At 38.5% G+C, this 137,444-nt stretch overlaps 1 protein-coding gene and 1 long non-coding RNA gene across 4 annotated transcripts; one reads left to right on the top strand and one right to left on the bottom strand.

Moving 5' to 3' along the window:
- Window positions 1–39,094: 39,094 nt before the first annotated feature.
- Window positions 39,095–112,870, bottom strand: MINDY4 (MINDY lysine 48 deubiquitinase 4). Of its 3 annotated transcripts, none has more exons than XM_065666900.1 (18): window positions 112,651–112,870; window positions 110,334–110,453; window positions 108,724–108,932; window positions 104,141–104,399; window positions 102,682–103,100; window positions 91,477–91,535; window positions 91,154–91,263; window positions 89,883–89,999; window positions 88,004–88,092; window positions 84,863–84,964; window positions 83,822–83,885; window positions 82,418–82,483; window positions 82,097–82,164; window positions 64,556–64,619; window positions 62,826–62,987; window positions 51,926–52,106; window positions 47,035–47,107; window positions 39,095–42,406 (listed from the first exon to the last, which is right to left on the bottom strand). In XM_065666900.1, the coding sequence occupies exons 1-18, from the start codon at window positions 112,711–112,713 to the stop codon at window positions 42,358–42,360; spliced, it is 2,274 nt and encodes a 757-aa protein (XP_065522972.1). In that variant the 5' UTR covers window positions 112,714–112,870; the 3' UTR covers window positions 39,095–42,357. The 3 variants fall into 3 exon arrangements, with proteins under 3 accessions (XP_065522972.1, XP_065522974.1, XP_065522975.1); XM_065666902.1 differs by having other exon boundaries at window positions 104,141–104,357; XM_065666903.1 differs by lacking the exon at window positions 62,826–62,987.
- On the top strand, window positions 70,995–85,425 carry LOC136008106 (uncharacterized). The gene is made up of 3 exons (XR_010609976.1): window positions 70,995–71,048; window positions 78,634–78,729; window positions 84,865–85,425. It is a non-coding gene; the product is annotated as an uncharacterized LOC136008106 (long non-coding RNA).
- Window positions 112,871–137,444: the final 24,574 nt, after the last annotated feature.

The raw sequence follows: 137,444 nt of genomic DNA, 5'->3' as shown, positions 1-137,444 counted from the left end.
TTTTCCCTCCCAAATGTAGAACCTGTATTTTTGTCTCCCAGATACTTCAACCTTAGATAGACTTAGACAGATTAAAAAAAAAAAAAAAAATTGATTGGACAGTGAATATTTAATCATTCCTGCCCTATTGATTATTTACTAATCTACAGAAAACTACACTCACAAAGATATTATATTCTCATGGCATGGTTCCTAAGCATTAGATAGCATCAGACTAAGATTACCTTTAGCTTTTTCTCTCTTAGGTTCTTTCCTGAAGCCCTGAGAACTTGAAAGATCTTTGGGAAACCAGGTGGTATAAAGTCATTGGTTGACGTGACAAATCACTTCCAAAAAGGGTCTCTTCTGCTGACCACATGATCTTGTTTATTCTTGATGGAGGGTCCTTCATTTTCTTATCAGAGGAACAGATAACTACTGCTGTTGGTTCATTGAAGAACATTCTGACTTGTCTTCCCATTTTTAATGGATAACCTTTATTATTTTAGTACAAGGATAATCTGCCTTTCCTACCCAGTTCTGGATGCCTTTTTAGTTCTGTCTGATGTCAGCTGAGTTTAAGCTAAACAATTCCTCAGTTCTCTCCTTTTTATCCTTTTTATTTTATGTCTGTAACTTTTCCTGTGGCAGTTTCTTGCAAACTGTTCCCTTCAAATGTTTTATTTGTTGGTTCAGTTTTTGAAGATAAGCTTTGGTTTTCGCAACTCTCAGGTTCCTAATGTTTGTTTGTTCTTTAGTCTTCCTTTATCTCTTGACTCTTATGCACTCATGTGCAACCTGTAGCAGCATTGGGAAAATCCAAAAACCTCCACATCATCCCTTCATACACTTTACAAGATGGCCAGGAGTTCCTGGACACCTGGACTCTTTGTTTCCCTCAGGATTATCAACATGAAGAGAAACTTACTTGCACAGAAGCTTCCAAAATTTTCTTAACAAGTCTTTATGCCAAAGGCTATAGCTACACATCAGAGTTGCAGAACATGCAACTGGATAAATTACTCTCTGGCTCACTGCACTGTGCCTACATGGTCTGGAGAGTGGGTGAGGAATGGCTGGGATTCAAGGCTCACACTCCTGTTCTTCCACGTGTTCAGCAATACTTCAAAACTCTCCAGCAACTCCAGTGTCATGGGTTTCATTCATGGTAAGGACAGGAATCAGGGCACTTGAGAGGTATCACAATGTAGTTGAAGTCCAGATGAAACTTTTAATCTTCTAAATGTTCATTTGAATTGACTTTTCCAGAAAAAAATGCTCAGAGTGGCTCAATGTCACAATAAAATCTGTGAAAGAAGGGGAGAATAACACATAATGCACTTGCCTTAAATGGTAAAGATCTTTTATACTTATAAGAACTTTTGCTTGCACAGTGATAGGTACTGAATTGCCCAGACAGCACATACACTGCCAATTACCTAAAGTCTTGATATCTTTGGCAGAATCTCATAAATAATGTTTTTCCTAAAATAACATGTTCGTGAACTGTTTCTCAAGTGTATTTTCTGCACATATGTTTCCTATTAGTAGCAGACAGGAAAGTCTTACCAAAGAGCCCTTATATATCCAGTTTACAGAGGCAAAAAGTAGAAAACCAAATGTTTTCTAACACTGTCTTTAATTCTGGTTTTAAACCTTTCTGATCTGCCTTGTGCATCTTTACAGTTGTGTATGTGTTAAAGGACATGAAACCTGCGCAAGACTTTTGATGCTTGTGGACCACTGCCCACACTGATGATCTCTGAGAATTAGATAATTCTGTAGGTTAAGAGTAAAGCAAAATATTAAACGCAATTATCATTGTAATATTATTATAAAATAAAACAAAGAAGCCCTCTACATCAGTCATTGTGAGGTAATCCCATTTTAAGTGGACACAGGGATAGAAAAATAATGGTGGATTAGCGGGTTTAAATCAGGAGCTCACTGCACTGAAACTTTATACTGTCCAACGAACCTAGACAGAATAATCAGTAGGCTCTGGGGAGTCAGTCACCTAACCAATATATGGTGTAATTACTTCTGCCTAAACATAAATATTTGGCACCACTTTATGCATCGCAGTCTCTTGTCTGGCCTCTGGCAGCTATTCTGTCAGCTATCCTTGTGTTGTCTCTCTGTCATATTTGCCAGCCTTATGCGGATATCTCAGGTAGCCAATGGTACAGAGTTTCTTATCTGTAATTAATGGTATGTGGGAATTTAAAATCAGTGCTCAGGTGTACAGAAGTTGTGTGGGCCCCCTTATTGACAATAGATAAAGATCAACATGGTCAGATGGTAAGGCACTGTCCTAGTACAGTGCCCAAAAGAGGTGACGCAAACCATTCCCTGGAAGTACCAGCTTCTCCCTAGAAAGAAACCTGCTCCTTCATTTTCAGATGGCTAAAGGTGACATGGATCCCGAGCTTTACATCACACTCAGTGAACATTTGTCCAATAATGTTTCTCTTACCAGGAGAAGATTAAATGTAACTCACTCATAAAGAATCACGTCAGTCTCTCCTAATTCCCGTTGGAAGCCTCTCTGACACACACTCAGGCTTGTGCTAGCACTTTTCCACATTGACAAATATACAGGACTGACACAGTCTCATTCCAGGGTTGGAAACATAATTAATGGTGTGTCAAAATGACTCACATCACCACTTACCTCATCTTTCCCCTTCTACATCTTAACTCTGCATAGTCTTATTTTCCAGCTGCCACCCCTGTGAAGGTGGCATACAGACCTGTCCAGTCTGAATTGTCATCCTGATCAGTATATCTTCTTCTCTTCACCTCTCTTTGAAGAACTAGAGATAAGATGCAAAATTTCAGAGTTTTTGAAGTTTTCATGTTATTGAGAAAGACTGTCATGTCACTAGCCATCCTATTTTACTCCAACTAATGTATTATTGGAAATTACTTTTTCTGTCAATCCACAGAAGGGCAGGTCTCATTTTGGCTCTTATCACCCTGTATCTTTGCCTCAGATCTTAACCTTACCTTGCTAAATTTTTCTCCACCTTTCCTTAACTGTGAATTATTGATAAGTCATCTTTCCCTTCTGATCCCTTGTCTCACTCTTTTTCTATCATGTGAAACAAACTGCTTGCTTTAAATCTCAAAGCCTTTCACAGAGGATATTTATCATCTTTTCATTCAGTTTCAGCAATCTAATACAAGCCTCTAAGAAGGCAGTGAAGACAAACCTCTTTATCTATTTGTTTCATTTTCAGGTGATCTCAGACCTTTTGTAGGTTATGTTTTACACACAAAAAAATTATTTCTATGTGTGCTCAGAACACTTTTGTTGTTCTTTACTCAGTTTTTCACATAATCTTAAAATGGTTGAGGTTTTTACGGACCTCTGAAGGTCATCTGGTCCAACCCCCTGCTCAAATGGGGCCACCAAGAGCTGGTAGCTCAGGACTATCTCCAGATGTCTTGAGTATCTCCAGAGACTATACAACATCTCTTCTCTCTCCTGATGGCATTCAGCTCAAAAAAAGTCAGAAAACTCAGTGTTCATGTCTACACGTAAACTAGATGCCTCATATCCTCTTATATTTAGTTGAGATTTGGGATTTAATTCAGCTACCTTAATATAAGCATCAAAGTGTCATATTTTTGTGTCAAGGACCTTTGAGGTTCCTTCTTCCATCTGATAACCTGTAGCTAGTCCATAAATTTGCAGGTCCTCTGTAATGGCTACCATTTCTGTGTAAATTTATCCCAAATTCCTATCTTTAGGCAACTTAATTAATTGGTAAAACCAATGGACTCCAGGGACTTTCGAAGTCTACATTGTAGAAAATACATACATTTGATTATGCAACTAGCTGAATTATTCTCTACACTACAGTGATTCTACTTATTGGATATCCACCAATTGCAATGGGAGATGAGACAGATCCATGTAGATGTCTAAACATAAACATCGAAATATAAGTGTCTTAATCACAGGGGTGAAACACAGCACACATTCCTAGACAACCTGCTTTCACAGTTTGCTGTCTGCATCCCACTGTATTTCTTGAGAAGGCACAGTTTTAAGTAATAGCTAGAAAAATGTATGTAGAAGGAAAATACCAAATATTGGTCATGTATTCACTTCTTTTTTCTAGAGGGCTTTTTTTTTTTTTTTTTTTTTTTTAAGCAGAAGGTTTGGAGACCTTCCAAGGAAATTGTAAGCAGTATTTATTAGGTTTTATTCAACAGCCAAATGTTATCAACAATTCCAATTATATATGAAACTGAAAGAGTCATATTTAAAGAGTCAGATTATTTCTTATTCCAAGAAAATTCCCAGAAATAGTGAGTGCAAATATTGAGAAGCATTCACTTCAGACCATTATGAGTCTCTTTTAATTGTAATGTTTATTTACCAATCAATTGTATGCTTGCTAACTACAGCATTTTTAAACTTCTCTATCCAACCTGAATTTAGATCTCTTAATTGTGAAGAGTTATTTACTACACTTGGGAAACCACTCCAGGACTTGATAAATCCCACATTATAAAGTGGTTTATTGCATTACATTTAAATTACTTTTTTTTTTCCATTTTCATCCATGTCCTGGTTATATTCCACTTCATTAAAAGCTCTGAGTCAATTTTTCTCTGTTGCTTTTATCTTTCTTATTACTTTAAGATTGCTTTTAGACCCCTCAACCATGTTGGATTAGGTTATTCATAAAATTTTATTGTTTTTGTAAATCTTAGCCCTTTCATGTTTTTCTAAATTTATTCCACTCTGTCTCCATATAGATGTTTTGCATTCAGAATAATGTACTTCCCAACAGTTTTTCCAGCCACAGTAAGTCATATGCAAGTATTAAGTATAAAAATAAAATAAATACAAAATAAATCTTTCTGTGGATTGTCATCTGTATTTTAGGATTATGATGTTGCTATTTCCTGCACACTTAGCATCTTTCATTATTGGACAACTATGGTAAGTCTAAGTGCCTAAGTTTTGTGTTGCATCGGTTTTAAATCAAGTGCTCTCTTCCTTAAGGAGCTGTATCTATTCTGAAGAGAAATGAGAGGTTCTGCATAACGTTTTCCATCATGGATTTACAGTGCCGTTGGCAAAGTAATATGCCAGTTATTCATAAGAACAAAAACAAAGTGAACTCAAAATATCCAGTCTATTTTTTTTTTTTTTGTTTACCACAGGTTAAAATTAGAATAAAATAATCGGCTAGATATAAACTTGGTGAACTTGCAGTTTCCAGCTGCATTTTTCCTTTACCATCTTAAAATGTGAAGCTAACTGCCCTGACTCCAATTTTGAACCTGTTTACCCAAATGTAAATAAGCAATAACTCTGTTGAAACTGAGAACACACAGAATGTAAGAATAGTTATTTAGGACCCCTATGTGATGTTATTTGCCAAAACAGATTTTCCCAGCACAATAAATGGAAATGATCCAAGAGAAGAAAACAATTAAGCTATCTATGGTGGTGTACTGTGAAAGAATAACAGAGAAAAAGCATTATTGTTGTAGAAAGCAGCTGGAGTTGTAAGGCTACCCTTCTTGCAATGTATTTGTGATGCCATAACCAATTCTCTAAAAACAAGAACATTAATGAATGGGCTATTATACAACAACTTACTCCAAGGCCTGGTTCTTTTCCAAGTGATTGTCAGCTTCACCCTGCCTGCAATTTGAATATGTTGGCTTTAAGCCTTTGGCTCAAGCCTAACAGTATTCTTCAAAGATGCTCCTTCCCAATGCAATTCTCCCATACAGTGCAAACTGCAGATTCATGGTTAGTTATTCTGCCACTGACTGCAGCAGGCCATGCTCTACAACATAGCCTATATTCAGAGAGACTAAACAACCTATAACTTTCTTCAGGGCACCACCACATCATGCAGATGTAATACTAAAAACTTCCTTGCTATGTGGCAAGCCCACCCTCTGCTTTATGTCCTAGCATAGCAGAACTCCTGTTGTCTAGAGTCACAAGAAAATGGGCTTAGGAAGACCACCTTTGATTTTCAGGCCACATAATTTTTTAAGATCATTACTATAACAACTGTTATAGGTTGAAAAACAATCTTTGATTTTTACTGTAGTTTTTACAAAGTACCCATAAAAGGTTAAGTTACAGCAAAATAATCTCAGCAGCAATTTCTATAATGACAATGCATGGAAACAGTACGAAATAGCAATGAAAAAGCTCTAGAAAATGAGAAACAGAAATTAATCAGTGATACATGGCCCTGTTGAGTACATAGAGTGAAAGCAGATTTCTTGCTTTTTTTTTTTTTAGGTTTCAAAGAAAGAAAAAACAGAGTATTTCAGGCTGGGGTTTAACTGGAATTTGGAAGACTTCCAGTGGTCACTGACTGATTGAGCCTTGTGCTTTAAAATAAAATACAAATGGCTTGACAAACCACTGGGAATTTGTGTGGCCAAGGAAAAGAAGGGCAGTGGGCAGAGGCACATTCCTCACACTCATCTGGAAGGGATGTTAGAGTGTACCAGTACTTGTTTTGTGCCAAGGATTCCTTGTAAAAGCAAGTCTGGGTATGTAAAGGATATAGGAACCACAGAGGTCTTAGAGCATGTCCTGGGTGATCCAATAGCCATGGCCTCAATGTTTGCTGCTCTGCATACCCACTTTCTCTGTAAAAAACATTCAGAAATTCTGCCTACATTTTGAGCATGTTAAGTAACAAATATAAGATACAGATCTGCTTAAATGAGTAAGAATTCAAACGCTGTTTTCTAAGATTCATAAAGATATTTATTTTGCATAGAAAATTAACTCCTGAAAATTGCGCCTAAAAAGAAAACTGCTTAAAGTAACTTTTTAAAAAACCTGATGCAGATATTGATCTTGATTATCAGTGCCAAGGGACAGATGGTATGCAGTGGCACATGCTAACACTCATACAGATCAGCTTTTAATATACTAATTGTGAGCACATAAAGACAAACAGATAGTTATTGTTATTTTATATTATTTTCATTCATTGCTGCTGGTAAACATATTAGTGGGGCTGTGCTACATGACAGCAGCCATGAGTGTTCAACTGAGCATTGACCCTATGTGATGACAGCAAGTACATTTTTAGATTTCTTCTCCATACTTTTCTTTATTCTCTTACATATTCGAAAGTGACTTTGAGGCTATAGGGCCACACTGAAATCGAGTATCTATATAAGCATCCACAGCACTTGAAGACTGTGTGGCATTCAGCTTCTCTTTACTTTCAGTGTGGAAAATAAGACCCAGATATCAATAGAAATATAGGTAGATGCCTTCCACAAACACAGGTGGGAAACCAGTGAATTACAACATCCCATTCTCACAGCTATGGAGGGTCTGCAATGGTTTCAGCATTTCAGCCAAGAAGTTTGGTGGGTTGAAATCCTTCTCTGGTGTTTCTCAACAGTTGTTAGCCTACCTCTCCCAGCAGAAACTCTGGAGAGCCAGATACAGCATGTTAGAGATTATGATAGTAACTTAATGGTATAAATGGTTGTCTGCTGGAGATATACCCCAGACCCTGCACCCATTTGGTTTGCTAGTATAAACACAGGAAACTTCGGTCACTTGGATCCACAAGGTATTGATATAGGCCATGAGGTACTGTGATTTGTAGCTTCAACTTCTCTGTGGATTTTCAACAGGAACACTTTCAGTTCACCTGGTCAGGCATTGGGATGGCAGGTAATATTCTCCATTGTGCCACAGCAGGAAGACCAAGATGCAGCAAAAGAAATTATGGATAAACATCTTCAGGACAGACATTTGATTTGGAGGATTCTTGCTACTTCTGCAGTTGAGGGTAGATTTTATGGTTCCTGCCCCAAAGGCTTGCTCCTAACTACTCCAGGGAAGAAGCTATGCTATACTGCACTGTAATAATCTCTCATCTTTCCAAGTAGGCTGCTGTGTTTTTCCATTTCCATTAGTTGGCTTGGCCACAGGTATTCTGCATATTTTCATTTACTTTTATGTAACAACAATATCAGGTAGTAAGACCAAGTGGCTTGATGTCTGGCTGATTCATCCCTTAGGTTTATTAACTAAGATAGTAGGGAGCATTACAGGGAGATGGGTAAAGAGGAAGTGGGATGGGCATAAGATATGATTTCCAGATTCTTTATTTTCCTGTTGTGTTCAGTGTTCAAAAGCAACGAGCATCAAAGTCTCTCCACACTGTAAAATGCAAACAAAATTTCTCTACTTTTGACTTTTTTTAATATAGCAGTAGTAGTATACTAGCAGTATACTAGTAGTAGCCTACTAGCAAAAGATAGAAATATAACCAGCAAGAACTTGAAAAAATCCCATGATGACTGAGAAGAGTTTGTACAGCACAGCAGATAGAGATAAATAAACTTCAGGTCTTTTCTGGTTTTGAAAGCCAATGAAGTTTAATGCAGCTCAAAATCCCTCAAGCACACCAAAGAAAGGACCTAAGAAGAACAGCTTATTAAATTAGATGCAAAAGCCCCATCTTTGGCACTGGCCAGTAGACTACGTGTAATGTGATTTTCCAATGGGATAAATTATAACTTGCTTCCAGTTTTGATTCCTCTATTTCAAATTCAGGAGCTGATTGAAAATAAGAACTCTGATATTGCTGAATGCAATAAATTGGGCCATGAAGGAACAGACTTAGGAATGCATCCCCATAAATTAGACTGTATAGCTACAGAATTTTATTGAACATAGACCAGCCTCTTCATTTACCGAGAACTGAAATCTCTTGCCTCTGCTGAAATCCTCCATATCCTGTCCCTAATCTCCTAAACCATCTCAACCCTGGAGCATAAATATTAAAGAAAAACAGGGAGATAGATTTTCATTCCATGTGATTCCTCTGCTTGGATGAGAATAGCGTTCACAATATCTTAGCTGACCTTTGTGCAAAGAGGACAGGTGGTTTTGTCAGCATCTCTTTCTTGGGAGTGAAGTGAGCTGCGTGACTTGCTCCATCATCAAATTCAATTCAGTTCAAATTAAAAAGAATCCATAGCATATTCTTGCCTCATTAGATACATAAAGCTCCGTCCTATAAGCAGTTAGCTCTTTCTCTCCTTCCACTGTTTCGCCTGTTACAACACTGTTCCCAAACTTCAGTAGAAGCATAGCTAGGAAAGTTTACTTTCGAAATATGTGCATATTACATTTCAGATAATCTCCTCAGTTCCTGTTCCATGCTTTACCCTAAACAATTCTTCTCTTTCTCTCCTTCATCTTCCCTCAAAATAATTACAGAGAACAGCCAAACCCTTTCTCAGTCATTGCTTTTAGCCAACTTCTTATACTCTCTGCTCTGAAGCCAAAATGACCAATTTAAAATGACATAGAAACACTCCAGAGAGGAGTCTTCTAAATTTGCAAGATTTTGAAAGTTTGCAATGGTGAGTTTTGACTCAGATTAAATTGTATTTCTATTAAAGTTCATCCTGTCTGCTCATATATCCATTCAAACTGTCTATAAATTCTAGGGTCCTATGGCTACCAAGTATTTCAGTATAGAACTTAAGCAGCCAGCCTGGTTTCTCAGCTTATCTGGACTGCTTCTACATGGAGCATCCTTTGGTATTGTGAGAGAAGCCTGACAATATGCTTATGCAGTTTGGATTACACTTTATATGAAATAAAATTATAGTCCAGGGAAAACCAATATCTTTCCTTGGCTAATATGCTTATCAGAAAATACTTTCTCCCTTTTTACCATAATTCTGGTTACATTAGGAGGCAACTGTTTCAGGGAATCCCCTTTTTGCTGGTTGATTAATGATGTATTCCTCTCTCTTGTTTTTTAGGCAACTGAACTAAATTATTAAAAATGTGCTTTCTGGCCTCATACTAAGAAAACTAGATAGTCTGTACCAGGTCTACCTGTGTGCTGCTTATTGAGATGAATAATTCCATTTGTCTAATATGCATGAGACAGGGGGATGCAGGACCAGATTTCCATTGGCTGGTTTGAGCCAGCTGTGAGATTTGTTGCCTGCACCGTCTAAGCATACAGGCCAGGATAAAGTGGAAGGTGACTACCTTTTTAAAAAAAAAAAAGGAGGGGTGCTGGTCGATGAGAAAATGGACATGAGCTGGCAGTGTACGCTCGCAGCCCAGAAAGCCAACTGTATCCTGGGCTGCATCAAAAGGAGCATGACCAGCAGGTCGAAAGAGGTGATCCTGCTCCTCTACTCTGCTCTTGTGAGACCTCACCTGGAGTATTGTGTGCAGTTCTGGCGTCCTCAACATAAAAAGGACATGGAACTGCTGGAACAAGTCCAGAGGAGGGCCACGAGGATGATCAGGGGACTGGAGCACCTCCCGTATGAAGACAGGCTGAGGAAGTTGGGGCTGTTCAGCCTGGAGAAGAGAAGGCTGCGTGGGGACCTCATAGCAGCCTTCCAGTATCTGAAGGGGCCCTATAGGGATGCTGGGGAGGGACTCTTCATCAGGGACTGTAGTGAGACAGGACAAGGGGTAACGGGTTAAAACTTAAACAGGGGAAGTTTAGATTGGATATAAGGAGGAAGTTCTTTCCTGTTAGGGTGGTGAGGCACTGGAATGGGTTGCCCAGGGAGGTTGTGAGTGCTCCATCCCTGGCAGTGTTCAAGGCCAGGTTGGATGAAGCTTTGGGGGGGATGGTTTAATGTGAGGCGTCCCTGCCCATGGCAGGGGGGGTGGAACTAGATGATCTTAAGGTCCTTTCCAACCGTAACTATTCTATGATTCTATGATTCTACCCACTAATGCTCCCATGGCTAAACTATCCCATTTCAATGTGGTTTAGATAGCTGGAAAGTGGAAAACTCCTGCAGCTATGACTTTCAGACCTTTTTTCTTCTTGGCTTTCAGATGTAGAATGCAAATTTTAGATAGACTCTGGGCATTGTGCTTGGATGCTAACCAGGACTGTCAAGCAATTTGCTACTCTCAGAGGCTTTTAACTGGAGGAAGTATTTTCCACTGAGCAGAGAAGCAGAACATTGAAGTCAAGATTAAGTTCCCCCCATCTAAAATCACTGAATCAAATAAAACCTTCTTCCACCCACACACAGCTATCTCAGCTTAACAACAAAAACAACCTGCCAATCTCTCCCCACAAAGAAACCTTCAGACTTTTCATCAAAGGTAATGGAAAGGTACTGCAAAATTTCTCAAGCACAGCAGGCAGAAATTGCCATAATTCCTTCCAAATTATTTGCTGTTATTTTCTTTGAAACCACTGTATGAATCAGATCAGGAGCAAACAAGTGGGGTATTTCCTGCACCAAAAACATGCTACGAATAAAGAAAGTTTTGCTCCCCTCTAGAGGAACACTTGTTGGCCAGAAATGTCAATGCTTGCTGAGCAAAAACTTCCGTCCAGAAAGCCAAAAAGGCAAAAGCAGATGGGAATCTAAATGCAATTGTAGGTATGGGAGAGATTATTTGTAAAAAAAGTAAATTCAAGAAGGACCTACTCCAAACAGGGATAAGAAAAGAGACGGGGAAATAACACAGATTCAATCTTGAAAATTTGAGACAGCTCACGAAAACAAAAACATCCACAACATTTGCACAGACAAGGAATGAAAAGAACTAAAGATGAATAGTCAGATTCTGATTGAACGACTATGGCAGGGCAAGGCACTGAATTTAGGTCGTTCCAGACCTGGTTATTACTCCAGCCATGGAGCTGTGGTGACTTACTTGAAGCAAGATGGAGAAGTTAATGAATATTAATGAGGGACTCATAAGACTCAATTGTTTATCCAAGCTGGGTTTTGAGTATCATATTGCTTAATGATGTGTTAAAAAACACAATCAAGAACTTATTCGACTCAGATAGATACATAAACAGAGAGACAGAGAGACAGAGAGACTGATAGATAGATGATAGATGATAGATAGATAGATAGATAGATAGATAGATAGATAGATAGATAGATAGATAGATAAACCTTGGGAAGATAAAAACTAGGAAAAATTATCAAGGTGGAGGGAAAACATTCCCAGCAACTGACGAGCACATAATTTCTTGAAATACTGAACATGAACCTTTTCAAAACCAAGTGTGCACTGGAGATAAAACATCTACTGGGAAGGAACTGGATCATTTAATAGTCCTTTCCTATCTCTACAGCTTGTGATTCTGTGAAGTTCTCTAGGGTCTAGATGAGCCACAGAGATATCAACAATGCTTTCTAGTAGTTTGTTATCAGTCACAAGTGAGAAAACAGCCAGGGAGCTACTAGAACAATTAATTAAATTTCCCAAACCGGGTCAGACTAAGCAACCTGGCACCTTGGTACATGACAGATTTAATATAGACAGATATTATTATGAAACATCTGACTATGCTATCCATACTGATCTGCTGTAAAGACCTATGCCTTATCATTAACCATGACAGTGTTCATTAATTTCTTATTAATTTCATGAGGAAAATTCAGAAAAACAAGGATGAGTACAATCAAAACTGACGAGGCAGGTACTTTTTTCCAAGCTTTCTTTCCAGTGAACCCCTGTTGACCCACTTATTTCCAGGCCCTGGTCTGCAACCAGATAGCCAAGGGCAGTGGCTTTGCTCCACACATAAGCTTGTGCACCCACTGCATGTGGGTTTTGCCTATGAATCACATTCTGATGTTGTTCCAGTTCTTTTCTGTATTTATTAAAAACCATTCCAAGAGTGGGACAGACATCAGACAAAAGATGGCTCAGTAGAAGGAACTGCAATTTCATACGGAATTGCTTCAGGATTTATCAGTATGAGGAAACTGCACAGATGTTGCATTTCTAAGCATTAACTTATCACTGAATAGGCAGTGTTTCAACATAAATTATATTTCAGTCTTGGGATTTCCCTGACAACCTCTTCCAAATCATTTCTAGCTGTTAATGTCCTGTCAAATTTAATGATTCTTTCTTCTCTGACAGTTTTATCTTTAATGTGAAATAAATGCTTTCCTGATGCTTAACTCCAAGTTGCTAACGGTGTGGTAGCTTAGCATTCCTATTCATGTTTGTCTTCTAGTCTTCAGAGGCTAATCAAAGCTAGCTGCTGAAGGCCAAGAAATGGCTTCTGCTGGCTTCACTTAGCCAAGACTCCTGGCCAGGTGGGACTGCAATGGTCACTGAGGCAGATGTGGAGAGGGATAAATCTCAAAGGAAGCCACTCCTACTGGATAACTGAAGACAAGCAAGTTACTTGAGAGACAAAATATTTTTGCCACAGAAAGGAAAAAGAAGGGAAAATATTGAGGCTCTTAGGACATCATCACGCGCACAGGATCAGCTGCATTAAGCATAGGCCAGAGGAAGGAAAGCTTTTGCACACTAAAATTTCTTTGATTCTGTACAACCAAATATCCAGGTTTCACAGTGCACACAGTATAGTCACAACAGCACAATCTGAATAATCAGTCCTCATTTATCAACCAGAAGGATTTACTCCTTGTGCAGACAGGCCTGGCATTTCTTTACTCAGCCCTTACAGGAGATAACATCCTTGACAGAGGTCAGAAATCCTCCATAAGATTTTACCTATTCCCTCTGCTCCTGTAAAGTAGGAGAAAACAAGGAGATGTTTGTTCAAAAGCAACTTTGAACTACAGTACCCTGATTTAATAAATGCTTGATCCAGTGAGACTGGATCCAGTCTAATGTCAGCAGGACAAATGGTCCTTCCTGGGAAGTTATTTTCTTTGCAAAGACTAAATCTGTTCCTCATGATTTGCCTTTGCTCGGCTGCAAAACTCTATACCGTAAGCCGTAGGTACTCATTATTACTAGAAGAAGATAATAGTTTTGTGACTTGTCTCCTAGAAGGTTGTAAAGAGAGGCTCCTTCCGAGGCTGTCAACAAACATTCATCCCTCTTCTCTGAACAGGAAGTAGTACATGGAGCCTAAACTGCAGACTTTTGTGACAAACCTTGATGCTTAAAATTAGGTGATGCGAATATCTCCCTCCTCGTAGTGTCTCTGCTACAATCAATTTGCATAAGAATCCAGGAAATCTGATGTCCTTGGCCACAGAAGTGGAAGAGTGTGTTTCCATCAAGAAAACGCTGATCCAGACGACACAGCTGTATGGTATACTTGAAACAGTGGCAACACATTCTAATACTGGTAAAAGATAGAAATTTCCAACCCAGACTTCAAGGAATACAAATTCTCTTATCCTGTATCGTACAGAATACTGAGAGGTGCACATTGTTCTACAAACATGATGACAGAAAAGCACGACACTCAAAGGAACATTTTCCCCATGGCAAGACATGATTCTGCCTTATTTGGGTGATTTTTCCATCTGCTTAATGTGACTGAGATGTCTTCAGAACAAGACAGTGCAAGAAAACAAACTGGCCCAGAAGCACAAAACGGGAGATGGAGAAGGGACTCTTGTCTCTAACAGTAAATATTTCACAGAACCTCATTTTTCAAACTTTCTGTTTCCTTCTCTAATTTTTTTTAATCTCTTCTTCTTTTTTCCACAGTACAAGCCAGATCAAAAGAAAAAAAGAAAAAAAAAAACCCTCCCAAAAACCAAACCTTCTCAAAAGTTCAGAATGAAGAATAATATTACATATTGCAGGTTGTGGAGCCATCATTGCATTCCTTTTCAACAACACCAGAACCACATGAGGAAGTTTGCAAATACCATTTAAGACAGCAGGGAATGAGTTGTCTTACATGGGAACTCACTGTCCTATTTAGGTAACACTGGGCCTAGCTAAAATTGTAATTACTGGTACCAGCTATCACTATTAGTAAAAATTACTCTATACGCAAGTTATCCCTTAATCTGCCAACATTTAATTAATCTGCCTAAAAGCCTGTTGCTGTCTCAGTAGGGTAAAGGAATGTTTTGCCATTTATGTAGAGCTAAAACCGAGCCCAATTGCCATTTTTAGGCACTTGAACACTGATTTTCCAAATGGTTGAAACATCATTTGTTTCAACAGCACAGCTGCTAGATGGTTTCTAAACAGATTTAGAAGCTTAATTTCTGAGCTATGTTTTTTTTCTAATATCTGTAATGTTTAAATACCTGGTACTCCGATGATCTTTGGACACCATTATTTTCCTTCATCCTGTAAATGAATATTCATTAAATTCAGCACAACAGAGGGATAAACTATTTGTGTTTCACATGCAGTTTGTGCATGTGAGAAACTCCAGGTTTATGGTTTACAAGTTTCCCTTCCACTTCTTTTCCAATTCAAAAAACCTACTGGAAGGGACATTTGTTCCAGAAATCGTTATGGTATGAAACCTATTCAACCCTTAAGCTGTGAACGGAAAATGCTGTTATCTATATGAAGTGCTCATATGGTGTGTCCTTATGTGCTGGCCCATTTAATCTCCAAATGCAAAAGACACCACTGAATGTGTAGTGACTGTTTTGTTATAGAAACAATCTTGTTTGTTTGTTTGTGGTATCAGCAGCACTTTCAGCAACCACTTTTACGGAGTAAATTATGTCCACATACACATGCTTTCTCCAATTAATTTCTGAATATTAACAATTTTTTTCAACAGCAACAAAAGTTATTATATTCTTGGGATTCTCCAACAATCACTAATGCAATAACACAGGAAATAATAACAAAATTGCTTTTAAAAAATCACATAAACTTACGAACTCCCCCCGTTGACCAATGACCACACGCAGCACAACCTGGAGTTCATCCCTCTATTCATTTGTTTAAACAACTCAAGAACAGTGAAATATTTCTGGACATTCCTGCAATTGCTTTCTATCCATCAGCTCTGTCAGCCGCTTGGCAACTTTTAGTTGGCCTCCAAAGTAAACCCACCCTCTGAAGAAAACACTATGAACCTCTACAACCAGCCTGTTTGCCTGCAAAGTGATTAATTTGGAGCATCTTGAAACCAAAGCTAGTGAGCTAACATGAAGCAAGCAGAGGGAGCAGTGTACTGAACAGCTCGGAACAAACTGTTCCTGCTTTGCAAGCCAGGCTGATATTCTCACTACGCACTAGGTTTTTCAAGGGATGGAGTGCCTCCAGCAAGTTTGAAAAGCTTGAGTGGAGATCTTCCTCACTATCCATCCCCTCATCTCTGTGATTGTGGAGAAACCCTTTGATAAACATACCTTAAAGATCTTCATGTTGCTCAAGTCTGAGATCAATCTCCTGGCTGAAATTCAGGGCTTCCTTCTTTGCGACATCCCTGAAAATTCCTTCCACTGTTCTATTGATAAAAAAGAAATATTTCATATAATAACATATACTGATAAGACAAGAAGGCTAAGATGAAAAGGGCTATTATGAAAACCAGTGAAGAAACACTTTGGTTATCTCAACCAGATGTTACTGAACTCAGGAATTACTGGCTTAAGAAATGCTGGCCTGTGTTGAGAATCAATCAAACCACATGATTAAAACAGTCTCTTCTAGCTTTAAAATCCACATATCCTTGAAGCTATTGAACTTGCTAACTCCTCTGGCATTCATGGGACAACATCGGTTTATACCCTCTTTTCAGAAGATTGTTTGCAAAGAAAAGCTTAAAAGCACCAAGAGAATAAAAGATTCCCTTTTCCTTTAAAGTCAGTATTATGAACTGGAGGGATCTACCTCAGGATTTATGAGTTACAGGAAAATGTAGCCTACTTGCCTACCGTCTACACTTTCATCTCATACTCATCCCATAGTTTCTGGACATGCCCAGTTGTAGCCAAGGAAAACTTAACTAATCTTGACCTAAGTCAAGATAAACAATTTAAAGCATTTTAAAATCTCTGGGGCTCAAAACAAACAAAAAAAAAAAACAAAAAAAAAAAGGGAAAGATGACTCCCTAATGGAATACATTATTTCATTCCACAAACTATTGCTGAGGTTTTTCAGCACTAGCCCTTCTCTTGGTTGAGCATCTATAATGATTTTCCAAAAAGAACACAATAACTATTGTTTGTAGCTAGAGGCCTTGATTTCATCTGATTTTTCATGACAGTCCTTGAGATGCTCCTAGGAATGCCTTGGCCCTTTTTCTTTTTTTTTCTCCCCCACCCTTTCATTCATGTATAGCAAAGCATCCTGAGAAATTGTGACAGACTGGGAATGGAGGTATTGCCTGATTGTTCACTTTAACAAAGAGTGCACTCACAGCATATTATACGTGACATCAGAAGCACACATGAGGACGGCATATTTAGGGTCCCTCTAAAGTGCTGAGTTCCTCTCACCTAAGAATTTTTGGAAGGAAACCAAGATGATGTATTGTTGCAACCACCTTCCAGCATGCACCTGTGTTTTCTTAACTTTAAAATTAAGTCTGTGCTGGACATTTCTGGATAAGGTGTTTACCCTCTAAAAGCTGGTTAAACTCTTTATTGTCCTTAGAAAAACACTGAAACTAAGTTGTTAAAGCCAAGTCCTGAATACGTTTCAGAGTATACTGAAGGTAATCTAAGTGGGTGGCTTGCAGTTCATTGAACAGCAAGCATTCACTGCTCCCATAGCCTGGAATGATTTCCAAGAGATACAAACCAGGGAGGCAGGACCAGGTAAGAAGATCTCAGAAAGCTCAAGAGGACTGCTCACATTGCTGCCAAGACCCAGGCATGACCAAAGACAAGACAGTGACCCAAGAAAGGCGTTCATATTAAGATTAATGAGCTAGGGCCAGAGACCAGCTATGAAAAGCAACTTTAAAAGCCTCCAAGGACTTTTGGCAACGTTTAGTGATGCAATCGGGAATTCAGTCATGGCTCAGAACTCTATCTTTCCTATGTAGATAACAACAGCAATGTGTCTTTGTTTTGTCTTGAACCTCAGAAGCACAAGATTTACCACATTAAATTACCAATATAAGGCCATGACTCTTAGATAAGAGACCAGAATACAGCTTCTAAGGGACTTTTAGGAAAAAGTATTGCCTGTTGGTCTCTCTTGGGCCTTGGCATCCTGAAAGGAAAAGGTAATGGAAACTGTACCCTCAGCAAAATTTGAAATAAAATTTGGTTTTCATATGTTTATTTGCTTGTTTGTTTGTTTCCAAATATGAAATTAAAGGAATTCCCTGTTACACAGAGCTGTACAGTTCTGGGCAGCAAAAGTTAGTGATGCTACATTTCAGTGCTCGGGAAACCATATCTTTAGAAAGCTGAGAAAAATTCCCTTTGAAATTCCTAAATAGTCTTAATATTTAGCATGCACAAGATCATCACAGTAATAGATGCAAACTGCTCTGCCATGTAAAATCTTTTGAGGGGAAAAAACCCACTGAAATATGACTTGTTCTTTTCCCACCAGATACGGGAAATAGGAGAAGAAATATTTCAGGGTACAGTTAAATTTTCTTTCAGATAAAAGTCGGTGTTCTCTTAGTCATCGTAATGGAAATATGGTGTAAATCAGCCATAGTCGAATTGTACATTTCTTTACTTTGCCTGAATCTGCCTTGTTATTCACACAAATATAGAAGTTTATAGCTGTCACTCAAAACCAAGCACAAGTGATATATTAGTATATCCACATCACTGGAGGGTCTCTGCCTATGAAGCTTTTTGGTTTTCTTCTGTATGTTCATTCACCTGTTTGGTTACTTTATAGTGATGATCCTTTATTTCTTCATTATTCTTTCATTTCAGGCATGGTTTCCTATTAATTTCTCTTCTTCATATTTGATTGATGTTCAGAAATGTTAAACTTGTAATTTTTGGGGTTTTTTTTTAGAAGTGAAGCAATTAAATCGGAAAATACTGTCCTGGTGGTGAACACATGCTCCACATCTGAACACTGTCATTCATTCATTTTGATAATTTTTTCTTATTTTAAAAGATTGCTTATCATTGCAATTCTGACAGGTGACATCTACCCTTTTTTTTCATCTGGGGATTTTTTTTTTTTTAATTAACTTATTGATGCTTTAAAAATGTAAGTATAAAATATGTCTATGAAAACATAAGATGAAAATGCAATATGAAATGTCCTGGTTCTGTGCCATTGTCTTATTCTGGGCAAAGTATCAGACCTACCATTGATTTTGGGTTTCTTTTGCTTCATGGTAACTGGTCCAGGCCATAAAAACAAACAGTTTTAAAACACCAAGAAAATGTCCATCCTTAGCTTAAGAAAATTTTCTGTTTGGTGGGGTGGGAAGCAGAGCAGAATGAGACACCAGATGTGTCTCTTTACAGTGCCCAGCAAGACTGAAGAGTTAAATATCCATTTACTCATCGCAAACAGGTGTTTACTAATGTAAGGCTTGCTGTAATGTAAGCTGTTTGGAAGAAGATTTAAGCAACCAACATTTCACAGCAAGTACTGAAAATCTGCTTGACTGCATCATTAGAAAGGTGAGGTTTGGGGTTCCTAAAATCTGAAGTTTGATCTACATCTAAGTGGAAAGTAGGAAAAGAAAGAATGGGAGAAGTTTATCTTCCGAGCTGGCCTCATGTCACCCCTGATATAAATACATTTGTCTGTCCTATTCAGGGGTGCAGTGTTTTTTTTCCTCTGCCCTCAAAGAGATGTCAGAAGCTCCTACAAACCTTCCACTTAGCAGAGCCCTTGAAACAGGCTGCTATCATTTGTCATCCTCCTCCTCCTGCAAAACAAACCCTCCATCCATGTGTTCCACTGTACATCAACAAAACAGATAATAAAGATGACAAGAAATTTTGTTTTCTGGTTGGTTTTTTTTTCTTCCTGTTTCACACAACTTCTGTGAAAAAGCATGGCAGGTGCTTTGAATAAAACATCCTGCATGCTTTCTTATTTTCATCAAAAAGCTGACAAAGAATGGTATGTCTGCCACATCCCTTTTGCAATGTCTTTACTGGGACAGGCTGAGACAGAGGCATTTTTGGAAGCAACATTGCTCCCAGGCATTTCTGGGTGGCTGGGGTGAACAGTATGTGTGTGCAAACAGATATATCAGACTGTTCTGATGCAAGCCGATACCTTCTCTACAAGCCAGCCAGGGCTACCAAGGGTGTATTACTGTTGAGCCCTGGCCAGTTGGTGTCACTAAAAATTAGCTGTGAGGGAAATTAAAAAAAAAAAAAAAAAAAAAAGGGCATTAGGGCAAGAGAACCTGAATATTTAAAAATTATTTCAGAACTTATTTTTGGCCCTAAGCCTTGTTTTGAATCCTTCCTTTTGTCAAACAATGGCAATGAGATCAGAGCCAAGCATCTAGTGCCCACTAATTACTATCTCTATCTGGACTGACGCTTGCAGTGAATGGCTGGTAGGTGGCCCGGTTAGGATGGGAAATGCTAAAGTATCCCGTATGGATTCCCTGGTGGTGGTGGCATGTTTCTGTACGGACTTCCTATGCTGCTCTCCCTCATGCAGTACAGAAACCTCAGCCAGGTGACTCACTGAGATTCTGCCCAGTGTTTACTGCAACAGACTTCTCCAGAGGGACTTACTCACTGTGCGGAGCCCGATTTTCCCAAGAACACCTCAAAGGGCTAATTTTAAATTAACAAAAGCTTTGGTAGGCAGGGAGAAGGGGGGGGGAGGGGGATTTCTTGCAGGAGGAAAGAGATGGCAGAAATAGACTTCTTCCTTTTTCCTTTCTCTTGTCCAAGATAAGGAAACATCACACATTAACAGCAATTTAAAAACAACTTAAAAGGCAGATAAATTTAGTCACAAGTGTTCCACTGCGTGGACAACTGAGATATAGAACAAGTCTTCAGCCAGAATGTTTTTATTAAAAACTACAAGTGGTCAAGGCAAAGTGGCAAAAATGAAGGAAATACTGATGTATCAAAACTACCATAAGACCAGGTCAGAAACCCCTTTATAGGAAAGGTGGTCCTGTAGTTACCACAATGAGCTTTAACGTGTGCATTCCACCCAGCTCTCCTGGTCCAGTCTAGGCTTCCTCTGTAACTTCGACAAAGTCACTACAGCTTTTCTGTGTCTCTTTTCTCTACTCATAATAACATGACGATGGCTAGAACCAACGTGTGAACAGCTACGAGCTCTGCTGAAATAATCATTATATTAAGGAAAAGTTGCACCCAGCTCTAAAAACGCCTATTGTACCCTGTGAAAAACAAGGTTGGAGGATTTCATTGCAGAGCTCAGATACTCCTGTTAAGTTCCAGTTCATGGTCCAAGTTTCTAACTAATTGATAAAGACTAAAACATGTGAGCCCTGCAAACTGGTCCTGTAGATTATGTGATTTGCTCCCTGAGCATATGAAGCCGATGGCATACTTTCATTGTATATGTCCTGGAAAGCTGGAAGCCAATTTATCCACATATAGAAAGGGAAGCTGAATTGGGATGCCTCAATATACTCCGGTTGGATGTGTCCCTCTATAGAAGGGACAGACTGGCATATGACAAATATAAGCGTGTAATCTCCAGAAATCCTAAGAGGAGGTGTCTTTTATGGTATTAGAATTCATGTTTCAGTTCTACGAAGGCTCAGACTCTTTCAGATCTTTGTAAGGGTGAAGAAACTCACAGTTCGGCGAGCTAAAAACTGAAGGCTATGAATGGATCTTGCTGGCACTGCAACAGCCTGATGATCCTTTTGTCAAAAATTGAAGGGACTTCTAGCAGGGAGGTGCCCTCAGAAAATGCTGTTGGCAACTACTCAGTAGAAGTCAAGGTTTTGCATGGAACCAGACTTAGTATTTAGCCATTTAACCAGACCCAGATTTAATAAAAGGATTATAGTAAGGCCCCCTCCTTTTGTGTCTCCTGTCAACTGCTTTTTTGCAACTCTTACTGACTTTTCTCAGTGATTTTTGGATTATATGGAATTTGAACCAACTTCTAAAGTTTGACTGACCAACAAAGATATACCATCCGTTATTGTGGTGAACATGGATCAACCAGAGGTCAGCACTAGCTTGAGGATGTCTGTATAATGCTCTGTTGCACTAAGTAAACATGCCTTTAATCTCTCTGTACCATCTGGAAAAATAATATTTCTTTGATTTTTCCCTTTTGATTTTATTTTCTGTTGAGATTAAAAGTATTAAAAGGCAAACCCTTTCTCTTATTACAAAAAGATACATCAACACAAGTATGACAAACAGGCCAGGACCTTTTCCTTGGCCCTGAAGGCAAGTGGTATGATTCATCTTATGGCCATATGGCTAAACTTTCTTTCATGTGAAAAAAAGTGTGGCCTCACCCATACTGCCTACTGGGAACAGTCTCAACCTGTGATATTACTTGAACCATCTCTGAACATTGTCTGTGAACGTGAAAAATGACATGGAGCAAAACTGTTTCAGGGAGAGTGCTAACAGTTGATCGCTATGGAAGACTGCAACTCCAGCCATGGTCATCTTTAATTTAATATACCCAGTTTAAGTGTACAGTGCCCAAGACAAAGGGTTTCAAGGTTGACTGGGACCTGTAGGTATTGCCATAAACCGAACAAACTCCCCCCTCCCCCATATTTTTCCAATTCACTTTTTGATTTGGCTTCTGTTAATTCAAATTGCTAGTCATGAGCACATCCTTGAAGCAAAACACTGACTCAAAGGCAGCATGCAGACCCTACACAACCACTTCTCCAGCAGATGCTCTTGTGCACTTCCAGCCATTCTTTCCTGGTTTTCCAGCTCTGGAAAATGAGCACAATATGTTACACCAGTGCAGAGAGGAAAATGCCGTTAAAGAACATGACTGTCTTGACAGAGCAATGGAAGTGTATATTGCTTGCCTTGGCTATGGTGCACTTCACTGATATCTTCTTTGAAACATGGAACAGTGAAAGCAACATTACTCAGATAATCCTTCCCAAGTGTAGTGAGAAGGAACTGCTGATGCCACAGAGCAAAAAAGATTTCCAAAGCTTGATTCTAATTTCCTGATTATTAAAAATAAATTGTTCATCTGCAGCTAATCATGTTTGTGCATTTAATTGTCTCCAAGAGAAATATTTTCCAAGGTGCTTTTGATGAACTGAACAGCTTCTTAAAAGTTCATGAGAGACAGAGTGTCAGAAACAAATTACTTTATTTCATTATGCTTCACAAGATCTTGGTGCATTCTTAATGGAAAAGCACAAAACAAAGACTGAGCCTCCTCCCACTTAAATCAATTGGACTTTTTCTCTAAGGTAGGACCATATCCAGAACATATTAATTAGAAATGTGTTTTGATGAAATGTTGATATGCACCGTGAGGTGTGTCACAGGAAAAGCAGTTTAAGTTACAGGAGACACATATCTGGAGGTGACTTCCAAAGGCAAAAAGGCCAGGGTAGGTCAAGGTGGTAGGTTTGGAAATGGAGGCCTCACCAAGGTACAAGAAAGGACATCCACACAACCTCAGCTTTACATCTTGTGGGGGCTTGTACCCTTCTTGTAGGACATAGTGCTGTAACCCCACCTACATTCTCAATAGCTTTGCCAATAGATAAAGGCATTTATTTATAATGAACTATTCCATGTGCCTTGGCAGAAAAGCACATAGTTGCTGAACAGTTGGGAAAGTGTTTTGTCAGAGGCAGTCTGGCTGAAGGTTTGCTTATAACACTGTTTGCTAGAGCTCTGTTGGGCTACATTTCTCATTTACAATCTGCTCTGGTTTTGCTATTTTATTTCTTTAATTATTATCTCTGATCTATCTAAAAGAGCTCTTGTCCCCAGTCTCATATGAAATTTTCAAAAATTCTTAATTTAGTCATTCAACAGCAAATTCTTGCAATTACCCACAAGTAAGGAGCAGGAAATTTCATTAACTCCTTTGACAGAAATCACAAGATGAAACCTTCTGCACTATAGATGCAGTCTATGGTTTGTCTGTCAACATATCTCCCAGTTTCACTCTTTCTTTCTAGAAGCCAAATATTACATAGAATTTGAGTATAGAATATGAATCACTTTAACACAAACTGAAACACTGTCAAAGGCTTTTTCACAAAGTATAGATTCAATCCCAGAGAAAAAAAAGACTTTCCTTTCTGCTCTGTTGTTTTGATGATAAAATGCTTCTGAACAAATGAAAACCCATGTAAGTCTTCATCTGTACCTTTCCTGACAAGTGAAAAATTGGTGTCCTCAATGAAATAATGTTTTTTCTTACATGTTTTCTTTCTTTGGTACAACTGAGATTTGGCTAGGACAGAACATCAATCTGCCAGAATTATGCGGAAGGCGTAGGATTCATGGTATTTCAGACCCAGTCAACACAATTAAGCAAGCTTTGTTCTATTTTAAATTCACAGAACATGTCAATCACCTTAGAAGTAACTTCCAGAAAGTTCTGTTTTGTTTGTTTTTGTTCTTAAACCATTCAAGTTCCAGGCTGATTTCCAGAACACTGAAGTTTCAAACCCTAGTAAGAACTTGTGAGAAATCATCTGAGGTGAACCTCCAGGTCTTTGACAAGACTTACCAGTTGAGTATAGACAGATGTTCTCTACACATAGAGTTTTGTTTAGCTTCAGGTGTCCCTGTACGTTTTTCTGTCACTGCAAAACAAATGTTTTCAGCAGTATCTAGCCTTTCCATGAATAAAAACCAGAGCTAAAAGCTTCAAATGTGACGAAGCTTGCTAGGCAAATGAAAAAATAAAATAATCTATAAAGCCCTTCGATGTTCCAACAGTGCTGATCTAAGCTGATGCAAAAATATCTCAGATGCCTACATTAAAAAATGTGAGCCATTACTCTGTCTTTGGTTTTGTGTTTGATTTTAAACTCATTCAAACAATATCAGGTTAAATCTAACTTAGCCTTTTCAGAGCTATAATAACCCCAAAGCAAATTACATCTTCAGTTTGCTGACAGGAGTCTTAAGGGTCAGAACTCTGAATTCCATCCTTTTGGTGTAGTGCCAGGGATTTTGGAAAGAAAAAAAAAGCCAAAACAATAAAAAACAAGTGAATTTCATGTGCATCTTAAGAGATTAAAATAATTTCAATCAAACTAAACTGTTGCCTGGGCCTATGTGCACCCTAGAGTCTCATCCACATTTTATTCTGACATGTAAAATGAAACCTTAGTTGCCATAGAGTCATGAGAATAGAAAGGATACTATTATTTTTACTTCATTTCCAAACTGTTGTGGAGCCAGTAAGGGATAAGAGTGATTTGTGCCAGATACTGTGATATACAGTTTAGACTGTAGTTTCTGAGTATAGGTTATTATGTACTATCAGCAGAAATACATGGAAAAGGACTAATTGCAAGATATCTTCTGGGCCTGTTGCACCCTGAGTTTCCAGAAATTTTTCTGTATCCATTATGAATTTAACCATTATTTGTCTACTAAACCTTACTGCTTCAAAATTACAAAGCAGGGTTCCATATTTTCATTGTCATATATCTCAGGTGAGATGCTTATATATATATATATGGGTAAATGTGCAAGAGGAAAAACACTTCTGAAAATCAGAAATATTTGAGCTTGCAATAAAGGTTCAAACTCAAAAAGTCCAATTTTGGTGGTGTTTGTTCCTTGCTGGTGATTTAACACTGCCACAAACTTTTCTATCATATTTGTCATGCAGCAGAAACATGTTTTCCCTTACAGCCTGCAACTGAATGTTTACAATTTATCTTGCAAGATTTCCTCAGATAGTAATGTTCTTTAAGAAAGTTGTTTAGGCAGCACTGGCACGATTTGCTGAAACAACTGAATCTGAATCATATTGCTCACCTATGTTGTTAGAGGAAAACCTGGAACATCAGGTTTCAACTAGCTGGCAACAAGCTGTTATTGCATACATGACCCAGTCATTAGAGGAGAATGTGAAATCTGAGTAATTTCTTGGAAATAATATCTCTCTGGATATTATTGAAAGCATAAGGCAATTATACAATAACTTGGATATCTTAATCAGATGTTTAAATGGGAATGAAATCAACCTGGTCAATTGCTTTTAAGCACAAAGGTAGAAAACAATGGAGTCCTATCAGTATAAAAAGAGTCCCTATAGCTCTCGCTGTCTTGACATCTCAAAATTTGTGAAATCCATTTTAAAATGTTACTAATTTTCAAGAATATCTTTCAAATGGGAGGAGCTGAGTTGTCTTGAAGATTCTAGTATTAAAGTGAAGTGTGTGTGATAGATTTCTGTTCTCTTCTTAGTTCTCATTCTTACAGAATAAGCCCAAGGAGAGGTTGATTAAATACAGCACAGACAGAGTAATGATTCTTTTTGCTCCTTGGCAGGAGAAGGCTCCAGGATTATCCACTCCACACAGCTTCCCTAAAAGGAGAGGAAGAGAGCATGCAGTGTTCTCTATAAATTGCTTCTTAGGGAATGTTAAGTGAGTGCTTAGGCAGTAATGATTCTCTTGTGCCTCCTTGGGCAGGGAAAGGTCCTATTTGTTCTGGCCCAGACTCATTTTTCAGCACGTTTGCCGTGGTAGCAGCACTGCTTTTCTCACATCGCTATTTTCTGTTGAATCAGTGATTTGGTTGTTTCAGTTCCAAGTTTTCTTAATGTTTTCTTTTTTCCTACAAACAATGGTAAACAGTCCTTCATCTGTCAGGTCCTGATTATTTTCACCTGCCTGATAACTCTGCATTTTTCCTTCTTTAGTAAAAACTCCATGGATATATCAATTTATTCCCTATTGCAAATGTTTTCACTCTAACCAACTGATAAAAATAATATCTTAGTCTAGCTTATTCTTTAATCAAATGGACAAGTTTTTCTTACAGCAAATGAACAGAATTTTTCTGTTTACATTCAGGCTATATTTTGTCTAAGAATACGTAACTATTCATTCAATTAATCCTTCTGAAAGTGGCCGTAGGATCATTTTTTGTGGGGAGCCATACATCATGGACCATGATTCTCTACATAGCACTGCCAGTACACCATGGCTATAAAACTGAATGGATCTGAACTAGGTTAGCCCAATGGACTAACATACAGATCTTTCTTTGACTTCTGTTGGTTTATACACTATTTATTTTACACTTTGGGAGCTACACCATTAAGAACCTGTTGTCAGCTATAGAGTTTTATTTGATTCCATATTCCTCAAAGCAGGTTTTTTGGTGTGTGAAATCCTATTCATTTTGAAATCAAGTCATATTGATTTCAACAGAAACAGAATTTCACCTTTAAAGCCTTTTAATTGAATACTGAACTTTTAAATGGAGTTAGTTTCCTTCGTTCTTTGTCACAACTGTTTTTTGTTTTTTTTCTCAAAGAAGCATATGGGTAGAGATGCAGTCAGCCTTATTAGTTGGTCATCAGAAATGTATAGGACTGTAAGTCTCTGCTATGAATTTCTCTACATATCTTATGCCCATATTAACAGGAGATATTTATGACACCGTGATATTGATGAATAGTGAGAAGTATTTAAAGGCAAGTCAGAAGTTCTGTGATTAATTCTCATAGAAATGTTCTTATTTCTAATTTTACAATATCCACTCAAATCCACATGGGAAATGTTTTTTGTTAGAGTACAAAGGTGTCAGTTTTAAACTCCATGTTGTTGAGAAATAGGAAAGGAAAAATAAAAGTCAACAAAGATTTTCCCAAATATCCTTATGTATATCAGGACAGAAATACACATAAGACAATTGTATGGTGGTACTCTATATGTCCTTGATATGAAGTTATGTTCTTTCTTCTCTTAATTTCCCTCTACCTTTCTGCGACCAAGTTGTCATTATATTTTTTCTTTCATTTTCAAATTACAGAAGTGCAAACAAGAAGTTTTGATTATTCACTTCAAATTAAGTGTGGTTGGAGCTGCTCTGCTTTGTAACTTGCTGTGCTCAGGGATGATTGATTAAGAGAGTTTGTCCTTCCTGAGCTTCTGAGGTACAGAAGGCCAGATGAGTAAAATTATTATTTTTGTGTGCTGTGACTCTATCCTAGAACAAGTGCTTGCTGCTTTTTACTTATGTCTTAATATTGGGACTCTATTAATTTCAGATATGTTTTATTTCTCACTCTCCCAAGCTTAAAAGAGTGGGCCTATTCAACAAGTATCAACAATTACTAATAAATTGTATGTCCTTTACAACATGGGTGAATTCACAAAAACATGCGCAATCTGAAGTGGGATGCTGGATGTTGCTAATTTTAGATAAAACAGTGTTTTTCTACTTTAGCTTTGGCGAATGCTAGGGGCATTTACAGCTCTCACTCCTAATTTACACAAAGGGCAACTGCAGTATGGCTTACTTTATTTGCTATAGTAGCAATCATTTTGGCACACACTGGCACTGGCACTGAGAGCAGAATAATGTCACCAAAGGCTGTTTCCTACACACTGCACTGGAGTTGCTCAAAAATCTCATCTGGAAAACAGCCTGCCGAGGCTTGAGATCATAAAGGGCTTCTCGTGCGTAAATGACACTGATCCTGATGCTAGAACAAGTAGTTAAACCCTTTGCAAGCTCAGAAAGAGCATGGAGAAAAAGCCCACAAAAATTAGAATTTATTTTGTAATTTATTTATTTTTCCACCGGCCTATGGTCTCCACACAGATGCCACTGGCTATGATTCATGTACAGATAGTGAACGATTGAAAAAAACCCTCTGTACTCTTACAGCTGCCAGCAAAGGGTCCCTTGAAGCATTCTCTGAAGCCGTGATTCGCTTTTTGTGCTGTGCTCTGTTTTCAGAAGCGCATCTGTGTTTTCCTGAAGTAGCTGTAGAAGGTAGGCTAGGAGAAGGTATCTGTTCATTTGACCCTAGAAGATGGGTTAGTGATGAGCTCAGACAAAACATTTCAAGAATAAAATTTAAATTGACAGCTTCCATTTCAAGAAGAAAATAGCATTTAACAAAACTATGTTACTGAGATATCAGTTTATGTTGGAGGTGCTTCAGACTTGACTACCACTTCACACACACACTCACAGCCCAGGATAACCCCCATGTCTTTCAAAAGGAGATGAAAAAGCGAAGCTCTGTCCCTCATTTTGCTCCATTTTTAGTATAAAATGAACACAGACTGGAGCTTAAGTAAACAAAATGCAATTTTACTTTAATCTGAAGAGACACTTGTTTTTAAACATAGCAGTGATTACAAAGAAACCTGATAGCCATGTTTTTGACACAGAAACTGATAAAACCTGCTGGATAGCTATCACTTTCCCTATTTGTATGGTTTGTTTCTCCAGCTGTTCTCTGTTTTCACACTTAAAATTTTGTGTGATTTGCAGACATACATAGCACAACAACTGGCCATAAGAGCCTTCCTAGGAAACCATGATCGAGATGTGATTATTAGCTTATTCATTCAAATAAAAAAGTCTTTTATTTTCAAAATCATTAGCAACAAACAGAAAATCACAGACCACAGGTGAAACTAAAGGTCATGTAATGGCAAACAGGAGGTAAGCACATCTAAGCCTTAAATATTTCTGAACAGGAAGAAGAGCGAGTAGATGTGCATTTTCTGCAAGACCATGGGTGGTGGCTTCACTTTGGATTTTGATCACAGACTACATTTATCAATTATATAAATTCTTTGCTTGAATTTGTGTAGACTTGGAATGTTTTATGATGGGGAGAATCTTTTTATATTATATGCTTTTTAAAGCACAGCAAAGGGAACTGGGTATTAGAGTTTCACTAGGGTGCCATGGAGTTAAGAATCAATAATAAAACTCTGGTTCAGGCACCTGACATTTAATTTTGGATTTGTGATTAATATCAGATGTGAGGCACAACATACTGGTGTGGCATTTCATAACCGTTCACCTTTATTACGGAAAAGATGCTAGGAAATATTAAATCATAAACCCACTGGTCTATTGCACACAAGTCAGATCTGTAGAGAGATGGAGAAAAAAAATCATCTGAATCATTTAGCAAGCAAGAAGCCAGAGAGATGACCTTATGAAGGGGGAAATTTGAAACTTCCTCAGACCAAAAGTGGTGGTGATGTGACTTTCATGTATGGCTACAGTGGAATGAAGGACAGAACAGGATGTCCCCCAGTTGCTTAACACACTATGTCCTATAACCCCTTTCAGGAGCTGTTGTTGATGGAGGAACAAGTTCCTATCCCACAGATTCAGAGAACAGAAAGGCCCCAGGGGGTTTCAGTTGTCCAGTACTGCTGGACAAGTGCAAACCCTCAGAAGTATTAACATTAAAATGATTACTTTTTTTAATAACTTAAAATACTTTTCCAAAAGCTTACTCTTTCAGTGGCTTACATTGCATTGTGTGATTAAAAGCTAGTCACTGTATACAAGGTTCAGTGAGGATCAGATGAACGATGACTGGGGAGACTCAGGACAGTGGATGTTAGGGACAGCTGGATACAAGAGCCCAGTGGATGTGAGGCTGCCACAATTTCACATCCCTAGATTCTGCCAGTATTTCCAGCAGGTGTGCACAAGCACAATCTCCCCAGTAGATGATACAGACCTACAGGCCCTCTAACTTGCTGACACCGTCTCTCTGCTATTTGGGCCCAGGGGCATGATCTCTCTCCTACCCAGCTCCCAGACCTTTTGACCTTCTTGCCAGCTAGTCTGGTTTGAAGTTCACTAGCAAATCATGTAATACACACGTGCACACACACAGAGGACTGCAGTTCCTTAGGAAAACACTCACATACCCTGGTCTCTCTGGTTCCTGTCAGTGCAGATACATGATCTCTGTAAGCCATGGCCCCTTCTCCAGCTGCTGGCACTCAGACCCCGTACACACATGCGCATGCAGCATAGGGAGCCCCTTTATCAGGACAATATTTGGAAATGGATTTTAATATAGGTACAGGACAGGCTGAGATGAGCAACCACAGCTCGTGGCCAGCCCTTGTTTGTACATGTTCGACTGGTTTTACCCCGTTATCTCTCAGTTTTCCCACACTAGCTCCTCCCCAAGCCATACTGATTCATCCTTCCCCCAAATATCCTAAAATAAGTTTCACACACTCTCACAATTTCAGTAAAACCATCCCACAATCAGTTTTACACAATCCTCCAATGTTTCTCTCTTGCATCCGACTATGAGTCCTCTTTCTGAGGTTTCAAGGCCGCCTGGGAATGGTTTCTTCAGCCAAGCCAATCCAAGCCGGGCCAAGCCAAGCCATCTCAGTGGGTCTCAGTCCTGACCATGGTCTGATCACCCCTCCTGGGTAGCCCCAGGAGTGACTGAGTCAGAGTACTCAATTAGCACTATTTATGTTATGGGGGTGCCCTCTTGGCCAACATTTGTTTATTGTGATTAGCTCTTCATCACATATTGCAATGGATTAGGGAAGCTTCCTGCCTTCTGCCTGGTTTATTACTCTTCTGGCAAGCCCTTATATGACACTTAGCATGATTTGCAGATATGAAAATATCATGCTCCTCTGCTTCCTTTTGCCCAGGCTGCATTAAGCTCCCAGGATCTGGAGAACTGTCTGGCCAACATCTCGTTGTACTTTCTTGCTTTCACCCACGCTATGTCAACCACCAGCTTCTCTTCACCCACATCTGTGAAGGTTTTGAGATCCTATAAAACTCTTCCTGATAATACAGCTTCTGTCTCACTTGTTATTATGTGTCCTTCCCTTTGGCTTATTCCCTCCAATTAAGACACCAGCTTTCCCTCGGTGTTTCCTTCTCATTCTCATACCTGCAACCCTTCCCTGTTCATGTCCCTGCTCAAAACTCCTTTTCCCTGTAAGACTCACCAAATCAGATGGTGAAACATCTTCCCCACCCCACTGTGAGATGCAAGGGCAAGAATGAAGTTATCAGTGAAAACCAGCAGTAATTCTGCTTTATCAAGCAAATATTCTAGAATTTTCAGACTAGTATTAGAGCAAAGAAATCAACTTTGCAACAATTTCCCTTCCTCAAACCCAATAACAAACATGAGGGTTCATAATCTTTTCCTTCAAGACTCATTCCAGCAGCCACAGAAGCTGCACAACCCCTTCTGCTGCCCCCAAAACTGACTACCATTGAGGAAAGCCAAAGAAAAAGCTCTGCCTCCCAGAGCTTTGCATCGTGAAATTTAGCAGCACCCCAACATACATTCTCAAAAGCTAATACTTTGAAGACACCAATAAGAACAGATTATTCAGTTTCTAGCCATTTTAGGGCATACTTTTTCTACACTCTTTGATGCTTTACTAACACCGGGACTATGCTCTGAAGGTGTGGTCATGGTACAACTCAACTGAAGTCAGAGGATTTACGCAGTCTGAAGACCTGGCCCTATGTTTCACCTTGGCCTTTCCAGCATGCTGATTTAATTTAACCCAAGGCCAGGAATTAATATAAAAAACAACAATTCATGCCTGCTTACATTTGTGCTTGTGACCTACGCCTGTCCGAACAGGAGTTGGACAGGACAAAGCACAATGCACTTCCTTGCTTTTATTGCTTTCATTCACTTCATGTCATGCCAAAGAAGGTTGATTTAGGAAGTTCTAGTAATTAACTGCTGATGTTTTTGACTGCTGTTCCCAAGAGACTTACAATGACTTGTAATTGTTGTTCTGTAGGAAACTCTTTCTGGAGTGATTGCAGATAACATATATTCTCTATATGGCTTTACTTTTCCTTGATTATTTTTTTAAGCAAGGAACATAATTGTTCCTTTAAGTAAATGTCACCTGCTCCTGGCATCCTGGAAACCTCATAAATCACCCTTCTCTCAGACCACACTGACATTTTGCTGTCAGAGTCCACCAAAGAAAGAGGCTTCTTGGTTCAGTTATGTTAGATATAGGATATGTAAAGTGGACAAAACAAGCAAGGAGAGAATAAATTTTAATGCTGTCTTTATACTGTAAGTTACAAAGTGCCTTTCATTGCAGCTGAGAAAACTCAAAAGGAGAAAGCACACCAGCAGTGTGCATTTGGGGAGCACAAGCTGTTAGAATTTAAATCCAGGCTGGTGCACTTAGAGGAGACTCTATCAATCAGCTCCTAACATGGTCTCACAACTACTTACTCTTCAGGATGCTTCCTTGTATTTGTAAGTCACTGTTCTGTTAAAAATTAGCAGATTCCTTATTGCTGCTGCATAAAACCTAACAAATTCCACCCCAAATTAAAAGAAATATAATAATTATAATTCAAATTCCTCTTTCTGTGTCCGCTGCTACTCATGCAAGTTTGCATTTCTCAAAGCTTGTGGCATGCAGCCATTAGGCATTTATTTTCTCTCTTAGATGACTAAGCAGTTGGGCATCTATAACTATACTTCATAATGTAAAAAAAAAAAAAAAAAAGCCCAATTTTCAGATTTTCATCTACAATGTTTATCTACTACTGACATTGAAAACTCCTAAAAAAATACTACCAATAAAAGCAGAGCAGATTCTAATGCGGGTGTTGTAGTTGTCAGGTTTGCAAACTGGAATCATAACTTTAATAAAACTGGATTGTTTCTTACAGAACAAACTTGACCAAGAGGGAGTCAGGAAGGATATTGTGCGTGATAGGAATTCAGGCCTGAGAAGGATGTCAGTCATAATAAAACTGTTCTGTATTGAAGTGCTCATAAAAGACCAGCTTTCTTCACACGCCACTGCAAAGCATTATTCATTTGTCACATTATCTAGGACTGACATTTACAGTCTGCAATTTGCTATTGTGATATTTTTTCCCTTTTACTTCTATTATCCAAACACAAAGAACATATGACAGCAGAATGTGAAATCATATCAACAATGCATTATAGCCGCTTAAAAACGGGATTATGGAGGTGTATCATAAAGACACAAACCATGAACCTTTTCCTCAACCAAAATGCAATAGCATACCAGACAGCTATCTTCCACTAGAGATAAATTAAAATATGGAAAAATACTGAAAATAGTATTTTTCAATGAAACAATGATAAAACAGATTTGCACTTGGCATGAGTTCGGCCTTTAGTATGTTTTTCTCCTGAATTTAATGGTCAATCATATAAATGAAGTATGGGCCTAAAACTGTACCACAAAGAAGAAAAAAATCTAAGTAACCTCTAGGGTATAATAATTTATAGCCTTTTCCATGTTCAGTGTTCCAGGTGGACCTTTTCTTTTTACTTGGATTATTAAAATTTACTGTTGCACCTTCTGCCCCTGCTTATGATGACACCATTTTTATGCTTTAAGATTTATTCCTTACCAAGACTTCAGTAACGTGACCCCTGTCATACGCACCAGCTCACTGAGTGGCTCCTCAGTAATTCTGATCTTCAGCTGAGGTTTTTACTTCTCTTTGGAAATAACCTTGCAGAAGCCCCAACGTCCTCAGGGGAATTGTGCTACTCAGATCTGCACAGGTGGAGATCAGTGGACCACTCCCTTCCCTTAGTCACAAAGCTATATTTTTCCATGCTCCCTGCAACAATGATGCAGAACTCAAGGTCTGGAGACTTTGGCTCATATCCACAACACTTAGCAAACCAAGTGCATCTCAGCAAAAGGTATGTTTGTGGAACGTAACTTTTAACCTCATGTTCTTAGTGTGTTATACAGAGAGGAGGTGAAAGTTTTATTCTTTTTTTTGGTTACACATTCTTTGCTAGTGTTTTGTCAATTAATAAATGTTTGCTGAATTCCAGTGCGCAGATTATTTTTAAAAATGCCCAGAATATTTCTTAGATTAATTTGGAAGTCCTTGCCAAATGATAAGATAATGATAAGAAAATAAGCAGAACACCCACACAAGGTACCAATAGCTTGGGCGTTTTATCAGGATTTAGGATTGTGACAGAGTCCTAGTGCTGCTATACAAGTAATCGACACTTACTTACAAAATCTCATGTCCAGGACACCTTCCAGGTCTCAACTCTGATATGCCTTCTGTTGTGCCCACATGAGCAACCAAATTTTATTAGCAGCTCCTTCTCCAAACACTGGCAAATTCCTGCTGCTCAATACTGAGTTCTTTCACAAAGTGGGAAATAGAGAAGTAGAAATAGAAAGAGAGAAACATAGATGTTACTCTATGTTACAGCTGACACCTGTGAGTGGAAGACAGAGGTAAGAATGATACAACAGCCAGGAAGAATCTCTAATCTATTATCTCATTCACATCTTTTGTCAAGTATATGGGTCTATAAATACATTCTTCTTTTCCAGCTTCATCATTCACACACAGTAGGATTCATTTGAACTGTTCATCCTAGCCTCCCGATAGTCAGTATAATCATGGGAGATCCACACAGCAGCTGGCAGGGAAATGAAAAATGCAATTGACTTAGCAGGCATGTAAAACAGGTTATAAGGCTCATGCCCACATAACTTGAAGATAGACCTGTCACTGATTTACATGGAGATATCTGCCCCGTAGACACCTCTGACTAGATTAGATGAGACTGTCCGAGAGTCACAGATGAGACTGAACTTCCTACAGCAGGAAGCCAAATGAGCAGAATAACTATTGCCAAAACTACTTGACAATGTGAGAAGCTTTTGATTTGAGACGACCACTTTCAGACACATGAAAGACCTTTATTTTGGGATTGTGGATGCTCACTACTTTCCAATGCCTTTATAGGCATTGATACATCAAGCAAACAGGTTGTGTTGCAAACATCTCCTAGTAAGCAATGCACGAAGCAGCTGCAAAACCAAAATGTGTTGCATAACATCTCCTAGTAAGCAATGCACGAAGCAGCTGCAAAACCAAAATGTGTTGCATCTGAACCCATTAGCCTTGTTGCATCTTAATCAAACTCCATAAAAGAATGAGGGTTTATAAGTTCAGCTTCAGAGCTGCATTAATGTCACAGTACTGCTTCATTTTACCGTCTCTGAGTATCTGAATCTAGCATTTGCAGATGACCACCTCATCTCAAGCCACCTACAGCCATCTCATTATTCTCTGTTTTTTCACAAATGGTCTCAGGTTTCTTAAATAGGCTTTGAATAGCATGTAATGTGTACAGGGTCATGGAAATCACACAATAGCTGAAACTCACCTTGATGCCAGGAGCCAGAGACCAAAGAAGCAGCACTCTAATTAGAGGGTCTAGCAAAAGCCCCAATAAAATGACTCTTATGAATTGTGCCTTTAAACAGAACTTCCATGAAGTGTCAGCTGTTGTAGTTCCTTCAAGAAAAAGAAAAATTTAAAAAACCCATAAAAAATAAAACTTGAAATCTTAGACTACTGGTACTTATCCTAGAAAAAGTAATTTTGCATACTTGAGAGTTTTTCTTTTTAGAATCATTGCTTGTTTCCATGTTGATATAGTCAACAAGCTTTGTTAATGAGGGACATCACAAAAGGTGATTGCTTTCCACTGTAGCGACAATCTCTCCCCACCCTGGTTGAAATGTCAAATAAAATATCTGATTGAAAATGCCCTTTTTCCTTCTCTAGCTTTATAAACAAAGCTGCTGAAGAGAAAATGCTTCCTTATTTCAGGGCTAATGTTAGGTTTATTATCTTCTAGCCAATGAAAACAAATGAAGAGCGCTAGTGTATACAAAGTGTTCTTAATGGAATGAGTTTTCCTTAGGTTATGCTGTAGACTGAGTCCTGGATCATACAGACATGCAGGAGCAATTGTTTTCTTTCTGTGAAAAAAACTGTTTCCTATGTGATCTTACTAACAAACAGAAAAATAAAATAAAGCACATCATAGAATCATAGAATAGTTAGGGTTGGAAAGGACCTCAAGATCATCTAGTTCCAACCCCCCTGCCATGGGCAGGGACACCTCACACTAAACCATGTCACCCAAGGCTCTGTCCGACCTGGCTTTGAACACCGCCAGGGATGGAGCATTCACAACTTCCCTGGGCAACTGATTCCAGTGCCTCACCACCCTAACAGCAAATTTCTTCTTTATATCCAATCTAAACTTCTCCTCCTTAAGTTTTAGCCCGTTACCCCTTGTCCTATCACTGCAGTGATATCAGCCATGAAGACTTTGGTGCTTGATTCTTAAGTTTTACATTTCTGCAAACACAAACAGAAAAGACAGATTATTACCAGACAAACTTTACTTTTTATCACCTACTCAAAAATGACTGTCCATATGCAAGATATGGTCAATATGAAGTAATTCATATTATTACACCTGGGTTGGAGCAATCCCAGGCACAGCTACAGGTTGGGCAAAGAAGAGATTCAGAGCGGCCCTGCGGAGAAGGACTTGGGGGTGCTGGTCAATGAGAAAATGAACATGAGCCGGCTTCAGTGTGCGCTCGCAGCCCAGAAAGCCAACCGTATCCTGGGCTGCATCAAAAGGAGTGTGACCAGCAGGTCGAAGGAGGTGATCCTGCCCCTCTACTTCGCTCTTGTGAGACCTCACCTGGAGTATTGTGTGCAGTTCTGGGGTCCTCAACATAAAAAGGACATGGAACTGCTGGAACAAGTCCAGAGGAGGGCCACAAGGATGATCAGGGGACTGGAGCACCTCCTGTATGAAGACAGGCTGAGGAAGTTGGGGCTTTTCAGCCTCGAGAAGAGAAGGCTGCATGGAGACCTCATAGCAGCCTTCCAGTACCTGAAGGGGGCCTATAGGGATGCTGGGGAGGGACTCTTCATCAGGGACTGTAGTGACAGGACAAGGGGTAATGGGTTAAAACCTAAACAGGGGAAGTTTAGATTGGCTATAAGGAGGCAGTTCATTCCTGTTAGGGTGGTGAGGCACTGGAATGGGTTGCCCAGGGAGGTTGTGAGTGCTCCATCCCTGGCAGTGTTCAAGGCCAGGTTGGATGTGGCCTTGGGTGGGATGGTTTAGTGTGAGGTGTCCCTGCCTATGGTAGAGGGATTGGAACTAGATGATCTTGAGGTCCTTTCCAACCGTAACTATTCTATGATTCTATGATTCTGTTTCATATATTTCAGTCTTGAATTATTATTTAGCAATTGCTCCACAGTAAAATTACCCTGGGACTGGAAAATGAGACAGGGTTACCAAAATAATGTAAACCTATAATTTCTATCACATTATGTTTTTGTAATCATACCCAAAATCATGTAGCACACTGAAGGACTATTCTACTCCTTTAAAAAAGGGTACCATAATTTTCAGAAACAACCAGTGATTTGAGGTGCTTGTGGTTTAATGGAGCCACCACCAGAACATAGTGCCTTCTTCAAGTACTTTAGTTTCAGCGACTGGATCTTTAGTGCCCCTAAACAACTTATCGCTTCTAAAGAACCTGGTTTATGGCTCTGTCATTTTCCCAAGCTCTTCAGTTTTCCTCTGATTTCTAAAGTGACCATTTCCTGTCACTTTAGATTAGTCCATTAGATATATCAGGAACAAAAACTAAAAAGAAATCTGCCTCAGAACAGTGAAGACTTGGAAACAAGAGACTCAAGTTGTCATTTTTGCTCTAACTGGCAACAAAACACATGGTGACAGAAGAGACTCACTCATGACAACAGTTATCCTACCTCGAAGTTTTCTCAGATTTGACAAGGGCAGATATGTAGAAAAACAAACACCAGCAGGTTCATCAAACTGAGTCTGAGTTTTATGCACAATGATGTTTTTTTACAAGTGTTTGCTGGTATAATGTTTTTTTTTTTTTTTTTTTCTGCTGTAGAGAAGACCTGCAGATGGATAAGAAACCTACTCAGTGTATGCACATAGCCATCCTGCCCAGACTCCCAGTAAAATTCTGCCACATGGCTTCCTCTGCTCTGATTTTGACCAGGATGATGCAACTCATAGACCAAAGAAGAAATGAGATCTTTACAGTTTTCACTACTGTTCGGGTAGGCTTCAGTCAGAACACATTAGACTTGTGTACATGGAGTCAGATAGTCTCTCACAGTTTAAATTAGCTTCAGGCTAGTGGGTTTAAGCATCTGCATTCACCTAGGTGCAACACCACCGAGGTCAGTATGGGCTACTTTTTCCCACTCCGACTACACTATGGTTCTTTTCACAGAAAAGTAGACCTAACTTATTATTCCACTGACCTGATGAGGGCCATGAAATATTTATATCTAATCTACCTGATGATTTTCTACTAACAAATGAATTATTAAAAAAAAAAAGAAAAAAAAAAAAGAAAAGAGGAGGAAATCTGGGCTTTTACTATTACCATTGCTTTAACTGTTTTATTTTGTGTGGGACATTCTGTACCAGACAACGTTAAATATACATTTTGTACATGACACCTTACCAAAATAGTACCTCTGTTCACATATTCATCTACATACACAATATGTCATGTCTGTTGTTATCTAAGGGGTCAATGTTCAGCAAAGGGTGTATTTCTTTATGCAACAGAAAAAAAGAGAATGAAATTAAGACATCGTGCAGATCAAGTGTCAGTGTCATAGGTGTCTTTTAATGCTCAGTTGTCAAACAGTTGCTGTTTTGTTCATTTCAGGAAGTCACATTCATTGGGCAATGAAAATGAGAAACAATGCAGAGGAAAACATAATTAAAGAAAATAGATGTATACTGCTGGAACAGGATATGATTCTACAGGGATCTGTGCAAAGGTTTCTGCATTGCCACATAACATAATGCATTGACTTGTATGATTGACCCAAAACAGCCCTGTAAATGTCTTAAGGAAAATAACTTCTGGTGCTTTATATTGAATACAAATATGAAAGTCTTCTTCTTGAGGCAGACAGTGACTGAGGTAATGCTCTATCATATTTCTGAGAAGAACTTGATCTAAATTAATGTTCTTGCTGCACATTTCTTCATTATGGAAGGATGCCCTAGTAAATCTGAAAAGCCATCTCTCTTGCCTAGTACAGACACTGGCCCTGAACCCTGGTGAAAGAAGATACTGGTTTTAGGCTCCAGAAGCAAGGATGGTGGAAGAAGCTTAGTAGTTCTGAGGTTCTCAGTGCTCTAGCTTGGTGGAATTTTCCTACACAGGTGGTAGTTTGGTGAAGTAGTCCAAGTGCTTTATTTCTTCCTTTGTGAGTGACAACACAGGTGAATATGGACTTAGTTCATCTTAAATAGATGACAGGTGAACAGTGGACTTTGCAGAACAAATATACATGGACACACTGACAGACAACAGGCAAGAAAGATCTGTCTCACTGAGGTTGTCACAGAATTAAGTTTCACCAAAAATCTCGCCATACCCAGTGATGAAGGAGCCTTGGAATTCTTTGCACACTGTTTTAGAAAGCGGCACAGAGTTCAGGGCTTCCCCTCATCTTCATTTACCCTCTAGGATTAGCCATAAACCACAATTTATTTCCAAGCTCTATTCACTAATCTATACTCTTTCTGTACTCTGAAAAATCCTTACATCTTCATGGGTGAAATCCATTTGGAGCAGTCCTCTTGGGTTCTCTTTATACTCATCATCCTACAGTCTGGACTATAGTTCTTCTCATCCTAACGCAAAGATACATCACACCCTGATATCTCCCCTCCTCTGAACAAAGAACAGCAACTCTGAACACAACTGCACTGTAGACATATTTCAGTCAGATGAAATCTGGCCTGTCACAAGGCAGCTCCCTCTTTCCCCAGATGAATACTTATCTTCTATCAGGGAGTGGAACATTATCTCCAAACTGACATAGTTTAAAGCAATGTTTTAAATTAAATGGTGTAGGTTTACTAGACTGGAAAATTCAGAAAGGAATTTTCTGTTAAAGCTGGTTCCAAAAATCTTCCATTATTCATGTCTACACTATTTCCTGTCCAAATGTACTCTTTAAAAGATCTTATTTTACATTATAGATGCCCTGTGAGGTAGGTGAGAAAAATCACACTAAAGTGTGGACTACAGTTCATAGAAATTTCAAGAGCAACAAAGGCTTTGGATTTGGGATCTTTGACTGTTTGGGATTTCCACTCCCAGAAACATTGAAGCTTGCACTGAGGCAACCTCTTCCTGATAAAAGATAGCTTGAAGTATAGATGATGAGTGTATCTTAAAGGCAGTATTGAGTCCACCTATAGCTGACAGTACAAACATATCCCTATATATACAAAGATGAAAGGGTTTACTAAATGCCCGTATAGTACAGTCATGAATGAGCTCAGATCCAATGCCGCCTATGCTGCACAGGCTGAATGGCAGATCTTAATTCCACAAAATTTAAAGTTTGCCTATCTGATCTAAACCAATTACATTACACTGAATTAAGTACAACTGAAATAACTGAAAGTCTGAGGTGCTTTACTGCATATAGGCAGTTTGATATGAATGGTAAGCCAAGGGGAAGACCAGTATTCTTTCAAAGGCTACCTAAACCTTTCTGGTATTCCATTACGTCTTATATTCAGGTTGGTTTCCAAATCTAGCTCAAATGCTAATTCTCCAAGATCTGTATTTGCAAAACTAGTTTGGTATTTCCATACTGCACACAGTAGAACATTGCATTTTTGTTGGAAATTGATTTTAGGAAGAGCAACTAGTTTATCAGGTCTCAGAGGAGACTGCATACTTACTAGGAAGAAGTTGCTATCATAAATATCTGAAAGCAAAAGTTTTTTATTAAACTCTCATGAAATATTGACTGTCTCTTGAGAAATAAAATAATAATAATTCTAGAATAATTCTAGAAACATCATCTATCTCCCTGTTTTTCCAAGGCATTTTTTCCAGTCTTCAGTTCAGTAACTTGTTCCAATTTTGGCAAAGTGTTGCCAAAATATGTTGCTTAAAGAATTCACGTCAGAATACAAACTGCTGATTCAGTACCTCGTGATACATCTCCACAGTACATCATTTCAATACATGCACTTTATTTAATAATGAAAAACAGTATCTATCACAGGTAGGCACCATTTAAGTTTCAAACCTAACAGCTCTTCTGGGGTTTTTTGTACTTACGAAGAAACAAACCAGAGATCTTTTCTATTTGGTGTAAATAAACCCTGGTGTATAAAGTAATTACAATGGTATAAATATAAAGATACTGATACAGCTATCTCTCATCCAGAAAGAAAAATAAGGTACATCAGTGTGAGGCACTGTTACACACCGATTGCACACAGTGTAAGGAACGTAATAGTGTTACTATTCTGGAAACACAAAACCGTAATCCTTACTGCAAATTTTATGACACAACAAGAACTTTGTATATGTCAGGCTTTATCTGAAAAGCCCATATGGTTATCAATGCATTTAGTGCAAAAGGAGACTTATTACTATCAGGTAAAGAAGTGAGTACATGATTCTTGGATACTTTATACTTGCACTGGAGTTTTGTAGGTGAGAAGGCATGTACACTGACAGAAATCTGGGTTCAGCATCTTCCATCAGATGCTTTGAAACAATTGCAGGATACAGAGTGGATCCAGAAAGAGACCTCAAGGGGACATTGACTTCACTGCTTCATCTGTAACCTTGACTTTGTGGTGGAAACAGTCTACTCTCAGAAGCTGTATGTTAAAGACAGCGACAAGGAATTTACGTAAGTGTTGTTTATATTATAAGAAAATATCTGAAGCATGAGGTGACTGAGGTGAAACTCTTCCAGCCTTCAAACCATGTCATTCTTCCTCATCTTAAACTGCACAAATCTTGTCCTATTTCCTGTAGGTATGTGCTAATTCAGTCATTTCCTTTCTGTCTTTACAAATAAAGTGCAGGTCAGGTCAGTCACAAAATTGGTTCAGTGCCATTCCAGTCAATAACAGCTCCATGCCACCTAGAAATGAAAGCAATAATTTTACATCTGTCAGTTAATGAGATCATTGGAAAGGTAACCCAACACCCCTCTACCACCCAACGAACCTTAGAGAGATTAGGATAGACTCATTTGGAATAACTAATCACATCTTCTCAATGGGAAATGAAGAGAAATGAGGTGCTTGTGCCCACATTTGGAGGTCAGTCTCTTAATCCTTCCTCTATTTTTTTCTGTGCAATAAAGTCCTCAGCAGCAACCCAGTCACAACTAGTACCTTTGTGTTGAAAAGACTGTAGAGAATCCCCAAGATGGGTACAAGAGTTAACCCTGTATCACCAGAATGATCACTCTCAGTTGCTACTAGGTAATTTGCAAAGGTAATTTGCACGCTCCCATACAGGCAGGCCTCTAGTTAGGAACTCCGTGACTCTGAGACCCCGAGACCAGATCATTTCATTTAGCAGCTTTTTTTAAAAATCTTTTATCTGTATCAGCTGCTGCTGTTCAGCTGCCCACTCCAGGACTATGACCAACAGTGAATACAAAGCAGGTATCAATCCTGCATTTGTCACCAAATGTGTCTTCATATCATGGCAGAAGACAAAGATCTGAACCTAGGTGAAGGCAGGATGATGCTCTCCAATGACCTCACTGGGTTAAAGCGAGTCAACCTACTGTACACTCAGAGTCACTCGTTGCATGAATTGCACCCTTGTCTGTGTCATTTCTCATGTTTGCAAGCTTCCAGTCCACATCTGAGAACTAAACTATTGCATCCAAAGTGTCAAGCATTTACATTTGTTTTTAGTATCTCTCTCAGAGTGCGTGTGCACAGTAGTAAGACATTGGTGAGGGGGTGGAGAGAGCGGAGTTGCCAGAGTGCCACATTCTTTTTGTCGCTGAAGAAAGAATGTGTCAGTAAGGGTATGGCAGCTCAGTCCTTTCATTGACCAAGTCAATTAAATGTAAAACAAAACCAAAAGCTGAATTAATGCAGTATTCAGTGCAAAGTCTCAAAGGAAGTGTCTAACTGAGTACTGTTGTGAAATTCTTCCATTTTTTTATTTTGCTGAGAAAATAAAAATTGAAAAATTGCAGAAAGAATGTCCTCATCCCAGGATTTAGTAGGAACACACAATGGTGATGCTTCACATCTTAAGCTAACAGAGTATGTTCTAGGTAGGGATACTCGACCTAGTCTGACATTCACCAGTGGTGAGACCTGTCCCTGTCAGAATATTATCCGTCAGAACAACCAAATGCAAGTGGGAAGTACAATCATCACCTCCTCTCCTCATTGAATTTTTCAGGTAATGCCATCAAATCATCCCATATCTTTGTGTACAGTCTTCCCAAAGCTCTGCCTTATGTCCAGGGTGATTAAAACTTTGAGAGGGATCCACACAGATCCCACAGAGGCCATTCCCACACTGCATGAAATCTGCTCTGAGACTATACTGTACTCTGAAAATACTAACATGCTGATACCATTTTTGCTGTTATGGCTTGAGATGTTGCTAATTGCTATGCAGTAAGGAATTGACTTTTTCAAATTCAATAAGGATCTTAACCAGAAAATTATTTGAAGCAGGACTCAAGGTAAGTTTCATAACAAGCCTTATCTCCTGTATTTATTTTCAAACCATTTTTGCTGAGCCATCTGTAGACTGAAAAGCAGTCTTTCTTTGCTCCTGTGGAGACAGATTCAAACCCTTTTTCACCTATTGAATCTGCATAAGAAAAGGTGTCAAATAGTGACACTGATGTTACTGAACAACTCTTTATAGATGGAAACAAAACTGTCTAGGCAATGCAGTGTGTTCATTTCTCCAAACTATCCTGCCACAATGTAATTCAAATGGAGGACAGATTCTACCGCTGATTCAATTATAATTTATCAGATTAACAACATGAAAACTACATTTGACACATCTGGTTCAACTACCACCTCACTCAAGGGTCATGGAGTTAATGGGAACACAAAAGGAACTGGTTCAGGCCTGGAACAATGCTCAGTCTGGAATAACATTCAGAGAATACCTCCTGTATTAATAATTTGGTATTGTTTTAGAGCACACCAGTAATTCAGGATGAAATGCCTATGCTCTCCTCTTACCCACTAAATTTCCATTGGATATCTCACTTCAAAGCCAAACAGATGAACTAATGTATCATACAACCTCACCATCACAGAGGAAAGCTGATGCTAGAGGGTTAACAAAATATACCACTGAATTCAGATTATAACATCAGATCAAAGTTTTACTCCCCTCAGGCAGAGCTAACAGATGTTATTTCCGTCAGTGCAGAGAGATGCCGAGGATCGTGACTGTAAATAGAAGAGTACACTTCAGGGAAGAATGGGATAAGACGTCTGCACGGTATCTCCCAAACAACCCAAGGATGCACATTCCAGACGTCTCTTGGTCAAAATCTAACTGCTTCTACAGATGTCTAGGGCTGAAAGCCACAATAAAAGCACATGTACTGGCTCTGGTTGGGAACCTGCAGGTTAATGTGATGGCTGCCAGAGACTAGTGATTCTAGCCATCTGATGTGTTACCTCCTTTCAACTCAAATCTTGCTCTTTTGACGTTTTGTAGAATAGCGACTAAAAACATGAGTCTCTTCATTTCCTGCAGAAGCAAACCAACCTTTCTCCTCTAATGATAATAACAATAACTTCAGTCTATTAAATATGCAGTTTTCCCTTTGGGATATGATAAGAGAACAAACAGCAGGCAGCTGCTAGGCATATAACTCAATGCATTACAGGATGATGGTGGTGATTACAGCAGGGTGGTGATGTTCAGGTATTGGGGTAAACAATGGGAAGGCTTTTCATGGATTAAAACACAAATGAGTCCTGTGAATGAAAGGAAACCCCCCAGTAAATATTTGGAAACAACAGTTAATCTTCTCAGTTGATTGCTCAGACTGTGAAATTCTCCACACTGCCTGAGAAATTATCCTGCATTTTTTTATGAGAAAGGTTTGATAAGAAGCTACATCAAAAATGCTTGGTCAAAATAAGTAACAGCTCTTTGCTTCCTTGCTTGCCTGACTAAAAATTAGTTGAGGAATGTTTTCCATGGTTGCATAATATAAAACATTCCTTATTTATCTTCCAATTTGTTAAAATATTGGTTAGTTGAGTTTGGTTTTGCTTTTCCTTATATATTGTTTCATAGTTGGAATAAAAAGTTCTTAAAACAAAGAAAGAAAAATATAACATGAAAAACCTTTATCAACAAGGCCATGCTTAAATAAATACTCTCAAAGCAAATGGAGAATACTGAAAACGAGGAGCCAGACTCATCAGGGTAAATCAGACAGTCCTGAGAATGGTACAAACAAAACAAATTTACACTGGAATTTGCTGGTAATTTACTCCTCCAGTAGATTAAAGCAGGGAATTTAAAATAAACAAATATCACCATTACAAAAACTGTGTAACTTTGATGGAATGCCAAGAATGAAAGATGTTCTAACAGCAACTTCAAGTAGCTGAATGTATTATCCACCCCACTGTGTGGGTTTCTAGGGCTATATATTATTTATTCTACTTTTTATTCATGCTTGTGTGTCACTGGAACAGAGTAATCAATACAATACAGTGCAGGGAGCCTCGACTAATATCAGTGCTGTCATGTTACAGGATGCCTCTTCTACTTTTCTGTAACTTTATAATGGCAGCCCTCTATGAACACACTCCTTGGCAGCCACGGTCCTTATTTTTTTGGTATTTTTTGACAGGACAAATTGTGGCAAGGAGAGGAGGGAAATTACAAAAGAAATCTGAAGCTGCCTGGCTTGCTGATTTAGCAAATGTTACGGTCTTTGACAATGAGGCTTTTACTTCTTGCTCCAAAGATATTCAGATAGCAGTTTTCAAAGTCGTGCTGCTGGTGTTGATATAAAGCTGATTTTTCTACCCAGCTAAATTTCTCCATTTTGCTTCTTTCATGTCTCATTAAACTGAAAATATTCTCATTAACTTGAGTATGTCTTGGATAAATTACTTCAAAATCCGCAATTTAATATCATATAGACCTCAATATGGCCATGAAAATCCTAACATGACAGGAACTAGCTTTGTTTTTAAGGAGAAAATATGACCTAAGAACTGTCAAGAACGACTTCACAAAACACAGTGCCCTGTGACCTTGAGAAACTCTGCGCTGCCCAGAGACATATGGAAACTTTAACAAAACTGAGATCACTGAGCACAGGGCTTTGTGCATCAAGAATCATACCCAGGTCCTCCAGTGCAATTATATTTTTCAGAAAAGACGAAGATTGAAGAAATTTTCTCCTCATTGCACCTGTACAACAGGAATCAATCACTTTCATGAATCTAAATTTAGATCTGTTGAAATCAAGTTGTGCTCCCAAACTGAATTTGGCTCAGTCAGTTCTTGGTGATGTATGAATTGAACATCTTAGCCAGCTTGATGTTAACTACAATACTCAATTAAATGTGTAGTGCATATTAACACAGCCTGGCCTATCAGATCTATTCTGATTTTTAAGCAGTAATTTTGCAAGATTACTTCCTGCAATGTTTTTTATCACACTCCAGCCTTACATCTATTATTTATCTCAATGACTGAATGCATCTGTATTAAAACCTTAGTTTCACTTACTTTGTCCTAATGCAGTGCTCAAGTGGAGGAGTAAGATCATTTTCTTTATCTTCAGTACACATCTGAGTTGTATCTGCAGAGACATATCAGACATTATTAGTGCCTGGAGCATATTTCTATTCATACAGAATACCACAGTAGCTTCTAAGACTCCACCCATGGAAGTGACAGACTACCATTCACGCTGTATATTTCCTAGTGCACAAAAGGCATGTATCCACTTTGGATTGAAATACCCTGGTAAGTGAGCACTGCTGGCATTTAAATATCACCTCATGTTCACATCACTTGAACAGACAGGACACAGACAGGGCCAGGAATGCTCAAGAGTGTGAACCATGATTCTGGAACTTTGCAAATAGCAGGGCTTTATAGCTGACCTTATAGTGAACATTCTGGCAGTCACTGCTTTGCTTCTGGAACCCCTTCAGCTAATGGTCTACTGCCTGTTCATGTGGTGGAAGTCTAAGGGCTGAAAGGGGGAGACTGAATGCAAACACTGTTAGGAATGATCCCAGATTGTGCCCAGTATTACTTGTTCGAGGCTAGAAACATACCCAGAACTGCACTGACAACTCAACAATAAGGATGATCACGGGACAGTGTTCAGACTCATGCCCTGACACAAGTTAATTTACTAATACAGAGACAGTTCCAAGGAAAATCTCAGATTAGAAAGTGAAAAAACATGGTGGAGGGCTGTAATGAGGTTTTTAATTTGCAGCTGATGTCATAATTACAAAGAAAGCAATTTTTATTACTCTAATACTAAAGACAGCGGAAGTCCTACACTTGAATAGGAAATACTAAATCCAGTCGAAATCGGGTTAAGATTTTTTCCCTTGACTGTTGAGAAAGCAATGCACAGATGGGAGAAGATGATTTTGGGTTGGATATAAGAGAGCTACCACAGGCTGTGAGCATTCTTTCAGGACAGAGAGGCAATTGCACTGTTTCGGGGAAAACAGAGAGATCAGTGTCTCAGACACTGGATCTGTCAGCAGTGAAAGTAGTGGCTGAACTTCCCAGGGAGAAAACATCCTGCGACCAGCTTGGATGTCAGTCTGCTCAGCTGTTTCCTGTTTTGGAGTAAAACATTTTAAACTGCAGCAGACAACATATTTTTCTTTTTCTTCTTTTCTGTCTGTCACCCAGCCAATGGGTGGTTTGTGAGCAACAAACACTGCCAAGACAGGGTGTAGGATATGGGTCTGCTTCTGTGAGACTGATCTAGACAGGATGGGAGGCAATTGCTCTTATATTCACAGCTGCCAATCTCAGATATATCTGGCTTCCTCATGTCAAAGAGAGAACCTGGCTCTCCCTTGCTTGTTGATTTTGTTGGTATAAATACATGCAGAAAAATCTGACTGTAAGGGCTGGAGTAATAGGAAATGGACAATACTTAAAAGTACATGAAGTTCTGGCAGTTTTCTCCTAGATCCTCAGGAACTTAGAGATACACAGGAATCTTTAGAGTTTCAAAGGGCTGTTTCTATCCTAATATTGAAGAGTTTAAAAAGGCTCATTAAAGGTTTCCAGAAGTATTTGGACCCCTGTAGGAACTCCTGAGACTGATATTCTGGATCTTCTCATAGTGAGAAGCAACAGCCACTGTCCTGACTACAGTACTGGTAGCAGGATAGGCAAATGGCATGGCTGCCTTTTCAAGTCTTTACCAACTTGCTGAATTTTGTCATTTTTATACTTGAGTTTTTCCAACCAAGAGATCTGAATGGAGGTTTTTCATACAAAGAAATAATAGGGAAAAAAATATCACTAAAGGTGTACCTTACAGGAGAAGGCAAAGAACATTTAGCTAAGTTAATTAACTAACAAGTTGTGTTAAGTGTTTCAGACAACTCATTTAGAGCAAGCAATACTGAAGTTACACTCTTTCATCTTGGAGTCAACAAGAAGGATACGAATATGATCTCTTATATTTTCACTTATATCCTAACTAAGGGTAGTGAGAAATTAAGTGCAAGCACAGTTACAGACAGACTTGGTATTCAAGACATATAATGAGCACAGGTTCAAAAGAGTGGAAACTGAACAGAGAAGAAATCCAGAGAAGAAACATTGCTCATAATTTTAATGGCAACCTTAGGAAGTTATGGTTTATTAATTACCTTTCCAGAAGACTTTTTTGCACATTGGAACAATCTTAACTTGCAAAAAAAAAAAAAAAAGGATTCTGAAAGAAAGTACCATATTTAATATGCTAGTCTTCCCTAGAACCTGCCTCCAGTATCTGAACATGGGCTAATTTCCCTGCTTGTGCTACCTTCCATGCGATCTGCAAAGGGGCTGAGGATGGTGAGTATGACTCTGGAAGAATCTTCTGAGAAACTTAGCTACATACATTTTAGCAATTGTTCAGCTGCTTTTTGAAAACACCTTTAAAAGGATACTGAGTTGAAAATATGCACCAGTGAGATATAAAAATTATTTATTAAAACCAATTGTATAAACATTCTCTGTATCTTTACTTGGAGACACCATATTGTAAATGTCAACATAAGTAGGGGCTATCTGTATATATTAGAAAGGAAGATCAGTATCTCTCTGAACAGTACAACACTGTTATGATATTGTAAATGTTAACACAGGTAGGGGCTATCTATATATGTTAGAAAGGAAGATCAGTATCTCTCTGAACAGTACAACACACTTTTATACAAGCGGTCTCTGTGACATAGAAAAAAATCCCAGAATCTCTACTCAGTCCCTAAACAGCCAACAAAAGAAGATGAACAAAATGCAGAGGGTTATTGGTTTAGGTACACTGGCATGTTGTCTTTCCCTGCATGTCAGAAATTTCTATCCCAATGGAAATAATAAAGAACCTTCACTTATTTAGGTTATTATGTTGAATTCACCAGCAAGCATTGCCTGCTTTTAGGAAGAAACTTTGTATTTCTCATCTTCATAGGCTATGAGAAGCAGGGCAAATTCTCAGTATGTGTCAATTTCCATTACCCCTAAAATGTAATCTTACTCTTTCTTGCTTTTCTTGCCCAGTGTAATTTCTTCAAGGTTTCCTGAAATGTGACCTTGATTGTAATCTTCCTAATTATAAAAAAAATATTCCCATTTTAAGGAATTTACCTTCTTGCTAGTGAAAAGCAAATGACTTTGCTAACCTGCACCAGTGAGATGTGGCTATGCAGCACCCAAGACCTCCGGTTAGGTAACACTGCCTGACCATCACAGGTTGCTGATATTTCCACAATGGAAATACCAGTAATATTTGGCATTTTGAGATTTCCATCTGGTACTGTATGTATGGTTTAAATGTATAATCAATGCTACCTTTGGATGTAAAGTAGTTTCAGTATATCTCCAGACTTAACAAACGATTACTGTGCAGCCAGGAAAGCATTTCCCTGGAATGATGAAACTATTTGCATTTTACAGCCTTTTGCAGAATTTCATAGATAACAAAAGAGTTACTAAGATACATTCCTGGAAGAGCTTACAGCCACAACAGAAAGATGTCTACCTCTCAATACAAGTTTTTGAGGAGAAATGTACAAATATGCCGTGACAGGCTGAACAGTAAAGAAAAAATTTCACATACTCTGAGCACTTGCTTATCCAGGGATCTCAGAGTGCTTGGTAGATCTGGACTTTGGAAACATTCCTTACTTACTAGTGACGTAAAGACAGATAAGGACATTCTTTTTGGACCATATGTTACATTGTACAACACAATAGAAAAAATGTTAATCTCTGTATTCCTATGCTGAACTGTATCATCTGTGTCACAAAAAATCTTTTATCTCAGACAGACCATGTAGGAACCAGTTGGCAACTCTAGAAGTGTAAAAGTTAAGCATTTTTTGAGATAATATATAATGTGAAAACTGTAATAGAATGACAGGGATTTTAATTAAAATGAGAGGATAAATAACAGGCAGAAAGACAATTAAGTTTACTACCAAATCTTGTGAGATGCTAAAGCCCCCAGCACTCCCACCATACAAACATCTTTGCCACATGGACTCAATTAGAACATACAACACCCATGTATAAGTCATCCTGTCCAAGAACCAGAATGTGGGTGCAAACAAGCAATACAGCTTATTTTTAAAGAGTGGACTACATTAGAGTGGCTCCTTAAGATTGAGAAGGAATTTGATTAGATTGTGTAAATATATTGAAGGAAAGAAAACAAAAGATAAGTAGGATATTATTAGCAAATAGAAATGTAGTGGTCAAGAATGTCTTAATACGGCAATAAGTAGGAGCTTTCTAAGCATCAGAATACTTCTTGTCCAAATGCCTTCCAGGTGAAGAAACACATAATTACTGTAAAAGCAGCTGCATAATTTGGCATGGTTTCCTGAAAGAATGAGTGCAACAAGTCAGAAGATCTTTTGCGTGTTTCCAGGTATGCTTACAAGCAGGTAAGAGGCTAGGCTTTCTTAGCAGATTACTGTCATATTCTGAAGTAACTGTTGTTGGAGGCAAGGATTTCATGCTTCCTCGCCATTTCTGCTCATTTTACTACAGGTGTGTAGGGTTGAGGAACAGAATACTTGCACTTTCTGCCTATAGAAATTATGTGAGAAGATGTGAGGAAAAATGGGAGTAGTTAAATATGGCTTATAGCCCTGGGAGCATGAATAGACAAGACCAGGATCTTCTCCTTGGAAATCAGTGTTACTGAAAGATTTACCGGTGCTCACATTTAACCATTTCAGGACCTTATCCTCAAAATTGCCTTGTGAAATCTAATTTCCAATTAATCATCAAAGCTACTTATTAAAATTATGAAGCAGGCACACAACTAATCTTTAATGCCTGAAACCATCATTGTTTGTATTAGTGGATTCTTCTTTGCCACCATCAGAGATTAAGTGCAGATTTACCGAGTTGTACATACCAACTGTTAACCGTATTTCTTCTTCCTGGTTGGCCAAGCCATCATAATAATATAGATCAAATTTCCGCTCTGTTTTCCAGTCCCCTAATAAATCCTTTTCCAAACAAAAGAGCACACTGAAGTGGCTTTCACTGCACACCAACCAAATTGGGTATTTGGGGGTCTTCAAGTAACAACCAACCTAAAGGGAAGATACAAAACATTAGAAAATCATGGGGAGCAGGGGGAGAAACAATTCGTTTATTACTGTACACAAACATTAATGAATAGTCATTACACACTGCTGATGAAGCACATCAGGATAGGTCTGGTAAATCAAGGAACATAGCAAGCAAGCATCTAGCCCTGAGTTGTAGGCAGTTAATGAAATCCAGCTGTAGTACCCTTACAGTAAAAAGATCATATCCCTGACTATCAGAACCAAAAGGAATCCTGTCCTCTGCAATAGCTATAAAACCACAGTGAGTTTAGGTCAGGAATATTACATGAGATCAATGGGAGACCACGCTCTTACGCAACAGTACCTGGAAGCCAGGCAGGAGACTTCATAGGATCTCAGATGTCATGAGACACCCCTGTGTGAGCGACTAAACTGAACTCAAAATCTTTTATTGGATTAAGGATATAATACATTCCCTTCACTTTAGCATCTTCTTCTAGCTTCATAGTCCAGACATGTAAAATGTTCTCAGGTACTAGAAGAAAGCAGTAACAGAAGCACTTGTTTTGATTCACTGTTCTTAAAGGTGGCTGTCTTGGCCATATGATCATGAAATGGTTGAGTTTAAAATTTTCAGTGTAATGAGAAAAAAGGACAGCAAAGTTGCTACATTGGATTTCAGAAGAGTGATCTTTAAGCTATTCAGGGAGCTATTTAGCAGAGTACTAGATGATCACCGTAGGTCCCTTCCAACTGAAATAAGATTTGAAGTATATTTCTTAAATCTACCAGATGCTTAAAATGTAGGCTACTATAGCAATTCTTTGGATTTGTAATTACTTTTCTCTATATGTGTATTCATTTATCAATTTAGCCATTTTTTAAATGCTGCTTCACCCCATAGTCTTTAAGGTTCAAGTCTAGCATAGAATTGAGGCTTGTAGCTATTATTTGTCATGGAATTTATGGTTTAAGGTAGACATATATATGCTTTAATATCTGAGAGAGTGTATGTATGGTTTTGAAACTTTATATATATATATATATATATATATACTGATATAAAATGAGTCATGGAAGTTCTCTGTCCCCTGAGGTCACTGAATATCTTGTAATATTTTCTTCACCTCATACCTGTGTTCTGAGACAGATACCATTCTCCTACTGCATCCTGCTGCTTTAAAACTACACTATCAGCTAATGATATTAGCAGCTTCGGTAGTAAATAACACAGTAAAAATAGTGAGATTGCTTAATGTAGCAATTAATTAATGTAGCAAAGAAACCTAATTTCTCTCAGCTAGGATTTTAATATTCAGCTATAATAAATATTTATTATTAGCTATATTCCTGTCACTGAAGCTGTATGATAAGTTCAAAATAATACTGTTTTTTCTCCCATTGAATTGTTGGGGGTTGTATCATTAATAAATCGCTCAGAGAAAATAAAAACCAAAATCAAACTGTTTGCTTTCAGTGGAATGTTTCTGACAACAGCTCTGCTTACTATTCGTATAATAGACAGAATCACTACCATGCAGGATGCTGTGTATAGCCATCTTCATCACCAGTTCTGCATATCCTTTGCTAAACAGATATTGCACTGCTGGTATGCTACAAGGAATAGCAGCAAATATATGCACACTTGAGAGAGAAATATGACATCAGTTTCTGCCTCCATAATACAGACACATGGATCAAAGAAACTTTGCTAGTTCAGAGGCTCAGGTAGTTTGAAGAGATTTGCATTGTAATATGGTGATATAATCTACAGAAATCATCTACTCTATTGCAACTTCTACCTTTACCACTATGGGATTTAAATAATGTCTCAGCATATGCCATGGGTACTAGTGGAAACTGGAAGATTTTTAACAGAAAAATTCTTGTACATGCTTTCTAGATATAGATTCACAGATACAGCTTCTGCATTCCATTCCTCAGTTCTTCATTTTAGGCACACAAGTGCATCAAATATATTGCTAAAACGCAAGAAGCCAATATATATACTATTTTAATTAAAAATCTAAACAGCATCTAAACTAAGTGTGTGGGATTTTTATTCTTCAGATTTAGAATTTATATCTGAAGTGTTACATGAGTACAAATTCAATTATATTCCCCAATGAGAATTTCTACTTATATAACAAGTCTCTAGCTAATTAAGTAATTGTTTCCTGACTCATTACTTCAGTAATATATATATAACTATTTATAACAGCCTTTTATAAAACAGTTTTGGGTTTTTATGTAAATTCTTGTCTTAGAAGTATTTTTTTAGAAGCTCACAAAAATACTCATAACAGGAGTTATCACAAAGGGAAACATGCAGATGCAATAAAAGATGGCAAATTAGAGGGATACAGATTAAAAGATTCAGTCTCACAAACATGCATATTTTAATATGCAGATATATCAAAGCCAAAAAGGAACATCCAGTCTTCTAAAAATGTGTTCTTCCTACGTATGTCTGCTGAAGTAACTTTCAAGCTTCATCAAACAATGTTTGACAAAACAAGATTAGAGAGATACAACTGTGTTTCAAAGCACACATCCACTCCAATTCTTACACACACGAACAGCCTTATTGAAGTCAGGACAAATTGTTCAGATGAGTAAGGTCTGCAGGAATGTTCTCTAAACATATATAGTTTTCATTTACAATGCTTGCAGAAGAAGGTGAGGACATGAACTTTAAGACAATAATGAGAATCTAAAAGCATTTCAGTTCAAATCCTCATCTTCTATAAAAAGCGGGAAGTCTTTGCTTCAGTTACATCAATTATTCTAGTTGAGGATTGGCTGCTGCCTTTAACATCAAGTTGTGTTCCAGCTGTTGGCTGGTCACTGCAGGTCTGCTTCTCAAAACAACCGGCCACTCTGTCCTATTACCATCACCTTCCAGAGGCTTGTGGCTCTCCAGAAACCTGAGGTTAATCCTGCACTCTGGGTGGGAAGAGAATGGAATGGGAAAAGGTCAAGCGGTATGGAATGGGTTTTATCCGTAAGGTTAAAATTCCTTCATATCTCCATATTTCTTTGTCTAGACTTCCTTTAAGGAAATTCTCTCTCCCCTTGCATTCCCCAAATCATGTCTAATTTTTTTCTACAAAATATAATATGGAACCATGCTACTGGCAAAGTAAGAACAATCCTCTTCTTTTGCCACCTTCTTGAAGCATTGATTGTTGAGTAGACTGAAAGCATGCTCTCATTTAACTGGTCCAGCTGGTGAGTGGGGAGCGCTTCTTCAATTGACTGGCCAAGCTGGCTGATGGTAGTGATCCTGGAATGTAACAGGACCTTGAAGCAGAACAGGGAAGAACAAGCACGCATACCCGTTCTGACTTCTCATGAAACCCTTCAAACTCAAGAGTGTGTGTTATCCAACAAGTGCTTGCCAGAGAATGGGGCCCTTTCTTCCAGCTGTTGTATGCTGCCCTGTGAGTGTAATGCTGGCTCTGACTTCCAAAAGCAAATCAGGGATATGTAACTTGAATCTATTCTATTAAATATTATTATTTTTGTAAAGGGCGCAACAGCTGTATTTCTTCTTTGCAAAACAAAAATAGAATCCCTTTAGGTTTTTGAGGGGTTTTTTTTCTGTTTGCAGTATCACAATGCATTAAAAAGTAATAATGCATTACTATTCAAATATTTGTTTTCAAACATGATCATTAACCTTCAGGCAAAAAAAAAAAAGTAAGGAGGGGAGAATGAATTAGGTGTCTTTTTGTTCTCCATGGTTTTAATTCCTATGGAGACTTCACTAACCCTGATTCTCTCCCTTACAAATCTCTTAAGAATGCTCACAAATTTCAGGGACACAATTCTCAACTTCGGAAAATGTCAACCTTTCAAAAGCAAGCACCTTTAAATGGCTCATTTTCAACACTCCGGGTGGTCTTTTTCCACATCTGACTTCAGTGTGTATTTGCACAATAGTGAAATTAAATCTACAGACAAGTATTTGTTACTGGAGAATTATTCTAACATATCTGCCAGAACGAGTTTATTGTACTTCACCATTTGGCTTTTATTTTGTCATTGAACAGGCTATTTTTTGCCATGTGTATACCAAAAGAAACAAACAAGAAATATAATGTAGATACTGTGTTTCTTTTTCTCTATTACCTTGAACAGAAACAAACATTAGATTATCACTTGTATACAGTGGCTACGATTTAAAGAAGAAAAGATTATATCAAAGCCAGGGGGGATCACTTTATATGGCTAGTGTGATGCCATTTTTCTCCAGGAGTTTTATTATTACTTAGTGTAATTTGACTTCCTTCCTTGATGGACTTTACTTTTTTTCATTTAATTAAAATTAGATTAAGTTATTTCTTGCTTTATGTTTGCTTGCATGAATACAACAGATGCATATTTTCCATGGTAATCATACAATACAGTACTGAGACCCATGTGATTCCACAAAGGTCTGGGTTTTGCCAAACTGTGTAATTTCTAATTGTACTGAATCCAGTAGGATTGATAGACAAAATTATAATTACAAAGCTTTCACAGATAAAGGCCACAACCTATTGTTTATTCTGTCAATGTTTTTTCCCCATAATTGCAATGACCTTTACTGAATTAATATTAAACAATGTTCCAACAGTGAATATTGACCCTGAAGTGTCAATGGTGTAAAACCAGATATACTTGGATGGTCAAGAACACCACTGACTCAATTCACTTATTTGACCAGCAGTAACAAAATACCAGGTCAGCCACAATACTATTATATTTGCATCTGGTTAAGGGACACTGTGAGGGTAAAGTTAGTGCCATTGACATGTACTTGATTTCAATCAGATTAAGAAAAATAAAAGTAATGTTCACAAAAGTCATCATTCAGACTATGCATAACTTAAGGACTTCATGCTGTGTGACAGCCTTAGATAATTTCTCTGCAGCTCTTCTTGTTGCAGAAAAGGAGATCTTTCTGATAATGAATGTGAGGGCAGGATAGGACAGGAGACAGAAGGGCAACATTAATGAAGAAGAATAGAAAGAAGTGTGCATTCAACCCTATGACTCTGAGAAAGCACTGGCTATTGACTAATGCTCTTTTATGCTGCTGTGGCAAGGCAGAAATATGTCAGGGTACTAGGTAGCCTCAGGATCTTTTATTGATCCATGTCCAATTCTGCTGCTTTTCTGGTATGTCCCATCAAGTTGGAGAAATGTTGAAAGAGATTCAGACCCTCATTCAGACTTCAGCACTTTGCCATTCCCTTAACAAACATGAAGGACTTTATAATTCACTTCAGTAAATTGCTTTACTGCAATGACAAACGTAGGTCAAGATTCAGTCCACTTAACTCTTCAGCACCTGTTTCTAGGCCCTCTAATTTAGGTTTGCCCCTAGGCTTTGCTGTCTATAAAATCAAATAAGGAAAAGATAGGTCTTGTCAAAAATTTAGATGCCCCCCTGTTCATAAGCTATAAAGGGAGCTGGCTGGACTGAACTAAGCATTTTCAACCTACAAAAGATGTAAAATTAGATGGGATAAATTTGGATCCACGTGTAGGTATCTGTAATCTAGAGAGATGTGGAAAATATTTGACTTTTCATTTTCTATTTTGTCTGTTTGCAAAGCATGCAGAACTCTTTTAAACATGTGGGGTTTGTTATTCTTATTGTCTTGAATAAAATCTTTGTGATTCTATTTTATTTGTAAGGATGTTGACAAGAAATCAATGCCAATATTCCAGCAACAGTGACTAGCCTCTGGGAAAATAACTGTCCACGGATGACTAGGAGGACAATAGGACTTCATTAAACAAAATTTTGGTTTCAGGCTGCTAGAAAGGGAGATGTAAAAACAAGGGATGAAGAACAGACTTTTTAAATGGGCAATGCTTTGTCAGCCTTGTTTCAGTCAAGTTTGTATGTATCACGTATTTTTGCTCACAGTGGTGATCAGAAATGTTTTGCAGAAAGAGCAGGGTCCCTTGCTGAATGCATCTACACAGCACAGTATCCACCACACAACCATTATTGAAAAATATATGGAAAATTAAAACCAACCATCAGTTTCCATCTTGCATATGCATATTTTTGTTGTTGGATCCTTAAGTGAGTTGGTTAAAACCCTCTTTCTAAACGTCTCCCTTCTGCAACCCCACCAATGACCTGGCTTGAATGCAGTCCATCTGACAGAGAAAGATGCCTGTTTAGCAGACATATTTCCCAGCAAAAAAGGTTATAGAAAGGACGTTCCACAGGGCAAATAAACAGGTGAGGTGCCAGAAGACAGAACATGTGTGCTGGATTTAATAATTCAAGTAGGGCTTGTTATAGCACAGAGTGTGCTGGTTGCATCAAAAGGACCAAAGATAATATTTCCCATCTGTGGAATTTTAATGCATAAATTCTTTTTGTTTATGTTTGTCCCTCTTTTTGAAAAGAAATTGGAAAAATGAGGATAAATTCTCTGCCAATGCCACATTCTCCCTCCATCTTCAGAACTGCATAAAATATAAAGAATCAGTCTCTTGAAATGCTGACAGCTCAGGCAGAAACTTGGACATTGTCAGGAATCAAAGTAGACTGAGTTTGGGAGGTCAGATAATAGTAGGTTTAACTACCATAGCAGGTTAGGTTGAAAGCAGGAGAGAATCAGTGAAGACAAAGAAGAATCGGTAATAAGGTTCAAAAGTAACCTTGAATACTTCCACTAGTTCACGTACAACAGCACATACCTAAAGTGATTTCAAAAAGCATTTCAGAAGGACGGCCAAATTCATCAGCCAGTACCCTACTTACTTCAGAATAACAGATTCAGAAGACCTGTATTCTCTTTCCAGTTTAGCCACTAGCTTATTGGATGACTTGCTGGGATGACACTTTGCCTTTTGTTTGTCAGTTAACCCCCTGGAAAATGGTGATACTTGCCTTTTTTTGTGAAGCACAGATCTATTCACAGGAAATGACACACAAATGTTAGATATTATTATCATTATTATCATCATTAATAATAAAAAAACAGTATCTTCTAAATTTTTCGGATGCGAATGCAGATTATTTTTCTCTTTTGTCACTGTTAGTGTCTTAAACGATCTAGTATAAATACAAGTAGCATGTGTTTCCATCTGTTTCTATTTTTAACATCATAGTAAGTTTTGAAAACTTTCATAATTCCATTTTTTTTCACCTGCAATTTTAATGTGACATATAAGCCAAAGACTCTGACCCAAATGCAGGACTTTCTCACTCACAACTGCTGTAACTGGCCCTGCCCACTTCTGTGCCTCACCCCTTTCTCTGAGGTCTTGTCTCCGCTGCAGAAATTGCTCCCCTGAAACTACTGCTGAACTGCTGCATGCTGCACACCAGCAAACAGAGGAAAACCTCTGGAAAACCAATTTTATGTGGACTGAACAGATTTTGGAAATGTTGCTATTTCCTTCGGAGCTCTAAAGAAATCCCAGGAAACTTAAAATCTGAATTTAAGTCTCTTAGTTAAATATGTAAAATCAGATGGACATAATATAGCTTAAATATGGGCTTAGCACAAACAAAAGAAATCCAAGGATGTGTAACTTGCCTACCAAAAAGTAGCAGAATTGTACTTTTAGGTTTTTTGCATTCAAATACAGAACTGAATGTTTGCATATGGAATAGACTGAATAAATCCATTTGTCACTGTGACAAAATTTGCAACAATTACATTACCAAAAACATACTGAGTATGGTGATATGTTAGGAGTGATGATTAGACATAACAGTTCCAGACAAATTACACGAAACACACATTTTTCTAATCAGCAAAGATAACACATTCAGCATGATCCAGTGAAAGGGATTAATAGATCAGCAACAGAGGAGTTCTTCAGACAGTCACTGGAGAAAAAGGGGCTGATCATATTGTTTTGACTTGTGCTACTGCCAAAGTTTGACATAAGGATTAATTCAGTTCTCATGCCCTCAAGACATACCAAGGAAATTGTGGATTATATACAAATACTCCACATAATTAGACAAGAGAGATAAAACGGTATAGAAATCTTTCTCTATGTGGATTTACTGAATCTAGCCTGTAATCTTCCATATCTCTTCCTAAATGCATTTGTAAGTTGGAAGAAATCTAGAGCAGAGCAATAAAAATAAGCGGTGGACAGGATGTGCTGATGAAAAAGGGAGGAACTGTTACATCAGCTTGCAAATGTCTAGCGGATGGGGATGAATTGTTTAGGGGGCAAGCTGGATTAGAAGTAAGAATGGTAATCAGAGGAAACTAAGTAAATGGTCAGATTTAATATTTAAATATTTAAAGCACAAACTGTATAGTAGATATTAAAAACTCTGTATTTGTAGGTACCTGCAAATCTGTATTTGCACTTTCTCATATTTTAGAGATGTGTAAGGAAAAAGGTAAGATCACAGTTATATGTACAACAATCACCTAATACATGGACAGCTAAACAGAAAGGCGGGAACTTCATGGATACATATTTTTTAAAGAAAGCTTGCTATATAACAGGACATAAAAATATCCTGAATTATACCCTGAAAGGTTGGCTGGATATGTACCTAAAGGGAGTTTTCCAACTCTAATGTCTATGATTCACCATATATCATTCTCAGGATTTTCTTACTCCTGGAAACAAAAAACCCAAACAGAAATAAAACAAACAAAAAAAAACCAAACCCAACAACAAAAATGACAATCCTTTTCCATTACTGGCTTCTGCTACCATCCTCAGAGCCACAATGCAACTGGATGCTGAAACAACTTACGGAAACACTGAGAGGAAGAAAAGAGTCAGTTTGAAAGACTTACAGCCAAATGCTATTCTCAGTTTTATTACTGCAAACTGTCAGTGACATTTATTTTTTCTAAATTGTTCTAAACTTATATCTTCGCAACAGAAAGCAGAATCTGTCCTCTCATGCTAAAAAGCCACTGTGGAGACTCCAATGACTTGAGACCAAAGGTCACCAGAATCTGATTTCTGTCCTAGTCCTAGGGTAGCACTGCAGCATGAGCTGAGACATACAAACTGAAATGCAAAGAACTTGCAGATGTTCTTAATAAAAAGCAAGATAATTTGCAGCAGATGCCTAACTAATGTAGACTGAAAAAAAAAATAAAAGAAAGAAAAAAAAGAAACTGCATCTACTGGAGTCTGTAACAGTTTAAGTCACTGGCTTGGAAAACAGATCACTGCCTGTGAGTCCAGCTCATGCAAGAGCACAGTAGTAGAAGAAGCAGACCCTCCTCACTGTATAATTTGCAGAATAAGTGGAAGATGGTGTCTGATTCTCTGAGTAACTTTTTATTTTTAGAGGGAAAATGGGAAAGAAATAGCTCCTGCCTGCACTGACCTAACTTACCATTTTGCTACTTAGATATCATTTTCCTCACAAGAAAATGAAAAAAATGCTACCGTGGTGCGTAACCATTTTTTTTTTCTGTTAGGTTTTAAATGTTAAGATTGCTCATAGAAAAGGACAAGAAACTTGAACTAGACACAGAAGCTAATTTATTTTTATTCTAGTTTGTTCCAAATTAATCTGATTTGGATACAATGATACTCTGCCTTGACTGAATTTAAACCTTGTTATAATCTTGTGAATAAAGGACTGCATTAGTTAAAAATAACAAAAATCATAATTTGTCAGTAGCAGAAAAACATAACTGACTTTAGCCATATGGAAAACAGTTAAAAATCAAGCTTTGCTTTCAGTCACACATTTACATTAGATCAGTACAAGCAAATTTTTTGCTAATCACTTTCAAATTTTTATAGAGGCACTGACTGCAAATCCAAATGGGACTGTTACAATTATCTAATCTAGTATCTAACACAAGCAAGAGAACTTCAAATAATACCCTTGCATCAAACATGAGATTGCTTGTTTAAGAACATGTTTTTTTAGAAAGATGTCAATCTTGATGACAATGTCTGTTGATGAAGAACAATTGAAATCCTTATACAAGCTTTTCCAGAGGTAAATTAATGGCTGTCAATATTTAAAATGTTTAATCTACCTTTTAATTTTCATGATTACTGTAATTACAATACTAATTTCAAAGACATGTTAAAAGGACAATTCCCATTATATGGACACATATTTTAATTGCCTCCCCTCCCCTTTTTTTTTTAACTGTTAATACAATATGACCACCATTACAGCACAGAGGATTCAATCAGTCTGGTCCCCCATGACATAGGAAATTGTGGAAAACTAAATACTTAGGGTGAGCTTCTGCTCCAGATTCAGCTGCTTACATATGCATGACTAAGACATGGCTGCCCAAATGTGAGCTGGGTGTCTCAACTCCACTAGATCTCTCTCAGTGGAGATCTAGTGAATACAGTCAAGGGAGAGTGTTCAGCTTAGAGCACATAATTATGTTTAGTCAGCTGAGCAGCTTTCACAACTGCACTGAGCAGTTCCTAGTTCACCTATACAGATCTCTATGGCAGCCACTTAAATAGCAGTGTTAGTTTAAGCTGACTCCTTCTTCAGGAGATCAGTTAAAAAATGATACAGGCATGTACGATTTGAGAAACTATAGACCACTCAAGTCATTTACCAAGGGGTGGCAGTAGTAATACAGAAGCTTCATCCAGAAGGGTGACCACGCTCTAAACCAGCCCTAGATGCCTCTGAGTGAGCAACTGAATCAAGCCCATAATTTCTTAGGTAATATACTCACTCCAAGCTAATTTAAAATGTAATTGTGTCACTTTTAATTAAAATCAAAATAACAGAAAGCATACCTGACAAACATCATAGTGCTCAAAGAGCGACAGCAAACCAATATCACTGCGGCTTGTGATACCTTTCAAGATTGTGATATTACCATTTCCAGAGTCCAGCTCTATCACATTGTTGAAAACATTGGACACAGCTTTGCCAGTCAAAAGCAAGTTCACCAATTCCTGTTTGTGGCATATTGAAAAACAAATAAGCAAATCCTAGTAAACATCTTGTCTCTACCAGATATCAGTAGAAGATTAATTCAGGACTAATAGTTACACATGCACCTGACCCTTAATTTAGGTGGTGGCTTTAAATTTAGGGTAAGGATTAGGATTGCTTAAAGATTATTTTTTCCCCAAAATTTTAGATAAAGTCTACTCCCAAAGTAAAATGGGAAAATAATAGTGGAGTTTTCGATGTTCATCTTTCCAGAGGCAGACCGCTCTCAACCTTGTGAGTGTTGTTTTTTTAAAAAATTCAAACCTTTTGGTGTCCCTTTTGCTCTACAATTAAAGCTACAGCATCAATGATGTAAATTAATAGCCTGTACAGTACTATCTGATATTTCTGCATGTGCTTAGTGATGAATTTTCTATGTTGGACAAGATGTGTTAAAAGATTATTTCTTTCTCACTGATTATTTCTGGATGAACTTAAGTTTCATTCAGTAAGACATTCACCTATATGGCTTCACGTCTGCTCCTCATCACTAATGTACTTACTATAACAGATTGTTGATTACTTCTTCTCCAACTGAACTAGAAACGCAGGTGTGTCAGCGTTTAAATACGTGTAAGAGGGTGGAGGGGTGTGCATGTGCCCTTGCGAGTGTGTGTAAAGTTTAAGGAGCAGAGATACTAGACAAGTTGCTTTGTGTAAGATCCCACAAGGGCCAGCTAGGATGTAACAGCATGTAACAACATCTAGCATCAGAATGTGCTACAGCAATGAACAAGCTAACTACTAATAAATAACATATGTCAAGAAACATGATGAAAAACAACATGAATGTTTCCAGAAAAAATAGTCCAAATTACCATTCCCAAAGACAGGAATAACAATGGTATTGCCAGTTTGGACTTGATGTATGATTTTAAAAATATTGCACACATTTATAGCCCCATGTTTCTCCTGAAGGACACCCCGAAGTTTATAGGTTCTTATGCGTGTTTTTAGGACACCTAATCTGCCAGTGATGTTCCACCACCTTCTTGGCAAATGACTGTGTAATCAGAGTCTAGAAGTCTTCTAGCAACAGTAGAAGAGAAGAACATGCACCACATGTCTTTTAGACACATCTACAATCAGTCAGTGTCTCCAGTTTAAGTAGCAGTTAGCTGGGGAATGACATTTTACAGAGGAGCTGTACTATCAGGCATGCAACCCCAGTCACCTTTCTGAAATGGCAGGGAGGAAACAGTTTGCAGTCTCAGTGGCATCTCAGCACTGAAATCAACAAGGAGTACAAAAGAGGTGGATGACAGGACTAGAGCACATGCACAGATAGGTACAGACACATATGGACCAGAAAACCATGCCAAAAAGCAGAGGCTCTGAAAGCAAAGCCAACAATATGCCAAAACACAAGAAAGAAAAAAGAATAAAGGATGAAGGTGCTTGACATCATGGGGAAAAATGAAAAACATTAGAAATTTAAAATAAGAAATGCCATCTCTTTCTAGAGGCCAGTTCACAGTTCTGCAAGCAGAGGTGTATGACATCCCCAAAGACCACATGCTTAACCTACCTGAGTACAATAGCCATGGCTTCCAATCAACCGGTTTGTAAGCACGTCAAAATCATTACGCACCCTGAAAAGGAGTGGAGAATGCAATTAAATTAAGAGTGGAGAACAAAAATTTAAATACGATTCTTTTTTTTATTATTCGACTTAACATTTCTAAGTCTTAAGGAAAAACCCCAAACTGGTTTCCCAACCATAAATATAGTTCTTGATTTTGGAATCCTTTAAGGTGATTTTTGCATGGACAGTATATATCAGCTAAACCTGTGGCAAGCAAAAGTTGGTTAGAGCTAGACTGAAGAAAATAGCTGTAAAGCCACTGTCACTACTAGTTACAATTTTAGACATTAGAACTACTGGACTACTTGTCTTACAGAGTCACAGAATGGTTGAGGTTGGAAGGGACTGCTGGAGGTCACCATGTCCAACCCTCCTGCTCAGAGCCACCTAGAGGCAGCTGCCCAGGACCATGTCTTGATGTATTCTGAATATCTCTAAAGAAGTAGACTCTGCAACCTACCTGGGCAACCTACTCCAGTACTCAGAAAAGATGTTCTCACAAATATGTGTATGTATTATTCCTACCATTAGTACTTGGAATACACCCACCACAAACTTAAGATTATACAATACATATACTATATGGTCCATGAAAAGAAGAGAATTAAAAACCAAAACAACTCGAGGTCTACACATTCATAATATTGCTGTGGGGTGCCTTTTCTATCTTATGATATCAAAAAGTCCATGAAACTGCATTATTGATAAAATACGGAGTAGCATGTCCCCATACTAAGTTCCTTCTTGCATAACTACTGGAATTATTGAATTAGTGATTGGTTGATGACCTAAAAAATAAAGGCTGCAACTCTGATAATTTTTATCCTGCAGATATAATGTAATTGCAAACATTATTTTACACATCAATAAATGTCTAATCCAGCATTGAGAAAAAACAGTGTACTGTAGTCTGGGGCAGCTATGGCAATAGACTCCATTGGTTAATTCTATGGTTCATAAAAAAGCTATTTCCCTTCAGAATAAAAATACATTAATCACAATTATTTTGGCTACATTCTTATTTTGGTATTGTTACAAAGGTAGAGAGAATGTCTGAATGATCATCAATCAAAAACTTAGCAATTCTATATACATCTGGCCTTCTCATTCTCACTTGACTTGTAAAATTTTCTATGCACCCAAATATTTCTATTTCCAGGCAATTAGCATAATTATTTTTTTAAAGAAAATATTTTCTTTGTGATAAACTAAGAGTTGAATTGATATGGTTAGCAAAAAGCTAGCTAGGAATTTCCCTTCAACATTGCTATACATGGCCTGCTAAAAAATTGATTTCTTACGTAAAAAGCTGGGACATTCCCTGTCTTCATCACAAACTTTACATAATTATTTTCACATATGATTTCTTTGCACACCAAGATCAGAATATAATATATGATTTTCAGCTCTAATGATACCTAAAACATTCAAAACATCATAGCCATTGAATAACAACACCCTTTAAAAAAAATGTTTTAAGGTAATAGTAACAAAGTGCCACAATAACATCTTTTTCTAGTGCGAAATCAAAGAAAAGACCACGGAAAGTGTGCCTGTGATATGGAAAAATCTCTCATGCAACATTGCAAGGAATGGATGAGGTGATAATAATCTTTGGATTTTGGCCATTTTTTAGTTTTAGAAACAGTTTCATCTTGAAAACGCCATAACCTTGTTTGAAACAAGTAGACTATACAATATGCGTCAGTTAGGGACGATGGGACATACGACAAAGACAATAGGAGGAAGTTCTAATTTCTTCTGTAGGTACAAACAATATGGGAGTTTAGAGGTGTATCACAGATTTTCAAGAAAAAGAACATCTGCCTTTCAAATCATCTCTGCTAATGAGGAAAAAAACATCAGGCATATAGCTACGAGCTTTACACCTATTCTAAATGGCTTTAAGATTATTATTCATACCTGCCAAAGACTAGTTTCTGTGCAGGTGTATTATGTATTAACAAAACGTAAGTACACTTTATGCATTGTAAAAATATCAGATAATGATAAAAAGGTGCTTTGTTTTCTGCCAGGCTGTGAAGATGTTCATTAATGACAAGCAAATCTGAAGCATTTGTTCATTCTGGTGTTCTGGCTATCAAAGAGGACAACAAAACTAATTCATGACTACTATGTCCCTGCATGGAATTTTCCACTTGTAAGTTTTAAATCACTTTAAAGCAGGCAACCCCATTAATTTCAAGCCAGGAGACTTATCAGTGTCCTGGTCATCATCATACAACGAGTTAAAGGTTTGACTCTACTGAATCCCTCCTTCTTAATTTACAGTCCAGTGCTCTGCATGCTCCTCTGACAGAATCATAGGTCAGTAAAAAGACACACCGAAGAGAACAGTGTTAATGGCAAATATTTCTTCCTGGTGCTACATTATCAATATTTTCCAGAGTCACGGTAATACACAATTGCAACCGGAATGAGCTAAAAGTATGGTGAGTGCTGGCACAGAATGCTGGAGTTTGCCTCACCTGGTAATACTGTCAAGTCTGGGGGGGGGGGGGGGGGGGGAATACCACCAAACACCCCCCCCCCCAAAAAAAAAAACAAAAAACAACCTTTTCAGTCAGAGGGCAAGATACTGATTTTTAAAATCTCCTGGACAAATACTTAATATTCAGCATGTGTTCAAATATGCTTATGCAAAATCTTCTGCAGGAATCATTTCCTGAGTTGATGCATAATCAAAAAACTGTCACTATGATCTGCTAAATTCCAAATCGCTCTGTAAGATATCCCAGCTTGATTTTTATTTCCAGTTGTAATGTGGGTAATGTGGCTTGTGTCTGTACTGAAACCAGGGAGGAAAGAGTTGGAATTCTCTATGCAGTGAGTGAAGCTCTGGCTTCTGCTACGGCTGAAGTAGCCTGTTGAGATGAGAGAAAGACAGCAACAAATACACTCAGATTAACACATTTGCCAATGTGCGTAAAGTCATAGTTTCAGCTTTTGTCTGTTTCAGTTTTTGCCCTGGGACCCTTGAATTGCTGAATTCTCCATTCAGCAGTGCTGGAATTGCTTAGTCCAGCTTTTCTGATTTCTTGACAAAATGCAGATGTATTTCTATACACTCACAGAAACTAAATAACTTGGCAAAACTTATCTCCACATAGTTCATTAATTGTGTACTGTTCTTTTTAAAAATATTTATATTTAATCTTATTTTATCCCCTCTTAGAGGGTGATCAGGGTGAGGTACCTCTATCCTAAGGCTTAACTGTCTTTTTCTCAGCATGCAACAAATTTTTTTTTTTACATTATTACCACATAAAATGAACGTCATGATGGGGAAAAAAAAAAAAAAAAAAAGCTGTGTAATGTGGCTTCTGAACAAATATCTAAAGCAATGGAGAAATCTCATCATGACAGAAATCAACAAAATACATCTGGTATGAATTACACATATTTTTTCATGGGTTTTAATGCTGCTGGTTTTAGGGCAGGAATGCCTGAAATAGCCTTTCCAAAAAAATATCATTACATATTATAAATCTCATGCATCTCTCCATGCTCCTGTTGGTGATTCTGTGTTAATCTTCAGCTTTGTTGAAAGTGTTAGTTTCAAGTTATAAATAATGCGCTTGTTAAGGATGTAAGGTACTGAAGATTATAATGTTCTGAGCCCAAACTTTGACTGCTTTGAACTGTCACAGACATACTGCTGTAACTTGCTAACTTCAAGGTAGCCATTATGGTTCTTATTACGAATCTGTCTCATGTTTTCAAATCATTCATCCATTCTGGGACATACAAATTATTAAAAAATAGTCTCAGAGTTTAAGACAGATGGTAAAAAATACCAGAATTAGAAGAAATTGTAATGGCAGTATAAACCTTAGCAATGATGGTAAATTAATAAAATTAGTTACAGTGATCTGTATAGACTGTAAGGTTTTGAAAGTGCATAAATATAAACCAATAATATAAACATTTTGAGCACTGGATGCAACAATATAACACAATCTGTAATCATATGAATGTTTTCTTAGCAAATAATACTGAGATAGAAAATAAGACATTTAAAAAATGTTTCATATACATTAATTCTCAATTTGCTTCCAGGAAAATTCTTGCCAAGTTTTAAATGGAGAACTTCTGAGCATTGAATGTTAAATGCAAAAGTCACACAAAAACTGTAACACTAGGAATAACTCCAGATTATCAAAATACAAGTCAGTTCATATTAGTTATTTACCCTAAATATTGTTCGGATTGATAGGAGAACAAAATAAAAGAATATAAAGCGAACAAAAAAGTTGCATTCAAGTAAGTGCTAGCTCTTTTATAGTCCTTAACTCTGTGGCTAAGCTGTAATAGAAAATTGGTTACCTCACTTTGTTCATGGCAACAGACAGCTACATTAACAAACACACAATTACAAGTCTACTCTGAAAATAGAATTTGGGTTGGGAGGGAGCAAAACTTGTCTTCAAGCATAAGGATTTTAAATAATGACAATGGGGATGTGGAAAATGACAGGATGGGTGACTGGCTTATTGTGTAAATGTTCCATGATATTTTTTTTTTTTTATACTGGCACACTGCAAAGGTTTCACATGAATGTTCAAAAAAGAAGGGAAGAGCCCCTCTGAAAAAAGGGATTCAAATCAGCAAAAGAAAGGAAGTGGCTTCATTCTCTATTCACCATTTTTTCACATACCTGCTAATTTCACAAAGTTTTCAGAATGTACAGATCCTGAGGCAATCATGCACATTTAATTCACATTTAATTCATCAGCTCTGCTGCTACAGGGTGCTAGCATACTATAGGAAGTATTTATATTTCAGAGAAACAGATTTCATGCGAAAAGTGATTAATCTATTGGCATATCCAACTCACTATTTCATTTTTTAAAATAGATTATCTTTCTCACTGAATGCAGCATGTCTTCCTGAGCGCAGCACATTAGGATCTGCTTAAGCGCGCTGACATTTTGTTTAGCAAATAGCTGAATAGCACACAGTATGACAGTATACTGATTGAAACTTGACAGGCTGTTACTGCTCTTTTGTAGTAGAATCATACTTATTCTTTCACATTTTTTTGAGTCTTTTTAATAACTATACTTCATGTCCCTAAAATCAAAAGAGTTCATTTCTGAAATGCTTTGATTTCCTGAAGAAAGTGGAAAAAAGAACATTGGGAAGATGACAGAGCTAATCAATCACCTAGGGATTGGCTTCTTATCACCAATTTTTTTTTTTTAATCTAAAGATAAGCAAATAAACGTCAGCTAGTCACTCTGGGCTTCTTTACATTTTTGTACATGGTGAGAAACTAAATCCTGAAGGTAATATATGTGACTTTGCTTAAATAATTTCAGAGTAGAGGAAGAAACTGTACTGTACAATGCCTTTTTTGTATCTGATGAACATAAAAGGAGCCTGCCAGGACTTGGGCATGAGCGTCTAATTGCTATTTACCAGGAACGACTGGGCACACAAATCATACTCACAAATATTCTGGCACTGTAGACAGGCTGATTTTATTTTTTTTTTAGATTACAAGCTGAGAAATAAGGTTGCTATAGAAATGACAACACCCTGTAGCCAGTTTTGAAAAAAGACTCCTCAGTTGGACAAGCCAATTAAATGCAATGCATGAACATTTGGTTTCAAATAGTCAGTTTGCTATAATTTTTAGCTCAAAGGTAAGAGAACTTCAGCATTTAAATGTAGTAGAATCAGAGGAAGTTCAGATAGTCAGAAGAAACCACTGTCAAGTCACGGAGCAGCTTTCCTATCAGAAGAGACTACATAGATGAGGACCATTTCCCTACAAAAGGAGCAATTGATGGGCTGCAGCGGAAGTTCAAAAACTCCTCAATGGTAAGGAGATGATTAAGGAACATTTACTCACTACTTTTCATAACATGAATTAGGCAATGCTCTGTAGACTTATTGGGCAAGCAGTTCAAGCAAACAAAAGGAAAAATTCTCTCACAAAACGCATAACTACGTTGGGGAACTCACTGCCACAGGATGTTGTGAAGGCCAAAAGAATTAAAGGGTTCAAAAAGGTTTTAGAAAAATTCATGGAGGATAGGTTCATCAAGGGCTAATAAACTCAATGGTCCGGATACAACTACCAGTTTAGGAAGTCTCTGAACTACAGACTATCGGAAACATGGAGAACATACCAGCAGAATAATTGCTCTATATTCACCCCATTTCTTACGCAGTTTCCTACAAGGAACCACAGCTTTCTACTATCAAAGACAGGCTAGTAGGCTAGATGGACCTTTCCTTTGATCCTATATGGACAGTCTTACAGAACTAAGGGGTTAGTAATCTCAGATACTTCTGAGAACAATGTTCTGTGTTTATATTAACCATGGTGTAGACTATCTCACACTGGGACAAAGCAGAGTTGCGGAGAGGGAGAAGAAAGGAAGATGATGTTCTCTGCATCTAGCAGGTAAAATCCAGCCATCCTGGTTGCTCTCGTCCACAGAAAATCACTTTTCTTAGCTTCTTTCTTGGCTTTCCATACTTTTCTCATTAGCAGTGTAGGAACCTGAAATCTAGCTACACTTAAGAGTAATCTATTGATTCACAGTCTAAGTTTACTGATACACTTTAATTTTGTGCTAATATTGTTCTTAGATTAAATAACTTTCCCCAGTCCTTGTTTACTTACAACTGCTACCTTCCCACTTTTTACAAAATAATTATGTACCCTTTTAAAATTAGTTTTTCAGGCTAGAAAATATAAAAAATTTTGGTTTTTTGTAAGACAGATTTCTCATTCCCCTGGTCTTCCCCTTCCCTACACTTCTTCAGTTTTAATGACCAAACCCAATTTGACATGGTATTTCAATGACACATCAGTGCTTTGCACAATCTATTAATATTTCTTTACCTCTTAAAACTTTTTATGCTGACACACCCTAGGAGTAGATCCAATTCTATTTTATAATGAGGGCTTAAAGTCACTATGTGCTCTACTACTGTTCTCAACTCCTCATTCTGCCATTTACTACCTGTGAAACCCCACAGTACAGTAGTGAGTACTCTCTGTTTGCATGAACTTTTGGTTTTCGTAGTCAAAAGAAATTCTTTTTTTATTGCCCTCATCGTGAGGCTTAGCCAACACTTTTTGTACAACATGATTTGTTCTCTCTATTGACAGTGCCTTTCAACTTTTGAGTCACCACTACATTTCATTAGCACACCACTCCCTTTTTCCAGCTTTACTGTAGGGAACAAAAATTAAGTTTAATCCCAGACTGAGCACTGAGGAATTGCATCGGTAACCCTCCCCACACTGATAACTCTTTTCTGAGTCCCTTTCTTTCACAATTTTTGAAAGACCTCTTATTTTCACACTAGCAAATAACTTCTCATTTGGTATTAATTAAAATACATATTGGTACTACAACTGCATGCTTTACTGAAGTTCAGATAGAATACATCTATTTCATTTCCCACTTTAAAAAAACAGCTCTTTCATCAAAGCAAAATATTAGTCCAGTCTTCTATAACTTCTCTTCTGTAAAATCACACTTCATTCCCTGCCATTTTCTATTTATCTCTGTAGTTACTTACTCTCTTTTCAGAATTTTGCCTGAAGCTTTCCAACCTGAAGAGATATAAGCTAAGTTGCTTGTTCTGCTTTTGCACCTTTCTTAAATGTAAGCATTTTTTGCTCTTACACAGTTATATGGTGACCTCTATTGTAAAAAGGTATTAAGCATCATTGTCATTTTATCTATGAGCTGAGATGCCAGTTATTTCAGTATTTGAAGATGAAGAGCACCCACTCCTCCAGACTTACTGCACCAGAGATGCGAGGTTACAGTTTGTTTTAATAGAACAAGTAGTATAGTATGATCAAGAATGTAAGCTTATAGGATCAAGTCCATTCCTGAAGTCTTACAAAGCAAGAGAGAGCTCAGAAAGTCTCACAAAATCTATGAATGAGATGTAGGCAAACAGATGCATGGTTATTTTTTTCCTTCAGGTTGTGCAGCCATCACTTTTTAAGGTTCATTTCTACCTTGCACAAAATTAATTCAATTTCTATGTATAGATTCCAATTATTTATCCCGACTTTACACCATGCTGCTTTCCTCACTGAAATGTAAAGCAGACTAATAATTTAGATTTGGAGCATTCCTTAAATTATTTCTAATATCAGCCATACTACACATAAACTTCACATCTTTTCCTGCTATTTTTTTATTGATATGATAAGGAAATTACTTGTTTATTTTCCATGACTCAAGGTCTGGGTCTGACCTCATTTCAACCACATTATTTCTGTATAGACCACTAGTGCTAGACCTATTTGTTGCTCACCACACTTCTTTCATTCCTTTGCACTCTTCCTTTAGACGTCAGAAAATTTTCCAGAGAATTAACTAATAAGCTTCCTTCTCTTCAGGCATGTTCCTCAGTTTTATGATTTATTCTGATCTGACAGGCTTTCTTAACAAGGAAAGGAGTCACATGTCTCTCTCCATTCTCTGTGTAAATCCCAGCTTCCACACACCCACCTTTTTTTTTTTCTCATTATTTCCAGATATACCAGTCTCTTACATAGCAAGATGCCAAATAGAATTACAACCTCTTTGTCTTCTTGATTCTTCTTTTTTGCTTAATTCAGTTTCTTTTTTTTTTTTTTTGTTTCCTTTACCACTAATCTTATTTCTTCAGTACAGCAAACTTCTTCAAACCTAATTCAACTGTTCCTTTTCTTTCTGTTCATGTTTCCACCTGGGTCACATTCCTCATCTAGCAGGCTACATAGCTTCCTTATCTTCCCATCTTATTTGACAGATGCTTACATAATGGTGTTGTGTCAGACCCTAATCTCCTTTCCTGTATCTTGTCTTCAAAATCCCATTCTACCATGATCTCTATCTTTATTCTTTTTTCCCTGAGTCCCCTCTTTCTCAAATGTTATAAAGTAGCATTTTATACACCAACATATTCCACAGCATATTCACTTTTGAAAGAATATAAACCTCATAGCTTCAAACTTTGGTCTCGCATCCTCCTTCAAATAATGCTAAGGCTGTCTCACTTGTTATCCCTGTCTTATTGACTTTCTTTGAAGAAAAAACATTAACTTCTTTCAAGCAAACTCCCTTCTTTATTGCCTCTTAGCAGCTGAAGCTGCAATCTAAGGTTCATTATGGTTCTACATCTATCAATGTATTTATTAATGCAGCAAGCCATTCTTGCCCAGTGAACACTCCAAATAGAAGGGCCTCTGCCTAATTCCCACAATGCAGCCTCAAAAATAAGGAAGATCCTGAAGATTACAACTCACATTCAACCTATCAAGCAGGAGGTACAGAAGATCACTTACCCAAACAAAAAACGACACAATTCTTCCCTACCAAGGACTGGATCCCACACAAACTCTCCTATTTGCTCTCCTCCCACTGTTCTTAGTACATCTAACCTCATGCTTCCTCCATGTTGTAAAATCACAAATGTTTCTTGGACAGATCTGAGACTCTCATATATGGATTTTTCAGTCAGGCCAAGCTGCTTGTTTTTCAGCATAGTAACGTAATTGACAGCTGTTTCCCCTTAAAAATAGCTGCTTCCCTATCTTTTTCAAACACCAAAAGACTAAGCTGTAAAATACATGATGACATCTATTTATATTACATAACTGTAAACACTGAGTGAAAACTGCTCACACACGTAATTTCCCCTGGCTGTTGGTGTCCCAGGCATTCTCAGCTGGGGGTGGGGGCACTACCTCTGAAAAGGTTTTCCCAGAAAATGGGCTCATAGAAAAACATATTTCTATCAACAACAGAGTATGCTCCACGTGACTGGATCTTTTTTGTGAAGTTGTAATTGCTTTTACCCTTGGACAAGCCAAATGATCATTTCACAGAAAGCCTTTCTTCACCAGCCTAAGAGCATGAGGAGAGTAGGTACATTTTAGGGGAACTCTAAATTAGAGATTGTCTCTGAGACAGGAAAAGGTGTCACTTAAGGAAAGTGGATTGAGGGCGGAGAACCCATTTTTCCACCTGTAATTCATGTACCAGCAGAGCATTGCTTGCTTTTTCAATATCCTACGTGACTAAAAGAGATTAAAAGTCAAGTAACATGGCAGAATCAGGGTTATGTCACAGTAAATGATACAGAAAAGGGTACTGAAAGGGTATAGAAAAGGATGCAGAACAAAAAAGGCTTGATACAGGTTACTACAATAATAATTGTAGCATAATAATAACCTAGAATCATAGAATAGTTAGGGTTGGAAAGGACCTTAAGATCATCTAGTTCCAACCCCCCTGCCATGGGCAGGGATAGAATCATAATAATATAATAGTAATGATGATCAGAGGACTGAAGCACCTCTCCTATAAAAACAGCCTGAGAGTGCTGGGGTTGTTCAGCCTGGAGAAGGCTGTGGGGAGAACTTAAAGCAGCTTCCAGTACTTAACGAGGCTGACAAGAAATCAGAGAGGAATTTTTTACAAGAGCAGGTAGGATAGCATAGAAACAAAGAATCATAGAATAGTTAGGGTTAGAAAGGACCTTAAGATCATCTAGTTCCAACCCCCCTGCCATGGGCAGGGACACCTCACACTAAACCATCTCACCCAAGGCTTCATCCAACCTGGCCTTGAACACTGCCAGGGATGGAGCATTCACAACTTCCCTGGGCGACCCATTCCAGTGCCTCACCACCTTAACAGGAAAGAATTTCCTCCTTATATCCAATCTAAACTTCCCCTGTTTAAGTTTGAACCCGTTACCCCTTGTCCTGTCACTACAGTCCCTAATGAACAGTCCCTCCCCAGCATCCCTATAGGCCCCCTTCAGGTACTGGAAGGCTGCTATACGGGGGAATGGCTTTAAACTGACAGAGGGGACATTTAGATTAGGTATTAGGAAGTACATCAAAAAACTGATCTTGAGGACAGGTGGAGTGTGACCCATAGTAATTGCAAATATATATATATATATATATATATATATATATATATACTCTTACCATGCAGAAAATCTGAGGTAACATTCTGCGGTGTGAAACAAGGATGAACACACCTGTCTACCCTGTAAGTTAAGGCATACATGGTCAGAGCCATTGGGGTGTACCAGGTGGAATGCCAAGGTGACTCTGGATGGAGCTTTACTTCATCTGACTCTTTGCTGGGAACAGCTTTTAATCTTTATTACAGCCCGTATGTATTACAGTACTATAAATACAAAATGTACATATATAACACTTTCTCACAGTGAAATACTGTCCTGTGGAGATGAATAAAGACAGAACTATTATATTAAAAAAAAAATAAAAATAGTTTGCCTATTGACCAAAGCAGTAAGATTATTGGAATATGGCTTGCAACCAAAGAAATAATTACAGAATCAAATCCAACCTGACAATAGGATATATCTGAGCATAGTACAGGGCATAATAGTGATAACAATGCATAGTTCATTCAACATCTTCAGAGGACTTAAAAATCAAAATCCTCAGATAAGCAAGTTATTAATTAAAGATGGTGTATGAGTTATGTAAGTACTGAAGCTAGATACTCTGCATAGCCAGAGAGCGATTGTAGCCTGTCTGATCAGGCTTTCATGTGACATGAAGTTCAAACAAGTCAAAAATCCTCTCCCCTATAACATGCCAAGTGCAGCTCAGCCTCACTTATAAAGGGAAGGATATTTTTGAGATTGAATAGGTATACTGGACAGCTATTAATACAATTTGATGCTTGCATGTGTTTGTTTCAAGGATGTATCAGAATGACAGATGAAGGAAATTTCACTTTCCTAGTTCAGTAAAATGGTACCCAGGAATGAAAAGTAAGTGCTCAAGGGTACAGAACAACATAGTTTTAATTATATGATTTCCTTAGTAAAAATCGTTAACTGATAGAAGATTTCAGAGAACTAGATAAACTGCTTATAATTACGGACAAGCCTATTTCCTGTGAGAAGTCCTATACCGATAAGGAATCAAAATGTCATTTATTCCATTTAATAAGAAGGCATTGGCTTTTGAAACCAGAATAAAACAAGACAAAACAAAGAACAAAATGCCCCAGAACTCAGAAATTGAAACAACACAAATAATTATGAAACAGGGATGTACACATTTCTGGAGCAGTAAAGACTACAGAAGGATAGTTATTAAAGTTGTGGCATCACAATAAAGAAAAAGGTGTTCATGTGTATCTTCTAGGTTTATGTGCCCAACCTTAATGAAGTGCACAGCCTCCTCTTGACTTGCAAAATCACTTTCCTTTTCTTTTTTTCCACACAAAGCCATTGTTTTCTTTATTCTCACACAAACAATTCAGAGAAAAATGAAAGGATACCCAAATGACCAATGCTGACTGCAGAATTACGTTTGTGATCTGCTATCATAAGTGATAAAGAATTCCTGAATCAACAAAAGAGATTGAAAACACTGTGGTTTTGATTCTATTCATCAGCAAACTTGTGAGAAACACAGTAAGTCTGTGTTTCAAATGTGCCTATATTTATTGTCTCCAGGTAGCATATAAACTGCAGAACACTGCTTTTCCCCAAAGGAATTTGACCTAAAACATTTTCTCACCCAGTATGTTCTTTGTTATAATAAGTTCTAGTAATGATGGTTTTATGCAGTAACGTTAGTGCACTAAGAAAAATATGGCAATGCAAACAGACATTGTGACTGCTTGGCAAGAAGCTGAAATTTAAAGAAGGCTTTTCAATGAATGGATCAGAATCAGACACAACCCAGTACAGCTATGGTTTTGCATAAGTAAGCATAGTAAGGGAGGTGCCAAGTGTTAGAGGCAATCATGTTGCAACTTCAGTAAGACTGTTAGCAGGTCAGTGTAAAACACTCCTGAGTATTCATAACTTTCCTACAGGCAATGTATCAATCTCAGTGAGGCCCCCATGGGGGCTTGAAGTCCACCTTTAAGCTCAGTCTCTCCCAGGTATGCAGAAAATATCCTATAGCTCTTAACATGAAGATTTTGGTACGCATTTTGCACATTCAGGAAGGTTAGTCCCCTGAGCTAGTACAATATGCCCACTATTTTTTATTTCACTGGTTGTTAGGAAAAAAAAAAAGAGGTTACAATTGTTAGTGACTAGCACTCCTTCCTGTACCAGAAACAACAACACGTTCTCAGCAACTTCCTCAGGAATTCTCACTCCTCTTTGGCCATTTGTTATCAGTTCTACCAGTAATGATCATTAGTGCATGGAGCATGATAAACTCATTACCAAAATCTACAAAGCAGTGCAAACCTCTGCATTTCCTGGCATGCGTCCTCATTAAATAAAAGTACGCAGGTTGTCAGTGATTTAGAACAACTGCCTGATAGACCTGGATGAAATGTGGAATTTCCATTTACAAGAATAATCAGTTAACAATGTAAAAATTATGGAGCCAGACCAAAAGTCATCCTATCCCAGCATCCAGTCAGCCACAGCAGCAGCAAACATCAAGGCAGAACACAAAAACAGGGCACATGGAGATGACATCTAGACAGGAGCATTTAAAAGTACTTAAGCATGTACGTTCCAGTAATTTGCCTAAATTCATTTGAACCTATTCATACTTTTGGCCTCCTCCTCTCCCAGTAGTGAAAGTTACTTATGCTGTGATAAAAAAAAATAAATAAATGTGGTTTGTTTTAAAATCAAAGCCTGAGCATTTCCATGACAGTACCCAAGGTTTTGGACCCTGAGAAATAATGTATAATCATTCTTTATTCAGTGTTTTCATGAATGTCTAAATTTTTATCACATCCAAGTTATCCCTCTTTAATGCCAAAAAGGAAAGATTCCAACTGTCCTCACATAGAAGCTAGTCCACATTAAAGGGAAATTTTGTCTTCCAGTGTCTTCTCGTTCTAATGCGTTTTTACTGACCTGGGGAGATAAGGCTAGATGCTAGATAAAGACACGAGAAGATCATATGTTAATACAAACACATTACCATGTTTTCATTTTGTCCTCATTTCTTATCACCATAACTCCCAATACGTTTTTTTCTTTTTTGTCTATCATAGAAAATTGAACTGATATCTTCAGATAATTAAAGTAGCAGGAATAGCGCTGGAATTTCTCTCCTTTTTTATAATAGTCTATTTAAAGCCCATCACTAGGTAAGTACAGCTGAGACTGTGTTTTCATCCTGTATAATAATCTGCATTATTAATAATGAATTTCATCTACCATTTTATCAGCCAGTCACTCTAAGGCAGAATTAATTTCACCACTTGAAGTTTACAGTGCAAAGCCTCCATAAAAGTAAGTTATTCAGATTTCCTTTTTATATAGAGGAGATACGTAAGCATTTCAGGAGATGATTTATCTCATTCTAAGCTAAACGTTCAAAACAAGTCAAATAAATCACAATCTTTTCCTCTTTTTTGAGCATAAAGGAAGCCTAGATGCAAATATTTCCACAGAAAGTCAATAAAAATAAAATAGAAAATAGCAAACATTTAAGAAGTCTTAGCTAGTAGTTCTCCTTGCAAAATAATAATTAAAAAAAAAAAAATAAAATAGGCACTGTCCATAACAATTCTCCTCACCTTTCTTGACATTTATTTTCATGTGGAATGACTCTTAGAGAAGCTTCTCTCCTTTCACTGAACAGAGAGAGAGCAGAGAGGACTGATACTTGGCATAATTTACAGAAGGCTAAACTTAGATGAGATTACTCCGTTATTAGCACAATGAGATCCTTCTGAACTGCTAGAATTTAGTCACAGATTTAAGAAGGTGCTAACAGGTCTGGACCACTCTGAACCACACCAACAGCTATCACTCCCGAGTTACATAGAATAGTCACAACTGCATGCCATCTTCCATCTGTTATAAACATGGGAAGCATCTGTACATAGATGTGACTTCTCGGAGGAAGTCTGTAAGCTTTGTGGCCTCATTATCCTGCACTCCTTCTAGTTCACTTCTGGATGAGTTGAACTGCACAGGGCTTCATACAGTGACACTTATCCTTCCATTAATCAACCTCACCATTTAGTCCACATTCACTGCTCTGCCTTTTAACTTGTATTAATGCTTCCCCACCATATAAAATAAGGAATTATTATTTTCTTATTATTATATCGTGACGTTAAAGCTTCAGTAAACACTGGAATTATTCATGGAACAGAAAACATTAGGGAGAATATTTTTGATTGAAAGAAATATTTCAATATTTGTTAATCAAAATGCCAGTCTTTGTTGAACCAAATGTAAATACTATGGTTTGGCTTCAGTGGACTAACCTCTGCATCTTACACAATGTTGTTTTAATTATAACCACAGTTCAAGACACTCCCATCCTTAGTGTTAAATTTTCTTACAAGAAATGCCAATTATTTATAGAAAAGTTATTTACAAAGGGACCCCAGTGAGGCAGCACTGTGGGCACATAGTGAAGCACTGACAAAAACAGAAGCATTTCAACATTATTTGAGAAATTAAGATACGCCAACTTCTCAACTAAAATGAATTAATCTAGCATGTTCAATAGAATATGCACACAAAAATCAGGACAATTGAAACCACCATTATTTTTTCTCTTTTTTTAAATAAAACAAAACACTGATTTTATTAAAAAAAAAATGACCAAAAAATAATAAAATAATAAATTCCAGGGAGATCTATTACTGGATAAAAATTCCATTACCTAAACCAACTCTTATTTGTCTCTAACTGTTCATCCAGTACTATGCCAGTTATGTAAATAGTTACTTACAATGCTTCTAACACTCACTAAATGGTACATATTTCTTGATGATATGAGCAATGAGTTATTTGTCTTGATATTTGTAATATCGTAAGAGAAGCACTATGACATAGCCATTCAAATCTATTGCTGACAATTACATAAACAAAATTTAGTTTGCACTTCTAAAAAAAAATTATGCAAAGGTCTGGAAACACATTCCACTGTATCTAGTGACAGAGAAAAAATGCTTTTTCTTATAAACAAAAGATAGGTATCAATGCAATGTATTACACAGTACCAAGTTAAAATGAAGTTGTGTGATAAAGTCATGAATCTTCCTCAAAACAGAGCTACATTTTATAAACAATTTTAACACTGTGGACCAGAACTGTAAAAATATTTAGATACCTAAAAATGAAAAGAGGCACCACAAGGAATTTTTATGCTTCCTTTAGTCACTTAGGTCCCCCAGATACAAACACAGATGACTGATTAGCTTGTCATAATCTATCTGTCCAGAATTGAAAGGTGATGTAAAATATAACCTCCATGCTTATATTATTAAAGTACGTTTACCGTTTACAGCAAGTAAAGCAATGCAATCAAGAGCAATTAGGAACATTGCTGCTTTTGGTGATCCTACCAAATACCAATTATACCATTCCTGCTCAAATACCTTTACTTATCTGGACCTTTCTGTTGTTAACTAGATCAGAAAAACAAGAATAAATGACATGCTATAAAATTATCATATAATTTGTGTTAGAGTGCAAAAGTGGAGTCATGCCTATGGCCTGCAGTGTTACTATAAGCGAACGAAAGGAAGAAATGACAACAAAACAGCAAACAAATCCAACCTTTAAATGCTTGTAGGAATCTCAGTAGGTGACCAGCGTAATGCATATCACAAATTTGGACTAAGTTGCTATTTATTTTCAAGACAATGCAGAGATGTAAGAAATAAAAGATTACATAAATAAACCCCATGCTGCTTTCAAGTGCAGCTGCTCTCTTCACATCAGTTGTTACTGCAAGTTGTCAGGAAACAGTTCTTTTCACTTGTAGATAACTCTAGGAGATTTTTACAAAAGTGAAATTTGACAAAATGAAGAAAGCATTTTTATTCTGACCCACTCTGCTATTCACAGTAACACTGAAATACATTTAATCTATATAAAAGCAATGAACTGCAACTGTGCTTTGGCAAACCTCAATGAGTTTTTAAAAGAGCCTATACTGACTACTCCTTAGAGCTCTGCATATTTATTACACTCATAAACTGAGACCATATTTGTCATACATTACTTATAACCACCTAAAAATTAGCTGTCCAATCCTTTGTGTACAAGCCTTTATTTATCATTATCATTGATGGAGAGATTGTGCATTACAAGCAAGTTATTCATCTCTACCTAAGACAGATACCTAAAGTTTGTGAAATAAATAACCCTCTAAAACAGTCTTGTTTTCAACTGTCAAGACTGGGAGTATAGGCAACTACCTCAGACATGATGCATAAAGTTTAGATTAAGTCCTTTGTGTCAGGTATGGTGGAGTGATCACCGCCATTTTAACAGCATTTATATATATATATATACACATATATATCTAAAAATATAAAAACGTCTTGTGTATAAAAATAATAAATCTGCATTACTCCCCTATATTTATCAGAGTAAACATCATGATAGATCAAAAAGGCCAGACAGTTAAGTACATCATGGCTGCATTCTCACTTTGCACAGCTTGTTTACTTTGCAATTAATGAAACAGGATACAAAGACACTTACAGATTGATAGATCTTGATAAGATGACAGACACAGTCAGAAGGATGCAGCCACAGGGACCAGTTTCAAACTGAAAAACAAAAAGACTAGTTTTATTTTGTTTGTTGTGTACATTTTTTGCCCCATTCTAAAGAAATGCAAATCAAACTGAAAGCAGAAAGAACTGTTCTCATTTATCTAATTAATTTTCTGCTCTGTTTGTTAAAATGCACGTCCATATAGTGTCTGAAACAGTGTTTAGGAGATATAATACGAGACTGACAAATACAGAAAGACTGGCAGCTGAACTATAACAGGTTTAGTGTCTTCTCTATACACAGTACCTGGTGAATATTCTGCTGAAGAAAAACAACCAGATCCTCATACCTTGTGGCACTATGTAGTATTAGCTGGGAAGAAAAAAAAAAAGTAACTGAAAACAATTACAACTCACTTTTATAACCCGAAAGCTGAACTAAAGTAGACAAAACTTTCAATCTGAATGGAAAGTTTTGAGCTAACAAAATGGAGTAAAGATCTAACAAAAGCTACCTTTTCCTGGTGTTACCTTGTCTAATATCGTATCTCAGCACTTTGTATGTTCTGAATTTTTATACTGCTTCTTGTTGGTTTTAAGTTTTTTGAACAGTTTGATTCAACTTTAAGCATTGTTTATGCAATGAAAAACAATTCGTAGAACATAGGAACACTGCAGCTTTAGAAGACAGAATGGGCAAGTAGCTCAGGAGTTGGTACCTATGTGGTGAGCCATTTACAGCAGGCATGTATCAGAACACATCATACTCAGAGAATACTCCCATGAATACTCCTATTTAACACAAAGTTCAGGACAGTTCATAGATCTAGGCCCTTACTTCAACATTCTTTGTCTATTTTTCCATCTTCAGATTTGGACAGAAATGATGGTCTTGCAGATACTGTGCATGGAAAGATTAAGCAGTCTGGATTATATTGCTTTCCGTCACATTTTCACTGTGGCTATGTCCACATGACCTTTGATAAACAGGACTTAGAGACAGCATAATGGTGTTAGTTGCTATCCGAAACAGCCAGCAGCATAGAATTATGTTAACATATTAATTAAATAATTTATCTTGCCTCTTGGAAGAGCATTTTATAGCCAAGCATTTCTGCTGCATTCACCCTACTTATAAAAGACTTCACTTCCAACTGTTCCAAAACTGTCCGGTTCTGACAAGGTGCTGACACATTCATTCCTCCATTTAGGAGGCCAGTAATATTTCCTTAAACCAGTAAAGCTTGGCTTTTGGCACCACCATTTGCAAAGCCATTTGAGAGCTTCAGATGGAAACAAGGCATAACTGGAGAGTGTTTTGCCATTTGGAGCTTCTGGAATTAAAAAAAAAAAAAAAAAAAATGCAAAGGAGAATATACTGCCTTTTGATGCTCGTGGCCATGGTGGTAAACCTGAAAGGATCCACATTCACTTTTACTGCATAACAATAAAAGTAGGCAAGTTTATAAGCTTGAAAGATACAGGGTACAAAAAGGACTTCAGGGAGTCCAAACTGCTCCCAGACAGTGGGACAATTCAGAGCCAGACAGACTACAGGATTTTGCTATCTCCTATTGGGTTTTGGATCTCAACTAATTTGACATAAAAGATTTTAAAACACTAACAGAGCAATGGAAACCAGATTCATTGCACTAAAATAAGGTAGAAAGAGGATATGGAGAATGTTACTCTGAGTAACACAGAGCCTTACAGTTTCTAAGATTCCATCTGCCTTGTATTTTCCTATGGGAATGAACTGCTGTCTTCCTGATGGCCTGAAGAGGATATTCAGACAAAACCAAAGTTCATATTAAAAGGAACAAAATGGTATTAAAGAGAAATCAACGTATTATTATATGAACTGAAAAATGAGCCAAAGATCTTGTATTATCATTTTTAACCACTTTTTTAAAAAAGAACCTCTTACGTAAGTTCATATTATATATTAAACAAGCTTTTATCAATTAAGCACATTCTTTAGCAGGGCTGAGCTCTCTCAGTCTATTTAATACGTTTATACAAAAAGACTAGAAATATACATTTAAGATGTTAATGAGTTTTTATTGGAAACAAATATTACAGCAATGACATTAAAACAAGCAGAAGAACATATGTAGAATATCATCACAGAGGAAACATTTTATAAATGTAAAATATACAAATACCATTTGAAATGTCTTTGAATTTGCTGCTTCTATTTCAGGTCTGAAGAAGAAATTTTGTGCTTAAAAGTTTCTCTGTTATTTTACGTCTATCTTTGTTGATTTAATAGAAGAAATCACCTAGGTTCACAAAACCTGTCTCACTTAAAAATACTGTGCAGGATCCAGTACAGGCAAAGCTAGCAATCCAAAAGTTAGATGTCTTGTGTACAAGGAACCGAATTGCATAGCATAAACTAAGTTACTAGTAGGCATCTACAGCATAAAGAAATTAATTCCACCCATAACAGAATATCCTGCAATACAAAACTGTTGAGAGCAAAATGCTGCATCTGGAAAAATCAGATAAATATGTGGAGGAATCCTAAGCCTCAACGAAATCCACAGGATCTTTCACAGCAATTATAAAGAATTTGACTATTCTGTTCCATGTACTGGGACAGCAGAAATGACATTTTGCATTTCTCCCTAACCATTTTAGACTGCATAAATACATCTTACAAAACTTTCATTTTATAAACTGTGTACATATATAACAGACATAAGTATAGGAGCATTATTCAATAATTGAAACTACTTTCCCTACTTACAGTGCTACAATTGCTTTTTCATTGCCTCCTGCACGCCACAGTATGTCTGCAATCGCCATTGTGAGGCATTTGGTCCTGTGAACTTCTGAAGGTTGAAGACAACTACAGTCCATAAAATACAAGAAACAGTCAAGTACCAAAATGTGTGCTGGAAAGCTTACTCATTAGAGAGCAAACTACCCCAATTACAGTATACACAGATTCATAGTATATGTGTAGTTAAATGAAGAAAAGCATTATTTTAGAGACTAGGTGTTGTAATGTCTAATCATGAGGTTCCAGCAAGTTCCCCCAGAAAATTATAGTTTAGGTATCTCAGTTCCTTCTATAGTCAAGAAAGAGACAACTCAAAAAAAAAAAAACCCTGTGCGTTCAACAGTCACATAAACAACAAGTCACATAACAGAAAACTGGAAGATTTAAGAATAAAACCCAACATCCATGAGTCTGAAGAAATGAACAACAGATCCATGCCCCTGGGAGACACAGAATTTGAATGTTCTTGTGGCTTCAAGAATGGCAGTCTTTGAAATTCAGGTATCAGTTTTAGAGTGTTACCAGCATGGGAGATTATGTCAAAACCTGTTCCCAGCATTTCAGTAAAAGATCTAATAATTTGAAAGACTAAACAAGAAACACCAAACATCAAAAAATTAAACAGACTTTCAAGTTCAATGTTTGCCTTGAGCATAATGTTCATTTAGAGAATGTTTCCTTCTGAAGGGTGGGCGATACGGGAATAATTGGCAAGAGTTTTCAAGTACAAAAAATAAAATCACAACGTTCTCTAATCTCTGCCTGTGTTCTAATGCAGACACTCAGAAATTTATAGGAAGCATAGCAATTAATTTATGTGTCTGGGAGACATAGCAGAGTAAGGAGACATGATAATTATTTCTCGACTGTTGAAGAAGCCTGAAGTCAAACACTTACTGTAAAGTTGCTCATAATTTGAAAATTCAGGTAAGAATTAGAAAGGACTATTAATCCTCTCATTTCAAGCTCTGAGACTTCTCTTTCTGCCTGCCTAAAATTCTGCCTATGGCAAACACATCATAAGAAAAATGTTTATCTCACAAATAAAGAAAAATCTTTTTAAAACTGTGTATACAATAGCAGGGGGAAAACAGGAGAGGCAAATATTGACATGTAAACAGGATCAGTTGCAGCTGGCAGGAGTTGGGAACGCTTATAGTTTAAACAATCTGGCCTCAATCAACTTATCTGGGTGCCACATAATTTTATGACATTTACGATCATTGAATAAAGTTGAAAGAGGAAAAGTTTAACATCTCTATTTTTACTAAGGATGACCTGAGATTCAAAGGGACCAAGGAGTAGATGATCAAAGGCTGCTCTCCATGCTGAGACAAATTCTTGGTTTTCACACCAGAAATAATTCCTTGGTGAATTCTGTGGAGATTCCTTAGCATTAAAATCTAAATACGTGCTGATTTTCTTGCATGGAAGTTTCTGAGTTTTTCTTTCATGGGGACAAGAGCCTCACTCTGCCTTGAAGTCCACTCCCATTGTAATCTGCATTAGGCTAATAAAATTTTGCTAGCTAATTTTTGCGCTTTAAAAAAGTGTGCTCTCATCAGCAGGCTCTTGATATGAATTACGGACAGATGTGATGTACTGAAAGAATTGAACAGAATAAAAAAACTAAACTGCATAACATTGCAGAATTAACTTCACATTACTCTCTGCACATGTATTATACCACTAACCCTATCTCCTTGTCAGCCTATGGTAATTGCCTTTAGATGACTTCAAGGAACAGGCAACTTTCAAGTGATGAATTCATAGCATCTTATTTAGCCTGTGTCTTGGGGTCCCCAAGCCATCAGTAAAACTAGTAACTAGCAACAGCAGTAGTAGCAGTAACATTAAAACTTTCAATATTTATTTAATAGACTCTAAGCCTGGTTTTAAACATTCCTAATGGCTTATTAGCTGTCTTGTACCAGAACTGCCTACCCACCAGCACTCCTGGACCTGGATACATGTATTGATCCTATCGGGCCTGATAATCCTTTGGTTAATTGTCACTTCCCATCCTGGGTGTTGAAGGCAAATAATGAAGTCCTACAGGTGCCTGTTTCTTTCCATTATTGATGAAAAAGCCCAAACAAATAATTTACATTAAGTGTCAGTAAGTCAAAACTAAGGATAATCAACAAAGACCCTGTCACTGTCCTAAACAGTTCCAAGCAGAAAAGTGTATATTTAAGGCCCAGTTTATATACACGATGAACATTTTTACATTGCAAGGTAATGAAGTTCAAGAACACTCTCAGCCTGAAAGCTTTTCTTCTGACTAAATTGGTGTCAGTGTATTATCCACAAATAATACAAGGTGGTGGCAGTGTAAACCAGTAAAACACTGTTATGCCTGTTCAACAAACTGTGCCTATAAGCACAGGAAAGCTTAGATCGTTTTTTTTTTTTGTTTCGTAATGGACTTAATTTCTTACTGAGAACAAAAGGTGAATACAAGAAGTCTGGTAATAAAAGTAATCTTTTTAGACATTATTTTCTAGCATTTGATTGAATGAGCCCTGCTCCTTTAGCAAAGTGACAAGTACATGAATATTATAACAGTCCAAATGATTTTCCTTGATACCAGCAATATTTAATGATGTTTCCTTAAAGTAAGTAGAAAATATACACACAGAATTTAAATTCAAATTCTATTATGGAGTTCAAGTATGAAAGATTGAACACAGTAGCAAGAAAAAAAAAATTATAGCTGTAAGTTTCATTTTTCACCTTCCTTGAGATTCTGAATGTCAAAACCTGCATAAATTTCATGGTCTTTCAAACCCTCAACAGATTTTCTTTGAAATTATATCTCCATGAGATCTCAAGGTTAAATAATTTTCATTGGCCTCAATTCAAGTTGTTGGATTTTTCAAGAGGTTCTTGGGTTAATCACAAGCAAGTAATTATACAAACAAAACATCAAGCTCTAAATTACTGCATTTGAAAGGGAAGTAAATACAAGAAAATCATATGCTTTCTCTGTCAAAGAGAAGTTCAACAAGTTCAAACTCAAAAGGCTCCTGAGTGGCTGCAGCAGAGAAAAATAAATTTCTACTTATGTATGGAAAATATTTCTGTTGTCAGTTGCTGACTTACCGAACGTCTTTATTCCTATTACTGTCTGCAAAAATAAGCCGCTGTAGGACACAAGCTTGAACTGCAGCCAGTACTCCACATGGGCCACCCTGAGGGGAATAATGGACACTCCATGAGCAAAACAATTTGCGCTGTTTGATGCTGGTGAAAACTTTTGCAATCCATGTCCTTCCATTCAGGCTTAAGCTATTCTTTCATCTGTCTTTTCATCCATGACTTTGTCCTGCCCTCTCTTACTCTATTTTTTTGCAAGCCAATGAAAATCAGTGTTACTAACTGGTATTGGTCTTCCCACCTATTTTTTCCTGAAAATGCCTAGACATCTGTAATGATAAAGAAAGTCTTTTTAAAAATCTGTTCTGTGATTATGCAAACAAATGAAAGATCTCCTGATCCCTATTGAGCCACAGCTTACATTAACATCCCCAAGAGAAATCAAACCTGTTTTCCAAAGGGTGAAAATATGTCTTGCTCTTTCACCTCCTCTGAGCATTACGCCTCCTCTGAAGTTCCCACTTAAATAGCTAACCAAAGATTTTTGGGTTTTGTATAGCTCTTTGCACTAGCCAGCTACCTGACCGGGGGAAAATAATGATGGTAAGAAAGTAGGGACCAGCCAGCAAGTTTTCTGGAGAGTCTGTGGTTTGATTTTATTTCTTAGGTTGTCCTAGGTAGAGCATCAGACCTGCAATGGGACCTGCAGGTACAGGCAGTATGCACAGTATGCAACCTAGAAAATAAATGTCCTATTATCATAAAATAGCTATTGATACCTGCCATTTTCTCATTTATATTACACACACTCTATAATTACTTACATAACTAAAGAGTGAATGATCGAAATACATTAAGGAAAAAAACAAGGTTTATTTCAGTCCACTAGGGAAAGGCTCTCAGTCAAAGAAGAGGAACCATTCTAAACATCTTCTTATAGCACCACAGTAACTTAATGCAGAAGAGAATCAAACAGTTGTTCAACTGAAATTAATTTAAAAGTGAAGAGGAATATATTAACTATATGAAATATACATATCTGAGCAAAACATGCTGACTTACTATTCTTGTTGTGGAATTTATAGTAGGGAACTTAATGGCCAGTGAGTAACATTTAGTATGGACCAGTGAACATTACTGCCATGGTTCCTTTTGGAGTTTAAATTAATGCTTACTGGTTTTTTACCACTAGGTAGATAATGCCTAGAACTGATGAAAACCTTATTTTATGGAGAAGCTGGCATCTTGTGGCTGCAGTCCAGAATTACAGAAATATGGCTGCAAAAGAGTTGGTCCTACCAGCAGTTCCAGTGTACTGGTTCCAGTGACACTGCAGGGGCATTTGCTTCCTTTCACTTTAGGAATGAAGCTGCCCCATCATGTGACCCCCATCATTTGACTCCTACATCTTTAAGAAGCAAAACTATCATTGTGATTTCCCAGCAACTGCAGGCAGTTCTCGCTATGTCCCTCCATTCTGAGACAGATAAGGCTCCATCTTAAGCTTGATAAACATTACCCCCATGTACACTTTTTCTCTTAAATTCGCCCCTTGATTTATGCCCTTTTATTCTTTAACCACCACTAGCTATCAGCTGAAGTGGCTTGTCTTTCTCCCTCCAGATAACTCCCCATCACACACACACACACATGCACACTTTTTCTGCAATTAATTTAAGATTCCCTCAAAAATATTCCATCCATCTCAAGTCTCCCAACAGGACTTGACAAAGTGACATCATCCATTGATAACCAGAGAAGTCAAAGAAAGAGAAGAGTCTTTAGAAGACCTTTATTTATTTATTTTTTTAACTGCTGAAACACACAGCCTTTGCAAACTCAGTGTAAAAAGCAAAGATCACTTTAAGGAAGTAATTTACAGTACCTTTTTTTGCACAATGCCATATTTTAACTGTGGTATGTTATTAAATGTAAAATTCTGTATTTTCCATTCTTCACTGAAGCAACAAAGACTAGAGCCAAACAAAAGATTTTTTAACTCCTACAAAAAAAAAAAAAAAGAAAGAAAAAAGAAAAAAGTTCTTATTTTAAAAACAAATCCAAATCACAGGTATGTTTTCTTACAGAAATTTGTAGAAAGGAAAGGAGGGGTGGAGGGGTGTGGAAGGTTAATGACTAACTCACTGTAACCAGCCTTTTCTGTTTTATACATACTGTAAATAGTAACACTCAAATGAAAAGGAGCAATTTTTTCCTTTTCCTGCAATATTCCTTCAACTCATAATGCTGTGTGCCACTCAGCATAGGAAATTCTTTATGCAGATTATCTGGGGTACAGTTTCACATGGAAGCATTAAAGAATATCCCCTTACATTTAAGAGCTAGTAAAGCCACTCCTACTAATGGTTACCTTAGGGAAAAAAGGACCCTACTGGACACAGCATGGAGAAAAGGCATCCTGTTTTACCTGTTAAAGTTGTTGGTATAAGATAAATGTTACTCAAATGTTTTACTGCTGTAGTCGGATTGCACTTCAGCATATCCCAATCAAGATCTTGGCCTGAAAACCTGCGGACCACTACTACTAAGGAATAGCTAAACTGAATAAATTGCATTCATACTAAAGTAAAGCTGGGTACATAAGCACAGACTATTCAGTGCTTGTACAGTTACTCGGGCTTCTTTGATCTAGCAAAGAAATTGGAAGGCATCCTCCTTACTTTTAATCTGAGGTTTTTTTCTCTCCTTTATCTGAACTGGAAGGAAAATATTAAAAGTAATAACAGTTCCATCTCTGCTCAAAATAAGGAAGATAAGCAATGGAGAAACAGTAAGGGAATAACAAACTTCTTCTGAACCACTGTCAATTAAAAGGACTGGATGATAAGCACATAAATATCTGACTACAGGCATTAATAAGACAATGCAAGCTTCTTTAATTAAAGCTATTATCTGTACTTCAAGTGGGCTGATGCATTCTGGCACGATCTTCTGGTATTTTTCTGAATTTTAAATGTCACCCCTACATTATTTTCAGTCCTGAATGCCAAATAAGGAATATACTCAGGAATGAATACAGCACGTTAAATCACACACGAACATGCACCACAGAGTAATCCATTGCAGCTTTGACTAACTCAGCTGAAATAACATTCTCACACATCTATTTGTATTTACAATCATTGTTAGTCTTACTTTTGCAAGAGAAATATCAATTGCCTTTGATACTACTTGGAGCATATACAGTGTTGAAAGATCCGGGTTTTTAATAACTTCTCCAGTTGTTTCTTCAGCCTCAACATCAACTGAAAGAAAAAAAAAATCATATAATGTGTTGGATGAGAAAAATTGCTTCCCCCAGCAGGCTCTTGTCAGGGGGTCACGAATATGAGAATTAACACTTTCATGTGTTCCTCTTAATCAACTAAAAGTTACAAAAGAAGCGACTCATGTATTTGGCTACAGCTGTTCTGAGGAATAAGACGGTAAAAGCCAAACTGAAGCTTGACATAACTTACCTAATTCTAGGACATCTTTCATCTGGTCTTCTTTATAGCAAGTAGATGTTGGAGACCTCCTGTAGGAAAATCAATCAAAAATGACTGACCAAATGTTCATTTTTAACGAGGAAAAGCTGTTTGAATAAACAAGAAGAAACATGGAATATGCCCGTGTAAAGATACCATTTTATTCTTTTGTGTGATTTTGGTATATGTCAGGTCCTGCAAGCTCATACACAGGGGCAGATTTTACACTGCCCTGCATTTTAAGTAAGGATATTCACATATATTTGACTGCCTCCTAGTTTGAAGAATCAGGAAATAAAATAAGATTTACATCCCTGAGGGGGAATCAGGATGAGATTCAAACTAGTCATTAAACTTACTGAAATATCCAAATAAGTGGGAATAGGTGTTAGACTGGAGTCCCTTACCAAGGCCCTTTTTTAATTCACTTTTATGTAGCAGTTATTCACAACTGCCCTTGCGATTTAATTATATATATTACATAAACAACATGTTAAAAAAATCATATAAACAACTACTAAAAGGACTAAGCATTTCTTGGCTGTGAAGTCAGAATTTAAATAGAATGCTAGATTTTCGGAGATGAGGTGGGTTTACTCTTCCTGTTAAATTTGTACTAAAATGAATTCATGACCACGTTAAAGTTTCAAATAACTACTGTAAAAAAAATGGTAGTCTTCTTTTTTTTTCTTTTTTTTTTTTTTTTTAAAGAGCAATACTGCATCATTGGTTTTTGCTTTGGGAAAAAAGGTATTACACTGACAGTCCTTTCAAAAATAGCATGTAATAATTTCCTCAGCAACATTCTTTGTATGCATGATATTATATTATTATAGCAACAACTACTGTCATATCACATACTTTCCATTAACTTCATTTCCTTTTTCAGTGTGTGAAAGATTAATAAAACCAGAATACAGACATATCACACTCAGGACTTCCCCAGTCTAGAAGCATTCTGGCACCTTTCTCAGTGATAGTCTTTGATACTATGAGAAAAGAAACACTTTTTCTCTATAAACAAGTTAAAGGATTTATGCAATTATATGTGGATCAGAAAAGATAGAATGGAAATGAATCATCCACGTTACTAGGGTGGTAAAAATACATAGGATGCCCAGCAGGTCACTATAAATAAGAGGACTGAGAGCAAATTTGTATAGTGGCACAAGTAATATTGAGCTCTCACTGAATATAATAGTACTTTTAATGTGATAGAGTTTAATATAACTGACTGTGTTATAGTTTAAAATACAATCTATTTTCCCCTTGCTTTTTGCTAATATTGAATTTCAGCTGAGATTTCTTTCTGCTAGCTACTTGCTAGTATGTTCATCTCTCCTAGTCATTTGCCAATAAAATGTTTTTCAGGCCAATACTCATGCCATTTACCTGCTCTTAGACATAACCACAATCCACTTTTTTGTTTTGTCTGAGATCACACACTATTGTTTCTTGTTTCCTAGAGAATAACATGTTTCTTCCTAGGTCAACCCATTTTAATCTAGTTTTAGAAAAACAGAAACCCTAACACTTAAGAAAGCAGTACTACAGGTTACAGGATCCTACGTGGACTCAGTTGCAGCTTCGGATGGCTTGGGTCTCCTATAAGTACTGTATCGCATCTTCTACCTTCATTAGATATCTTGGTTACCTTACAGTCTCAAATAGTATTATATGCCTATGTTTAGGCATGTAGATCACTCCCTACATCATGTTAGCACCCTTGATACATTGTTGTTCCAAACACTTCTCCTCAGTATAGATTATCTAAAAATATCTATAAATGAAAATAAAAACTACAGTACAATTCATATATAGCTCACCTGTCACTAGTTTTTGTAATATTATTGCTTTCTGGAAAGTCTAAATGATTTTGGTTCTACACCCATTTCAGGAAGGACCAAGCCCAGGATGCAAAGTGCTCTGAATTCTCAAGGCTGAGAATTCCCATCAAGATGAGGAAAGAGCTGACACTGAAGATTGATGTAGGGTGCTTTCTGGTTAACTGGGTATTTTTGCAGGTGTAGGTTCCCTCCTTAAGGGGAACTCATGTTTCTCAAAACACTGTCGGAACATTTACTGCAATTTCCATTCCAGCATATGGTTACTGTTCCAGGAAAATTTATTGTACACATAAAACTATACAGCTAGAATACTTAGCAAGGGGGAAGCCATCTGTCATGGCAGAAAAATGGGGCAGGAAGAAAATATGTTTCATTATAAACATACTATACAGTACTTCCTCCAAATATTTGAACATTCCTACTGGTCTTCATACATTGCAGAATATTGAATTTATGCAGAATAGCTGAACTCACAGAGAAAGCACTTCTTGGAACAATAATGCCTGTATACTTCTCAATTTCTTATTTATACTGACATACGCAGGAGATCAAATAAACAAAGTGGCTTAGAAAATAAACACTAATTATCAGTGGCTTTAAGACTACTGTTAGTATAACTCATTTTCACTGCCTGATTACAACAGCTTTTCTACTGTACATGAATTTTTTCTGCATAATAATTTTAGAGTCAGAAGGATGCCTACAAGTCACAATGCAATCATCCAGTCTCATGCTATTATGCTATATACACAGATATATATGACATTCTTGGGGTATAAGTAAGATCCGCAGAGTAGGTAAGAAAAAGATTAGATTCTGTTACTACTTGCAAAAGGGTAAACAAGGCTATTATACTCACTGCAAGTTGACACTGCTCTAGGGCAAGATTATAAAAACAGAATTATTAAAAGCAATTGTAAAGAAGCAATGGAAATAATCAAAACCAGGCAACATATTTCTGTGGGAAAAAGACCTTGTCAAGAAGATTTAATATAAATTCTGTCATGCTTGCAGGTCTGGCTGAAAAAGGTAACAGAGCTCACACACTTAATTACTCCAAACTGCCTTATTAGTTAAGACCTGCATCTGACTCAACTGGCACATTATCAGTATGAATAATTAATTCATTAAAAGATGGCTCATTGACAGATATGAAAAGGTAAATGAAAAACCTGCCATTGAAAGAGGCATTTCTAATAAGCTCACTTATGCATCTGCATTCGTCCTGCTGAATTTTATTAGCTGTCACTGTCGTGACAACTCAGGAAAACTACATATTTTCCGAGAAAGTTTGTATATGAAAAAAATATGATGATAATCACAGGTTGAGCTAGAAGATGGTTTGAACTGCATGATGAATTCAGGTCACCTGAACAGAATGCTCTCTCCTAGGCAATGAACGAATATTTATCTCCAGCTACAAAACCAGACCTACTATAATAAAAGTGTAGCTTCTTCATTCATACTCTATCAGATTTTTCGGTGTAACATCCCCACACCGGAATTTTCAAGAAACACAGTACCCACTCATGTAAACTGACCATTCATCAATTCAAAACAGTTGACAGCAACATAAACAAGTACCAGTACAATAAAACAGGGAGCTAAAACTCCATTAAAGATGATTCCAAGATAACAGCTAAGAGACACTACATAAGGCATGGAGAAGGGTTCCCAGACTTCAACATTTTATCAGTTCATATTAGGTGAGGTGAATTCAACCCTTTGTTCTGTTTGTCATACATGAAGTACCCACTTTGTCTGATTTTGGGCTTCAACTTTCAGGCCATTTATTTTTAAGGATGTGAATTTTTTGTGGCCTTACATTTCCTGTCAGAAACCTCAGATTTTAAATATTTCAAACCACTGTAACCTGACATATTTTAGCAAAATAAATTATTTTCCTGAAAGCTAATATCAAGTGTTAAATTGGAAGAAGACAAAAGCTTACACTGAGGAGTGGGATAGTTATTTTATTGTACAAAAAAAATGAACACGGGTACCAGCTATTGGTGAGCACATGTGCTGTAGAGAGAGGTTTTACCTCCTCGCAAAGTAATCTTCGGGAGAGTAACACACTGGGGGACAGTATTTCCTTGTGCTACCTGCAAACAACTGATTGTTTTTTAAGTGAAAGGTAATTTCTTACGCTGCATCCTACCATACTCCCCCCAATGCTAGTATGTAGACACAGTGAAAGGAAATAGTATGAAGCTCTACCAGCGAAACAGGATGTGCACTGTCTGTTCTTGCTTTACATTTGAGAAGATCTAGAGCCCCTCTGTGTTTGCATGAACAAGGCAAATTCTCAGTTGACTGAATGCATTTTAGGCAATGGGCTGGACCTCTCCAGTTTTACATCCTTTCCAAAAATAAAGGATGTCATTTCCAGTAATTGCAAAGTGCCTCTTCCTATGGGGTGCTGGAAAAATACTAAAAGGGCAAATGGCAGCACACACAGATGTTATGTTGAAGGCTATGATGCCATAAATCTGTTGGCACAAAACAAAAGTCACAATAGTTTATTACTTTTATTTTAGATTCTTTTTTCCGGTCCAAGCATTATGTTATAAAAGGTGTTATGCAACTCCAGATACTTAAAGGTTTTCACTCTTTTATGATTTGGTAACTTCAAACTCTCTCTCTCTCTCTTTGCACATGGACTAGTTAAATCCATATTCCCCAAAGATAATCCCATTTTGTTTGACAACCATTCTTTTGACTGCCAACTACAAGAGTCAAATAAAGACTTACTCCCCAGCTGGCAGCTGAGCGCAACCCAGGAGGGTTTGTGTAGTCTCCCAGGGAAGGTGTTGACTGCACTATTCTTACTGGGCTTCCTGCCTATAAAGCCACACCACAGCATTGACAAAAGCTTGAGATGACGCCATGTGCTTCTTCATGTGGCTGAGGACAATGCCTGGTGCTACGCACAGATCACAAACAGACAAAGATGAAAGGAAACATGCAAAGGTAATTTACTACTAGGCTGCTCCAACTCTGCATTCCTTTCCATTCTTTTATCTGAAATGTTGCACTCTGACTAAAGTCCTATTTCCTAGAAATGCCACCATTGCCCAATACATCCTCTTCCTCTCATAGTGGGAAAAAAGTAATGAATTCCTCAGACATTGCTCATACACACTGCATGTCATTGAGCGTGCCTGCATATACTGAAATCAGTTGGGGTTTTCCAACTGATTTTAAACAGGCTCCAGTTTATAACAATGCGGCTATCTGAGCTCAAACTTCATTTCACAGAATAAGCTATCAAGGTGATGAGTACTTTTGGGGACTGCTTAACATCTCACAGGATAAAACTTTATTACTTACCAAAATGACTGATATAATTTTAGACAAAGCAATCTCATCTGACACACTGATTTTCTATATAACAGTGAAATATTACAGCCCACTGGGCAAACAGTACAGAATTAGCTATTCCTAGAAAACTTATTTTTATACCAAAATGCACAGTAGAAAAGACTGGAGCCAATCATAACTGTTGGGTAAATAGTGCTCATTACATAACGTTGCTGGAACTCTTTTCCCTTTGAGTTAGAAATTCAATTTTATTGAAAAAAATCACAATTAAAACTGGAATGTTGCTTAATATTCTTTATGAAATCCAACATTCACATATTAACCTTCATCAGACACTGTATTTTCCTGTTTCAATGATAGCCCATATTTAAAAGAGGGAAACTGTTTTGGTTTTCTTATTTCTGTCATGAGCTCGGAATCACAGAATAACTGAGGTTGGAAGGGACCTCTGGAGCTCACGTAGTCCAACCTTCTGTTCACAGAAGGCTACACTGCAGTAAGTTGCTCAAGGCCATGTAATGTTTTGACTGTCTCCAGGATGAAGACACCACAGACTCCTTAAGCAACCTGTTCCAGCATTTCCACCCTCACAGGAAAACATTCCCTGATCACCTGTGTGAGGAAATTATCATCAGTGCAGTCCAGAAACCTCCTGGATTGCTTGTGCTCTGCTTTGTTGGTTATACTGGTGGAGGGAAGTTCAAATCCTGCTCTGAATTTTCTCAGAAACTCATGGCCAACATACTCTGCTAATGTTCTAATGTAAATGAGCACAGCTTGAGGCCAGGAATGATTCAAGATAAAAACATGTGAGAGGATTTTGGCAGTTTTAGGCAGTCAGTCATGTACAAGTGACATGTTTAAGTTTGATCCTCACATACAAAATAAGCTTTTTTATTCCTGTTAATAACAGAAAGTATGAATATCAATACTCTAAGGACCACAGCATTTTCAAAATATTATTTTGAAAGCCTCAGGTATCTAAAAAAAATACAAAAAACCTGCAAATATTTTTAAAGGCTTTAAAGGATATTTTTTTAAGAGGATTAGTATTTTATTTTCCTCTAAGGATCCCCCAGCTCCATAAAAGTGAATTTTCAGAGACTTTTTGGTGGAACATATGAAAGGGAAAAGGCAGGAATTTTCAGTAATACAATGGGTTCACCTGTACTGGTCTCCATTCAGGGTCAAGAAAGCCATAGGTAGTTCAGAAAGCCATTCACTCCTTGTCAGTCTTATATAGAACTGCAGAGAGTTGAAAGGAGACACCTCTTCTATAGGAACACATATTGCCTTACCATAGAAGATTAAACCGGCTTCAGAATGATACTACAAAGACCATTTTGGAGGAAGAGACACGATAACACTGAGGAGACATTTTGCATTCAATGTGCTTGAGGCTGAAGGTGGTAAGAAGACATACGCTTATGATAAACTGCAGTGACAAATGTGCTAATATGATTTTATAAAGCAGAGAATCATGTCATGAGCAGAAAGTGATTGTTCTTACCCTGTATTAGTGAGAATCACAGTGTGAAAAAGTTAGACGAGTCCTTAAATACATGGAAGAAACACAAACAGATCAATACAACCTAACAGAAAAACAACAGCAAAATTTCAGAGCAGGAAAGATAAAAAATGCAAGCAGATGATACAAGTTTTAGACAAAAAATGCCTAAAGGAACATGAAAAATAATTATAATAATTAGAATAATAAGAAGAATTAGAATAATAAGAACATAAACAGGCGAGGTGCCTGAGGATTGGCGGATGGCAAAGGTCACACCAATCTATAAGAAGGGCAAGAAGGAGGACCCGGGTAATTATAGACCGGTCAGCCTTACCTCCATCCCTGGAAAGATGATGGAACAACTTATTCTTGACTCCATCACTAGGCATATCAAGGATGAGGGGGTCATTAAGAACAGCCAACATGGTTTTATGAGGGGGAAGTCATGTATGACCAACCTTATAGCCTTCTATGAGGAAGTGACTAGGTGGAGGGATGATGGTAGAGCGGTAGATGTAGTTTTTCTTGATTTCAGTAAATATGTAAAGGGTAGGTGTCAGGATGATGGAGCTAGGCTTTTTTCAGTGATATCCAGTGATAGGACAAGGGGCAATGGGTGTAAACTGGAACATAGGAAGTTCCACGTTAACATCAGGAAGAACTTCTTTACTGTAAGAGTGACAGAGCACTGGAACAGGTTGCCCAGGGGGGTTGTGGAGTCTCCTACACTGGAGATATTCAAGGCCCGCCTGGACAAGTTCCTGTGTGATGTACTGTAGGTTACCCTGCTCTTGCAGGGGGGTTGGACTAGATGATCTTTTTAGGTCCCTTCCAACCCTTGGGATTCCGTGATTCTGTGATTCTGTGATAGGCAATCATGTAGCAAGGAACAGAAAGACCAGTCAAAAAATTAATGTCATCTATGGATAATATGGCAGGAAAAAAGCAAATGTAACTTGAATATAAGGGAGAAATTCCTCAGGCTAAGGACTGCTAGATGCTGGAATATATTCTCAGGGGAGAATATGTGTCACTTGAGTCATTTAAGACTGGACTAGACAAACCCTTGGAAAAAGTATTACTGCAAATATATATAGAGAGTAATGAGTAATCTGCCATAGAAACAAATGACCTTAAATGGTCTTTTCCATCTGTAACTTCTAAGATTCTATGAAATATGAGTAATGTTCCACTAAGGAACTTGGTATCTATGGCAATTCACTAACCCTACCCTATTTGTGTTAGAATGCAGAGCACTGCTACAAAAAAAAGGCTTATTACCAAATAATGAGTGATATTTTGGGAACCACTAAAGAGTACTCAGCGAAGGTGAACTCAGTTGAGAGACTTCTGCAGGAAGAGAAATTCTCTGAACTCACTGGCAGTTACTTTCCTGGTGGTGGAGATGAAGTGCATCAGAGATACTTAGCTTTTGGTTGGAAAAGGCATCTGAAGCCAAGCTACACAGTCATAAAACTGTCCCTCCTGTCTGAAATACCCATCTGTACTGGCAGGCTTCTGAAAGGAAACCACTAGCTCACATTCAGTTTTGTAGCCAAGACTGATGGCAAGGCAAAGAAGGGTATGGCAGATGCAATTAGAAGAACTGGATAAGTAGGGTGATTGCTCACAATGAAAGCATAAGTGAAGAATCAATTACATTCCTTGCTCCTGAAACTGTATTACAGATCTCTGCCTTTGGACAATGGGATTCACTGCTGTATGCTTTTGTTCACTAATGGCAGAAGGAAATTTTTGTTCTGACGTAACAATATTCACATTTCTTTTTGCCTTTATGATAGCCATTCCCTTTTAATTTCTATGAAACTGGCAAGATATCCTTAACTTCAGGTCCTGATTGCTAAAGCTTCTTGTTCCCTTGGATCTTTGATTCCAATTTTATACCTTTTTATTCTTTCAATGCTCTGATTCTAATTTCTATGCTATTTTTTCTTGGAATTGGGGAGGGAAACTAAAAGTTCAAACATGGCAATATGTTCATGCTCTTCTTAACCACCAGAAGTGAAACTGAGGTCTCCAGATAATATCTAACTCAGCATAATGTGGTTCCACTACACTGCAGAACTGCCCTGTCAAAATGCAGCTGGCCAGCCCAGATTTACTCACTTACAAACTATCCAGCTGAGAACTGGAGGGTTTCCACATCACTAGTACACATTGACAAAATTAAGGGACATGGAAAACTCAGAGATCTCTTCAACTTCAAAGGCTGCATAAGCAACAACTGTAGTATGCCTCTGTAGCTGAGACAAAAGAACCCTTTCTCAGCTGCTGTGAAGTGGTTTTGCCTGCCTTTCCCCAATTTTGTTTGTTCAAGCTATGGAACATGGGGAAATCTGACCTTCTAACACCATTTAGCCTTCCCAAATAACTCACTATTCACCACGGTTTTTCTGGAAAAGCAATAGAAAGATCTTAATCCAAGGTCTGGCATCAACTTTAACAACTGTTTATTTTTTTACAGTTCCTAAAGATCATTAATTCCATTTCAATATAGACCCTCATTCTTTATTCTGTGTACTCAGCTAATGCTAAATACTTCCTCCTTATAGGGGATTCAGCATTAAGGAGAATCACAGAAGGGTTGAGGTTGGAAGGCACCTCTGGAGGTCATCTGGTCCAACCACCCTGCTCAAGGGAGGGTTTACGCCACCTCAAGCTATTTAAGTAACAGGGAACCTTTCCCCACTTCCATTCAAGGCTCTGCCCAGGTTAAAAGATGCTCTTTGCAGGTAAGCATTTAATTTGGGTCATCACAGAAACCAAGTCAATAAATCTTGTCAGGAAATCAAAATTATATCTACTTGAAGAAAGACAAACCCTCCAATTTGTAATGAGGACAAACGTCTATGTCAAATAAGGTACTCAGAGGCCTAGCTTCATGTTGATACTATAAGACTGAAATAGCAAGTCACAAATCTGGCCTCTCAGCCGCACACACTTCATGCAGTAGCTAAGAATTTGATAGTTGATGAAAAGAAAGTACGATCATTTCTTTCATTAAAACATGTGAGTCAAAATACAGTGGATCTGTATTTCCCCAGGACATACTTAGAGACAGGTATTTCTGCCCACTCAGCTACTTAGCATTTATTCAATAACATAGTCTTTTGAAGCGTGGCAGTGGTTTTGCTTCATTTTTTTTCTCATATGGAGACAATGGATGCCTGCTGCCTATGTGCATTTTTTTTTTATTTTTGCATATGAGAAAAGAAAATGAAAAGCACAGCAAATGGAAGGAAAAATAACATTTGTATATTTTCAGTTTTCTATGGGAAACAAAAACAGAACTGCAGGTGCCTCAGAATGAACTAGCTGTGGCTAACCCTATACAGATTTTCAGCTACTCATCTAAATACTCAGATTAGCATTTATGCCAGAGATGTCAGGTGTCAGGTAGTAACAGAGAATAGAAAAGGATCCAGACAAATACCCACGTAATTTTTAAAATTTCATTTAAAATTTAATTTAAAAATACATTGTAATTTTTCATGCCTCGAAATGCTCAAGCACTCTGGCCAAATCCTGAAAGGCTCTCAAACACTACGGGATTTGGCCAAAGGGATATAAAAATCTTGCAAGAGCCAGGCCTCATATTGTAATGGTCAGTTTTTATTTGGAGGCTCACCTGCACTCTCTGTTACTCTCACTTCAGCAGCCCTGTTGATTTCAGTGAGAGTTTTCAGGAGCTCAATGCTCAGCACGAATTCAAATGCTCTACTGGCTTTAACCCAAATCGTCTAGCAGGAAGAGCCTCAATATACGCTGAAAACAGATTAGGTGACCTCTGCTTAGGAAATAGCTCCCTCTTCTGTTCTTGCTGAAAACAAACCAGTCCTCGGAAGGAAGGAAGGAAAGTATTTCAAATAGAATCATAGAATCACAGAATCAACTAGGTTGATTTAAGATCATCAAGTCCAACCATTCCCCTAGGACTGCCAAATCCACCACTAAACCATGTCACTAGGGTCCCTTGTCTACATGGTTTTTGAACACTCCCAGGGAGAAGTCATTTACTGTAGCAATGGAGCACAGTACTGCAGTACATTGCACAAAACGGTACTCTGGGGCAGTCCCCTTTCAGTCCAGCTTCTCCTTTTCTGCGTACTCCACAATTACCGCTCCATAAGTTAGGAGGTGTCAGCATGTCCAAGTACAGATGAGTGAAGCTAATACCAAAGCTGTCTTGGTCAGACACAGTCTTCCCAAAGAATTTTATCCAGTCTGGTTGAAGTCTGAACTAGTAACTAGCTCCTTTTGAAGCAGTAAACAGCAAACAGCACTTCTAGGGTGCCTCCACTAACAAAGAAAGGAGTAATGAGTGGTTTTGGATGTCAAAAATTAGTAAGTTAAATCAACTTCTCTGCCTTTCAGTATCTTCACCTCTTCCAGCCACTCCCCCTCAATGAAATCAGAAGGTGTACTTCAGTCAACCCTAGTCCTCCATCAGACTTCCTCAACCTTTTAGTATAATAGTCTTACAAATATTCTTACCTATGGCTTGACAACCGACTCTCATTTTTCTTGAAGGATCTTTCTCTCTTCTCTCTTCCAGCCTCTGAATGTCTGTGAGGGGCACTCACTTTAAGGTTTTTCTCATTGCTGTCTGTACCAAAGCTTGGAAGTGATTTTCTTTCTTCTGTCTTGGTCCTCTCTCTTTCAGTCAGCAGTTTGGCAAAAGAGCCATCTGTATCTTTGGGGACAGTTCTTAGTTTTTCAAAGGCTGAACTTGTGTGTAAACTTGACATAGCCTTTGATGTGAACCCCATATTTACTTGTGCTGAAGATCCTTTGCTTTCTTGAAAATCAGTACATGGGACACTCAGGTCACTTCCTTCATGTTCTTCAGCCTTGAACTGTGCTGTGATGCTTATGCTAGTGGATCGTTTTGAAAGCCTCCTTTTTTGCAGATCCTAAAAATAAGTACCATTAAAATTTTAGCATCTTTACACAAACATGAAAACAAAGCAAAGCTCCATCAGTGATTTCTGGGTTAAGAAATTTGTTTATTGTTAGAAATCAGGTTATATAGTAAATTAGATTTTTTTAAAAACTATAAAAAGACAGATGTACAGTTTTGAGTACTATTAAAGGTACTACACAATGTTAAAAACTGGTTTTACCGAAGAACATCAACAAAATAACTCCTAAAAGCTTAATTTAGGGGTTGTACCCAACTCAGAAAAAAAAGGCATTTTACTAGAAACACTGTCCACCACAGGTACCTAGTCTTTATTTCTAAATCAGAGATATTTATCAAAATCCAACTAATTCAACTTCCACATTCTCTTTGGTATTATTTAAATGATTTGTTCAAAACTGTGAAAAAAAAAAAAAAAAGAACAACAATGTTTGCATTGTTACAATCCTAATTTTACACAGGGAAAATTCCTGTCCAGATAAAAGCAGCATGCAGAAAAAGAGGCAAGACTTCTAGAACTGTGTTTTGAAAGCACTTACTGATGGAATATTGTCTGATTGAACCAATTTAGAAACACATTTCTAGCTAAAAATAATTTTCAGTTCCAAACTGCTACCGATTAAATGTGGGATTTTGGGAAGGGGAAAAAAAAAAAAAAAAAAGAAAAAGATACCCATGGCTAAGGAAACTTTGAAAGCCGTAGATATCATTAAGATAAAAAAGCAATTTTTCTAGGAAAATGGAGAATCTCATCCATCAAGAGATACCAAGAATCAAAAAGATTTATAAAGAAATTCTGTAACCTAAGATCACAGACAGAGTGTACTTGCGTGTAGTACCTATACCTGAAACAGTTGGAATTTCTGCATTAACTAGAAACACTTCTCTAACTTGCCACATATTTTCAGACTGCCGATTTAATAGATTAGCATGTAAAAGTAATTTTATTATCATTTGTAAATTACTTTATCACAAAAGGTTATACATAAAATCTATGGTCAAACCAAGTATTTTATAAGTGTTGAAAATTACCTCTGGTGAACTTGCTACTGGTCCAGCCATCATTCCTCTGACAATGAGACTAGATCTGGGCCTGGGTTTCTCCTTCATTGTGGATTTCAGCTCCTCGGAAACCGTTGCTGTTTTTAAATCTTCTCGACTATCTTGTAACTTCTTATCTCCATCAGAGAGTAACTGACTGTTGTGTATTGCCCCTGTGTGGCATTTTTCACTTTTGTGTTGATGTTTTCTGGATGGAAAGATTTTATCTAGTGAATTCTCAACATTATATCTACAAGGCAGAAAAAGGCAAAACTTCAAACAGCAGAATCATGCACAATAAAATCAATGAAAACATCTCTCAGTTAATTAAATCACTGCTGTCAAATTAAGTTACATGTTATCTAGCAACAGTACTTAATCATTTTTCACATCTATATGTAGGCCTTCAGGACATTATTTCAATATCACTATTATGTGTCACAACTGGTTATAATATCTGTAACACTTTAATCTTACGCTTCTGATATTTACCATGCCATCACAGAAAGCAAACTATATGTATCATATCAAACAGGTCCTAAGCTACCACCAGCCATTCCCATTCATCCTCTGTCTTCTGTGTTTCGGCAGTTTGAAAATTTGGTAACACTTTTGCTAACATCTCTTTTTATCATTAACTTAAGACTGACACTACTGGCCCCCTTCACTCTTTGTTCAAATGTATAACACTTTAGTAAGAAATATACTTTTGTATTTCAGTTCAAACTGCGAAGTTTAGGTTCGATATAAGGAAAAAGTTCTTTACTGTGAGGGTGGTGAGGCACTGGAACAGGCTGCCCAAGGAAGTTGTGAATGCTCCATCCCTGGCAGTGTTCAAGGCCAGGCTGGACGGAGTCTTGGGTGACATGGTTTAGTGTGAGGTGTCCCTGCCCATGGCAGGAGGTTGGAACTAGATGATCCTTATGGCCCTTTCCGACTCTAAGTATTCTATGATTCTATGACTTGTGCTTTTCCTTGGCAACAGGTTACTATGCTGATGTCATCTGACCTCTTCCATATTCTTTAGCCTGTTCCTTCAGGCAGCAACAGAAGGTCTAGTTCACATATTTGCATGTTTTCCTACACATATAGAATGCTATAAACAAGCTTTTCTGAAACGGAGGTGAGTTTCCCGTGGATCTGACACTCCATATTTACACCACTATACACACTTCTTTCTTAGAAATATATTTTAACAAATCATGTTTTTATTAAGAAAAAAAAAAGTCATAATTTGACCCTGTAAGAAATCATGATGAGTCCAATTTTCTTCATCAGGATCTGCTTCGCTGTCTGCATAGTATTACTCTTAAATGGAAGCTCTTCTATTGAGTAGCTCCCACTTCACTGAGACCTCTTTGGGTCAGTTTGCAAATTTATATTCTGTGTAACCTGAAAATGTTAGCCTTCTTTACGATAACTGTCACTGAACTGTTTTTTCACTTTACAATCTTTTCCTTCATCCTATTTCATTAGTAAAGCAATTCCACGAGTTGAAGCATCTTGTACAACAAAAATACTCCTTTCATTTAACCAGTTAAAAATTGGTTTCTGAAGTAGTATGTCTCGTGTTGTTAAGATACGGTGCATATGTAACTGAAGGCAGCATGGTAAGTCTCTGTGAGTAGCATTTGAGGACTGTTATTCCTGACCTAAGACCGTGTAACCCCTCACTGCCAAACGACAGTGTTTCAGCCCAGAGATTGTTTAAACTGTTACAGACATTCAGAAAGACTTTAAGAGGTAACTTAAGAGGAAAGAAGATTCTTTAATAAGTAACAAGTGAACAGTACCTGTCTGATTATACTCTCCACTCTTAAAAGCATTGTTAAAAATTATCCAGACAGTTGAAATTAAAATTAACTCCAGGCACTGGCAGTTTGACCTGCTAATGCCTGACTTCTCCTTGGACAGAGGGGATGGAAATATCCAGAAGGATCACAGAACTGCATGTTCCCATGGTGTCCTGGGTTCAGCAATAGCAGTCATTTTTTTCTCCTTCTTAGTAGCTGTTGCAGCGCTGTGGTTTTGACTTTTGGCCTGGGAACAGTGCTGATAACACCGACGTTTTTAGTTACTGCTCAAATGTTTAGTCTGACCAAGGACTTTCTGAGCCTCATGCTCTGCCAGGGAGGAGGGGAAGCTGGGAGGAAGCAGAGACAGGACACCTGACCCAGACTAGCCAAAGAAGTATTCCATACCACAGCACGTCATGCCCAGGATGTAACTAAGAGTTACCCAGAAGGGGTAGTACACTGCGGGGTTGGACTAGGTATCAGTCAGTGCTTGGTTGGGCGGGGTGGAGCAAGTTATCGGTCAGTGGGTGGTGAGGTGCTGTATTCTCTTCCCTTGTTATTTCCTTTATCATTATTATTATTGGTGGTAGCAGTACTGGTTTGTGTTATACCTTAGTTACTGGATTGTTCTTATCTCAACCCACGGGAGTTGCATTCTTTTGATTCTCCTCCCCATCCCTTCAGGAGCAGGGGGAGGGTAAGGAGCAGGGGGGGTGGGTGAGAGAGAGACCGTGTGATTTATAGCTGACTGGGTTTAAATCATGACACATGGTTTTTCTTTTAGTGGTCCATTTTGTGGGCTAAAATCAGACATGACCAAGCTAACCCATCACCTACCCATGACAGTTCTTGTGCCAGCTTTGCAGCCCTCTCCTACAGCTCTGCCACCAAAATGGCTGGAACAAGACCTGATCTAAGGGAAAAATGAAGCCACCTGCCCAGGAGTCTGAGGGTCAGGTTCTCAGATGGTTTTGAAAGAAAAATCAGCTACAAATACTGATTTTTACCAGGACAGACCCTGAAACCCATGTTCCCTCATCATACCCACTCAGCCCATTTTTCCTTCCTTACACCTCCATCCAACTTTGTCATCTCCTGCTTTGGGAAGGCATAACCAGTTAGGTTGGGCTGCTGAAGGCAAGAAAGCACACACAAAATCACACAGGATTTATACGGAAACCTGCAAGTCAGTACAGGATTTTGCCCCCTCTGGAGCTGGCAGCAATAAGTGTGGCTTGGTAAGCTCATACACATGAAAAGTTGGGCATTTCTGCTTTTCACTTTCTGATTTCCAATTTTCCTTAAATCTGAGATTTTTTTTTTTTTTTTTTTTTTTGAGGGGTGCAGGAATGCTTCACCCCACGAGGGACAGCACCTGCACTGTATTCCTCACAGCACAGTGACATATCCCACTTCCATCACCCACACCTGCTGCTTCGGGATGTGGGGCTTTAATTCTTCTCACGTGTGTACATTTATGACGACGGGGTCGGAACTAAACAATCACACTACGCATAACTTCCCGGTCAGCAGGGGCTTAAAACCATAGAGCAGCCTCCAGTCTAAAGCAGAATAGCCCCTTAACACACCACTTCCGGCGCACCGACCGCCACTCTGGTACACCTGCCGAAGACTCGCTTTGCCGCGGCCGGCAGGGCAGGAAAGCTCTCGTGTCCCAATGCGCATGCGCCGGACGCGCTATAGGTATATGTGGAGGAGGCGAGGGAAATGACGCCATTTTGCTCGCGGTAGACAGGGGGCGGGAGTTGGTCGTTTAACTGTGCCGGGTGCTGCTGTTTCCACAGGGTGTTAGTGTATTCCTCTGCCATAAGCTTTTTGCTGTAGCACGAAAAGTCTGCGGAGACTAGAGAAGGTCGCAGGGGGAACAGAACAGTTTGCAGTGTCTGGGGAGGGGGAGAAAATGAGGCATGTGCAGGCTTGGAAGCAGTGTGATGTGGTAATAGTGTCAGGGAGAGAGAAAATCACTTGTTAACATGCTAAAAGCTCCTATATCTGAAAAACAGAAGCAGCTACTTTTGTACTGCCTCCTTTTCAAGTGTTGCTTTTCAGCTGGTAGCATCAAGTTTAAAAAACTTGGTTTTCTTTATAACAAAAGACTTGCTGGGGGGTTGCATGCACTGATGCTCAGACTTAGCTACTTGGAGCATGCTGTGTTTCATATTAGGAATAAAATCAGGTTAATTCCCTAAGAGGGGTGGGAAGATTAATTATTCCTTTGTGCCCATTTTAAAAGCTTTATACTGCAGCATAGTTAGGGCTGTTAATCCATTGTGAAGCACTAAGAAGTACAGTCAGAATATTTGGCTATTCGTGTTTCCCTGTGTTTTGTGAGATGAAAATAGCCTGTACTGTTGGTAATGACTGAATTTAAGATGGTATGCTTTGCTTTTGATTACATAAGGCTTGCATGTACCTGTAGTTTAAGTGCAGGTGGTTAACTTCTCATTGGAGTGTGCATCAATTTGAACATTTCCAACTTGTAAGACGTTAAAGCTTAAATTCCTATGTCTTTCAGTGACTGAAAGATGTAATTCAGATTATCAGTCTTTGCAACTGGTAGGATATATATAAGCACTTTTAAAGGGCGGCTTGCATAGAGGATTTTAAGAATCTGGAAACTTAAAGCTTTGTGTTACTAGGATAACTATTAAGAGGTACTGTAGCCGAAGGTATAAATGATAAAACTTGTAATACTACTTACCTTATTTAATTTACACAAAAAATAATTGCGTCTGGACAAGATAGAGAGAAGACTACCTGTGGGCTTGAGTTCTGCTTTCATCGAGTGTAGTGGCACTCCCACACACGTGATCCTCATCTGATAAGCTGGGTTGGTGAGATGTTGAGCTCTTACTTTGAGGGCCTGACAGAGCAGAACTTGAACTGATGCTTCGGGAAGTCCCACGGTGCTCAAGGAAGTAGTTAGTAATAATTTCAAGAAGTGTTTTCAGTGGGTTCTCCTTTGCCTGTCCAAAAGGAAGAATAAACTTCTTGGTGACTATTGAAGCTGTTTGTTAGTCTAAGATAGGATATTCTTTTTACACCTGTACAGTAGCTGAACATATTAACTACTTTTAGGGTTAGCTGCCTGTGGGTGTATCCCATAGATGACTGTCCAGGCAATCCAAGAAAGTAGATGTGAGCTGGGGGATATAGAGAGCTTGAAGGTGTTGCTGTGTTCAATGAAGGAAGCGTGATACAGAAAAACAATGTTACAATCATTTCTTGTTTTAGTGAAACATTGCAAAGTATGGTAACTGTGCTAGGATACACGTTAATGTTACCTGGTCAACTTTAGAAGAATGTAGAATGAACTAGAAGGATTTTTAGAGATTGACTTCAGTATTTGTCATTTATTTCATCAGAACTTGGTAAGAAGCATGGATTATAGAACTCTTAACATGTGCATAGGATAGTTCTTTAATTATAGGCCAACACCCCACTTGTTACACTGTTGTTCAACAGTACTCTGGAAAATGTGTCATGCGTACATGACAGCTTCATTTAGAAGAAAACTAACACAAAAATTAAAATACACTACAATGCCTTCTATGGAGATGCAACTGAAAGAGGGGAGATGTAGATGAGGTATTAGGACTAAGCTCATCCCTGTGAGGGTGGTGAGGCATTGGCACAGGCTGCCCCGAGAAGCTGTGGCTGCCCCATCTCTGCCACTGTTCAAGACCAGCTTGGATGGGCCTTTAAGCAACCTGGTCTAGTGGAAGGTGTCCTTGACCATTGCAGGGGGGTTGGAACTGAGTGGTGGTGGTCTTGGTCTTTGAGGTCCCTTCCAACCAAAACTGTTTCGTGATTTTTACGATCTACACTGAGAGATCTTTTTGAAGTGATCTATTACAGAATAGCCTCATGCTGCTTACCAAAAGCATTGTGATGCCTTAAGTCATGAGTGAACTTGAAATGGAAGTCATTCATTGATGTCTTTCTTATCAAATATTGCTATCTATATTGCATTTCAAAGAATAATGTTAGAAGTATAATTTAATCTGCCAGGTCTTAAATAAAGTTGCAGATAAAAATGGGCATGTAAAGGTACTTCCACAATTGAATAATCTAGCCAAAATGATGGAAGAAGTACTGACATGAGTAACTGCTCCTGGTTTACTGGAGTTTACAGTTTGTAGAAGGGTTATGAACTGCCAGGTTCTCAGCCTCATCCTATGAGCTGTAGTCTCACCTAGATACTGAACTCTCCATTCCTTAAGAGAACTGTTGGTGCATCTACAGCAGTGCAGTACCAGATGAAAGCTGGAGTTCTCTTGCATTTGGGCATACTACAGTCTTGATATGTTTGGCATAGTTTCATGGTATCTGATCCCACATTTTAGGAGCAGCATCTGTTCCCTTACCTTGTTGTGTTTGTACAAGGAGTGCAGATGCAGGACGTTCCGAAGTTCATTCCTGTTATTGATGCTAAGTTCAGAACGTGGAAGCTCTTGGTCCATGGTGGTGATGGTTTTCTTCAAACCCTGAGAAGGAAGAGTGTCAGACTTTAGAGTACTTGAGATAGTACCACTTCACAAGTCTTTTTAGTCTTGACCTGCATCCCTGCCCATGGCAGGGGGTTGGCACTATATATCTTAAGGTCATTTCCTAACTATTCTATGATCCTATGACTTTTTTGGATGTAATATTAAACTTCTGGATGGCAGTAATTAATAACAAGCTAACCCTTAGAATCTGTACTTTAGTGGTACAGTCTTGCCTTATCACAGCCCACAGATGAGAAAATAATTAAGGTGGCTGTGTTGGCTGTGAGATGGAAATTACTGAGCATGACAAAACAAAAAAGGCCTCTGTGCAGGTGACTTCAACTGCTGAACAGCTTCATAAGGCTGGCTGATGAGTATGAAGGCCCCAGCAAATATGTGAGCTTCAGGTACAAACACTTCCAGAAACAGGGTGTTTGTTTTTTCCATCAAGATGTGATACAGCTTTTCATAAATGTGATTCTGACAGGGGTAATTACGAAGTCTGAACATAAATGTGCTCCAGCTGTCAGTAGTTTCAGAGCCCTTATCATGAATTGAAGTTACTCTGATCAGTCTTGGGTTGGAGATCAGTGAGATGTCTCTGACATCAGCTGGTTTGGGCACTTCAGATGTTCTCAGTTACTTTGAATCTCTAGTCAGAGTAAATGGGCACTTAAGAGACAAAATGTACAGGCATTTCCCTTTCTGGAGGGAGAGCCTGATTTATTGTGCATTAAACCAGTTTAAGTGGTACAATACCAGACAACCATTTTGAAACAAAGTCTTGACTTTTTTTTGAAAGGTTATTGTTATAATAAAGGATATATTTTTCTGCACATGGATCTGATGGCTTAGATTTAGGGAATGATGGATAAGTTGTGGTAAATAAAGGATCATTATCACAGTTGGCTCCAATCTGTATTGAAGATACGGGGGACGCAGCGGAATGCTTGTGCAGAAGCATGAAGGATTATTGTTTTGACTCCAGAGTCTATTGTAGAAAAGAGATGTGGCAGTTCAAGTGTGTATTAGTATTGTAAGCTCTATGGCCTGTGTACCTGCAGGGCATTCCCCTTCATTTTATGCTTTTATTCAGTTTTACCTTGACATTTGTCTAACTCAGAAATTTATGTCTTTCATCTGAAAAAATCTTTGCAATCTGTGAACTGACAGATTTGAGCCTCTCACTCTTCCTGGCAGTAAATGGCAAATAATGAATTCTGCATCTGAAATCCTGTTGGCAAATGCATCAGCTTTGCTCGCAAACATTGAAAATGTGCATTTGGAGAGTGGATGCAAAAGAGGTCAAGAAAATTAAGGCTTGTGCAGCACTTGATAAGGCAACTGGCTGTTTAATTTCTGGTACAAACTAATTCATTCCTGACATGGGAGAACTGACAGGGCTGGACATCAGCAGCATTTCCTTAGGATTCAACTTAAGTACAGGGTGGTTGGTGCTTTCACTTTGAAATGTGAAGGTGCCTTTTCTTATGCTCAGTCCCACACTCCTTTTACAGCATTAAGTTTGGGAAAAGTATAATGGTCTCTTTTTCCTTTCTTCCCTGTCCCCTTCCTCCCCCTCCTCCCCCCCCCCCCCCCCCCCCCCCCGCGAAGTTGCTGACAAGCTACTGCTGCGAACCGGGGAAGGGAGAAGGAGAGAAAAACACAAAACCACCACCACCGGAAAAGTTTAAAATCAAGAGCGAAACAAAAAATGAGCCCCAAAAATAAAAAATAATAATAAAAAAAAGTTAACAGTTTCTCTAGAGCCATTTGCTTTTTGCATATATATATTTTTTTAACTGTTTCTCCTGGGAAGTTTTCTGTGCCTCTTGAAAACACAACAGCAAGCTAGATAATTAGTGAGGAAAATAAATAAAACAACCCTGAAACTGAGTTCCTTGATTTAATCTCGGGGTTTGCAGGCGTGTTGTGTAGGAGGCTCGGGCTTCCACAAGCAAGGCGGATACCGGCCTCCATCTTCAGCAATAGAAAGGCTTTGTGGGAAATGTAGTGCCGATACTTCCCGGCCCGTTGCCCTTCATGTCCGGCTGCTTTAAGGCTGAAGAAGTCCCGTGTCGTTCTCTCTCCTCTCTCTCCCTCCCCCCAGCAATCGTCAGTCTATTATTAGTACCTTAGATTTTTCATGTGCCATTCTCATTTATACTTGCTGTAGAAAATCGAGACAGGTTACCTTTCTACTGAGAAATTCTCTGATGAGTGATGCAGCCACTTCTTCCACAAAGGAGTTCTCCATTTTTAACTCAAAGTGTGTTTAGGGTGCGTTTTCTTCGCTCCATCTACCAAACCGTTCTCGCCTCCAGGCATTACAGCTCCCGGTGCGGGAGGAACGGCCGCGGTCCCACTGCACAGCGGGCCGGTGCCCGGGGTGGGGGGGTTGCTGTGGAGACCGTGTCATCGGCAACACGGAGAACTCCTCCCCCTGGAAGGGTGCCGTGGAGCGGCTTCGAACTGGAAGAGCTCGTCGTGTAGTGCTGCGGCAAGCATCCCAGTAGTTGCTTTAAATAATGCATTTTGGGAAAGGAGTGTTTAAGTCAGAGTCAAGCACTGGTGTTTGGGTTTTTTTTTTTTTGGGGGGGGGGTTTGTTTGTTTGTTTTTTGTTTTATGAAGCAGACACATAGTTAATTCGCAACCTATTACTCCTGTGCTAATACAGTTTTTAACCATATCGTAGAGCCACAGAATAGTTTGGGGTGGAAGGGACCCTAGTGACCATCTGGTTCCAACTGCCCTGCCACGAGCGGGGACACCTTTCACTAGACCAGGTTGCTCAGAGCCTCATCCAATCCAGTCTGGCCTTGAACACTGCCAGGGATGGGGCAGCTGCAGATTCTCTGGGTACCTTGTGCCAGGGCCTCACCACCCTCACAGGAAAAATTTCTTCCTCAGATTTTATCTAAATCTCCCGTCTATCAGTTTAAAGTCATTCCCCCTTGTCCTATCTCCTCATGCCCTTATAAAAAGTCCCTTTCCTTATTTCTTGATGGCCCCTTTAGGCACTGGAAGCTGTGCTGAAGTCTCACCAGAGCTTGCTTTCTTCAGGGTGATCAGTATATATTCTTTAGTAAAACTGAACTCTTGTATAAACCAAATGAAAAATGCAGGTGCTAGATTAAGCTTGATCTCTCATAGTGGCAAAGTCCAGGGTGGGAGCATTCAACAATTGAATGTTTCCATTCAGATTGCATCTGCATTAGCCAGCAATACAATATATGGTAAGAGGAAGGGTTGTAGTGAATAACACTTCAGGCTTGGGGATCTGATTTAGTTTGGAGAGGTCTTGTAGCTGGGTACCCTGCTCAAAGCAGGATATTGTCCCAGGATGAAGATTCTGCAGCCTAGGCAACCTTGTCAAATATTTGACCACTCTTCATATATTTTCCTTATCTGGTTAAAAGTTCCCTTGCTTCAGCTTCTGACTGTTTCATCTTGCCCTTTAACTGTGCCTTCTGAAACAAGTCTAGCTTTACCTTTTCTTTAACCCACATTCAGTAGTTGTCTATATCGTCTAGTCTCTTACCTGGTTTTTTAGGCTTTGTAGATACTGCCGTCCCAAGTACTTCTGGCATCTTATGTGCTTCAGCCCCTTAAAATTGCCTCGCTGGTGACTCGCTGTACTTGGTCCACTTCATTCATCTCTTTCTTAAACTCAGTAGTGGGGAAAGGAAAACATGGTATTCCATATGCGACTTCAGGAGTGCTTCACAGAGGGGCATTTGCGCTTTTACTGGTGCATTGTAGTATGTGGCTGGGTGCCAGTGCCTCCTACCAACTCATTTTCATCTTGTTTATCTGCTTTCCAGGATCCTGTTCTGCAGAGTTGCTTTCTTGCATAATCAACACTCTAGCTGTATTTTTGAGTAGGTTTATCTCACTCTAATTGCAGGACTTTGAATGTGACTTTGACATTGCCCACTGTTTTTTCCATATGCATATGTAGGAGATCAACCAGAGCACCCATCTTCTTCAGCTTGTCTATCCAGCACAACATCAAAACATTATTGTCAACACACTCCAAAAGTCTTTTGGGCTGGTTGTGCCAGATGACATTTCTCTTCTGTGAAATGTTGAGGTGCTTAAAAAGTACTCCATGAGAGGCAGGACCTGGTGATGATGATACTTCCTACAGTTCTCGAAAGAAGTTGCCATTTCTTCTCAATGGAACAGACTGTGATAGATCCCCACAACAATAGCCCTTTTGTTGATCTTCCTTTTGATCCTGACCCATAAGGCCCATCATTTGTTGTGTAGTAGATCTCTGAACTCAGGCTGCTGCTTTGCATGAAGCAGTTCTTCCCCCTCTTCCCTGCTTCTCTTTTGCAGCCAGGTTAGCTGTTTCTAACTGCTTCCAGACCTGGTGGTCTGATATGGGTTAGTTTTGTGTTGTAGAGGTATCAAATAGTATATTTGCAAGACTAATAACTGGTTTTTGTATAATTTTACTTGGTAGGTCATCAGATGAAATCTCAGCCTGAACTCGCATGTAAGTCAGCTCTATGGCTGACAAAGATGGAATGTGGCTTAGTGAATAAACCTCTACAATGGAAGAATGGTCAGTGGAAATGGGCAAGGTGATGTGCCATGAAGCTCAGAGAGTAATGCGAATAAGCCCACTTCGTCTCAACACAAAGAGGACTGGATAAACCTTTGTTTTAGATAAATGTCTGTCAGCAGTTGAGTGGAACAGCTGGTGGTACAAGTATTTCTCCTTGAGTTCTTTAGAAGAGTGTGAATGTCTCCCTGAGTTAGCCAGACAGCATAGGGCCAGTGTGTACATGGCTCAGTCCAACACAGAGTATAAAAACTAAACAACTCATGAAGTCATTTCGAAGAGAGCAACACGCTTGACCTGCGTTTAACCCATGTATTTCTTCCCAGTTACCAGGGGTGCCGAGCTCGTAACAGTGGACATTATAGAGACCAGTAATGGGACTCATACTGGTGATGTGATTGAACTGTGTATTGCAACTGATATATTTTGCTAAATGTAACTTTTATTTGTATTCTGGTATTGGTGTATTTTATGTTGCTCTGCTAAATCAGAAATCCTGCATAACATCAAATATCTATGAATAAGTAAATTTGGTATGGAACATTATACCCTCCACATGTGATTAGAAGGTGCTGGACTCTTGGCAGGTTCTTGGAGAGCATGTGGAGATGATATTTTGCAAAAGTTTTAGTTAGTTTCTCCATATGTCGTTTGGGGACATCTGGAGAAAAGAAGATTGCCTTGCGATGGAACTGAATTATCGTATGCCTTTAGGATATCAGGGGAGATAATTTGCCATCCATTCAGTTAACTGGATATGCAAACAGCCTGTTGGCTGTCCAAGCTGTCTGCCATGCGTGCGTTAACTTGCTGGCATTTTGTGTTGTACATGATGCAGCGTGCATTTGCAAAAAGGACAGCACTGTTTATCTGTACCCAGATTTTGATACCTGTTTTCTTACAAGAGAGGTAACAGTAGCTGGGGCTGCCTTAAAGGCCTATGGGTTTAATTAGTCATCAAACTCACAAATACCACTATCCCAGCTTCCAGATACCAGGTGGTGAGAATCAGCAGTGGTAGACACTTTGAGCTCACCGCCTGTTCACATAGCAGCTGGGGTAGCATGGCATGTAGTTTAATTTGGCTAGTTCAGCATCACTGGCTGCTGAATGTATGCGGTCTAGAAACATTCTTCTGCTAAGGGACTAAGAGAAATGCTGTCAGTAATGTGAGTGACAGTTCCAGCAACACAGCAAATGTGAGGTCTGGAAAGAATTCTTAAAATATTCTTTGAACATTTTGGCGTCTGTAAATAACATTATTTCCCAGAGTGAGTAATGCACAATGAGTGGAGTAGATCTAGCTTTCCAGAGACACCTGGAGGTGACTGACATCTTTTTGATGCAGAATTCGGAATACAATGGAGTGATGTCAATGCAAAGTAATTAGAACAAGTTATGTATTGCTTGTATAATTGCACACAATTATGTATGTACTGGAGTTTGTTGTCTCCCCTTGTTCTTTGCTTTGTGCTGTGGAGAACATAATAGCACTTAAGCTTGATTTTTATATGCTGTTTAAGATAACCTTTATTTGACTAGTTAATGTTCCTGTGTTGGTTTTGTTTTTTTTTTTTTTCCTTAATGCAGAACATTTCATTGTATGTTAAAGGAGAAAGTGAAATGTATAAAGATTTTTTTTAATGTGAAATGCATAAACGTTTTGTGAACAAAAGGCATTTTTGTAAATAAGGGGTTTGGAGAGTGACTGATTTATACAGGAAAGGACTGGTGGGTGAGGGGCTAAACAAGAAATCTGTTTGAGCTCCTTGTTTCCAGAGCATTGTTTAGGTCTGCTGCTGTTTCTTTCTGTTGCCTGTCTTTTCAGCCCTTAGCTCAGGCAGAGGTGTAGGGAAATAATGAGTTGAAAGCATGAGAAAGAAATGTGACTCAGACCTCTCATTGATGGTTCTCCTGTGACAACCCTAAGAGGAGCTGCAGCAGGGGCACTTTTTCTCTGGGTACATTAGTGGAGTTCTCTTGGCTGTTGTTCATCTGTGCTGCTTCAAGCTGATGACTCTGGTGATAACCCGGAATAGTCAGGGGCAGGGTATCATTCAAGTTCTCCCATTTAGCACTATCTCTCTGTGCTTCTTTGTGTCTATGAAGATGAACCTTTATTCAGACAGTCTAACAGGTCTCTTCCTCCTTGCAGCTTTCTCTTGTCCAGGCCTAACAAGCCATATTCCTTCAGTTGCATGTTACAGGACATGTACTCCAGCCCGTGACCATTTTCGTGACTCTACTGCACTCAATCAAGTTGATCAGGGTCTTCATTGTACCAAGGGTGCCAAAAATGTATGTGACATTTCATGTCCACAAATGATGTTCATATAATGAATACAGATCCAGGGGGGTAATAATTTCCTTCAGTCACTTTTCCTCAATTAACAGGCCATCCTCCTTTTAATACAGGACGCAGTCAGCTGCCTTTGCTGCCAGGGCACACTGCCTGCTGGTGTTCATGTTGCTGACTACCAAGAGCACTGTGTCCATTGCTGTGGACTGTTCCAAATAACCATCGCCTCCTTCATGTACTCAGAAGTGTGTTCCAGGAGGACGTGTTTCATCATTCCCCTGCAAACTGAGGGAAGGCTGAAGGGTAGAACTTTTGGCCTTTTTTGAGACAGGTGCAACATTTGTCTTTCATCAGAGATTGAGGACCATCCTGGATCACCACAACTTTTCAAGGGTGATAGTGAGCAGCCTTGCTGTGATATCAGTCAGTTCTCAGCACCCATGGATGAAGCCCATGTGGTCCTATGGAACTGGATAAATCATGCTTTCACAAGTAAAACCTGACTTCAACCAAATTCACTGCCAGTAGTTCATCTTCTTGGAGAGGATCTCAGAGACCTGGGAGACCTTGTCAGTGACGAATAGGGCAAAGAAGAAATTGGCTAACTTTAACCTTATATGTCTTTGTCTTTAAAAAGTCACCTGCTCCACTGAGCAGCTGGCCACATTTTCTTTGGTCAGTTTTTCACCACTAATGTTGAAGAAGCAGCACTTTCTTTCAGCCCTTAAAAGTCTCCTGCAAGCATGAAGTGTGGATGAGCTCTGGCTTTTCGATGTGCCTTGGCAGTGTTTCTGAATTCCTCCAGTTAACCTGTAATCTGCTAGTTTTCCATCTGAATGAGCAGCAAGTGTCCAAGGGCTGGATGAGCCTGGGCAGTCACTCCTCAGCATCCCTGTTCCAAACCCAGGGGATGCAGCAAATCTGCCTTGACATGGAGGTGGTTCTTTGTGTCGTCATCTGGGTCTGGGGTTCTCTGCATTAAGCTGACAGACCCCAGGGTAGGGGCTCTGAAGTGGAGTCCTGCTCACAGACAATGTGGGCAGCTATACCAGCAAACAAACAAACAAACAAACCAAAACAAAACAACCCCACAAAAAAAACACAAAACTCCAAAGGTACTGTATGTTCCGTATGTAGCTTTACCCTACAATTTAAATCTCCTTTCATTGTGTTGCCTAGTACAATGGATTGACCTTGCATGTCTGCATTATATAGATACAATTTTCTTTCTTTTGTGATTCATGTTCTCTCATTCACATGAATAATTGCCTTTCTCTGTTCTCTACATTCTTTACAAGATAAATTATGTTGGGCAATGGTACTTGAAGTGCTACATTTTAAGCATTAAATTAACCTTGAGTGTGAGACATAGATCAGCAACACTGCAGTAGGAAAGGTTTTCTATCAAATAATTGACAGATTCTTTTAAAGGAGTACTTAAGCTCTTGAAGGCTATGATACCCACTTTGATTTATAGAATCTGGGTTTGAGCAAAAAGATGCATTTAGCTTTAACTAAGCTTACAGGTGCAGATACTCATTAGAAATCATTTCAGTTCTACAACTGTGCATTTTATTTAAAAATGTTAAGTAGTTTGTGTTGACTTGCTCTGTTCTAGAGCTGCTGTGAAGAGGAATATAGGAAATTACTGGTGATAAGCTGCCGAAGTATTAAAATACTAGTGGGAAGAAGCGTTGCACAAGGAAACTTGAACAGTTTTTGAAACGTCCCCAGGGTAGTTGCTCTCATAAGCACGATACTGCACTTTGGTCATCACCTGTGATGGTGATGTTAGGTGATATTAGCATGTTTCTGAGTGTGAATGCTCTTTGGTCATGTCCTGGATGTGATAATTTCTTTTCAACCCTGGGGCAAAATAGCTTACTAATGAGAAATTATTTCAAAATACAAATATATCATGCTCATGGGATTCTCCAAGTACTGACTGATAACACTTACACAAGTCCAGCAGCCTTGCAAGGCTGGATTTCCCTTTACAAATCTATACTGATTCTTTCCATATAGAGTGTATTTGTGCATGTGCTCAAAATTTATTCTTTATTATGGGCTCTGTCACTGCCAGGGAGGTCACTGATGAGACTAATTCTAAGATACCTTCTGGAGCCCTTCTTGTAGATGGGAATTGTGTTAGCAGCGCTTCAGGGCTCTGGCAGAGGACCTGTTTGGAAGGGTGTGTAGTGTGGCTTTGCCAGCAGTTTTTGCAGACTCACATTTGAGAGAATGCTACCCAGTTTTGGTGTTGCATTAGCATTATTTGTTTGGTTCAGTATTCTTGTGTATGGAAGTTGATTCACTGTAAATGATGTTGGAGATGTGGGAATCTCCCCAAGGTCTTCATCAGAAGAGACCAGCACAAGAGTACTTTTGCCTACCCCTAAATGCTCGTATTATACTTCGTTCTTCAAGTAGTTGTGGTGATTTCTTAGCTGGCCTCCTGCTGTGAATGTTATTAAAGAATTTTTTACTTTTTACTATGAAGTTGAGTATCCATTGTAAGGTGCTGTTTGAATTAATTTTCATTGTCTTGATTTCTTGTTTACATTTGACCTGCCATCTCATATGGCTTTTCTGTTCTCTGCATGTGGGCAAGCTTTCCATTTCTTTGAATTCTGACCATTTCCTTCTGACAGCCTTCTTAACTCCCGATTTAGCTAAGTAAGATTGTTTGTTTGTTGGTTTGTTGGTTTTGGTTTTTTTTTTTTCCCTTTTTTTTTCCTTTTGGTGCCAGTTTTATGTAGGCTTCTAATCCAGTATTCTGTATAGGTTTTAGATTTTGTAGATGGGATTGTTCCTGCTTTTGGGACTGTTCTTTTCATCTTTTTTCTTGACAATAGCCTTGTTTTCACATTGTTCCATTTCTTTCCATTTTTTTATCTAGTGCTTTCTTCACTCATCTGCCCTTTTCTATAGTAACCTGTGTTCTGACCAGTTGTTGTGGTTTAAGCCCAGCTGTAAATCAGAACCACGCAGCTGCTCTCTCACTCCCTCCCTTCTTTCCGCAAACTCCCAGAGAGATGGCGAGGAGAATCGAAAGAATGTAACTCCCATGGGTTGAGATAAGAGCAGTCCAGTAACTAAGGTATAACACCAACCACTACTGCTACCACCGATAATAATAATCATAGAATAGTTAGGGTTGAAAAGGACCTTAACCCCCCTGCCATGGGCAGGGACATCTCACACTAAACCATACCACCCAGGGCTTTATCCAACCTGGCCTTGAACACTGCCAGGAATGGAGCATTCACAACCTCCCTGGGCAACCCATTCCAGTGCCTCACCACCCTAACAGGAAAGAATTTCCTCCTTATATCCAATCTAAACTTCCCCTGTTTATGTTTGAACCCGTTACCCCTTGTCCTGTCACTACAGTCCCTGATGAAGAGTCCCTCCCCAGCATCCCTATAGGCCCCCTTCAGGTACTGGAAGGCTGCTATGAGGTCTCCACGCAGCCTTCTCTTCTCCAGGCTGAACAGCCCCAACTTTCTCAGCCTGTCTTCATATGGGAGGTGCTCCAGTCCCCTGATCATCCTCGTGGGCCTTCTCTGGACTTTTTCCAACAGTTCCATGTCCTTTTTATGTTGAGGACACCAGAACTGTACACAATACTCCCAAGTGGGATCTCATGAGAGCAGAGGGGAGGATCACCTTCTTCGACCTGCTGGTCACGCTCTTTTTGATGCAGCCCAGGATACGGTTGGCTTTCTGGGCTGTGAGCGCGCACTGCTGGCTCAGGTTCATTTTCTCATCGACCAACACTCCCAAGTCCTTCTCCGCAAGGCCGCTCTGAATCTCTTCTTTGCCCAATCTGTAGCTGTGCCTGGGATTGCTCCAGCCCAGGTGTAGGACCTTGCACTTGTCATGGTTAAACTTCACAAGGCTGGCATCAGCCCACCTCACAAGCATTTAGAGGTCCCTCTGGATGGCATTTGTTCCCTCCAGCATATCAACCGAACCACACAGCTTGGTGTCATCGGCAGACTTGCTGAGGGCGCACTCAATCCACTCTCCATGTCACTGACAAAGACGTTGAACAAGACTGGTCCCAGCATCAATCCCTGAGGGACACCAGTCGTTACTGGTCTCCAGCCAGACACTGAGCCATTGACCACAACTGTTTGTGTGCAGCCATCCGGCCAGTTCTTTATCCACCGAGTGGTCCACCTATCAAATTGATGTCTCTAATGATATATAATATATATATATAATGATAAGGTAAATAACAAGGGAAGAGAATACAACCGCTTACCACCCGCGGACCGATACCCAGCCCGACCGAGCAGTGATCTAACCTGGCTAACTGCCCCCAGTTTATATAGTGGGCATGACATGCTGTGGTAAGGAATACCTCTTTGGTTAATTTGGGTCAGGTGTCCTGTCTCTGCTTCCTCCCAGCTTCCCCTCCTCCCTGGCAGAGCATGAAGCTCAGAAAGTCCTCGGTCAGACTAAACATTTGAGCAGTAACTAAAAACATTGGTGTTATCAGCACTGTTCCCAGGCCGAAAGTCAAAACCACAGCGCTGCAACAGCTACTAAGAAGGAGAAAAATGACTGCTACTGCTGAACCCAGGACACCACTGCTAAAGAACAGCTCTTCAAGTGATGGCGCTTGAGCTGTTTCCCAAGCAGCAATTGAGTCTCAATGCAAAAGAGCATCTCTCATGTGGATTCCTATACAGGCTCTTTTAGGAGTTCTATTTCTGCATCTCATCCAGAGGAATTGCCAGCCCACTCTGTATGTAGGTAATTTAATGCTCCTATTGCTACCAGTCCAAACCTGGCAGTTTCTGTGCTCAGCATTTCATGATCATTGTCATTTCCCTGATGGGAGTGAGTAGCGTGCAGTTCCGGTGCTAAACTGCAGTTAGATTATGGGATTCCTAATCTCAAGGTTTCTTCCATGCTGCTCTTTTCCTGTCTTTATACTTTTACACTGCACAAGCACATAATTCTTTAAATATATTGGAACACACCCACTCATACATGTGGTTCTGCTACTCTTGCAAAATTGATAACTTGGCATTAATTGTCCCATTGTTGAAAGACCCTATTTTCAGTGCATCTTTAGGATGTCTGTTGCTATTGGGGTGGTCATTAGATGCGAAGCATTTCATGTGACTCCCTCTCCAGGTTTCCAGATTCAGTAATTTGACCAGAGCACACTGCGCTATTGAGGCTGCTGCGATCTCAGCCCTGGGTTCAGGAAGAGGGAGCCAGCGTTCCACACAGCCACATCTTTCCTCATGGGCTCTCGTCTAGGTCAAGACCTCTTCCATGACTTACCTTCCTGGGCTGCACCTCTGGGCTGCCTGCTGTGCTAAGCAGCTAATTCCTGCTTGCACACCCTGGCCATTTTATATTTGTAGGTGTAAAGTAAGGTCTGATGGAGGCCTGCTGTATCATCTCCCTCCAGACAACTGAGTATCTGTCATTTAAAGAGAAAACTTGAAGCATTATCTTGTTGCCTGCGTTTATCAGAACATTAACAGGACTTTTTAGTGCTTGTGTTTATCAGAACATTTAACTATTAGAAATCAAAGGTAGAATGAAGAATTAAAACAATAACAGCAAGAAATTTTGAAAAGTTTTTCAAGGATGAGATGCTAAATTCTGATGATTAAAAACTTGCACTGTTTTTCTGCTCAGGATTACGGCTGTAAATCCATGATGCAAAAATTAGCCTGTCAAAATGATACATGAAGATACACAGAAGAAAAAACACTAGAATAGCATCTTCTGAACACTTCAGAATCAAGGTGCCTTTCTGCGGTTGGACTGGAGCCAGCAGAATCTGTCTGGTCCTAAAGTGGATTCTGTTTACCTTACTATATATTGTTTAACAAGTATACTAAATCTAAATATTTAATAGCTGTCTTGTTGAAGATAATTTGTATTCCTCCAGTAGGGTTTGGTTAACATTTTCTTAAGAACTTTTTCAATGTGGGATTGAAAAGCTATTTCATTTTGTAAAAAAAAAGGCATGGCACCATGCTTCTTTTTCAGCATTCTTCACTTCCCATTTATTTAAGGACTAGGAGCAAAGAACAGGGCTTCAGAAAAGCTCTTATTTCTGTACTGTGTGGTAGCCTTGGCTGTTTCTCTGAAGGTTTGTGCAGTTCTGTGTACTTCAGAGTTACAGAGCAAGTAATCACAGAGATGCCAGACACAGTTTGAAATACAGTAATGTAATCCTTTGTATAACTCATAAAGTGTGAGTTATGGTATTGTTTCAGTCTGGAACTCCATCCATCTCTTTATCTTGCTGCTGTGAAAAAGGAGTACTGGTTTAATGAGGACCTCAGCTTTCTGTTATAAAAAGGGTATGAAACACAGGTAAGAATTTAATTTCATAGAAGTACACAAATGAAAATAAAAAATATGTACTTTTCTACCACTGAGTTTTATAATTGCATCTGAGGCCTTGAGAGTAAGCAGTTGTGTAATTTTTGATACTGTAATATTTCATACAGGAGTGTGATGAATGCCTTGTTCTTTATCAGCCCTGTTGTTCAGAGACTGCAGGATATCTTGAAGCATACTTCACTGTTAACTATATGTGTGTGTGTAATGACATTTGTATCTTTTGAGTACAATGCTGCTATTAGTTTCCTAATATCAGGTTGCTATACTTCTGTGAATATTGCATTTAAATAGTTAAAAACTAATGTAGTAAAAATCTCTGGGACTATTTGCTAATGCAAGATTAAGCATTAGTAGCAAGATTAAGCAGCAGTAGTCAGAGGCAGTAGTCTTACCTTAATGCTTGGAAAATAAATGTAAACAAATGTTTGTAATTCTCCTGTTGGAAATTCGGAAGCAATAGAACTTAGCAGCGGGACTGTACTTGGAGCATTCATGCAGTATCTGATAGCAGTAGCCTTTGTTGCTCATTCTTTGTGTAACTCTTACATGGTCGCTAATAGCCTCTTTTTCTTGTATTCTCCTCTTTATATTTCATCCTGTCTTACTGGATAGCTGTCCTCATGTCTGCTGAGATTCTTACAGAACTTTGTTGCCCTACAGTTTCTGAAGCAGGAGAAGAGAGAGAACATAGAGGCTGTGGATGGATGTGTTTCGTATCAGCCAACCTCTCCTCACTGCAGGCTATTTTAGATGGCCATACTTCAACCAAACTTCTTTTTCCTTTTTCTGATACACATTCTTTGTTTGCTGGACCAGTTGTTTGATCATAGAAGTCGTCCTGAGCTGATACTACCATGGAAATAAGCTCCGTTGGCTGGATACTGTGGTGATTGAGATCGCTTGCTTAGGATCCTGAAAGTATGAAGCTCTTGTGCAGTGTTTGCAAGTGCCCATTACAACATACATCAGATTAAAACTCATTTGTCTTGGCTTATTTTTCTTGGCTACGTAAACAACACATATGAAGATATAATTCCTCTGGTCCAAATGAGGGGATATTTATCTAGGTGGTTGCTGCACTTCCAGTGAATGCATCTTTCCTACCCCTTTGCAAGCCTCTCTGTGATCTCTCTAGCCTTCATGGGAGCTTGCTACTTTCCTGCATAAAAATGCTTTGGCAATGATCATTATTTCTTTGCTGAGTCCTCTTGCTACCATCCCAAAATTCAAATAATCAAAATAGTACTCTTCATGCCTGAAAGGAGCAGTCATCTCATCTACCTCTGTTAGCTGTTCATGCAGTGCAGTAAGTGAAGCTGTCGATACCTCTTTCTGGACAGGAGTTAAGGGGCTGCTGTGACTGATGTGCCGTTCTGAACTCAAATTGCTCCAGTATACTGAGGGCATTATACATTTTCCAGGGATTAAGCGACAAGAAGTAGTGAGGGTGCTTGCTCTTCCTGCCGAGACATACTCAGGTGTTCATTAGGGATTTCCTTTTCTGTGATTCTATCAAGAGAAGAATGGCAGTTGAAAAGGGCAGCTGATAAAAATTAATGAGCACAGAGCATCTTAGGGTGAGCTCCTAACAGCACCCACGGGAGCACCAACAGTGCTCTTATAAATGTGAACATAGATGTCTTAGTGCTTTTACCTGCTTCATCAGATCTGGATTAAAGTTTTCACTAGTGAAAAGACATTTACATGCCTTGTCTTTCTAGATTCACAAGCACACCCTGTTGGCAGATACCTAAAATACTATCACAGGCTCTTTCATCTAGTCTCCATGCCTGGGCTTTGCCCAAGGGTCGTAAAAAGTTGTCAGCTGAAACCTTGGGCTTTACCAGATGTGGATCTTCTCCTACTCACCAGCTAGTCCAGCTTGAAGTTTTTAGCAAATCTCACTCAACGTACACACATAATTGATGTCCCTCGTGAAGCACGTACAGCCCTGGTGCCTCCAGCTGCTTCCACAAAGACCTACAGACCCCTGTGGCAGCCAGTGTGCTTTTCAGTTGCTGACACTTAGATCACTCTCAGACATGGAGAGGAGAGTAAGATCTCACACAGAATAGTTAAGATTAGGATTTAATGAGGAGATAGTGTAAACAGTGGTGGTCAGGCCCAGGGCCAATCAGACAAGGGTACTGACCTGCTTAGACACAGCTAAAACCATTTTTTCCCCCCATTTTGTCTATTTTCTCATACTTTTCCTCAAGCACTTTGATCTCTTCTTTTCTCCACTCGTATATCCTCCTAAATCAACAACCCATCCTTAATTACCTTTTCCCCATTGGTCATGGTTTTATTGTATCTGCATCCAGATTTTGGTATTTCTGATATTGTCATCTAGGTCATCTGGGTGATGTGACATTACTTGGGTCCTGTTGGCTTTGTAAGATCCTGGTCCCCAGATGGTCCCTCTGATTAATTCTGGAATTTGACCATTTCTCGCAGAACTCCTCCATCATGTGTGAAATCTTGCCATCCTGCACAGCGCTGTGTATAATTTTCTTCAGCTTCTCACTCTGTTCAGCAGTTTCTAGTGTTTTTCCCACTATTTTTTCATGGTTTGTGGGTTTGTTCATTTAACTAAACCTCAAGCCAGTGCCCAGTCCTGTGCTCGCAGACCTCAACAGAAGCACTGTAAAGTTCAGTAGTTCGCGTAATTTTTTTCCTCAATGTTCTGCCTCTCAAATATCCAGAGAAACGGTAAACTTTGTGGGAAGATGTCACTGCTTCTGAATTGTCTCTAGTAAAAGCAATATGAGTGTGGAAAATCAAGAGTATATTTCATTATTTAAATAAGAGATGGCACTGTTGTTAGAAAAATAATTAACTCAAGTCCAGTAGTAAACAATAATATGCTTAGGCACATAGACTGAAAAATAAAATGTAGCATAAAATTACAGGAACAAAATATGTGCTCTGACTGTCAGGTCAGTTTTCAAACAACCTTTTTCTCTTTAAGGATTTTTTTCCCTTCAGATAAAAGATATGTTTGATGCAAGAATATGAATCAACAGATTACAGGAGATACTACCTTTTTCTGTGCATATAATTGTCAGCAAAATAATTTGTAGCCCTGAGTCTCACACTTTTGCTTGCTTTGATGGATTCTGTAGAGCTTCTTCTCCAGCCTAGCCTTGCTCTTGTATTTTCTGTCTAAACATTTTATTCTCAAGTAGTTACTTCTTGCAGAATCCAGCTGTTCTGCTTGAGGTAGAAATAAAGGATTTTTATTTGAGATTGAGATCCACTCCCCCCTTTTTTTTTCCTTAGAAGGGAATTTTAGGAAGGGGTTACGAAGAAGATGGAGCAACCAGAAGGCCCTGCCTTAGCATCCTTTCAGACACCTTTAAAGCTGTTAAGAATAAACAGAAATGTTCTGCTTCTAGTTTTGCCATCAAATTTCTCAGTTCATCTCAGGCTTTCCAGCTGTGTGTTTGCAGTGGTTTTGGATATCAGATGAGTTGATCACCATCATCTCATACCAAGTCATTACTGTTTTTTTTCTCTTACACAGGTAACACTGATGCATTGGCAGAGTCAAGCAGTTTTTCTCTGGTGTCATTTTATTGTCCCTTTTTCTAAGGAAAAATATCATAAAGATATGCATGTCTTTGGAGCACAGCTGTGTCTCAGGTAAATGACACTGTTCCTCCCCCCACCACATCTCTGCAGTATGGCTGTTTGAAAGCAATACTCTGCATGCTGCAAAACACTCTTTTCTTCTCCTAAAATGTGCAACAAGCATCTAACTATTAAGGAATTCACCTGCTGTGGGCAACGTGTTTGCTGGGGTTTTTTTTCTCAGCACTGAGCAAATTGCAGAAGGTTTTGCATATGTCCTTGGAAAGCCTTTCCTACTGTACTTTTCAAAGGCTTGACATCTCCTTCCTTTCCTTTTGTCCCACAATTTGCAGTCCACTGCACACATCTGTTGTAGACCATCCCACACCTCATGATACCCTCTGCCCTCCTCCTCATAGGCAGACTGAAGAGGACCATTTTGCCAATTGTGATAGGTATTGCTTTGAAAAGACACAGTGTCTCTCTTTTTCTCCTCTAAGGTGGAGTGCATCATCGTTAATGGCATCAAACTGTATGCTTGAAATGTATTGTTTTATTGGGAATTAAAAATAAAAAAGGCAGGAAGAGGAGGAAAATTAGGAAAACAGCATGTAGCTACATGCAGACAGTATTTATGTAAATGGAGGAGTTTCTGAAAACCAGGTCATGAATGAACTGGGAATTTCTTATAAATCCCACATGAAATGCTTCAGATTTTTAGCTATTGCTTCTTTTCCCCCTCTCCTTTCTTCTGTCTTACACTAAAGCTATAGAGTAAAATCTTAATTAGCAATTTGGTCGGGCCTCTCCATGATAAATACTGCAATGCTTATAGTCTGCAAAATAAACAGTAGTTTACTGCTTTGATCTTAACTAATTAACTGACTTCAAAATGCACATCAAAACATTTGAGTATGTTCAGTTTGTTGTAAAATGGGAGACCCAGACGAGTAAGCATTTGTTAAGTACTAACAAATTGGAGTTTAGGCAAGTAATTTTTGGCTTTAATATGGAAAAGGTAGACAAGTAAAATGATTTATAAAAATGCAAAGTAGAACATGAAGGATTTTCTAAGTCCTCGCTGCAGTCTTACTTTACAACACTAGGGTGAGCTCATGACTCGTGATTCGTGTTTTTTTCCAGATGCTTGTTTGGAGAGCTAACCCTCCTCTTGTTCTCCTAACCATAAATAAAAGAGAAACTTTAAACAAAATATTGCCTTTTACTTCATATTGTAGCAATTTGGCGTAGGGAGGTGGTGTTAATTGAAGTGTAATTTAATACAAGACCTAAATGATCTTCTCAATCATGAATTAGTAAAACTCTATTTCTTTACAGAGCCTCATCCACTACTTATCCAAAAACTTTTCCTTTTTGACCAGTAACAATTCCAGGTGTTTTGGAACCCATTTAACGTAAGCGTTTTTCTTTGTTTTTCTTTTTTTTCCTCCTCTGAAAGCAGCACAGGATTTTTAGTGTAATGTTTGAATTTTTATCATGCATTTCTTGAGTATTTTCACCGTCATAGTGGTCTCAACTATTCTAAATTTCCATTGCGGCATTTGGGAGCACTTGAATAAATGAACCACAAACAGTAGCAGCGTTTCCGTTCCTTGATTGGATGCGCAGTTCTGGCATGAATAACATACTTGTGTGTGTACCGTATAGTTGACTCTTTGGAGCCTCAACTGTGTACCCATGAGATCTTGAAATTAATTTCTTACCAGTATTTCTGCTAAAAAAGGAATGCTTGGCTATTTGCTGAGAGCCAATGTCTGTCCTAAGCTCCTGTGGGAATTCAGGCCTAGTTGCATTTGTTACACTGTAATTCGAATCACTTCCAGTCCAGCACTTGCAAAGTTGTTAAGGTGTTGTACCCAGACTGTGCAAAATCTGCAGAAACCACATAATAATTGAAAATGGTTAATGTTTGTTTTGAAAAATGAGGCTGAAGTTAGCCATAGGTTTGCAGGCATTTAAAGTCATGTATGCGCATATGCTAGGAGCATATTGTTCCTGTGGCTTCTGTCCTGGCCAATTTTTCAGTCCTCAGCACTGCTGCCATCAAATACAAGACAACTGTACTGCATATTTGCACCACAATCCTGAATTATGGCAAGATCTTAAGTAATCTTAACTATGTTTAACTCAGAGTTGGATTAACTGATCTACACCCTGCTTGTAGGGTTTGGAGTCTAACTTTTGGAGGCAATTCCATAATTTGGATAACCAACAGGATAAAATCATGGGTTTTTTCATTGAATCACAGAATGGAGATCATCTAGTTCCAGCCACTTGCCACAGGCAGGGACAGCTTTCACTAGACCACGTTGCTCAAAGCCCCGTCCGACCCGGCCTTGAACACTGCCAGGGATGGGGCAGCCACAGCTTTGCTGGGCAATCTGTGCCAGGGCCTCACCACCCTCACAGGGAAGAACTTCTGCCTAATGTCTAATCTAGATCTCCCCTCTTTCAGTTTAAGGCCATTGCCCCTTGTCCTGTCAGTACAAGCCCATTGTCAAGAGTCCCTCTCCAGATTTCTTGTCAGCTGCTTTATGTGTTGGAAGCTGCTCTAAGGTCTCCCCAGATCCTTCTCTTCTCCAGGCTGAACAAGCCCAGCTCTCTCAGCCTGTCTCCACAGGAGAGGTGCTCCGACCTTTGGATCATCTTCATGGACCTTCTCTGGACTTGCTCCATCACCTCTGCATCCTTCTTATGTTAGGGATCCCAGAGCTAGATGCAGGACTTGGGGGGGGGAGGTCCTCGAAAGAGCAGAGTAGAGGGGGAGAATCCTTCCCTCAACCTCCTGGTCACACTGCTGGAGATGCAGCTCAGGACACTGTTGGCTTCCTGGGCTGCAAGTGCACACTGCCAGGTCATGTTTTTTTAGGCTAGATCTATCCAGGCCATACTGGATATTTCAAAAGAAGGTGCAAGAAAATCTACAGAAATTCATGTCTGGCAAAACCTGAATGGCACCCAGCAGACTTCACTTTGATTGGATTCTCTCTTATATTAACAACAGTTTTGATGGTGGGGAAATCCATCCATACCTAAAAGGGTTTAAAAACAAAGATTCACAGAAAGTGAGCGAGGAGTAAGTCTAGGAAAGTCTACGAATGACAGGGGTTTTGTATTGGAGAAGAAGGTTACACCTCATCTACATTTCACATGCATCAGCCTGGGTCACACAGGTTTTGCTGCGCAAGGGAGCCTCAAGAAGAGATGATTTGTTTGGGTGTTTTACCATTTTACCAGTTACTTTCCCCATGTTTTAAATCAGACTGAGGGAGAAAGTGTTAGTGGATTTTCAGCTTTCAATAGTGATAGAGGCTTCACAGAGCCAGTCTGTGAGTGCAGGAGGTCAGAGCATAATGCTGCATACTTGCTTCCAAAAGAGGTGTCTGTAGTCTTTCTATTTTATCCTATTGTTTGTGGATGTTCTCAAAGTTTAATCCTTTATTTATTGAGGCCTAAGTCCTTGTGTTTATGCATGAGCAATTATGTATTTACTTTAGCGTGGATAAGGGGCTATAAGGTTATAGTTGTTGCTGACATATCTTTGAATATCAGTTCTTTTGATTGCTCTGTTTTTCAGGGCATTTGTTTCCTTTTCACAACGATGTTCCTTTTTTAAACGACTGTTCTCATTAGTGTTGTGTTGCTTAACAACGTCTAATTGTTAGAGCCTCTGCTTCCCCAGCATTCATCCAGGTGTGTGGGGAGATTTTGTTTGTGTTTCAGGGTTGTTTAGTGAAAACCTTCATAGATGTGGTGTTGAATTGGAAAGTGGGGTAGGGACTAAATAATTAATTACACCAAGAACATTTAATTGAAATTAGGTACAGTGGAGTTCAGGAGAATGTAGGGGAAGTAAAAAGTATTTTTAATGGAAATTCTGTAGAAAAAGTAAGGCCAAATCTTTCTACTTCAGACAGTCTGTAATTTACAGTTACCCTACAATTAAAACTTTCAGATGTTTAAAGTGTTCATCTTCTATAGTATCAAACTGGTATTTTGACTCCAATGTCAGTTTTGTTCTTCCCTCCTGTAACAGACAGTCCCTGAACCTTGAATCTCTTTCAAAATTCAGAGGTATTTAAAATTTGGATTTAAAATGTTTTGTGCTTGAGGGCTGTTCCTACTTCACATGTTCATCTAATTTGAATAAAGATCTTGAGGTCTGTCCATCCATCAAAGGTACTGGAATTTGCTGTTCTGAAGAAACGTTAAAATTTTTCACTGGGGGAAGGGAAGGGTAAAATTCCAACAGAAATGGTATCCTGCCTCTACAGCCACCCTAACAAGCATTTACCATTCTGTTTCTGTTCTTAATGAAGACATGCCTTTGATACTAAAAGCTTGTTATAAATTACAAAGGTCCATAAGGTAGCGTTGAAACATTTGTGGCTCTGAAATATTCTCGTGCTCTCTTTAGGATCATCACTCAAACTTAATCAAAAACATCTACAGTCTTATGTTCATGTTTTTTTAATAGAAGCTAATTATAGATACTAAAACTAGCTGAAGTGGAGGAACTTTTTTTAATTTTTTTTTTTTTTTTTTTTAATTTTATTTTTGTGGAGGCATAAAGCCAAGATCATCATTACAAGGTTGCACAGTTTGTTGCCTGCGTAGGCCTGGGGAGCAGATGGAGGGAGGTGTAGGGACTCTCTCAAGTAGAACTGGCTGGGAAACAGGACATCTGCTTTGTGAAAAATAGACACGCTTTGAAATATGTGTGGATGCTAGTGTGGAGCTAGGCAGGGTGCTTCCATGAGAGATTTGGAGAGAAAGCAGTCTTCCTCCAATGGCAGGCTTCGCTGTTGAAGACAAGCTCTCAGTGATGTCAGATGCTGTATTCACAATGAGGTTTGAGCCCTGGTGTTGTATCTAAAAGATATAACATGGGGAGGGGAGGGAATAAAGGGAAGTATGTGTGTGTAGCTTGTTGGAAAGCTTTTTTAGTCATTTTTCCTCATTTTCTAGCAATTTAGGACAATGGACAATGACTTTAAGCCTAAAATGTGACTGGAGAACTGCTCTACCCACGTGATTTATAAATTACCCAGGTAAATTTAATGAATTTTGATTCACATTAGCTTCACCTCAGTTACACTCACTTGATGCTGAAAGAGCTTCTGTGACCACAGTACTAGAGCACCTGTTCATGTGGTTTCAACTTGACAGGGTGAAGTGATCTTGCTTAAGTGAACCTTGACTCTACTTAGCAAGCTTGTTAGAAATATAGATTTGCAGAATTGTGTCTCTGCTTATTAGAATTGGAGATCCATTTAGGTTGGAAAGGATTTCTGGAGGTCTCCAGTCCAACCTCTGCCACGTGCAGGATTCACTTCAAAGTCAGATCGTGTGGCTTGAGGTTTTCATCAGCTAAGTGCTGAAAATCCCTGAAGACAGAGATTCCACAAATGCTTCAGGCATCTGTTCCAGTGTTGTACCAGTCTTACATTGGAAAAAGCTGTTCCTCCATGTCCTCCTAAAATTTCCCTTGCGGCAGTTTGTGTCTGATGCCTCATCCTTTCAGCATGCACCTCTGAGGATAGTGTGTTCTCTAGAAAGACATATTCCACTAGATAAGTGAAGGCGGAAATTTTATTTCCTTGCAATAATCTTTTTTATTTGGTGCAACTGGAGCAGAAAGGGAGGATGAATACAGCCAAAGGAAAACGCATTTTAAGATGACCACATATTCATGGACATTTTTGTTTGCTGACCCTACTCATCCAACAGAATAAACTTCAGCAGCATGTCCATATTCCCCAGGCTAATTCATCTAAGCAACACGTATGAGGGAGTGGAATTTTCCTGCCTTTTATTTTAAGTGCTCTAAATTAGATAATTACTTACAGCCCTGACAGATTTACAAGTGTAATTGCCTAATTTTATGATGCAGCACTACTGAAAACAAAGAATACTTGATCTAAATCATGCCTTGAAAAGGAAAGTCTTGAGGAATGTTTTGAATAGCAGCTGAGAAATACACTATTGAAGGTCCAGCTTGCTACTGGGGGAAAGCTAGTTTAGTGTCTGGCCAAGGCAGCTCCTGGGAAGCAGCACATAGAAACTAGAGATGCATGAAGCATGAGACCCCTTGATACGCAGAGAAGAAAATGGGGGAAGCAAAAGACTGCTGGGGGTGCACAAGTAAGGGGATCCAGAGGAATGATTTAAAGGCCTTGGTGAATCCTTCATTCCAGTCATCAAGCTGAGTTCAATTTAAACCAGTCTTTTTTTCTTTTCCTTTTTTTTTCCCCTCCACTTCCAGTCATTCAAAACAGCTCTGTTTATTCCAGCAGTGTCAACCCTGAGATGAATTTGGTCTACTGTAGCAAGTAAAAGGCACTTCTCCTCTCTCATGTTGACTGGCAGCACGTTTCAACTATTAAAGTGCTAGGGTACTGTAGAAAAAGTGCCTGGAATGGGGAAAAAGAATATAAAATTGTAGGAAATTTGTCTCAAACATTTTTCTGACTCTCCCCTCAACTGTACAATGTTCATATTTGTATTTGTAAATCAAGCAGCAGGTTTTGGGCCTATATGGCCCTTCCTGGGAAACTGGATATGCAAGTGAGAAGTCCCAGTTACTCCTTATATGTGGCATTTTGTCCCCTTACAATGATACCAAGCCAGAATAGAACTCAGCTACATTTCTTAGTACTACTTTCAACACATCGAAATGGATTATGGACCCAGGTGGTTTTAGCTATGGGTCACTGTTACTATAGTTTTACTGTATTTAATTGCTTCAGAAGCAGTTTTTCATGTTCTGTGGAGAGCTGAGATGCTGGGAGAACTGGTGGGCTCTTCTGCACATCCACTAAATCTGCACCAAATGCAGCCTGCCTTCAAAATAAGCGGGCTTTCATACTAAGAGCTTCTACCCCGAGGGAAGGATCATGTAATAACTGTGCAAGTGCTGGAGTTTCTCTGCAGAGTGAATCCAATGGATTTAGTACACCACGATACATGAGATAAGGAGCTGGATGGATTTCTTCTGGTTAACAGGCATCATCTGACTTCGAACTAGGTGCTGAAGTTTTGAGTGGCTGCAGTAGATTGCTGTGGTAGTGCATGAGGAAGTGAGCTATTTGTGCTATCTGTTTCAGAGGCATATCTCAAATAGGTGAAATGTCACCTCCTGGAAGTGCCTGTCTCTTCATGAACTGATAATGGCAGTCTAGAATAATAGCTGGGACCCACTAGCCAGATTCACTGTACCAACTGAGCAGCTGCAGCTTACTGTCTACCTTCAGAGAAGTGAAATTTAATGAAATTACTCCTTCTGGTGTCCCATTTTAGTTTATTTAGCAAACTCTGGTTGGACCAAACAAACAAGTAAACAAACAGGATATTCCACTATGGATTAAGGGAAGAATGTAAGCTTGGTGCAGAAGTAAGAATAAAGAGTAAAGTCTTCTGCCTTACTCAAAACAGAGATTGCTTTTATGTTGTAGTGATTCATAGCACTTAGTGACAAAACTCTCAGAAATAGAGAGGTCTCTCAGAGGTCTGCAGTATCTGTATCATATTTTTAATGTTTACCAGTGAATTCAAAGTGACAGCCTCCTGTAAAAAGAATTGTATGTTGGTTAGGGTTTTTTGTACTACTGCAGCTCTCTAATACTGGTCTTTCTTTGTCTGTTGCTGCCAAATGACAAGTCTAACAACTCCTGCAATTTTCAAAAGACTGCGAAAGCAAGAGAGCCTGAGCTCTGTTCAGTCCTGGCTCTGGAAGATGAGGACAGCTGAGGAACATTGGCAGAATCCGCTCTTTGTGAGGAAAAGCGAGGAGACAAGCAGAAATTAACAGCTTTGATTTAACAATTCTGATTTACTAACTCATATGTCTTCATGATATCGCTCTGATACAGGGTGCTGTTATGTCTAGACATGAGGATACTGACATTGCTGCTTTTTTCATACTGCTTACTGTTGCGGTTCCTCTTCTGAACCAGTGTTTTTTCAATACCAACCATCCCACTGCAAATCTCTATAGCAATAGAAATCAAGCACAGAAATAATCCTTCCCAAGCATGTAAAGGTTTATTTACCCACATTATTTCAACTGCATACTTTCTCATGAATATTTTTGAGGTATAAGTCTCATAACAGAATGAACTGAAAAATTTGCATTAAATATGAAAAACATGGATGACAAGATGGCAGATCCTAGATGCCCAGCTATACTCTGAGAAGATTGATTTGCAGAAACAGGTATTCTACATCTTTCAGAAACCAAGGATCCTTCCAATGACAACAGGCCACTCAGTCCCTGAGCTAACTTACTGGTTTGGAAAACAGATCACTTCAGAGTCTGATGTACTAATACAGGATATGTCTACACTGTCAACTAACTTGGCTCAGTGCTTTCCGGGGCCTGTGCTTTACTATGTTAGTTAATTCCCAGGCCGCTTATGGAAGTCAAAATTCAGTTTCTTTTGGAATGAAGCTTGGGTTTGGATCATTCCAGGTTTTCTGTGATCAGTAGAAACAGCCCAAGCTCCTCCTATTCTCCAGTGCTGCCCCAGCAAGCTCTGCATCCTCCAATTTAGATCTTAAGAACATCTGGTCTGTTGCTGCATAGTTTGTTACCATTAATACCTGGAGTGGTGAAAAGATGTTCACTACAGCAGGAGTTGTCTAACAGCCCGAATAGTGCCACATAGCTGAGTCAAATGCTCCTGAAGTGAACCCACCCATTTGGCAGGAATTTTCCTGAGAGCTTGTGGTTGCTTCCTAGTGTATGTGCATTTAGCAGTAGAGAAGTAGCAATGTGGAGGGAGAGAAAGACAAAAACCCGCCAAAAATACCTTTTGGTATATATTCTAACTGCAAATGTTTAAACAGAAGACTTGCTTTGTATAAATTCTGTGTTCTTACTAAAATGATATTCCTTCAAAATATGCTGCTATATCTTAGATGTGCTTTCTCAGCGCTACTTTAAGGCCTTTAAGTCACCCCACGTTGTCTGAATGCTGCTACTGAGTCACAGACTGAGGCTTCTCTTTCCTTAAATTATTCTAACAGAGGTATATTTGAAATGCTTTAAGTGTACACATTCTGTGTGAAAATAAATAGAACTGAACTAAGCATGGTAGAGCAATTTCTCACCAGTTAAATCCACCATGTAATTTATCACTGTTCTATTAACAAACTCATATCTCAACAAGTTATTTTTAATTTCTTTTAATTAGAGTTGGTTCCCCCTTGGAAACGCTAAAGATGAACAATTATTATAAGTCCATAATCAATCACTTGTAGCATTTGAACAGGCCAGTAACTCCAGATTGTTTTTCCCTGAATTGATCAGGCAGTTGGACTAAATGATCAGTGTGGGTCTCTTCCAATGGAAATTATTCTAGTCTTGTCTATAATTTCTGCGATATTTTGTTTTTTCTTGTTTTCAGTTTCCTATCTGTTAATAACTGAATATCCTTAACAGGATTACATAATTTGGAACATGATGCAGAAAAGAGATATGGAATCCATAGCATTCCTACAAGTTCTGTGAAAATCAGTGGTGAGGACCTAGCCCACAGCAGTTGCTACCCCCAGTGCTTGTGTGGGAGATCAGCTTCATCACTAGCTTTCCGAAAGCCTGTGTGAGAGAGGAATGCTAAGATTGCTCTGACAGTGGAAGAGCTTTTGTCAGAGCTGAACTTTGCTTGCAGCAGGATGGACAACCTGAACAGAAGATACAAAAATTGCATTGAATGAGGCATCCTCAAAATGCAAATAAAGCAGAGAGTAGCATCTACCCAGGGACTAAAACATTTGCAGTTTCTCAACTGTTGTACAAATGTGCCAAAAAGATACAGTGTAGCCTAATTGAAGGGCAATTAATTTCAAATGAGTAAATAGGCCTCTCCATATAGTCAGCTGTGTGAGTTTAGAGGGTTGTAGTTGGACAGAAACCAGCATCTGTGTTGCAGCTTTCTTTGGCCGCTCTTATAATCTAATGAATGAAATAATGTAGTCAAAGACTGTGTAAGCTGTTGAGTGATGGTTTGCCAGGCATACTGTAATAGTAATTAAGGCACAAAAGGTAGTAAAAATGTGGATAATTGTATCATGTGCAATGTGTTCTCTGCAAGAGCCAGAGGAAATTTCTTCCCCTGTGAAGTGTTATTTTCTTGG

This window comes from Lathamus discolor, chromosome 2, assembly GCF_037157495.1.
Source record: "Lathamus discolor isolate bLatDis1 chromosome 2, bLatDis1.hap1, whole genome shotgun sequence".
Classification (NCBI taxonomy): domain Eukaryota; kingdom Metazoa; phylum Chordata; class Aves; order Psittaciformes; family Psittacidae; genus Lathamus; species Lathamus discolor.
This window is presented reverse-complemented; position numbering and strand designations above follow the sequence as displayed.

Coding starts and splice junctions, on each gene's coding strand:
- MINDY4 (XM_065666900.1), bottom strand. CDS start 112,713: ATGGAGAACTCCTTTGTGGAAGAAGTGGCTGCATCACTCATCAGAGAA. Junction 88,093..89,882: donor ATGGCATTGTGCAAAAAAAG/GTACTGTAAATT, acceptor TATTCCCCTCAG/GGTGGCCCATGTGGAGTACT. Junction 62,988..64,555: donor GCCATGGCTATTGTACTCAG/GTAGGTTAAGCA, acceptor TGCCACAAACAG/GAATTGGTGAACTTGCTTTT.